This window comes from Cornus florida, unplaced genomic scaffold, assembly GCF_030987335.1.
Source record: "Cornus florida cultivar Cherokee Brave unplaced genomic scaffold, ASM3098733v1 CherokeeBrave_3.0.0_Hap2_Chr11, whole genome shotgun sequence".
NCBI classification, from domain to species: domain Eukaryota; kingdom Viridiplantae; phylum Streptophyta; class Magnoliopsida; order Cornales; family Cornaceae; genus Cornus; species Cornus florida.
In genome coordinates this window covers 98,526,769-98,670,947 of record NW_026775581.1, presented here as the reverse complement: position 1 = coordinate 98,670,947, position 144,179 = coordinate 98,526,769, and the positions used below count along the sequence as shown (strand labels likewise).

The following is a 144,179-nucleotide window of genomic DNA, read 5'->3' as shown; positions in this document are numbered from 1 at the left end:
TTGGCATCCCTAGATTAGGTTGTTGCACCGCATGATTAACTGGTTGTGGCATTCCCAAGGGTGGATGCACACCTTGAGGATCCACAATATGAACTTGTGGTGGCTGGTGCACACCATTATGATCCACATGACCAAGATCTACAACGGGATCTTCAATTGGATCTTCCATTAAAGGTGATGGAAGATCAAAATTTAAAAGATTAAGATGACTATCCCTAGTACTACTTCTTAAACGCCGAAGAAAAATTTCGAGATTTTGATTTACAGGAGCAAGAGGACGATTAAGTGATCTACGACCATGCATGCACTAGAACAAGTCAACACACCAACATTTCAAAATTTCAACCTCCACATACGATGTTCCCAAACTCCTCAATAATATCAATGCACTTAAAACAAATAAATGCCTCCACACGGGCCGATGCCTTCTACAAGAAGGTATGCTTGGACTTAAAAATAAAACAATTCAATTTAAGCCTCCACTTGGGCTGTCCAAAGCATGCAAATTGGTATACAATTAAAGTACTAAAATTAAAGAGAACTTACAGATGGTCCTTAAGCAACTTCAAATTTTTTTTTTTAATTGCTTCTAAGTCCAGCGTTTGCTCCACTTTGCTTCAAGTACCTAATTGACAAATCAAATAAAAAAAAAATTAAAAATTAAAATGACTTAAAAGTAGACAATCAACAAAGAACTAATGTTTAATTCAATTCTTCAAAACCGTTAGATCCCCGGCAACGGCGCCAAAACTATGGTGCGACCGAGCGTGTGCACAAAATAATGCACAACACTTTAGGTTTAGAAATAATGTCAAGTGGACACCATATTTTAAAATTTATAAAACCACTAAACACTTATACTATGGAGTATGAAGTGAGCAGGGATCGTCCCAAGAGATCTAAACAATTATAGGTTTTCCAGAATTGAATTATACTTTAGTGCTTCTGTGATTGCCAAAAGGGTTTTGTTTGTGATTAAAACTAATTTTAAACTAAATGATTGCAATAAAGAAATAGAGTTTAAGAGATTGGAAAGAGACTTAGGGTGTAGGATTCACCACTAAGCACATTCCCTAACTCACTCACTTTCAACTAATTGGGGAAATAATACTATGTAATCTATATGTGGCTAACAAGAGCAATGAAAAGTGTAAACCATCAATTTCAAGCATGAATCAACTACCTAATGACAATTAAACTAAGTGTAGTGCAATTCACCCATTCAAAGCATGATTTATCAATCCAAGTTACAAATTTAATACACATTAATCTAGAAGATAATGCAATTGTGACAAAAAGTATGGAATTCAAACATAAGTATGGATGGTCTACTTACCTAATAATTGAATTGCAATTAAATTAATTAAACTTAAATTAAACTAATTAAACATGAATTTAAAACTAATTAAACAACAAATTAACCTAAACATGTAGTACCATCCATCAAATGTAAGCATTTTTCATCAATTTGAAACACAATTACAACTAAGCAATACCATGCATAGCCATCACAAGAATCAATTAACAAAGAATTCGTGTGTAAAATTTGTTTATCAATCAACCGCACATAAGACAATATGAGATTAATACAGATAATCAATTGGAAGAATTTAATTCATAATATTCAAGACTATACACTAATTACATAAATTAATCCCCAAAAAGTATGAAAAGAGAGAGAGAATAGGTTACATGCTTAGGGTTTATCCAACCCTAAGTAGAAGAATCAGCCACTCATGGTTGATGGAGTCGAAGATAGGACAATCCCCATCATCTGCTTCATCTTCTCTGAACTTTTCTTCCAAACCCTAGCCTGTTCTTCTTTTTCCCTTTCTTCGCGTGTTTTTCCAGAGAGAAAATACGATACTACGATACAGAAAAAAAAAAAATAATAAATAAAACTTTTCTTTTTTTTTTTTCTCTAATAATCTTTTACCTAAATAAAAACTAAAACTAACCCTAATCTAATGGCTCACTGGGCCTTAAGTAACAATCTCATTAAAGCCCAACAGTTCCCAAAATGAGCCCAAAAATTAAATAAAAACTGTAATGTTGCTAAGTCCTGGGGGATCGATCCCCCACCCTGGGGATCGATCCCCCCAGAGTTGACAAATTCCTTTAAGCCTTATTCAGCTCCATTTTTGCCCCGGACTATTTGGTTTGCTTCTCCATCTTTGGGAACATCATCAAAGGCCCGAAATTGACCGCTTTGTGCCATTGTCTGAAAATCTTTGCTTAACTCCAAAAAGGCTTAATTGGACTGTTCTTAGCTCATTTTAACTTTATTGCCCTGAAATACACATAAACATAAATTAGGACTAAAATATAAAATTAAGATAGATGCAAAGACTAAAATACCTTAGCTTAGGTGCTGAAATGTGCAACATTTAAGCACTTATCAGATTATATGTTTTGGATAAATTATGATGTCCTCTACCAGGCCGGACAAATATACTACCTCCGTTCCAAAAATAGTGTCATGTTTCGGAACCTCAGTTTAATTTGTGAGAGTTACGGTTTTTTTAAAGTGACACTTTTTATGGGACAGAAGGAGTATCTTTCTACCTGTAATCTCTCTCATCTGACACTTCACCTAAGCAAAAGACAAATAGTGGCTGTACTTTTTACCCTTGCTAAAGTTTAAAGTTAGCCCCATAACATTTCTTGCAAGGACCTGAACAGATTTTCAAATTGGGTAGAGCCTAAGAAGTCGCAACATGATTGTGTTTGAGCCCAATCTAGATGTGACATCTCTTCGTTGCGTGTGCTGGATGGACTGCAGTCGAATAGAGAAGAGACGGATTTATCCTTCCATGGCATTGATGAGATTATGGAGTTCATATTCATCAAGTGGAGGCGTGCTAGCAGGTGATTGTGCATCAGCGATATCCCATTCAAGGTTGATGTCATTTGTACCACTGCGGATAACTTCGGGAATATCGATTGTATTTGCCACGATTTCTTTTAAAAATGCGTGTGCTGTGAGGATATTATGTTCTGAATAATTTTCATCATATAATGGAAGGGAAGTGACGAAGAGTCGTCGGCCATCACAACAATAACCGATGCGGTCATTATCGTTAAAGGTTCCGTTTAGGATTCTGCGAGTTTTATCTTGAAGATCAATAAGACTATGCATTGCAAGTTCATATGGTTCTATAGAATTTGCAATTTCCTCAGAATTGAGAAGCTGTGTATGCTTGTATTCCTCTGTGTCAGTAAGCTTAAGGAACCAGATTTGATAAGGTTGGAAGAACTGAGTTTTTTCTCGCCATCCAATAGTACTGGATATCCAGAGGGTGAATGATCTCCAATAAGGAATGATCTCCTTGAATGATAAGCTTGAGACCCTTACACAGATTCTCTCACTATCCACAAATTCCGATAATCAGGATCTAAAAGAACAACTTCATCAGATGACGATCGACTTAGCAAAATTACAAAAAGCCAAGCTATCTGATTTATATCCACCTCCAGAAGATCCACTACCTGGTGATCCACCTAAAGCATCTAGTTTCTATAGCAAAACTACTGATCAAACTATATATAAGGTCAAACCCCTTTTTTATGGTAATGAGAGCATTAAAGTCCTCAATGACCACTCCTCATCCAACTTCAACAAAGATGAATATGATAATATTGTCGATTATCTTCGTTGTTTACAGGATTTATATACAAGTCCTAAATTATCTCTTGATGAAAGCAATCATATCATCAACCAGATATGCGAGACTTCTTTACAGTGTGAAGATCTCCTTACACACTTTGGATATAATTTTCATTTATCCGATAGTGATACTGAAGCAGAAGAGCAAATACATGTTTTTTTTGACCAATCCGATTCTGAAAAATCCATAGATGAAGAAATTCAAGCTGATCCACAGCCATTCCCATCATTTTCTTCACATAGAAGAAAACGTGTTTCAGACACTATCTTAGATGAATCCTTTTACGGTGATTTTCCTCCACCAGAAGACATGCACCCAGCCCAAGAAACTCCTATTCCATCCTCAGGTTTACCACCATCCTCAGGTGAGCCTTCTACTACTACAGCACCAAAAACAACTGCTACTACACCCACTTCTTTTGAGTATATGTCTTTCCCTACTATTACTCGAAAGGATGACCTTAATAAGTTTCCTATTTCTCAACACGGAACTTATCTTGATCTCACCCATGTACCCTATAAAGATCATCTCAGAACAATCGATGAATGGGCACAATCTCTTGCCATTTTGGTTAACAACCAAAAAGGTATTTGGAAACATGATCGCTTCCTCGATTATCTTTCCGCAACACTACAAGGAACTGCTTTAGATTGGCTCCGACAATGGGATCAAACTCAGCAAGGACAACGTCAAACGAAACGATAACCTCGGATTTCGTGTTAATTTCATTTATCGTCTCATCAACGAAAAATGTTTGGAAACCAAAGCTAAAAAGTAGGTCAAAAATCAGATCAGTAACACTCCTGCCGGACAGCGTTGTTGCGATAAGATTCTTCAAGAAAAATGGAAAATTGGTTGTGCAATCAAACTTGCTGAAGATTTTGGCTCCACGAGTTTGATTTATAAGAACATCTTTTCGAGGAATAAAATAGCCATCGAAAATCAAATGTTCATTGAGCCGTTTATAGTTGATTATCATACGGGCTTTTCCTCATTTTACCTCACTATGGTTTCGAACCATAAAAGTGGGACTACTATGAGGACTTGTAGTACGTTCAATGAGCTTCTTTTCAAGAAGATCTTGAAGTTGATCATCAAATTCGTCAATATCTCTCCGGAGGTAGATCATGGGCTTGACACGAATGATGACGTTATCGTCTTTGAGTTTGAGGCTGCAAAAACGAGGACTCCTTTGCCATAGATGTAAAGGATTAGTAAAAAATTTTTGGTGTAAGAGCGAATATAACCAGTGAGTTTCTTTTAAGACAAAAACATCAGTATTTTCACGTTTGGGGGGTGAAAAGTTATCATTACAAACAGAAGTTAAATTTTCTTGAATTAAAATTTCAACAGCTGTTTTATCTTTTAGAGTTAAAGAAACGGTTTTTTCATTTAACTGTAAAGGAAGGTAACTGTAGATAAAGTTACAGCCAAGAATAAAATCACCATGCATATATGGAAAACAGAGTAACTTTGGTATAACGAATTTTTTATCATTCAGCCAAATAGCAATATCTTTTGCTTTGAATTGAATGACATTCATGGGAGCTTCAGCATCAATACCTTGAACTCCTATGGGATGTTTCATTTGTTGCCATTTTTCAGCTGGAATGGCATTGTAGCGGCAACAACTTGTGGTTGCACCTGTATCAATGAGAATGCAGAGGCTATATGGTTTATAACCTTTGAAGTTAAGTATACCATTGACATAGGCGTACTTGCGTTTTTTGCCTTGCGATGGAGCAATGAGGAGTTCTTCATTGCCATGTCGGAAATGGTAAAATCGAGCAGATTTCATGGGAAGCCAATTTTACTGACCATCAGATAAGAGCACGCAAAACTCCTATCTCAAAAAAGCTTCAAAAAGAAGAAAAAATTTGTGGATATAATTCTGGAAAATTCAAACCAAATGAATAGAATTATATTATTTATGAAAAAGAACTTCTGGCAATAAAATTAGCAATAAAACGATTTCATATTTATCTGGCTCCAGAAGATTTCATTAATCGAACTGATAATCAAGCAGTTAAAGATTTTTTGATAAACAAAAAGAATTGTTTAAATGGACGTCGCTTAAAATGGTACAATGTGATTGCCCAATATTCCTTTTCTATTGAACATATTAAAGGAACTACTAATTTTCTTGCAGACTTTTTAAGCAGAAATTATGATCTATCTAACCTGATAAATCTTTATTTGCAGATGAGTGATCAAGGTAAACAACCTTGCCCAGACAAAGATGGCTGGATCACTATTGCTAAAAAGGCAATTGATAAGCCAACTCCATCACAACCTCAAAAATGGTTTGTGGTTTTTGCTGGTTACCAACCAGGAATTTATGCCAACTGGAACGACTGTCACAAACAGTTACGGTCATTTGCTGGCTCATGCTTCAAGGCTTATGACACATTTATAGATGCTCAAAATGTTTTCTATAACGTGGGTAAAGCCTCACAAAAAATGTTTTCACAACACCAGGAAAACATAGAGGTAAAAGACTTCTATGATCCCGGACTTCCAAACAACTTTTATACTGAAATCAATAATGTTTGGAAAAGTTTTAAACTTGGTGCCAATAAGAAATTCAGGCAACACCTGAGTAATCTTACAGCCCTTGTAGCTGAACAAACAGCTATGACGGATGAGCTTAAAAGCTTTGCATCCAAAACTGTTTAACAATTGATTGGGAAAAAGATTTTTCTTTATCACAAATAAATTATTTTCTAAAACTTGCCCAATTAGTTGGTGAACTTGATTTCCCACAAAATACGTTTGCCAAAATCAATCATATCTGTCTTCTGCAAAAAGCTCAAAACAGCTTTCCAGCTGACATCTTCCGAATCATCCTTACCAAAGCTTTGGATCATTCTGCTACGATAAATTTTTTTTATTTGGCCAACCATGAAGACATCAATACCTTTGATGTTATTTATAACGGGAAAAAGGTCCCAAAAATGACTCTTTTCATTGTCCCTGGTTTTCCCTGGTCAATGGAACCTGTCGATTGGGGAGTAATTAACAAAATTACTTTCTCGTCTCGAGATTCTTATCAAGATTTTCCTGCAATGATCAAATCAGCAATCTACAAAGTTAGTTCTCGATGGCAGTACAACAGAACTTTCACCCTCTGGATATCCAGTACTATTGGATGGCGAGAAAAAACTCGGTTCTTCCAACCTTATCAAATCTGGTTCCTCAAGCTTACTGACACAGAGAAATATGAGCATACACAGCTTCTCAATTCTGAGGAAATTGCAAATTCCATAGAACCATATGAACTTGCAATGCATAGTCTTATTGATCTTCAAGATAAAGCTCGCAGAATCCTAAATGGAACCTTTAACGATAATGACCGCATCGGTTATTGTTGTGATGGCCGACGACTCTTCGTCACTTCCCTTCCATTATATGAAGAAAATTATTCAGAACATAATATCCTCACAGCACACGCATTTTTAAAAGAAATCGTGGCAAATACAATCGATATTCCCGAAGTTATCCGTAGTGGTACAAATGACATCAACCTTAAATGGGATATCGCTGATGCACAATCACCTACCACCACGCCTCTACTTGATGAATATGAACTCCATAATCTCATCAATGCCATGGAAGGATAAATCCGTCTCTTCTCTATTCGACTGCAGTCCATCCAGCACACGCAACGAAGAGATGTCACATCTACTTTTGTCAAAAGTAAAAGTAGCTTTTACCAACACACTATTCATTAACAGTGAAAGTTGCCGACATCCACTTTAACAAACAGTAAAAGAAAGATTCTTTCTTATCTTCTTTCGAACTGTTTATGTAACACCCCCACATTTTCCACGCATAAGTTAATCAGGCTTATACATGAAAAACGAGGGATATCAAAAACAATTGGCAATATACAAGCATGGAATACAAAATGATGATAATAAAAGAATTTAGACAGGAAAGGAACACTAAATAATACAACATCCATCCATCCTTTATTTAATACAGTACTCCATTACAACTTGGAAATCCTATGTCAAGGATCCCTAAATATAACCCTGAGAGTTCAACGTCAAAAGTAAATAAAAACTGAAACTGAAGTAATATATAAAACTTCTACCCTGAACTGGATCGTAAGAGTAGATGAGTTCGGATGGTGGTCCCTCACTGCTAACCTTAACCTTGGAACGGGTACTGACCGTATCCTGAAATAACAACAATGGTGGGTCAACCCCACGAGCAAGTCCTCTCTACTATGACCCAAATCAGAGAATCAAATAAATTAATCATTATGAATCGGATGAGTACTATATCTGTATACATCCTAAGGGAACTATCCAATGTATAACATAACCTCAACCAGAATAGACGGTGATCACTTAGACTCACACTAGGTGGTTAAGTGTCGCCTTTCCCTACCCGGGAAATCAGCTATTATACATGGTGCACGGTACTGACAACACAGACTATAACGAACTACTCAGTGATAACACCTCCCAAAGTACTGATGAATATACTGAGCATATAAATTAGGCAACACATGCCAATAATATTACTAAATATACTGAGCATGTCAATTAGGCAACACATGCCAATAATATTAAACCACATACCCCGACAGCCACACATCTGTCTATAGCAACGAATGCATAAGGTATAAATGAGTCTAAACTTATTACCCAGCTCATATGGTTCTATATGGCAACACATCCATATAATATAAATGCGACATAATTAAACAGTCCATTTATTTCCTGAAATGCACACAGCATAATAATCATGGTTTATATATCATTTAACAGTATAAACATCCCATAAGATATCATGGATAATTTATCTGACTAAAACCATGGCATTATTTAATTTAACAGTAATGTTTGATACCATTTAATAAGATAATAACACTATTTATATTTAACAATGTCGTTAAATAAATCACTTTAGTATCTGTACTGTGAACGAGCCAATAAATGCTTAGAAAAGATTAATCGGCCATAAGAATAAGTAACGGGTATTAAAATAATAATTTCGTGGCCCGTTAAACCCGTAAATACCAACACAGTACCTAAAAATCCAAGTTTAAGGTTCTGGAATTTACAAAACAGGCCCTAGGGGTATTCTGGTAATTTCCAGCAGCTGTAGAGACCCCACACGCGCCCTCACGCGCCTCCCAGAGCCTCCCCACGCGCAGCCCAACCTTCCCCACTCTCCCACGCGCCTCCACGCGCGTCTGGCATCAGCCACGCGCGCGCACGCGCTCCCACGCGTGCACTAATGCATCCTGATGACGTGGCTCGTCCTAATTCGTTGGCTGCATCATCCTACTATGGGCGCGCTACACTGAATCATCTCACCCTCTCATCACTCAATCCTATGCTCATAGATCCGGGTGTACCGCGGTAACATGGACCGCGATGCACCGGATCAATCAGCTTCATCTAAGGCCCAGGATGCGCGCGCACACCCTCCTATGGTGCGCCGCATCACACCGGATCACTCCGGTCATCTCCCCCATTGCCGGCGACCGGAAAACTCGCCGGAGGGTCGCCGAAAAATACAGAAAAATTCTGAAAATTGCCCAAAAATTCTAGAAAAAATTCTAAAGCCTTAAATAACAATTTCCTAAGTTTCAAATAATTACCTAGGCTAATAATAAATTATTTAACCCTTAAATAATTAATATCTCATTATTTTAATAAATTAAATAATTAATTTCTCATTGTCCTAGCATGGTTTCTAACCTCAAAAAAAATAGCCGAATAAATGTAATGAATAATTTATGGACTCAAAGGGGAAAAGTAGATAATAACTTGCCTTTTTGGATTTAAAATAAATCCGCCGGTTGCGCGTAATCGGGTAAAATCGCCTACACCGGTCCAAGCTTCTTTCTCTCTCTCTTTTCCTTTCACTCTTATAAAATAGCTCTCTGAAATTTTTAAGCTTTCTAACTTAAGTGAGTTGCCTTAAGGGTAAGATGGCAAACTAATATATATATACAACTTATATAATATATATAATACAAATATCTAAATTTTCATTAACTTTCAACATTCCCACCTATATGGCTTTAAGGCAATGCAAATCATAGTCAAGTTATTTGATCCACCATTCTACCATAGTAAATGAAATTCTATCCTAATATTTAATTTTCCATCATTACATTGATTTAATACTATTATTATTATTATAACTATTATTATTATTATTATTAATAAACTATTATAATTAATATTATTATATTATTACTATTATTAATAAACTATTATAATAATAATAATTATTATTACATAAGAATACATTATATCATTATAATACTTTATAACATAAATATAGTACTTTAATTAACTAATATTGCTTAATTAAACATAATCAACAAATAAAAGTAATTATAATAATACATGCACAATTAAATGAATAAATTTACTATTTTAACATACACAATTAATTTACATGCACCATTAAATGAACTTAATATAACAATGTAGCATGCACAATAATAGGTAAAGAAATCCACACATAATTGAATTTAAATAAATTAAACTCTTTAATAAAATACGGGGTATTACATTCTCCCCCCCTAATAACGGAATTTCGTCCCCGAAATTCACTACATACCTGTATTAAAAAGCTCTGAAAACTTCGCACGGATAATATCTTCCCGTTCCCAAGTAGACTATGTAGCACTATGATGACTCCACTGTACACGTACTTATGGAATAGTCTTCGTGCGCAGTATCTGATTCCTACGATCGAGAATACAGTAAGGTTGTTCCAAATAGGTTGCATCGGGTTGCAACTCAATTTCACCCACATCAATGTGTTGATATCGATCTTCTTCCCGTAGAAATTTTCGCAGTATAGATACATGAAAAACATTATGTACCCTATGAAGATTATCTGGTAGAGCCAGACGATAAGCTACTGCCCCAATCCGATCTGTAATCATAAAAGGACCCACAAAACGAGGCGATAACTTACCCTTTGACCCAAACCGCATTACTCCCTTCATGGGAGAAGCCTTAAGCAAAACCTGATCACCAACCTTAAACTCCAAAACACGAGTTCAACGGTCAGCATAACTTTTCTTTCTGCTTTGAGCTGTACGCATCCGATCCCTAATGATAGCGATTTTTTCTAACGTGTCCTTAATAAATTCAGGACCTAAAAAGCTGTTCTCACCAACTCCAAGCCAACAGACAGGAGACCTACACGGTCTACCATACAAAGCCTCAAATGGTGCCATACCAATAGTTTTCTGATAACTATTGTTATAAGCAAACTCTGACAGCAGCAAATATTCCTCCCAATTGCCCTTAAAATCAAGAACACATGCCTGCAACATGTCTTCTAAAATCTGATTAACTCGCTCAGTCTATCCATCTGTTTAAGGATGATAAGCAGTGCTAAGATAAAGTTCTGTACCCAAAGCCTGCTGAAAGCTCCTCCAAAATCCTGATACAAACTTCGGATCTCTATCTGATACGATGGACAATGGTACGCCATGAAGTTTCACCATTTCTGCAATATACAACTTAGCATACTGTTCTGACGTAAAGTTTGACTGAACAGGCAGAAAATGAGCGGACTTGGTCAATCTATCAACAATGACCCAAATAGAGTTGTGATTATGCTGTGAAGTAGGTAATCCCTCTATGAAGTCCATGGAAATACTCTCCCATTTCCACTTTGGTATGGGAAGTGGCTGTAACGATCCTGGCGGTCTCTGATGATCAATCTTAATCATCTGACAGGTGCTATATTTAGAGACAAAGATAGCTATGTCTCTTTTCATGCCGGCCCACCAAAACTGGCGTTTCATGTCTTGATACATCTTGTCTCCCCCTGGATGTACAGAGAACTGAGAAGTGTGTGTCTCTCTCATCACAACATTTCTCAAATTGTCAGCTGAAGGCACAATTAAACGTCCCTTGTACCTCAATCTTCCATCAGTCCCTATAGAATAAAAAGGAACATCTCCGGAGGCTAACTCCGAAACCCGATCAATACACTGTTGATCTGAGAGTTGCGCTTGAATGACCTGATGAATGATAGAAGGAGTTACTACCACACATGCCATAAAAACGTCTGCTAACTCATCAACAGTCTTCAAAGCATCCCACTCTGTTGCAAACAAAGCTGAAAGGCTGACATAGGGTCGGCGGCTGAGTGCGTCTGCTACAACATTCGCTTTCCCTGGATGATACTGAATAGAGAAATGATAGTCTTTCACGAACTCCAACCATCTGCGCTGTCTCATATTCAGTTCCCTCTGTGTGAACAAATACTGTAGACTTTTATGATCGCTAAACAATCGAAAAGTCTCCCCCAAAAGATAATGTCTCCAAATACGCAAGGCAAAAACCACTGCTGCGAGCTCTAGATCGTGAGTCGGGTAATTAAGCTCATGAGGCTTAAGCTTCCTAGACCCATAAGAAACTGGTCGTTCTTCTTGCATCAACACACAACCCAAACCCTTCAGAGAAGCGTCGGTAAATACTAAATACTCGATTCCACTCTGAGGTGTGGCTAAGACAGGTGCAGAAGTTAACTTACTCTTCAATTTAGCAAAAGCAGTCTGACAAGAATCATCCCATACAAATGGTACATTCTTCTTAGTCAGATGAGTAAGTGGACCCGCAATTTTGGAAAATCCCTGGATGAACCTGCGATAATACCCTGCCAATCCCAGAAAACTGTGAATCTCTGTCGGTGAGGTAGGCTGTCCCCACTCCATAACGGCCGCAACCTTGGCTGGATCTACTGCTAACCCTTCTTCTGACACTACATGACCCAGAAATTTGACCTCTTTCTGCCAAAATTCACACTTCTCAAATTTCGCAAACAACTGATGTTCTCGAAGTGTCTGCAATACTGTGCGTAAATGTCTGGCATGGTCCTTTTCCGACTTAGAGTAAACCAGAATATCATCAATGAAAACAATAACAAACTGATCTAAGTACTCTCTGAATACTCTATTCATCAAGTCCATAAAGACAGCTGGAGCGTTCGTTAAACCGAAAGGCATAACACGAAACTCATAAGATCCGTACCTTGTGAGAAATGCTGTCTTTGGAACATCTTGTTCTCTGACTCGTAGCTGATGATAACCAGACCTCAAATCGATCTTTGAGAAGTAAGTAGCTCCCTTCAACTGATCAAACAGGTCATCAATTCTGGGCAACGGGTACTTGTTGCGAATAGTGACCTTGTTCAGTTCTCTGTAATCAATACAAAGACGAAGAGATCCATCCTTCTTCTTGACAAACAGTACTAGTGCTCCCCATGGTGAAGTACTCCTGCGAATAAATCCCTGGCTGAGCAACTGCTGAATTTGATCTTTCAACTATCGCATCTCCACTGGTGCCATTCTATACGGCGCCTTAGTAATAGGCGTAGTGCCTGGAGCTAAATCAATGACGAAGTCTATCTCTCGACTCGGTGGCAAGCCTGGAATCTCCTAGAAGACATCCTAGAATTCCTGTACTACCGGAATACTGTCAAGAGATACCGCAGTCGCTTCCTGTGAGTCCTCCTCAAGAACGAATAAATAAGTGCTAGGCCCTCTATCAGGTTGTGGTACAACAAGAAGATACATCTCCTGTCCTGGTATAGCAAATACAATAGACTTTTCGTAACAGTTAACCTGAGCATGGTACTGAGATAACCAGTCCATCCCAAGTATAACATCATACGAATGCATATCTAACACTAACAAATTTGCAAGAAATCGAAGCCGGCCCATATCTATAAGGATATCACCGCTACACTCTCGTAAAATTGCGCCAACTCCCAATGGTGTATAAATATTAAGAGGTTGGTCACATAACTGAGTCGTCATACCAGATAAGATAACAAAAGATCTAGACACAAAAGACTGTGATGCACCAGTGTCAAACAGTATACGAGCAGTTCTATCATGTATAGAAAACAACCCTCAATAGCCTGAGGAGCCTGCGCATTATGTGGCATGAAGTTATAAACTTTGCCGTGATGCAACTGCTGTGGAGGTTGTCCCGGAGGAAATGGTGGTGCTGGAAGTGCCGGAAAATTCTGAACTTGCCCACGTGGCATCGGTGGGGCCGGTAGAGGTAACGGCTGATTAGGTCTCGGCTGCCCATACTGTCCCTGCTTAGATTTGGGACACATCTTGGCCGGATGCCCAATCTCTCTACAGTGATAACAACGTCCCGTAAAAGGACCTGCCTGCCTTCTCTGTTGATTTCCCGACCACTGTTCCTGTCCGGTTTGAGTTACCCCACCTTGTCTACCCTGATTAGGAACTCCATCCCTCTGCACATCTGGGTTTCCTTTGTTTTTCTTCCAAGGTTGATGTCCCTGAAATCTACCCCGATCATTGGACTTTGTACCACTGCTGCTTCCTTTCTCCACTGTCTGGTAGTCTCGGTTAGCCCGCTTATCTCCCTTGGACTTCCGGTAATCACTCCTCATCTAGCAGTGCTGTAAGGCGGCATTAACCACCTGGATATAAGTAGTATATGCAGGACTACCTATGATCACCACTTTAATCGGCCATATCAACCCTTTCACAAAGCGGTCTCTCTTCTTTTCTTCCGTATTGACCTCCTCTGGTGCAAATAATGACAAATTAATGAACTTCTGTTCATACTCAGCCACAGTCATATCCTCCTGTTGCAGATCCAGAAATTCAGTCTTCATTGCTGATCTTACTGACATAGGAAAATACTTGTCGTCAAAGCGAGTCTGAAATTCAGCATAAGTCAATCTGGTCCTCTCTTCGACAGTAGTAATAGACTCCCACCACTGCAATGCGTTGCCTATCAGCATAAACGTAGCTAGCATCTGTTTCTGCACTTCGGTACAGATTACCATCCGAAGATGACGCTCGCTCTCCTGTTTCCACTGATATGCTAACTGGACATCTGTGGACCTTGCAAATGTCGGTGGATTCCCCCTGATAAACGAGTGACGAGTTTTATCCCATGACATTGGCTGCGCCACTGGTTCAGGAACAGGTACTATCGGAGGAGGTTGCTGGTTTCGTAGAGCAGATGCTACTCCTGCTGCTACAGCTCGTGCAATAATATCAGCAACTTGGGGGGAAAATTCCTGATTCTTATTTTGAGTTGGGGAAATACTGCGATGCTGGTTCGCATTCCTTGTCCCACGCCGAGACATCCTTCTTTTGAATTCAGAAAAATCTAACGTCAGTACATTATAATGGACCGACTAAAAGAATACAAAGAACCCTAATACTTAGGCTCTAATTATCAGAATACACAACGCGGAAGTATAGTAATCACAGATCCCTAAGACACTCGAACCTGGAATGCTCTGATACCAACTGTAACACCCCCACATTTTCCACGCATAAGTTGATCAGGCTTATACATGAAAAATGAGGGATATCAAAAACAATTGGCAATATACAAGCATGGAATACAAAATGATGATAATAAAAGAATTTAGACAGGAAATGAACACTAAATAATACAACATCCATCCATCCTTTATTTAATACAGTACTCCATTACAACTTGGAAATCCTATGTCAAGGATCCCTAAATATAACCCTGAGAGTTCAACGTCAAAAGTAAATAAAAACTGAAACTGAAGTAATACATAAAACTTCTACCCTGAACTGGATCGTAAGAGTAGATGAGTTCGGATGGTGGTCCCTCACTGCTAACCTCAACCTTGGAACGGGTACTGATCGTATCCTGAAATAACAACAATGGTGGGTCAACCCCACGAGCAAGTGCTCTCTACTATGACCCAAATCAGAGAATCAAATAAATTAATCATTATGAATCGGATGAGTACTATATCTGTATACATCCTAAGGGAACTATCCAATGTATAACATGACCTCAACCAGAATAAACGGTGATCACTTAGACTCACACTAGGTGGTTAAGTGTCGCCTTTCCCTACCCGGGAAATCAGCTATTATACATGGTGCACGGTACTGACAATACAGACTATAACGAACTACTCAGTGATAACACCTCTCAAAGTACTGATGAATATACTGAGCATATAAATTAGGAAACACATGCCAATAATATTACTAAATATACTGAGCATGTCAATTAGGCAACACATGCCAATAATATTAAACCACATACCCCGACAGCCACACATCTGTCTATAGCAACGAATGCATAAGGTATAAATGAGTCTAAACTTATTAGCCAGCTCATATGGTTCTATATGGCAACACATCCATATAATATAAATGCGACATAATTAAACAGTCCATTTATTTCCTGAAATGCACACAGCATAATAATCATGGTTTAAATATCATTTAACAGTATAAACATCCCATAAGATATCATGGATAATTTATCTGACTAAAACCATGGCATTATTTAATTTAACAGTAATGTTTGATACCATTTAATAAGATAATAACACTATTTATATTTAACAATGTCGTTAAATAAATCACATTAGTATCCGTACTGTGAACGAGCCAATAAATGCTTAGAAAAGATTAATCGGCCATAAGAATAAGTAACGGGTATTAAAATAATAATTTCGTGGCCTGTTAAACCCGTAAATACCAATACAGTACCTAAAAATCCAAGTTTAAGGTTCTGGAATTTACAAGGGGTATTCTGGTAATTTCCAGCAGCTGTAGAGACCCCACACGCGCCTCCCAGAGCCTCCCCACGTGCAGCCCAACCTTCCCCACTCTCCCACGCGCCTCCACGCGCGTCTGGCATCAGCCACGCGCGCGCACGCGCTCCCATGCGCGCACTAATGCATCCTGATGACGTGGCTCGTCCTAATTCGTTGGCTGCATCATCCTACTATGGGCGCGCTACACTGAATCATCTCACCCTCTCATCACTCAATCCTATGCTCATAGATCCGGGTGTACTGCGGTAACATCGACCGCGATGCACCGGATCAATCAGCTTCATCTAAGGCCCAGGATGCGCGTGCACACCCTCCTATGGTGCGCCGCATCACACCGGATCACTCCGGTCATCTCCCCCATTGCCGGCGACCGGAAAACTCGCCGGAGGGTCGCCGGAAAATACAGAAAAATTCCGAAAATTGCCCAAAAATTCTAGAAAAAATTCTAAAGCCTTAAATAACAATTTCCTAAGTTTCAAATAATTACCTAGGCTAATAATAAATTATTTAACCCTTAAATAATTAATATCTCATTATTTTAATAAATTAAATAATTAATTTCTCATTGTCCTAGCATGGTTTCTAACCTCAAAAAAAATAGCCGAATAAATGTAATGAATAATTTATGGACTCAAAGGGGAAAAGTAGATAATAACTTGCCTTTTTGGATTTAAAATAAATCCGCCGGTTGCGCGTAATCGGGTAAAATCGCCAACACCGGTCCAAGCTTCTTTCTCTCTCTCTTTTCCTTTCACTCTTATAAAATAGCTCTCTGAAATTTTTAAGCTTTCTAACGTAAGTGAGTTGCCTTAAGGGTAAGATGGCTAACTAATATATATATACAACTTATATAATATATATAATACAAATATCTAAATTTTCATTAACTTTCAACAGTCCCACCTATATGGCTTTAAGGCAATGCAAATCATAGTCAAGTTATTTGATCCACCATTCTACCATAGTAAATGAAATTCTATCCTAATATTTAATTTTCCATCATTACATTGATTTAATATTATTATTATTATTATAACTATTATTATTATTATTATTAATAAACTATTATAATTAATATTATTATTATATTATTATTATTATTAAACTATTATAATAATTATTATTATTATTACATAAGAATACATTATATCATTATAATACTTTATAACATAAATATAGTACTTTAATTAACTAATATTGCTTAATTAAACATAATCAACAAATAAAAGTAATTATAATAATACATGCACAATTAAATGAATAAATTTACTATTTTAACATACACAATTAATTTACATGCACCATTAAATGAACTTAATATAACAATGTAGCATGCACAATAATAGGTAAAGAAATCCACACATAATTGAATTTAAATAAACTAAACTCTTTAATAAAATACGGGGTATTACAGTTTACCTTTTGAAGGCTATTTATACCAACACTCCACAATGAGATCGGTATCCGAAGTTGAAGCTTGTTTTCTTTTCTCTTTCTTTCTTTCTCCCTTGTATAACTTTCTCAGTTTTTATATCTCATCAATGCCATGGAAGGATAAATCCGCCTCTTCTCTATTCGACTGCAGTCCATCCAGCATTGACTTGAAATTTCATAAAGTATATCTTCAGAGTCCGATAAATCATGTCCATAAAGGAAGCTCTTTTTGAGACAAATCGTCGACTCACAAGATGATCTAGCCATCCAGAACAGGATCTGGTAATCTTGTGGTCGGAAGAGAAATGACTGGTTTCGGCCTGCCTTGGCCTCATCAGGGGAACGGCTCCAGTTCCCGACCAGTGTTGCAGAAGAAACGAAAGTCACCGGGCTGGCACCCAAGTAAGAATAGTCTGGTCTGGGCTCGCACCCATCCCATACTATCCCGCCTCGGAATTTTTCCCCGGACCCAAACCCATTCCCTCTGCAAGACGCTGAAGGAAAGGAGCATCCCCTTTATAGGACGCGGCAGGTTACATCAAGAAAAAGCTTTCACCACGTAGGTAAAAACTGTTTGTCCTTTTTCTCCACCGACAGCAAAAAACATCTGAAAAAGAAAGATGTTCTGCCGACATCTTCTTTGCTCTGTCATCATATAGATAATGGATGTGACAAGAGCAACCGTCACGCCTGACATCAGCATCGATGAAGCATTCATCTATCCGGCTACCTCGTGGTCTGTCTGATTTCCTTTCCTGCAGTCATCCGCTTATGCTATAATACCCCTAATTTTAAAAAGGATATTCCTGGTATTTAATGGTATTTAATTTATTATTTAAGTGCATTTTATTTGATTATGTGTCATTATTTTTTTATTAGGTGCTTAATTGTTTTTTTTTGTGGTGATTTAATTTATTTAAATGATATTTATTTTTAGTTATTTGATTGGCATTACTTGTTAGTGTTTTAATTATTTAATTGGCATTAATGGTTTAAGTGTAATTGGTCTAGTTATTTGATTGGAATTACTTGTTAGTGTTTTAATTATTTAATTGGCATTAATGGTTTAAGTGTAATTGGTTTAATTATTCTATGTGTGTCTTATTTTATGTGTGTCTTATTTGGTTTAATTGGGTTTGCTAATTATTATTTTGTTCAATTAGATTATTTGTTAAGTATTTAATGGTGAATAGGGTAATTAGGTAAATACATCTAACTAGGGTTTTAATTACAGTATAAATTAGGGTTTTATATTATAGCCGTCGTAGGTTTCTACGTTAATTGGATGGGCCGGTTAGGATTGTGAGTTGGACTTAAATGAACTTAGGGTTTAGGAAAACTCTATAAGTATAAGGTAGACGTCTGTGTAGGGTTTTTTTTAAACAAAGCACACGTTTTGTGGAAGTGGAGAAGGAAAAACGCAGTTTTTCACATTCTACCCAGATTTCATCAAACATCCGATCCCGCTTCGTCCGTGGTCTGATCGAGCTGAAATTTGGAGGAGAGGTTCACGACTCAGTGATGCACAATCTGAACGGTGGAGATCAGAGTTTGACCTCGGGAACAGTGATTCGTACTCGTGAATAGTAACGGGGTCGCACATGTTTTTTCCATTCTGCCTAGATTTCATCAAACATCCGATCCTGCTTCGTCCGTGGTCCAATCGAGCTGAAATTTGGAGGATAGGTTCATGACTCAGTGTTGCACAATCTGAACGGTGAAGATCAGATTTTGAGTTCGGGAATAGTGTTTCGTACCCGTAAACAGTAACCAGGTTTTGGAACTCGCCGGGATTTTTTAAGAAGACGACGTTGAAACTTTGAACAAAAGTTTCTGAGGCAAGATTCTATCCTTACTCTTTCCCTTAGGCTTCATACTCTTTGCACTCTTAAATGATTCCAGGATTAATGAAGATTAAACCAAACTAAAATGATATCTGTTTTGTTATGAAACTGGTAGTTACAGTAGTGTTGTATGCTTGTTCAACCTAAACTAAGCATGTTTGTGTATGCATTGTGGTTCTGTGGTTCACGTTTTTCCTTACCACTGCTAGTATAAATTATTGGAAGGATGGGTCTAGATGATAGCTATCTTAACTTCTGTAATAGCAACTGTTGGAACTTAAATACTAGGAGGATTTGAGTTTAACACTAGATCGGTTTTGTGGAACACTATAATTTGAGCATGTCTACATACATACTGTGAATATTATTTTGATGCTTATATTATCACAGTTAGTATCAACTGTGGAGGTTAGGATTTTGTGATACATACCCTACATATCTGTATGTCATTTGTAAGGTGTTAAATGGAAGTTTTAATTAATTCTGTCTTTATATCAGACTAAAGGGAACAACTTAAATTGGGCATGTATATATTGTTGTTGTTGTGACCCTGTTTATCAATGCTAACATTGAATGTTGGATGTTGGAATTTAGTTGATATATACTTGATTTATTGGCATTATTGACTACTGGAGGATTGGAAAGTAAGCACCGGTATGGGACGGTGGCATATTAAGGATGGGTTTGGTTTTTAAATCAATACCATTACCCACCTACTTGGAATAAGAATGGGATTAACTAAAAGTTAAGTCCCGTGGATTTGTATTGTCATGGCAACTACTTGTTGAGCGGCAATACCAGGGATTTTGGATGGATTTTATATATGTACTGTTATGGTGCCTCGGTATGAGCTTGAGCCTCAGGACCGATGGCTAGGGAGCGTATATGCATCGGGATGTGTAGCTGGCTGCGATGGTTGGAGGTGTACCCTGTTTAGGTATAGGTACATATGCCCACTTCGTGTGCGTTTTAGCATGTTACCTCTATTCAGGTTGAGACTGGCCTGTAGTCCAGTGAGAGTCCTTTAGTGTGAATATATATATATTTACGGACTATTAGCTATTGTTGAATTGTTTAGGATGTACATGCGTATCGGGCCTCTGTTTGGATTGTAGTAGTATAGAACTTGTGTGTGGGCCTGACCCACTTCTATTTTTCAGGTACACGACAGTTCCAGGCTTAGACGTGTTCGTGCTGAGCAGAGGTCTCTATTCACTCTTCCGACGATGTAGGGCTCTCTCTATAGTTTTATTTCTGGACGTTTATTACAGTTGTTCTATCTTCCGTTTGGATGTTTAATAGGGGTCCACTAGAGATGGATTCCCAAGTTGTAAACTGATGGAGTTTTAGAGTTTGGGTTTGATGGATTTTAATAATTATAATATTTTGCGGATTCTATTTTTAGTTCCTTCCAGCTTTAATTTCATTTCTTAATTTATTTTGTATTCCGTGTTCATTATAAAATATTAATTGTTTGATATTCCCTCGGGTTTGGGCCTGGGCCTGATCAACCTGTGTCTCGGATCCGAGGGGTATCACACATGCCGTCCCGCTCAGGCCTCACTGGGTCTTACTGTTTGGCTCGGGTCTTACTGTTTGGATCGTTGGACTGGAAAAAAATCGTTGACTCCACCACTTTCTCGACAACCATAAAACTCATCATCTTCACAGCTGAAATGGGCGTTGACTGATCGCCACTTGGCTCTGATACCATTTAACAAAAAGAAGATCGTCGACTCACAAGATGATCTAGCCATCCGAAACAGGATCTGGTAATCTTGTGCTCGGAAGAGAAATGACTGGTTTCGGGCTGCCTTGGCCTCATCAGGGGAACGGCTCCAGTTCCTGACTAGTGTTGCAGAAGAAACGAAAGTCACGGGGCTGACACCCAAGTAAGAACAGTCTGGTCTGGGCTCGCACCCATCCCATACTATCCCGCCTCGAAAATTTTCCACGGACCCAAACCCATTTCCTCCGCAAGACGCTGAAGGAAGGGAGCATCCCCTTTATAGGACGCGGCAGGTCACATTAAGAAAAAGCTTTCACCACGTGGGTAAAAACTGTTTGTCCTTTTTCTCCACCGACAACAAAAAGCATCTGAAAAAGAAAGATGCTCTGCCGACATCTTCTTTGCTCTGTCATCATATAGATGATGGATGTGACAAGAGCAACCGTCACGCCTGACATCAACATCGATAAAGCATTCATCTATTCGGCTACCTCATGGTCTGTCTGATTTCCTTCCCTGCAGTCATCCGCTCATGCCGTCTCGCTCAGGCCTCACTGGGTCTTACTGTTTGGCTCGGGTCTCACTGTTTGGATCGTCGAACCGGAAAAGAATCGCTGACTCCACCACTTTCTCGGCAACCATAAAACTCATCATTTTCACAGCTGAAATGGGCGTTGACTGATCGCCACTTGGCTCTGATACCATTTAACAAAAAGAAGATCGTCGACTCACAAGATGATCTAGCCATCCGGAACAGGATCTGGTAATCTTGTGCTCGGAAGAGAAATAACTGGTTTCGGCCTGCCTTGGCCTCATCAGGGGAACTTTTTGGTTGTTAACCAAAATGGCAAGAGATTGTGCCTCGCAAAGGGACCAAAACCCCAGAGATCAAAAAAGATCTCCGAAGGTAGATCATGGGCTTAACACGAATGATGACGTTATCGTCTTTGAGTTTGAGGCTACAAAAACGAGGACTCCTTTGCCATAGATGTTAAGAACCCTTAACTGTTTCTTATGGCACAAACTACTGTTGTTAATTGTATCTGTACATCAATACTGTGATACCCCCGAATTTCCGAATGCGGGTTGGCCAGGCCCACGCCCGAATACCCGAGGATATCAAAACAAATTGATAATAAACGAACACAGAATACAAAAGAATAAAGAAGAATAAATAAAATGCTGACAAGAAATTAAAATGATAATCTAATAATAAACCTCATAATATATTTCCAATAATTAATAAACTCTTCTGATACAACTGATCCTCTAAAATACAACTCGGGAATCCATACTGTGTGGACCCCTAAAAAATCCAAACTAAACAAATGACAGTAATCTAAAACAGGAAACTGAATCATAAAGAAACTCCTATGTAGCATTGGAAGAATGAAGTAGACTGATCCCCGCTCAACACGAACAACCTCTACTCGTGACGAACACCTGAAAAATAATGGTGGGTCAGGCCCACAAACAAGTTCTACTCTACTACAGTCCAAGCAGAGATCCGATACACGTATACATCCTAGTCAATCCAACAGTAATTAGTTGTCTGTATATATATATATACACACTAAAGGAACCTCACTAGATTATAGGGTTGTCTCAACCTGAATAGTAGGCAACATGCAAAACGCACGTATAGTGGGTATGAGTACCTAGACCTACCAGGGTACACAACTACACTATATCTAGCTACACATCCCTGGCGATATACGCGCCCTAACCATTGATCATGAGACTCAAACTCATATCATGGCACCATACTTATATATATATAATCTAGTAACCATCATATCCAGTATAAATTAATCCTCCATAAGTCATTCAACTTGTTCAGCTGACCTGACTTGAATATAAGTAGGACTTAACATTTTAGTTAATCCATTCCCTTATATAATAAATTAATCATCCATAAGTCATTCAACTTGTTCAGCTGACTTGACTTAAATATAAGTAGGATTTAACATTTTAGTTAATCCATTCCCTTATATAAAATAGGTAGGACTTAACTAATAAGTTAATCCATCCCTAGAATGCCACCGTCCCATACCGGTGCATTAAACCACACAATCCAATAATTGATGTAACAATTAAGGAAATACATCAAACATTCCATAAATAACTATGATAAATATGATATAAGTTATCACATAATAGGAATGACTTATTATTTCTTTAAACTTCCTATATCATATGTCCTACACAAACTGAATCTTATACATGATGATATTTTATTATACCGTTAAATAAGGATTCTCCATATCCAATTCATCCTACACATTTAATCTCAATTGCTAAAATATTTTAAAAGATTAAATCCATTCGTTTGTTTAAAACATTCAAATAGCAAGCATCATTATGATTGAGTCTATTTAAATTTATTAAAACCCAAACCTAATCCATATTTAATGTTCAGGAATCTTAGGCATGTTTCTACGTTCCATCATTCCACAGATATGAAAAATACATAATTTAAACATGTAAAAATTCACATAAGAAATCAAATCAAAATCATGCATTTTATCAATTCATAACACAAGAACAGATATGAACCAATTTTATAAAAACCTATGTTTTAATCCAATTAAACATGCATAATTATTTAATTTTATGTGTTTAATAAATCCTGGAATTTCCTAGGCATGTACAGAAACACGAATCAAAGGGAAAGAGATAGAAGAAGAACTTGCCTTAAACTTTCAGATCGAAAGTTAAACTTCTTCTTCCTTGATCTTCTCTCTACAGGGTTTTTCTCCTCATTCCTTCATTTTCCTCCTTCCCTCTCTAACACTATCTCTCTAGTATGCATCATGTGAATATTTCTAACCCCCTTTTACAACCTATAGCTATATATTTATAGACTAAATAAAATAACCCTAACCCTTTTCCCAATCCAAGTCAACTAAAAAAAATGAAAATAAAAATATTAAAAAGGTAAGCAAAATATGTTACGTATATAATTTATGTATATGTTTATTAACTAAATAAATTATACACATTCCATTATTTATTAATGGATTATCCAATAATATTTAAGTTACCATAATATTATAAAGTAATTTAAAACATAACACGTATCAAATCTATATATATTTTTACTATTTAAATAAACATATACATCAGATTAAATATTACTACCCAAATTACCATAAAAGTAATTAATAAATTACTTTATCTTTTATATATATATTAAAAAGGTAAGTAAAATATGTTACGTATATAATTTATGTATATGTTTATTAAATAAATAAATTATACACATTCCATTATTTATTAATGGATTATCCAATAATACTTAAGTTACCATAATATTATAAAGTAACTTAAAACATGTTATGTATATAATCTATCTGTATCCTCATTAAATAAATAAAATATATACATCAGATTATTTATTTATACTAAAGTTACCATAATATTAAAAAGGTAACTTAAAACATGTTACGCATAAAATATATGTATATCCTTATTATATAAATATATAAAATATATACATCATATTATTTATTAATACTAAAGTTACTATAATATTAATAAATTACTTTCCTTTTTATATATATGTATATACATATATATCTATATATATACATATACAACTATCCATGGGTAATTATCCATACTCATCCAACCTCCTATCCAAGTAGTCCATGGGACCCAATTAGTTAGCCCATTACCACTAACCATAACCATAAAATAAAATAAAATAAAATATTTAATCATTTAATTTACAATTAATTACAATTAATCAAATATATCATTTAAGCACACAATCTAATTAAACAAATAATACAAATAACACCTAGATAAAATACAAATAACAAGTAACCAATTAATCAAGTAACACTTAATTCAATTAAACACATAAATAATTAGTCAAATAATCAATTAAACAATTAAAAAAATACAATAAAAATAAATAAATAAATACCGAGACTATCCTTTTAAAATTAGGGGTATTACAAATACCTTTGATGTTATTTATAACGGGAAAAAGGTCCCAAAAATGACTCTTTTCATTGTCCCTAATTTTCCCTGGTCAATGGAACCTGATTCTTGACCTGCTTTTTAGCTTTGGTCTCCAAACAAATTATTTTGTTTCTCTCACATATGCAAATATTGAGAAAGTTCAGTCATTTCTCTTCCGAGCACAAGATTACCGGATCCTGTTAAGTGCAAGTGTGATTTTCTTCACTGTACAATCTGGATCCTTAAATCAATAGATCCTTAAACGATCTGGAACTCACAAGATCTAGGAATTGACTTTGCACGGTTGTAGCTGTATTCTAATTCTAATTCTAATTTTAGGTAAATTAAAAGGCAATGGGTTCGGCAATTTGATCAATCTCATTGTATATTCTAATTTTTGCTATTAAATGTATATAGCAATTATCTTTATTAGCTTGAATTAGCATAATCACAATTGATAATTCTAATTGTCACCCCAAAACAAAGTCAAAGCAATGAAATTGTTATTTTGTCGATTAAACATCGTGACATAAAAATTAAAAATAAAGTTATCTTGACTGGTTGAACATAGTCGAAGTAAACCAGTTATTGCTCAAGACAACAATTGTTGAAAATGTAGCCTAAACTTTGCAGGCTGGTAATGGAGAACCACACAGACAGTCATTACCCAAAAATGCACTCGCCGGAAACTTCGTCGCCGGTAGCTGACCGCACAAATGGTTGTGACTAACCTTTACCGTTTGGAGCCCAGAAATAGCATTAGGCACCTTCCCAAACACCAAATTTCGAGACAAATCCAAGTACTTCGATGTCGTGACAAATCTCACTCTCTCAAAATTAAAACCTAACCCATTATTAGAAGCCCAAAATCCGACTAGATAATCGGTTCGGTTCAGAAAACCGCCCAGACTACCCGATATTTCGTTATCGGAAAGATCAATATAATCGTAGAAGTATGTCTCCGATGGCTTCCAGTCATCTAATTTGAACTTCAATCCACATTTTGCTAACTTGAGAGAGTATATGATCGGAGACGAAGTAACCCATTTTGGAATTTGAACTAAATGAAAATCATTATATGATAAATCGAGTGACTCAATACCTTTCACATTCATCACCGGAAAGGGATCGATGAGAAGGTTATGAGAGAGATCGAGATTGAAGATTTTGGTGAGATTTGCAAAAGTTTTTGGCACAGTTCCCGAGAAACGATTCCATGAGAGATCCAAGGTGTCCAGTGCTTGGAACTCTCCCAGAAAATCAGGGATTTGTCCGGTGAGAGCATTGTGACGCAGCTCAAGGTAGAGTAGCTTTGGTGCAAGTGTTGAGATTGAAGCTGGAATTTTCCCGGAAAATTTGTTGTGGGCAAGTCCGAGAGTTCGGAGGTAGGTGAATGATGAGAAAAAATGGGGTATGTAGCCGAAGAGCTTGTTCCGGGCTAGGCTTAGGTAATTCAGGTTACTTAGTCGCCGGATTCCGAGTGGAATCGTGCCGGTGAGAAGATTGCCGCCGAGTTTGAGCTGAGACAGCTGAGTCAACTCGGAAATGAACTCGGTATGATACCGGAAAACCTGTTCCCTTGGAAACTCAGTGCAAAGAGTCGGGTCAGATTACCGATGTTTTTGGGTAATTGACCGGATAACTTGCTGTTCTCAATGTAGACGAATATGAGATCCGGTAACCCGAAGAAAAAATTTGGGAATGGACCCGAAATATTTCGGAGGTTCTGAAAGTATATACCACTTAAATACCGGAGTTTCGAGAGTGAAGGAGAGATTGTACCCGACAAGAAGCTGTTGGGTTTTTCGAGTTGCCCGTAGAGGGATAAGCTCGTGACCCGGTTATCTCGGCAAGATATCCCGGGCCATGAGCAGCAGTCCGTACCCGATTGCCACGACTCAAGCATTCCAGATGGGTCTGCAGTTTAGGAGTTTTGTAACTCTCTGTGACCAAAACACTCAGATATCTTTATTTTATTTTATTTTATTTATTTATTTATTTTTATGAAAAGTTTGATATATATTTTTTAAGATAAGAAGTGTTAGATTAGTTGATGCAAAAAGTCCAAATTGCTTTTTATTGTCTTATGAGAGGCTGCTGATTATTTTTTTATTTTTTTATTTTAAGCAGTTTTTAATAATTAGTTTTCTTATTCCATTTTTTTTTCAGAATATTTTGAGAAATTTTTTTTAGAGGTTTTTTTTTTTTTTTAAGCTTCCTTGGGTGATTAGGTTCTTTTAGTTTTAAAATTTTATTTATTATAAATATATATATGTAGTGCAGAGCAAATCATTAATTTATTCGATTATCAATAATATTTCTTATGTAGTGCCTCCACTGAAGTTCGAACTTCTGATCTCCCTTTGATAGGTACGAGTCTTGTACTGCTAGGTCACATGCCTGTTGATAATATTTCAGAATTATCTTCGAATTCTTTCAACTTTGTGAATTCAAATTTACCATACTTCATGAATTCTAAGTAATTATTATTCTTTGTGAACGTTTCAAAATTTTAGCAAGTCGAACTCTCCCCATTTCACCATTAGATTGAGACAATTTGTTTAAATCAATGAAAATAAATTACTAAATTGTCCAAAATTATTTGAATAAGAAAAATGATAATATAATATCATATGAACCCTACGTGATTATTTTTAGGGTTTTTGTTTTACTCGAATTATGTAGTCGGTTAGTTTGGTTGGCATGTAGTATATATCATTTATTTTCGTCTAATTTAGTTATGAACTTTGTATATATTTCATAACATAAATCATATGAATTTTATCTGTGTTTTAATTTGCTTAAATCTGGTGTGATAACTCAATTAGGTACTCAAAACTAAAAATGTTAGTAATTTCTTTATTAGCGCATTTATTAATGTCACCATGCATGTGATTACAAATATTGGAGGATTTATTTACAATGTAGCCACGAGTTCAGTGAACTTTCGAAATTTTGTAAGGAGAGAAATGATGTGAAAATTGAATTTTATGATAGAATGAGATGGAAATTTTTTTTTGCTTTGAGCACTGATCCTCTGCTCTAATAACACTGTGTTATATAACAAGAAACGACCAGATTACCATAATCATAATCGTTTCTGTTTTTAACAAAACAGAAGTTTGCTAAGAAAAAGTTTTAAATTTGTTGGAGCATCTTGCACAATTCTCCATCTAAGTACTACGAGCATGAGCGCGTAGGTTATGTGGGAATGTAGTCGGTTTTTTTTTTATTTTTTTTATTTATAAATTAACGATTTGTTTTCTTTGAAAGGAAATTAAATGAACTATAATGATATCTTCTCCTTTGTTTAAAATAATAAGAACCAAAACAGAATAAAATAATATATAATAGTTCTTTTTTTCTTTTCTATTTAAAAATTTATGTATGCAATAATCCTTTAAACGTTTGGGAGGTTACAAGGGAGAAAAATAAACAATCTTTTACTTTGCTTAATCAACAGCCTAAAATTAGAAATAACTTCTTATAAAAGTTAAGAGTAAAATGGATCGCCATCAACTCAGGACAATTTTGGAGTCATGTGGGTGGTCTAATACAATTTAGATATTTGTTTAAAATTAAATTAAAAAATAATGAATATTATTCATTTTCTAATTGGTTAAACTAAAATTTTAATTTTTCTTTCTTTACAAAAGTGTTACATTCGGCTACATAACCTTGTGTGTCTGGTGACTATCTTCTTTATCTCTCGGCCGTCGCTTTCACTCTCACTACTCTCGTCGCCACGTTTCTCCACTGCTTTATCGTTTGGGAAAACCCTAGTCTTGATATTTTAGTTAGTTCAAATTCATATTGAAAACCCTAGTCCTAATCGTGATTCATTTGAAAAGGAAAACTTTGAGTTTTGGTTTAACTATTAAGAAGATGGGTAATCCCATTTTATTTTTATTTTTTTTATTATTATTATTTTTTTACATATAATTTTAGACGCATATCTAAATTGTATTTGACCACAGAGTTAGTTCAATCACAAGGCGACGGCCCTAAGGCACCATATTTCTTATTGGGTTAATTATATTTCCTTTAATATTTTAATTATCAAATAATACAATATGTATTATATTGATGAATACAAGTTGTGGTCCCAATAAAAAAAGAGGCCCCAATTATTTCTTAATGTATTAATCATGTTTCTTTCAATGTATTAGTTACAATATAACTTCTATTATATTGATCAATACAAGTCTCTCTAAAAGTTTTTTAAGGAGTAATTTTTTAAAATTTTTGACATATTAATAATTATTCAACATTATACTATTTCTTTTAAGGAAAATGATAAGAGAACCGAACCAAATAACCGAATAAAAGGTCGAATTTAACGTGGCTCAGACACGTCAGATTATTTTTTAAAAAGATAACTCCTACCTCTTCCCTTCTCTCTCCTCTCTTCCTCTAATTCTCGATTTTTCTTTTGTATTCAATCTTATATTTGATTTTGGTTTTGTCTCTCTTTTGATTTCGTAAAATTGAAGATAAAATAAATAAATTTTTTTTTTTCATGTTTTGCAAATACAGAATTACAAAACCAAAACAGAATAAAAAAGAAAAAGAAAATAAAACGTTGCTCTCCTTCGGATTTTGTATCCATAAAAATCAAATATAAACTTTGAGAAGATTCATCCGTTTCTCTTTTCTGGATTAATGACAACTCTTGCGTGGATATTTACTTACCCAAAAAAAAAAAAAAAAAAAAAAAAAAAAAAATTCTGCATAGTTTTCATCTGAAAATTGGAAAGATTTATTCTCGGAAGATTTATGAATAGAGAAAAGTAGGTTTATTGAAAAAGGAGCTGAGGATAAAGAATTTTGGATCTTGTCTCTAGAATACTTCCAATATGTGTATCTCAAAAGAGGAGATGTATAAGAAGAATTGGTGAAGAACCAGACACAGAGAGGGGAAAAAACGAAGAGAAAGAGAGAGAAAAAGGAAAAACTGGGAAAGAAAAGATTCGATGATAAGGAGTTAGGTAATGAAATTATTTGACGTGGACAAAGCCCACATAAGATTTAATATTTATTTCGGTAGAAACGTTCGATTTCTCTATAAGTGCTCTTCTTTTAAACATTATATTCATTTTGAGCTTTCTCACACACATCAATTGCCTACAAAATAAAATACTTTCTAATAATTGTCATTATATTTCTTTTGGACCATCACACATCAGTTGCCGACAAAATTAAATTACTATTTCTAAAGCTATAAATGTAAATAATGTTTTATATTTCCTTGATTAAAAAATATTAATTTCGAAATTTTGCTTCGGGCCTCAGAAAAACTATCAAGCCGCCCTGGCCCACATCCGTTGAAAGGATGACCACCCAGCATTATCCACCAACTTATTTTAGTTGCTGACTTGCTTCTCACCGACAACTTATTTTTCTCGCTTATGGCCGAAAAAATAAGAGAAATTTTCTTTCAATGTCTCTTCCCTATATCTTATTAAAAAGCATAGACATATGACAATTATTTATCCTCCCTATTCATCCTCTCTCTTTCGTGCATTTTTTTTATTTTATTTTTTATTTTACTGTATTTTAGGTAATTTCATATTTACCACCGTACCATCAATCATAGCGTCTTCTGACACATTATGTCGCAGATTCATAGTATGCACAATTTTCATCACACACTTCACATCTGTTGTAAATTTACAGCATTTAAACTAAAAGTATTTATTATAAACACTAGCAGGTAAAAAAAAAATTACAATGTAGGAAAGAAGTAGCAAAAGCCCTTTTTTGCTATTATTAATTTTTTTATAAAATATGTAATTCAATATATTATTACATTATATTTGTTTAAAATGATCCACACATAAATTGGAGAAAGTATAAATTAAATTTAAAAACTTATAATGAGACTCGTGTTAAGAAAAGTCACTTCAAAAAGAAAAGAAAAAAATGGAGGTTAAAAAATGCAAGTTATTCTACTCAAACAGCAATCGACCAAACTTTGTAACCATTTTAGTTAAATTTGATGTATTAAGGCTTTATTAGTCGTATTCTAATGTTACAGTCGCCTTTGCATATTTGGGCATGTGTCGAACTACTATACACAATATGAATTAATTACACTCTACTCCCAGTAACTAATTATTGCATAAAAACAATAATTTGAATTTATCCATTATACTTTCAATTATTGAAAGAGAAATAATGATTTAAGATTGCTTATATCATTTATTAGTCATTCTTCTTATAAAATATTGATGATCCATTTTTTGATGGTGGTTTAATATATATATATATATATATGTATATATATATATATATATATATAAATTTTTTTTTTCTCTCAATTTTCAAAAATCACTTTGGTTAAGTAACAGTAACACAGGTTACAACAATAGTTGGGTTATGAGGACATAGTTTTTTTTAATTGTCAATATTAATAGTTTTTTTTTTTTTTCAAGCCCACTAGTCCACCAGTAAATCTGCCCATGTTTAGAGCAAGAGTACCATATGTTCTTGATAATAGATTATTATCAATTATGGAGTGTTCTAAGAGACTTCCATTTGTAGTCTCTCTCATACACTTCACCTAAGCAAGACAAATAATGACTATATAAGAGCAACTCCAATACTCTCTCATTTTGGACTCTCAAACTCAAAATATGAGAGGTGGTGAAAAAAAGGCTCTTCAATGGGCTCTCATTTGAGTTCTCAAATTTTGACATTTTCAAATTTCCTCTTAAATGTAACAACTGTCAATTTATTTTGACAAGTCTCTCATTTCTCTATACGACGCAGTTTCATTTCTCTCTCTCCCTCCCTCAATCCTATCCGCCTCTCATCTACCTTTCGTTGCATTTTATCTGTCTCTTTCGTTGCCCTGTCGTCTCTCTCCCCTCTCATCTGCAACGATCAGCAATTATCGACAACGATCGACACTTAAAGGCGACGAACACCGATTGGATAAATTCTCTCTTCTCAGATCTGTATTTTCTCTTCCCTTCTCATCCTCATATATATCTCTTCTCAGATCAGTAATTTTGTTGCCAAATTTGTCTCTACAATTAAATGGAGGAATTGGGTCTGTAATGAAGATTTTTGATTCATGTTGTTGACAATTTTGTGAAGCTAAAACTAGATATGGTGATTTTGAGTGTGGAGTTCCGTTATCTCCTTAGAAGATCTTGATAAAGGAAGGAACTGTTGTGAATGCTCATCATCAAGAGGTAGCTGATGTCATTGCAGAGGATGGGGTAATTGTTGCTGTGAAGCCTAATATCAAGGTTTATTATTTATTCATTGCCTGATAGGTTGCGGTTATTGGAATTGATTTTAAAATGAGTGATAAAATTCCCCAAAAGGAGTTAATTAGTTCACAACTTTTGCACTATTAGCATTTTGTATAACCCGAATGTCAACTGTAAATAATAATTATTGTACCAAGTTATATTACAGGAGTTTTGTGATAATGTCCTAAGAATTTGATGTGCTGTGCAAATTTTACTATTCCAAAACACTGTAATACACTTTCTTGTATAAAATGGTAGATGGGGATAAGATTTGGTTTTGATATTCTTCCAAATTTGTGGTGATTTTGAATGATTTTATCTCTATAAATGGGCTCGTAGTCCAGTTTATATATAAGGAGACAGATAATCAGGAGAAAACAATGCCCAAAATGAAATTTTGAATTGATTCCGCTAAGAATTTTTTGCGGATCTATAGATAAGCGCGTTCCTCTCCGCAAGGAAATGAACATGGTATATATACTTTCTTAAATCCATTCCCGGGTGAATGAGAAATTAGCTCCAAAGTAAGATATTTGATAAGCCTAAATGGGTTTGCAAAATGTGGGAAATATTTGTCCCACATCGGAAAAATATTAAAACCATTTGAAGTATAAATAAGCCTAGTATGGGATTTGGGTTTGGGCCTAAGGGCACCCAAGTTTTTAAGAGGGGGAGGACCTAAACAAGCTTGGGTACGAACCAACTACCACACATGCGCGCGCCGCTTGCCCAACCTGGGCCAGGCTTAATTATGAAATCTATTTAATTTTTTATTAAACAAAATGGGCTTGTGTGTTAGATTTAAATTTTATTTCTGCTGGGCTTATTTAGATGGGCGAAATTGGGCCTGCTTAATGAGCTGGTTTTTAATTTAAATTAAAAAACCAGATTACAATTTTTCAATAAAGGGTTGCACCCATTCTCTTTAAACTGAACCAATGCATTTAGTTTTTTAACCACCTAACCTGAACCATCGCAACCCATGCAGGTGATGGTTCAAGCCATTCGAAAAGGCACCATGAGGCCTATATAAACCCCCATTGGGTTCATTCCAAAGCACTTCAATTCAGAATATTTCTCCTACTTCTGAATTCTCTCATTCTTCTATAATTGTCTATGGGTTCGAGCCTTGGTCAGTGAATTCGAGTTAGAGAGTACTACATCGAGCCGGTTCGCCTATTTCTTTAGTTTGCAGTGCTACTACCGAAGAAAGACAAGTCGTTGTATCTTGGGAGATAGACGTCACTGAGTCCGTTAGCACCATAGAGGGGCGAATCTATCTTAAGGACATAGAATCAAATTCTAACCCCGACTTTTAATCAGGTTAATTTATTTTATAGTTTTATTTGATTATATTAAACTATATATTATAAGAAATTATATATATATAGAGAGAGAGATTATTATTTTATAATAATAATTATATATATATATACATTATATTTTCAAATAATATTTAAATAAATAATACTATAGTATATGGTATAATTAGATCATATTTTTGGACAACAATCTTAAGACAGATTCTGCTTATACTATAGTTTAATTATTTAAATATTGTTATTTTATTTCTGTAAATTTGACTGTGGTTTGTATATTTAATATATATCAGACGAATAGCAAGTACAAGTACTACTATGCCCAATGTTCCTGTCGGTCATGGGGAGAAGCCCAAAAAATTTAATGGGGTAGAGTTTAAAAGGTGGCAAAAGAAAATGATGTTCTACCTTACAATTCTGAATCTAAGCAAGTACCTAACTGAGACTGCCTTAGTGCTAGATGAGGGTGACACTGACATTACTAAGTTAGAAGCTACTGATGCATGGAAGCATGGAGACTTCCTATGCAAGAACTATATCCTCAATGGATTGGACAATACTTTATATAATATGTACAGTCCAATAAATGCTGCTAAAGAGCTCTGGGAGTCACTAGACAAGAAGTATAAAATAGAGGATGCTACCTTGAAGAGGTTTGTGGTCGAAAGATTTCTGGACTTCAAAATGATAGACTCCAAGATAGTCATGAGCCAAGTGCAGGAGGTCCAGCTGATCTTACATGAGATACATGCTGAGAAGATGACTTTGAGTAAATTCTTTCATGTAATGTTACCAATTTTTCTTATTTTCTTGTTTCTGGAATTTATTTAATTTTTTTGAATTATTTTAATCCTTACCTCGTTTTGTGTGTCACGCAAGTCCCAAATGGTCGTTTTGTTCATTTTCTTGAGCTGAGAATTTTAGAAATGTAATTTTTAATCATTTTAATTCAATAAGAAATGGCGTTATCATTTTTAAAAAATTTTGAAAGTCGGGACGATTTCTGGACTCTGGAACTTCTCCCGGTTTTCTCATTTAAGTGAAGGGCATTATGGTCTTTTTACACATATATACATACACCTATATCCATTCATTATGGAAGATATTTATTGGGACATAGAGGAAGTTTCAATGGTTATAGATGGGCAAAAGAGTAATTAACCAAAAAGTAGTAATCATCCACATGGTGACAAGTGGCAAGTCATGGACCACAAGTCAAAAGTTGACCAAAACATTTCATTTCTCTCTTCTTCTTCTCAGCAGAATGCTTCCTCTCTCTCTAAACCTTCACTTTTTAATTATATATATATATATATATATATATATATATATACACTAAATGTCTTACAAAACTTCAAGCTTGTTTTTGGAGAAATCAAAGTGAGATTTTGATGAGGCCATTGGTGAAGAAGTTGATGAGCTTGGGAAGAGTTTTTATTTGAGACCAATATTGCAAGGGGTTAGGGATTTCAAAAATTGAGAGGCTTGTTTGGCTAGCGCACTTTGAGGTAGGGGTTGTCTAACTTGTGTAATCCTAAGTCTTTGTAAGTGATTGTTGTGTTCCCTAAAAAGCATGTTGAATTTTTACATGAATTGGTTGAATTGGATTATAGGTTTCATCTATGATTATTGTTTGTTAATTTGTTGTTTAAATTGAGAACAATATTGTTTATGAGTTGCGTAGTTGTTAAAAAAGATTTCTTGTTAAATTGTTGCTAAAGTAAAACCAATTTTCATATTGTAATTGTGTGTGGAATGATGAAAGATGTGTTGATGCTTATTCATCTTATGCTATTTCGTGTTATATGTCATGCTTACTTGACTTGAAGAAACGCCATATAGGCATCCTCTACTGAGCGGTGGTGTTCACCCCTCTTATCTTAAACATTTTTAGGGTTTTAGGAGCAGAGGAACGGATGAGACGCCTTCACAAGCTTATACTTAGTTAGAAAGCTTATAATTTGAAGTTCATGTATCTATATTCAATGTAATTGAATTTATTTTGATGTATAAAGATGTAATTTAATCTCATTATGATGTACGAATATTATCTTATCAATGTAAGCATGTTTATGGATGTTTTGGAACAGATTTTAACTATATTAGATGTCACAAGTGAAGCCATAGGGTTGCCAAGTTGTTCAGGCCTTTAAACAGTGAGAAAATCGCAATTCTACGCCATTTCGGTCGACCGGTAAGCTATTTCGGTCGACCGATACTACTTAGAATTGAAAGCAGTAACCTTGAACACTCTAGAGCCACAACTGGTCGACCGATAGGTCATTTTGGTCGACCGAAATAGCCTTCATGGTCTGCCGAAATGAAAACTGAGACAACTTTTAATCTCCAACTTCAAATGATCATAACTCACTCATTTTAACTCTAAATTGGGTCAAATTTAAGTCTAACTTCAATGATTTTAAGTTAGCTTTCCAATGAAATTAATTTTAATCAAAAATTCTAATTGTAGAGAGAGTTATGACCTTTTTAGTGCGTTTAGCTCTAGAATTCTTTGAAAACGAAGGGGGCAATTGTGTGAAATCCCCATTCTTATGTCTAGGACCTTGTGTCATGGGTTTAAATGACCCTTATGACTTGTGTTGACATATTTAGACTCATTTAGAGTTATATTATTTATTACCACACCTTAGTTGACCGTTTTACCCTTCTCGAGTTCAGGTAAGGGCCCGGCTAGCAATTCGGACCCTCGGGTTCGACTCATTACATTTCAAGTAGCTTCAATCATTGAAAAGCTGCCATTTACTTGGAAAGATTTCAAAATCTACTTGAAACATAAGTGCAAGGAAATGGGAATCGAAGACCTGACTATCAGACTAAGAATTGAATAAGATAACCGCACATCTGAAAAGAAAGTAAAAAATTCTTCAATGGTGTTAAAGGCGAATGTAGTGGAAGCTGGACAAAATAATAAGAAGAGGAAGGATTCTGGAGAAGGTCCCAGCCAAAGAAACTACAAGAGGTTTGCTGAGAAGTGCTTCATATGCGGTATACTGGGACACCAAGCTAAAGATTGTCGTAGCTGCAAAGCACAACATAACCCCAAGAAAAAGACCACTGAGGTGCACATTGCTGAGGAAGATAAGTTAATAGCTGATGTGTCTGAGCTAAATCTTTTAGTTGTAGTTTCTGAAATCAACCTTGTGAGCAACAATAGAGAATGGTGGGTGGACGTAGGAGCTACTCGTCATGTTTACTCAGAAAAGAGGATGTTCACTACCTATGAAGCTATAGATAATGAAGAACAACTCTACATAGAGAACTTTTCTACTACAAAGGTTGAAGGACAAGAAAAAATCAAGTTACTAATGACCTCAAAAAAAGAGCTCACTCTTAATAATGTGCTACATGTACCAGACATCAGGAAGAACTTGGTTTTTGGGTCACTCCTAAGCAAGAATGGGTTTAAGCTAGTCTTTGTATTTGACAAGTTTGCGTTAACTAAGAATGGGGTGTATGTGGGCAAAAGGTATCTAAGTAATGAACTATTTAAGTTTAATGTAATGACTATTGTACCAAAAGTTATTAATAATAATAATAAAATCTAATGCTTCTTCTGCTTATATGATTGAGTCATATGATGTGTGGTATGGTAGGTTATGACTTATTAATTATGATACGATTCGTAAATTAATTAATATGGATTCAATACCTAAATTTAGTATTGATTTAAATAAAAAATGTCAAACATATGTAGAAGCAAAATTGACTAGAACCTTATTTCACTTTATAGAGCGACTGAACCTCTAGCATTAATTCACAATGATATCTGTGACTTTAAATCTGTGCCAACCAGAGGTGGGAAAAAGTACTTCATTACTTTTATTGATGATTGCACAAGAAACTGTTATGTATACTTGTTAAGAACCAAATATGAAGCCTTAAAATGTTTAAACATTACAAGAATAATGTTGAGAATCAACTTGGTAAAAAGATAAAGTTGTTTAGAAGTGACAGAGGTGGTGAATACAAAACACCATTCGCTGACATTTGCTCAGAACATGGTATTATTCACTAAATTACCGCTCCTTATTCAGCTCAATAGAACGGTGTTGCTGAATGTAAAAACCGTACCCTAAAAGAAATGATGAATGTTATGTTGATAAGTTCTGGTTTAACCCAAAATTTGTGGGGGGAAGCTTTGTTTTCTGTTAATTATGTTCTCAACAAAATACCTCAAAAGAAAACAAATGTGACACCTTATGAATTATGGAAAGGTAAAAAACCTTCCTATAAATTCTTAAAAGTATGGGGGTGTTTAGCTAAAATTGCAGTTCCTACTCCTAAGAAAGTTAAGATAGGACCAAAAACCTCTGATGGTATTTTCATAGGCTATGCACAGAATAGTAGTGCATATCGTTTCCTTGTGCATAAATCAGACATTCTTGACATCCATGTCAATACAATTATTGAGTCAAAGAATGCTTGTTTCTTTGAGGATATATTTCCTTGTAAAAATCATCTTAAAAGAAATTATGATATTGTTAGTAGCAATATACAAGAGAATATAGACCAAGACTCTATAGATGATGAAAATAAGGAAGAATCTAGACGTAGTAAAAGAGCTAGAAGTCTAAGTTATTTGGTCATGATTTTCTGACATATATATTGGAGAATGAACCACAAAGGTATAAATAAGCTATATCTTCTCCTGAAGCTCCTTTATGGAAAGAAGCCATAAATAATGAAATTGAATCCATCATGCAAAATCATACTTGGAAGCTGGTGGATCTTCCTCCTGGTACTAAACCTTTAGGGTATAAGTGGATTTTCAAGAGGAAGATGAAGCCTGATGGTTCAATTGATAAATATAAAGTCAGGCTTGTTGCTAAGGGATACAGGCAAAAGGAAGGCTTGGATTATTTTGATATCTATTCACCAGGTACAAGAAAAACATTCATTAGACTGTTACTTGCTATTGCAATATTGCAAAATTTAGAAATACATTAAATGGATGTTAAGACTGCATTCTTGAATGGTGAATTAGAGGAAGAAATCTATATGAAACAACCTGAAGGTTTTATAGCTCCAGGCAAAGAAAAGAAAGTATGGAAACTTATAAAATCCTTATATGGATTAAAACAAGCAGTTAAACAATGGCATTAAAAATTTGACAAAGTGATGTTGTCAAATGGTTTTAAAATTAATGAGTGTGATAAATGTGTTTATGTGAAAAATACTCAAAATGGATATTAATTGTGTGTCTATATGTGGATGATATGCTAATAATTGGTAGTAATGATGTTATAATCAAAACTACTAAAAAGATGTTGACCAAAAATTTCGATATGAAATATTTAGGCATAGCTGTATCATGCTAGGAATCAAGATTTCTAGAACATCAGATGGCTTAGTATTATCTCAATCTCACTACATTGAGAAAATACTAGAAAAGTTTAATAAAGAAGATAGTAGTCTTGTAAAGACTTGTTGATGTAAATATTCATTTATCGAAAAATACTGGTTCTAGCATATCATAACTTGAGTTTTCTCGCATTATAGGAAGCTTAATGCATTTGATGAATTGCACACGACTAGACATAGCATACTCAGTTAATAAATTGAGTAGATATACAAGTAATCCAGGAAAAAAACCATTGGACTGCAATAATCAGGGTTCTAATATATTTAAGATATATCATAAGTTATAGATTACATTATTCTAAATATCCAGCAGTACTTGAAGGATATAGTGATGCTAATTGGATATTAGATACGAATGATTCTAAATCCACAAGTGGCTATGTCTTTACTGTTGGAGGAGGTGTCATATCTTAGAAATCTTCAAAACAGACTGAATTTATTATTTTGGATAAAGTTGGTGAAGAAACTGAATGGCTTCGTAATTTCTTAGAAGATATTCCAAATTGGCCTAAACCTGTGCCCGCTATATGTATACATTGCGATAGTCAATCAATAATTGGAAGGGCACAAAGTAATATATATAACGGTAAATCTCGACATATACGTCGATGATATAATATCGTTAGACAATTGCTCTCAAGTGGGATAAACTCAATAGATTATATCAGGTCAAAAGATAATTTAGCGGATCCGTTTACAAAAGGTTTAACAAGAGAGCAAGTGTATAATTCATCGAGGGGAGTGGGATTAAAGCCGAAAGTTAAGTAGTCATCTTAATGGAAACCCAACCTAGTTGACTGGAGATCCCAAGATCGAGGTTCAAAGGGATAACAGAAATTCTGAATGGCTCACCAGAAGTATTGAAAAGATTTAATCTTCTACCCATTACTATAATGTGACAGTGTTACCTACAACAATAAGTAGGATAAGCTATGTTTTTAATGACTCTTATACCATGAAAATTCAAGTGGGGTATAGTAGGATACTCTTAATAAGAAGTCACTTATATGAGTGTGAAGTAAAGCCGTGTCTATGGGAACTTCTAAGGCTAAGTTTTCTAGAGCACTCATGAAATACCAGGAGTGGTTCAGGGCCATATGAATACAACCGTGAGAACCGACTTTGTGCTGGAGTGAACTGTGTATTTGCTATTATCTTAGTTTACATTAATGGCTAATGGCTAAACAGTTTAAGACATCATGTTCACTGGTTAACTAGTCAATCCGATAGTTATACACTTTCAAGGCCAAAAGTTACCTTTCTCGATGCAGTTACTTTCCAATAGTATTCTCTCTAGTGTCTGTATCTTCTTCATTTGCAATTGATGCAAATTTCTATTCATGTGGGAGATTGTTGGAAATGGGGGCATTAAAAACATAAACTTTGGATGAGATTTTGAATAAATTTCGTTAAGAATTTTTTGCAGATCTATAGATGAGCGCGTTCCTCTCCGCAAGGAGATGAACGTGGTATATTTATTTTTTCAAATCCGTTTTCGGGTGAATGAAAAATTAGCTTCAAAGTAAGATGTTTGATAAGCCTAAATGGGTTTGCAAAATGTGGGAAATGTTTGTCCCGCATTGGAAAAATATTAAAACCATTTGAAGTATAAATAAGCTTAGTATGGGATTTGGGTTTGGGCCCAAGGGTTTGTAAGAGGGGAGGACCTAGGCAAGCTTGGGTCCGAACCAACTACCACAAGCGCGCGCTGCCCACCCGACTCGGTCCGGTCCGGTGTGGGCTTAATTGTGAAATCTGTTTAATTTTTTACTAAAAAAAAATGGGCTTGTGTGTTGGATTTTAATTTTATTTTTGCTGGGCTTATTTAGATGGGCAAAATTGGGCCTGCTTAATGGGCTGCTTTTAATTTAAATTAAAAAACCAGATTACAGTTTTTCAATAAATGGTTGCACCCATCTCTTTAAACTGAACCAATGCATTCAGTTTTTTGACCACCTAACCTGAACCATCACAACCTATGTAGGTGATGGTTCAAGCCATCCGAAAAAGCACCATGAGGCCTATATAAACCCCCCCTTGGGCTTATTCCATAGCACTCCAATTCAGAATATTTCTCCTATTTCTGAATTATTTCTTTCTTCTATAATTGTCTGTGGGTTCAAGCCATAGTCTTTGGGTTCGAGCCTTAATCAGTGAATTTGAGTCAGAGAGTACTACACCGAGCCGGTTCGCCTATTCCTTTGGTTTGCAGTACTATTACCGAAGGAAAACAAATCGTTATATTCTGGGAGATAGACGCCACTGAGTCCGTTAGCACCATAGCAGAGTGAATCTGTCTTAAGGATATAGAATCAAATTCTAGCCTCCACAGGTTTATTTATTTTATAGTTTTATTTGATTATATTAAACTATATATTATAAAAATTTATATATATATATATATATATATATATTATTTTCAAATAATATTTAAATAAATAATACCATAATATATGGTATAATTAGACCATATAATAGCAGTTACTACTAAAATAATTAGTTTTGAGAAAAGTAAAAAATTCAGCTTTTCATAATTATCATCATGATTGTAGTCAGGAACATGGCTCATAAATAAACATATAAATACATAAATCCCTCAAGTTATTTTGGTTAGACACTCCTAAAATGTTCACTGACACTTGCACTTCTTAGTATAATTCAATGCAAATATAGCCTGAATTTTCAGTAGGGGGATGAAGATTTCTGCAAAATCATAGAATTTGCAACCTATAAGTTCTGCAGTTCAAGCTGACATGAAATTTTCATTGTTTTCTTACTCTTATGTTTTACTTTCACCATACTGAAAGAATATGGTTAATATTTCATTATGGTTGATCTGTAATGAGTTACATCTCGCACTATCTAGGCCGACCTTATAGGCATCCATGCCTTTTATTTTCTTTGATATTATCTGGTTCCTTCACTTACTTTTATCACGTTGTTTGTGTGATGCTTCTTTCAAGTCTTATCAAAACTATTCAACTCTTCATCAATTTAAATACTGTTGCATGGATGGTCCTATCCATTTTCTTCTTGTTTTCTTTAGCTTTTCTTGTATAGCACACATGACTATATATCTGTTTTGTGGTTTTTCTTTAGTCATGTATGCGTATGGTTGTTCATTTGAGGTTAAATTAGGTTTAATTTTAGTTGAAAATGGTAGTTAGAATTTGTAGTTGAAAAAAAATGGTGATTGTGTCAAAAAATAATATTTTGGATAAAATGCATTATTGGAACATAGTTACTAAAATATAATATTTTGACACTGTAGCACCACTTATAATATGGTTTTGGTATGCAAAAATAGCTTTTTATACTTGTTAAATTTTAGAGTTAGCCCAATAACATTTTTTGCAAGGGCCTAACAGATTTTCAAATTGGGTTGAGACTAAGAAGTCGCAACATGATCCTATTTGAGCCCAATCTTAAGAAACATGGGAAAGTGAACCGGAAAGATTCTCATTCTCATTATTGTTGGTCAAGTTTGGGCATGGGTTGGACTGAGGCCTGTTGTGCTCATGGCACAGGCCTACTTTCACAATTTTTTTTTTTTTGTCTTCTTAAAGTGCTTATATCGATCTTACAACATACTCGTACTATTTAAGTTAGAAGTGCAGTTTGAAATCGTACCATGAACACCGCTATACCCTGGGCTCCTTTCACAAATATACAGGACTATAAATATGGTTTACACACAATAGCTTTATCTTCTACCCTTTCACTTTTGACATTCTTTCAACTCAATTCGTCTGAGATAAGGCATCAAGTTAAATAAGAGATGCTACGTGCAAGTGTGATTCTCTTCATTGTACAATTTCTATCCTTAAATCAATAGATCATGGAACTCACAAGATCTAAGAATTGACTTTGCGCGGTTGTAGCTGTATTCTAATTCTAATTTTAGGTAAATTAAAAGGCAATGGGTTCGGCAATTTGATCAATCCCGTTGTATATTCTAATTTTTGCTATTAAATGTATATAGCAAATTGTCTTTAGCTCGAATTAGCACAATCACAATTGATAATTGTAAATTGTCACCACAAAACAAAGTCAAAGCAATGAAAGTGTTAATTTGTCGATTAAACGTCATGACCAAAAAAAAAAAAAAAAAAAAAAAAAAAAGGAGTTGTCTTGGCTAGTTGAACATAGTCGAAGTAAACCGGTTATTGCTCAAGACAACAATTGTTGAAAATGTAGCCTAAACTTTGCAGGCTGGTAATGGAGAACCACACAGACAGTCATTACCCAAAAATGCACTCGCCGGAAACTTTGTCGCCGGTAGCTGACCGCACAAATGGTTGTGACTAACATTAACCGTTTGGAGCCCAGAAATAGCCTTGGGCACCTTCCCAAACACCAAATTTCGAGACAAATCCAAGTACTTCAATGTCGTGGCAAATCTCATACTCTCAAAATTAAAACGTAACCCATTATTAGAAGCCCAAAATCCGACTAGATAATCCGTTCGGTTCAGTAAACCGACCGGACTACCCAATATTTCGTTATCGGAAAGATCAATATAATCGTAGAAGTATGTCTCCGACGGCTTCCAGTCATCTAATTTGAACTTTAATCCACATTTTGCTAACTTGAGAGAGTATATGATCGGAGACGAAGTAACCCATTTCGGAATTTGAACTAAATGAAAATCATTATATGATAAATCGAGTGACTCAATACCTTTCACATTCATCACCGGAAAGGGATCGATGAGAAGGTTATGAGAGAGATCGAGATTGAAGATTTTGGTGAGATTTGCAAAAGTTTTTGGCACAGTTCCCGAGAAACGATTCCGTGAGAGATCCAAGGTGTCCAGTGCATGGAACTTTCCCAGAAAATCAGGGATTTGTCCGGTGAGAGCATTGTGGCCCAGCTCAAGATAGCCTAGCTTTGGTGCGAGAGTTGAGATTGAAGCTGGAATTTTCCCGGAAAATTTGTTGTGGGAAAGTTCGAGAATTCGGAGGTTGGTGAATGATGAGAACAAATCGGGTATGTAGCCGGAGAGCTGGTTCCGGGGTAGGCTTAGGTAAGTGAGGTTACTGAGTCGCCGGATTCCGAGTGGAATCGTGCCGGTGAGAAGATTGCCGCCGAGTTTGAGCTGACCCAGCTGAGTCAACTCGGAAATTGAACTCGGTATGGTACCGGAAAACCTGTTCCCTTCGAAACTCAGTGCTTCGAGTTGGGTCAGATTACCGATGTTTTTGGGTAATTGACCCGATAACTTGCTGTTCTGAATGTAGACGTATTTGAGATCCGGTAACCCGAAGAAAAAATTTGGGAATGGACCCGAAATATTTCGGAGGTTCTGAAGGTATATACCACTTAAGTACCGGAGTTTCGAGAGTGAAGGAGAGATTGTACCGGACAAGAAGCTGTTGGGTTTTTCGAGTTGCCCGTAGAGGGATAAGCTCGTGACCCGGTTATCTCGGCAAGATATTCCGGGCCATGAGCAGCAGTCCGTACCCGATTTCCACGAGTCAAGCATTCCAGATGGGTCTGCAGTGATACCCGATTTGAAACCCAACAAACCAGTTGCATCATCCACGTGGCATTTTGCGGTTGCCACTGTGAGGCACCGGAGGGTGCCGAGAGAGAGGAAAATGAGGAAGAGAGGAGAGGGGAGATACGAGGGAAAAGTCGTCATTTTGATGTTTTGAGAATGGAAGCAAGTGAGATGGTTATTGCTCTTGTGGGCACTTATAGGATTCACCAGTTTGGAAATTTGACCAAAATTAAATATTTAGGAGTTTGTAAAGCTGTTTGACCAAAACACTCAAGATCTTTATTTTATTTTATTCTATTTATTTGTTTTTATGAGAAGGGATGGCTTAAGATGGTTGGTAAAATAAGAATTTAAATTGGGAAGTGATAAAATCTTTGATTTAATGAACGCATACCTCACTATAAGTTCACTTTTGGGTGATAAAAATAAATGAGTACTGTCTTTGAAAGTGAGTACCATCTTTGAAAGTGCTTTCTCCTTTCTAAGAAACGTGAACTATGAGAAATTCGTTTTTGATCCAAAACGAGTGTATTTTGGATGAAATTAATTCATGGCCATGTTAGGTTTCAGCTAAAGATATTTGTTTAGGGTTTTGAGATTATTTTTTATTATTTTATACTTTTATGGGAGTGTGTTGATTATTTTTTTATTTTTAATATTTAGTAATTTTTAGTGATTATGTTTCTTATTCTAATTTTTTTTAAAAAAATTTAGAATTTTTTTTATTTGTTTTATTTTTAGTTTCCTTGGCTAATTAGTTTCTTTTTGATGTAAGATTTTATTGATATATATATATATATATATATATAGTGCAAAGCAAATCATTAACTTATTTAATTATCAGTGGATTCAAAGTTACCATATTTTATGGATTCAAAGTAATCCTTAATATTTATGAACTTTTCAAAACTTCCAAGACCAAATCTCTTCATTTTACCATTAAATTAAGACAATTTGTTTAAATCCATGAAAATAAATTATTAAATTGCCCAAAATTATTTGAATAAGAAAAATGATAATATAATATCAATGAACCCTACTTTGATTATATTTAGGTTTTTGTTTTACTCGAATTATGTAGTCGGTTAGTTTGTTTGGCATGTAGTATATATCATTTATTTTCGTCTAATTTAGTTATGAACTTTGTCTATATTTCATAACATAAATTATATGAATTTTATATGTGTTTTAATTTACTTAAATCTCGTGTGACAACTCAATTAGGTACTTAAAACTAAAAATGTTAATAATTTCTTTATTAGTGCATTTATTAATATCGCCTTTATTTTCGTCTAATTTAGTTATGAACTTTGTATATATTTCATAACATAAATCATATGAATTTTATATGCGTTTTAATTTGCTTAAATCTTGTGTGACAACTTAATCAGGTACTTAAAACTAGAAATGTTAATAATTTCTCTATTAGTGCATTTATTAATGTCGCCATGCATGTGATTACAAATATTGGAGGATTTATCTAAACATTATATATTTATATTCATTTTGAGCTCTCTCACACATGAATTGCCTACAAAATAAAACACTATCTAATAATTGTCATTATATTTTTTTGGACCCTCACACATTAGTTGCCAACAAAATTAAATTACTATTTGTAAAGCTAAAAATGCAAATAATGTTTTATATTTCTTTGATTAGAAAATATTAATATTATTTTCATATATTAATCAAAAGAAAACCTAGTTTTGAAATTTTGCTTTAGGCCTCAGAAAAATATCAAGCCGCCCCTCGACCGTCAGCTTATTTTTCTCGCTTATGGCCAAAAATAAGAGAAATTTTCCTTCAATTTCTCTTCCCTTTTTCTTATTAAAATGCAGACAGAATACATGTATCCTCCCTATTTATCCTTTCTCTTTCCTGCAAAAAAAATTTTTTTACTGTATTTATTTTTCTCGTCTATTTTATTCGATCATTTTGTTTTTGGTTTTTTTTTTTTTTTTTCTGAAGTGTTTTTGGTTCTGTATGTTAGAGCAAAAAATATTTTATTTTGTATTTTTTTGGAGTTTGGTTGGAAAAAAATATTTACGACTAAAAAAAAATTTAAAACTTAATAAAAATAATTTATTTATTAAATTTTTGACAAATTATTTTGCAGCATGTACGTTTGGACTCGTCAACTTTAATTTCGCCTACACTTTTAACAAACATCTAAAAATAATATATATATATATTATTTGAAAAAGAAAAATATCCAAACAAACTGATATGTATAAACTATAGATGACATCAGACATTAGGGTGGTGGATTAATGGCGTCCAGTCCACCATTGACCAGTCAAAAGTGAAGGCTGCAGCCGCTGCACACGTATCTGAATCTACAAGTATCTAATTTTGGTAAAATTTGCCGACAGTTTTCAAGTCAAAATCATTCTGAATTAAGATGCATCCCCCTAAGATGTTACAGGCCACACCCGCCCGAAATGTAGATCCAATAAGAAGTTGGATTAATGATTCTCCATTGCCTTAACATGAGGCTTTTCCTTTTTAGCCCATTTACAAAATGAACTCTTCTTGTTCTATACAATAAATGGCCCAATCGGTTAATTAATTAATTAATTAATTTACTTATTTATTTTATTGTCAAATTAGTAAAAAAGGATGAATCAAATTATAAATAAACTCATTTGGGGGAGTTGAGCACTTTACCAGTTAGGTCACCAGACAATACTCTCAATTAATTTGTTAATTCAGAAACTGTGGCAAGTGCCAACATTTTATGTGAAACTCTTATGACCATATAGTGACCAAATTCAAGGAAACATTTAGCTATTTTGTACCAATGTTAAATTTTCTAATACTAATGTTAAATAAAAGCAAGAGCCATTCTTAACACCACTATCATTTGTCTTGTCATTGTCATCGACATGCTCATCGTAATTGAAGTCCATACCATGAAACAAGAGAGTTATGGTACGTTAGGTTATATAAAATTAGTGTTTTAAAATTAAATTTAGAATAGAAAAAAAAAAATTATTTTAAAATTTAAATTTAAATTTTTTAAATTTTAAGACACCAATTTGATACAAGCAAACATAGAATTTATTAGAATTATTAGAATTAGAAACAAAAATGGGAGAATTTTGGATAACCCTAGAACACAGAGGAATAGTCCACCTCCTTATCTTGTTTTTCCTCGAGAATTATTGAAAATCTGGGTCTTTCCTTTTTGCTTCTCCACGTGCTTGTCTTGTGTCGTCTTTCGCTTTGGAGGGCAATTCGTGGTGGAGTGGCCAAAAGGGTACATGCGACAACATGGACCTCAACCCTAATAATCATTACACAATATCACCACCACAAGTGAGATCCAACTCAAAATCGGTTTAAGAATTTCTTTATAATTTTGATTTATACTTTCTATTATTTTAATTATTAAACAATTCCTTTCATTTTTTATACTATAGAACTCAAATATTCTAGAGTCCTAATAGTTGAAAAGTTATTAATTGACAACCATTCCACACATTCTAATTATATCAATGGACCATCAGTTCAGTGGGCTTCCAACCCAACAAGAATAACCCAAAACCTCCTTTTTTCTACAATATTTGCAACATACTTTAACGGTAAGTGGTAATCTAAGTTTGATAGAAAAACAAATGATTAGGGATGGTAAAGGCAAGGAAATGGGACGAGTTTGTCTATGTCATTTAATTAATGAGAATCTCATATTTAAGATGGTGGTTGATTTTTTAAATTCATTCCTGTTTCTTTAAAGATAAGTGGACACTTGTTTATTCGGTTCATAAGCGTTTTTTTTATTGTGGGCCTAAGACCATTAACTCTTTCAATAACAAAATAAATAGTAAATTCAAAAGAATTAAAAGTCCATTAAAGAACCAACCCTACAAAAAAAATAAAACAATACACCATTATTGTTAATGTGAACTAATAATAAATAAATATATTATTTTTTTTATTTACAAATTTAATATAATGGAGTAAATACTCACTTAACAAATCAGAGATGGTGATATATCAATCATATCATTGTAGCAACTGAATATTTTTTGCATAAACAAAATAAAAATCAACCTGATTCTAAGTCGTGAAGCAAAATATAAAAGGAGGATGTGGATAAATAGGAGGACGAGAGAAAAAGAATATCAATGATATATGAGTCCAATATGCAAGGTCTATGAATTATCTCATAAAAGGCACTGCAATAAAGCATCAATACTGTCATTCATCCATAATTAAATGAAATTGTTCATAGAACAAAAAAAATCAAGAGCCTCGAGCCAATAAAGACTGAGAAAATTGACTCAAGAAAAAATTTCATTAAGCGATCCATTGTAGAATTCAAACCTAACCAGTAAGCAAAAAGCGATGAGAACAACGGAACTTATGAATGCAGAAGATTCTATTGAAACGGAGTTTTAATGATATTTAGTGGTACAATACTTGGGTTCTCATTAATGAGGATCTAACCATCCTCACTGTTGCATATATATATAGCAAGGCGGGAAGGAGTTTCATACATGTTCTATTAAGAATCAGACAGCCGAGAACCAAGTAGGACAAGCAAAATTGTCATCCCCAAATATAAGAGAGGTGAAATTGAATATGCATGCTAATTTGGTAGAGGAGAAAAGAGAAAAATAATGATAAACACCTCTTTAAATGCAGTATTTTGTTTGTCAGCCAAAAATGAGAGAATAACAAGAGAGAATTTATTAAACTAAATTTTATTAGTCTCATTTGAATGTTTTACTTTATACATATAATAGAGCATAAAATGACTCGGATGTTACTCTAAACAAAAAAACAATATACAACGCCTAACGCATCGAAAGGTTGCTGTCAAAAAATATAAAATGAAATCATATAGACAAACTACCTATATTTTGATGTCTATCCAACGAGTGCTGCTGTCGAATTATACATATATTATATATATGAATTTAAGTGGGCGGATTATATTATAAACCTAGTCAATTGAAATAGATCTAGTAACTATTTGACCCATTAGTCATTTCATCATAAAATCCTTTGTATTACGATCTCTCTTTATTCGTGCATGATCATATATATATATATATATATATATATATATATATATATACAGTTGGATTTATAATTTTCTATATATATATATATATGAAAGCTACAGAAAACATACAACACTGACCACACGAAAAATAAAAAAGTAGATGAACAATAGAAATATTTTTAACAGCGAAGGCGTGAAGAAAGGGAAAGGCAAGGCAAATGTGTTGTCGTCGTCGCCTTTTCTTAAGAGTGTAAATGCATTTAGATTATCAACTTGGAGGCTCGGACCTGACTAGAGAAGGCTATGCCCAATAAAATTGATTGATTGCGACTTAGAATTTTTATACCAAACCTTTTGTCCATGAGCTTGCGTTGCCAAGTGGGAAGTTCAAAATTTTTCTTTTTCTTCTTCTTTTTTTTTTTTTTTTTTTTTTTTTTTTTTTCCTAAGTTGTAAAATAAATTATTCATTCCAAATTTATACGTAATTTTTTATGGAAAGAGATGATTAAGACTTATGTTGCAATATCTATTGGAATGATAAAAAGAAATTGATCAGATATTGTGATCATAAGGTGTCCATGATCGGGTTTAGTTTTTTTTGGCATTCAATTAACTTTGTTATAATAATTTTAAAAAACTATATAATAAAATAATATTAATTAGTTAAAGATGTATAAAATAATATAATTATAGCCAACACGAAAATGATAAAACCCTAGTGGGTTTTGAAAAATTATACTTGTACCAGCGTGTTATAGTGAATTGTCAAACCTAGTTATTTTAATTGATCCATTTATACAGTAAATAAGGAAGTGTGATCCTTTATTTACTTATATTGTGCATAAATAACTAATTGAAAACTTTCAATTAGATAATTCATTATAATAAATCAGTGCAAGTATCACTAAGAGACTTTATTGTACATTATTTATTAGATTCTCACCCAAAAATATACATACATATATATATATATATCAATTATTTTTTGTAACATTATCCTTTTAACGCACATTATATAAGAATAAGGTAAAAATGATGATAATAATACGATGCAAATGTCTTAATAGCCCAATAGTTAGTACTTTCGATAAATTTTAGAGGGTTAAACTTCATGTTCAATATCACTTCCCTTACAAATACAATATACATTAATTCCTTGTTCCACCGGTGCAGGGTTGCAAACTTGCCATGACTCATGAGCTTACCTCCAAAGATATAGCCTAATGAGTTTTTAATTAGAACAATTTTTTTTTTTTAATGAATAGAAAAATAACAAAATAATTTTTATTTTTTTGAATTTTTGAAATTTACTTATACAAAATTGCATCGAACAGACACTTAACTCTTTCTTTATTCTTGAGCTTCGACAGATGCTTTTCAAATTGAGAGTCCCATTGTAAAACTCACGCATCCAAAAATTATGCTTGTGTGGTCACAACTGCGTGGAGAAGAATAAATTAATTGAGATACTCACTTAAAACACTTCTTTGTATATAAATATATTTTAAACATAGCTTACAAATTACAATTGAAGAAGAATAAATTAATTAGATACCCATTTGAATACTTGGAAAAGAAAAGACCATTATTATTATTATTATTATTATTATTATTTTTTTGACACAATAGACTAATTCAGACACCCACTCACTTAAACACTTCTTTGTATATAAATAAACTAATTCAGATACCCACAGATCCAAGGGTTGAAGGACTGGTTGGTAGTACCTTAAACACTTATTTGTATATAAATATATATACACTTATATATTGTATACGTATGTATGTCTATATATACATTTCCTTTCAAGTGTTTGAAAAATGATCTGCGGATTAAAATTGTAAGCAAAGTTTAAGTTTGGCAAGTTATTTTTCTCTTATCTACAATTTTATAACTCATCTCAGAGGCGATCAAATGTATGAAAATGTCACAAATGTTTTCGAATAGACATTTGAGTAACATATATTATAATTCATAACAGAAGGGATAGATATTTTGATCTCCATGTAATATATTAGATCCAAATAAGAAAATAATTGAGTATATATGAATCGAGTGTTAGTACCATCTAATAACTTAAAATTTTGAATTATATTGCAAAACACCTAACCCGTTACAATTTACAAGTGTCCGAGTTTGCGTACTTGAGTAGCCATGACTTCAAAAAGAAGAAAAATATGAGTAAAAAATTATAGTTTGATTAATGCACGAGAATGCAAAATTTTACGGAAAAAAAAAAATTGAGAGAGAGAGAGAGAGAGAGAGAAGTGGGGCAGGGACTAAATTTTTTTTTTTTTAAAAAACAAATAAAGTTAAGCACAAAATTTTCAAAATATTGTTGAAACTTTTCTTTTTATTTTTTCGATTCTTACAAGGGGGTTAATCTTATACTAACAACTAACAAGTAGTCATTCAAGTACCTGGACATTAGACCCCACGAAAGCGTCCTGGTCAAGCATCAGAGCTGTAAATCCTAAATAGTCTACAAAGTCCATAGTCCATGAAATCAAGGGACCACTGTAGTCTTATCCTTCAAATAGTCCCATCTCTGATCAAGCCGGAAAGGCACTTAGTGGTGGGACCCCATTCACTTAAACTGTAACCTGTCACATCGTATCCCTCACTCCGACTAATTATATTAGGACCATCTTCCTTAACGGATGCTACTATGGTTCTCTCTCTCTTTCCCTCACACACACACACACACATAGAAGGAAATGGAGAATTCTTCAGAGCAGAGTAAAATGGAGCAGCAACCATCACAAGGAAGACCAAAGGGTGGGCTGATAACCATGCCATTCATCATTGGTATGTAAAACGTACATTATACATATACATATATATATAGGTATAAATACTCTCTGGCTATAAGCTCAAAATGTTCATGAGTTTTTCAGAATTTTGTTGTTTTTATTAAAATTATTTGTGATCTTTGACTCCAATTTGATTGAATTTCTATTTTGTGGGTCCTGTAGCGAATGAAGCATTTGAGAAGGTGGCAAGCTATGGGTTGTTACCAAACATGATATTGTATCTGATGAATGAGTATAACATTGGTGCAGTCAAAGGGACCAACATACTCTTCTTCTGGTCAGCAGCTACCAATTTCATGCCAATTGTTGGGGCTTTCCTCTCTGATTCATATCTCAGTCGATTCCTCACCATTGGCTTTGGTTCCATCTTCAGTTTCTTGGTATTAATTTCTTAAGTCCCCCAAAATCTCTTTCCTTTCCTTTTGTTACGAATTTCTCCTTTCCAAATTTTATCATTGCATATTAGACTCACCCACTTAATTAGCTTAGCGTGTGACACATTGGATTTGGTCACTCTATGTAGAGGAACTAGCATTTGGCAGCACAGTGAGAGAGAGAGAGAGTTTGCCAAATTAGTGATCTTAGATTTGGGGATCTATGTATTCAACTAGTATGCATAGCTTGATGAAGTTCTTCTATGGGCTTTATTTAAGCACATTAAAGCATCTGATTACATATCTGCTTAGGAGTTTAGAAACTTAAGCATAGTCTAGAAGACAAGTTTGGAAGATTAGAGGGTCAAATTTTAGTTTGCAATTGAACAAACTATGCTTACAAGATAAATTCTCTGAATATATATATAGAGAGAGAGAGGAGAGTAATGATCTCTTGCTCACCACTGAGTAAGAAACTTTCTCCACATTAAGCATGGTAACCTTTGGATATGATTTAAGTGTAAAAAAGGGAATTATCAAAAAAACATACCAATTGAATCCAATGGGTACCTGATCCAAGGACTCTAATGTATCCGTTGCATCAATAACTGTTGCAAGTAATAATTTCTCGTGAGCAAGAGATCATTTCTGTATATATGTATATGTTCATTATGAACTGAATAGGATGGGATTCTCTGGCTAATATACGTAGATCCCACCACTCTGTTATGTGGTCCTAAATTCAGTGAATTAGTATGGTAACTTTATGCCTGCTCTCTCTGTAACATTTAGAACTAAAATTGACTTTCCTTTGTCAATTCTGTCACATCAATCATGTTTACTCTTGTGAGTTCGTTTGTGATTTATCGGTTTTGAAGAGAGTTTATACACGCAAGTGGGGTGAAAGAAAATAAATTGAAACAATTATTGGCGAGTTTGGTTCTTGGATTTAATGAGGACAAAGAAAAGGAAAGATAGGAAGTAAAGTAAAGCGATTTCCCCAATGTCTCTTGCTTTCTCAAAATTAAGTTAGAAATTGAAGATTTTCTCAATAATTGTTAGGAATCAAGAAATGAAAATGAATTGAAATGTAGAAGTTTGAAAATTTCTCCTTAACGGCCTTAACTCGATTTCTTTTCCCTTCTATTTTTTCATGCTAACCAAACAACAAAAAAATATTCTTTAATTTTATTATCCTTTCCTCACTGAATTTGCGAACCAAATGGGAACCTAAGATGTCGTACTTGGAGTTATGATGTATATACTGGTAGCTCGTCTGTTTGAAGCTGGCCTCTGGTGTCTTTATACCAAAACAATAGCAAACTAAATGAAATCAAATTAAAATTTATTTATGACAGGGAATGGTAGTCCTGTGGTTAACAGCTATGATTCCACAAGCAAAGCCTCCCCCTTGCGATCTATTAGCAGGTCAAAGCTGCAAATCCCCTACACAAGTGCAATACTTTGTCCTGTTTGCTTCGTTCGCCCTCATGTCCATTGGAGCTGGTGGTATTAGACCATGTTCCTTAGCCTTTGGAGCAGATCAGTTGGACAAAAGGGATAATCCAAAGAATGAGAGGGTCTTGGAGAGCTACTTCAGTTGGTACTATGCTTCAGCAACTTCTTCGGTTCTGGTTGCTTTGACCGGCATTGTATACATTCAAGATCACATGGGATGGAAAGTGGGCTTCGGAGTTCCTGCAATTCTCATGTTCTTCTCTGCATTGTTGTTCTTCCTTGCTTCTCCCATCTATGTGAAAATGAAAGCTAGCAAGAGCTTGCTCACTGGATTCGCGCAAGTGGCTGTGGTCACTTACAAGAACAGAAGGCTTGCTTTACCACCTCAGGATTCAAGTGGGTGGTACCATCATAGAAAGGATTCAGAGCTCAAAGTGCCAACCAACAAACTTAGGTAATACTCATTGTCATATCAACATCATTTAAAGCTCGGTCCATGAATGTTTTTTTTGACATATGTCAAGTATTTTGTGCAATCAGGTTTCTAAATAAAGCTTGCATCATTCGGAAGCCTGAAGATATAACCCCAGATGGAATAGCTTTAAACCCTTGGAGCATTTGCTCGGTGGAACAAGTGGAAGCGTTAAAGGCATTGCTTAAAGTCATCCCAATATGGTCTTCGGGGATCATGATGTCCATAAACATAAGCCAAACCTCATTCCCATTACTCCAAGCCAAGTCCTTGGACAGACACTTGACGTCAAGCTTCCAAATCCCCGCAGGATCTTTCGGAATGTTCACAATCATTGCTCTAACACTTTGGATTGTTCTCTATGACCGAGTAATCCTTCCCGTGGCGTCAAAGATCAAAGGAAAACCAGTTTACCTCGGTGTGAAACTAAGAATGGGCATCGGGCTGTTTTTCTCTTGCCTAGCCATGGTAGTTTCAGCACTTGTGGAGAATGTTAGGAGGAGAAAAGCAATCAAACAAGGGTTTTTGAACAATGCTGGTGGACTGGTGGATATGTCAGCTATGTGGCTTGTGCCGCAACATTGCTTGAATGGCTTAGCGGAAGCTTTCAACGCCATTGGCCAAACAGAGTTCTATTACACTGAATTCCCGAAAAGCATGTCAAGCATTGCGTCTTCTCTGTTCTTACTGGGGATGGCTGTGGCAAACTTGCTAGCCACTGCTATACTGAGCACTGTGAATGATCTCACTAAAAAAGGAGGGAAAGAGAGTTGGGTTTCTGATAATATTAACAGGGGCCAGTATGAAAACTATTATTGGATTCTTGCCATATTGAGTTCCATTAATTTGCTGTATTATATTTTTTGTAGTTGGGCATATGGACCTTGTGTAGACCAAAGGATTAAAGTTACGGATGAAGGGAAAGAAATGAAGGAGGAAGAAATATCCAAACAAGAAAATGTACTCAGGGATGAAGGAGAAGGCTTTAAGGTGGAGGAGTTACCTAGAATTAAGGCATTGCCAGCTTGATATATGTTAAAACTGGTTCTACTTTTGTATTAAATGTATAATCACATGCTTGGTAATACACAATTATAAATCTAATTTTTCTCTCTGCTATAATGTACCTCTTGAAATGATTTTTATTTTTATGTATGTTAATTCTATTTTCAATTCATATGTTTTTCCTATTTCCAAAATGTATGTTGCTTTTCTTTTCAATTTCTCATCATATCTATTTGTGTTTGGCGATTTTGTGATTGAAAAAGAAGAAAGTGGTTATGACAAACACATCCAACCAACTAGCAGGACAATAAATATGTACAAACATAAAGATTCATGTCATTTCGCGTAACGCTTAAGTCTACGATCAAGATCCGGTGAATTTCACTATATTATGTTGATATGCATATTCCGACGATTACGGGATTGAAAAAGAATAAAAAAGTCAATAGAGTTATGACAAACACTTTGTGCCAACTAACAAAAAATAAACATGCACCACATATAAAACACAGAAGATTTATATAATTTGACGTAGAACATAAGTTTAGGATAAAAATATAGAGAATTTTAAAATGTAAAAAATAAGAGTTTATAAATTTCGGATATAAGGGAGCCTACAACCTCCAACCACAACCTCACAAGTATGATTGAAATTACCGTGCTCCTAATTAGCACCAAAGATTGAAAATGATATTTTGATGGCTACACAAATATAACGAGTGCAAAAAAAAAAAAAAAAAAATTAGCCACCCTAAATAAGTACGTCCATATGGGTTTTGGAGCTTTATGAATGGACCCATATTAAGGATCAAAAGAGAAAATGATATTCGGACGTGTCCCATGTCAAAGATCATTTATCTTTTTTTTTGGATTTGGACCTGCATTGCTTATGCCATTTTTATATTTTTACATTTTGGCCAAACTACTAGTCCACCACTTAGTGACCTATCAACAACATTTCAAAAGTAATCTTCCCAAACCTAATAATTCTGTCTAAAGTAAAGTGGACTTAGACGCAATTATTATCACTTGTACAGTTGTCCACATGTGCCATGTTTGATATGTTTTGACAAGTACTAAAGGCCAAAATGCTTTCCTCCATACAATTTCACTAATGCAACAATAATTGTCGATTTTTACTGCAATTTCTTCTTTTTTATCCTCAGAATTTTATGTGTGTGAGTGTGTGTAAACTATCAACATAAGCTTAAAAGTTCCTTTTACACCTGGAATGTCAAAAGAGAGTGTTTTGCATGAGTCGATTTCTTTTGATGCTATAGTTGGCCTTGTTTTGATTGATATTGTTAAGTATTACTGCATACCTACTCATTTATATTATTTTTTTATTTTTCATTTAGATCCGATGTGGGACAAATACCCTTTGTAACATTTTTTTCTACCCGAACTTGCAACGCCCTCGTTACAGTCAGGTCACCCTGCCTACCTAGATGTCTTTCAGGCTGAGCACTTGTTGTGACACCAGATTAAGAATTGAGTCTGACTTTGATACCAACTGTAATGGGTCGGCGCTTACCTATTTACTCAAAAACTTAAGTTGTTAGGTATTTCTGCATATTCACCTATTATACAATTATACCCCTTTGACTCCCTATCTAGATTCGATAGAAAACAAATACTACTTGTAACACTTATCCTACCCTTTGTAAATTTCTACAAAATTATGACTACATAGTACATATATATTAAGAATAAAATTTTTATTTTTTTTGGTATGGGTATATCAAGAATAAGAATAAAGTTAAATCAAACATTAGGGATACATGGTGTGACCACCTCCCTAACTACCACGGAAAAAACTGTAAGCACGCAACTTTTTGACACAACCCATTTTTAAAAAGTAATTTTTTTATATATTTAAAACATCTTTTTTCTATAACTTTAGGTGAGACATACATTGCTTTTGAGTGTGATGAAAACCAAAAATGATTGAAATGTGTGGGTTCTTTTTAAAACACAGTAATAAATACCAATCAATGACAAGAGACTCAAAAAGGTTGGATTAGAAGAAGAAAGGAAAACAAACCACCCAATGAATTCATTGTGTGAGTGTGTGTGTGTGTGTGTGAGAGAGAGAGAGAGAGAGAGAGAGTTTGATGTGCCATCACAAACAAACGTAATACATTCAATTTGACTAGTAAAGGAGATCAAGTTGCCTTTAATGCTCCACCACAAAGCTCCTGTCCCTTAATACTGTGCGCGCGAGGGCTCGATCATTAGGCGTTATACACTCGTGGGTCTTAAATCATTAATCTAAATACTTTGTCATTATTGACTTAACCTCCATGACTTTGACATACCAACTATTTTGTACGGAGTATGACTCGAGGTTTGATTGAATGTTTTAAGATTTTCAAGTGAATTAGAAGACAGTCCCATAATTTTGATCAATAAGGTGCCTTCTCAAGGTTTGGGGAGACCTAAAAAGAGGTATCCCATGATTTTAAATGTATTGAGAGTAGGCCCCAGTCAGAAAAATTATTAGGGGGACAAACTAGTAATATACAATCAAAATATAAAAATAAAATAAAATAATTGGATAAATTATGTTTTAGTTTTTTTAAAAATTATATTGTTGAAAGTCTTTCTGTAATTGATATAAGAAAAAAAAAAATGGTGCAAAGAATAGTTGAGGTTGTCAAGTGTTTAAGCATTTTTTATTTATGGCTCTTTGAAGGGAATACAAGTAATTTCATCTAAACCACATTTAATAACCATAAATAGATTTTTTTTTTTTTTTTTTTTAAGTTGAAAGGCCAACTTTAATTTTTATATAGAAAATCACCAATTTAGTATCATAAATAGAGTTTTGCAAAAATTTTGGAAGGGACCAACGTTAATTTTTATATATAAAAAAAAATTAAAAAATAAATCTATCATTAATAGTATAATTTAGTACCCTTTTTGGTTTGAGGGCCATCCGAAAAAAATTATAATAAAAAGTGAGTAGACACTATACACCATACAGGCACGCTAATCAAATTTTTGGAAAAGAAGTACTCATTTAGCGAGAAAAAAAAAAAATAAATAAATAAAACAACCTGACCCTTCATTCCTTCAACCATATCAATTTCAATCTAATGCTTCATATTCTCTAGGCCCAATAAAATTCAATAATTGGTCAGTGTGGGGTATGCCCCCAAGTGGAATTTTAACGGTGATAAGTAAAACTGTTAAAAATAATTAATTTCACTACTTTGTTAACAAAATCCACTCTAGTATTTTGGCAATTCTTGTGGATTAAAGAATCCGGATTCAACTCCCGGCATTGGAATAGTTTTTTGTTTTTTTAAATTCTCTAGGCCCAATAACAAATTAGCCATATCATTTAAAGCCCAACTCCCGCAGTGGAATATTTTCTTGTTTTTTATATTCTCTAGGCCCAATAACAAATCAGACATATCATTTCAAGCCCAACTCCCTGCAGTGGAATAGTTTTTTGTTTTTAATATTATCTAGGCCCAATAACACCTAACCCTATTTAAATGTGTTGCTTATTAGAAATTTTTGGGGATACAAAAAGACACAGAATGTTGGGTATGAAGAAAGTTAAGAATACAAAGTATGCTTCATGAATAGAAAAAATAAATCATGAATAACATCACTCTGTGGTAGATGCAAAAATTACACAAAATCACTAACTGGTTTGGACATCAAATATGCGAGCACAAGTGTAGACAGAGCAAAACGCTTGTAAGCTCATCAACAATAGGAGAAAAATAGTTGCCAAAAATGTGAGAAACTGCCATGAGCCAAACACATAAATCTTCATAAATTTTCCAACTTTGATATTCCACCTCCCATTGTAATACTTGTTGACGTCTTCGATCACTTTATCTAACACAGGTACTTTGGTTAACCTAATAGACTTGCTCATCCCATTCCAAAGATTGGCCACTTCTCCGTCACTCTTCAAATGGTTCAAAATAATCCCTTTTTCTCTGAGCAGCTTTGCATCATCTTCATCGTCAATAATCCCATTCATTAATTCAGTGTAACGAGTGAAAACCAATGGCCCCGATGCATTGCATGCTTCGTATGCTACTATGTTTCTCATGATGACCTCTGTGTTCACGTCTAAGCTGACCAGAGGGAGGTACAATGTATTTGTTCTAACATCGAAACTAATGTTTGAGATGCCACCTTCAGTGGGTAAAAAACGGACACCGGCTTTGGAGAGATCGGTGACGGAAGGGATTTTGATTTCCTCAATCATGGGAGGTTTGTCGGGGTTAGTACTATTTGAGTTAGAACTATTCTCATTTTGGGGTCTGCCTTGGGAGAAGAATGACAATTCAATCTTTTGTTTCAACAATCTAAATGGTGGAAAGTTTGAGATGATACCCCAAGGCAATTTTTGTATCACTAGAAATGGTCCTTCGTTGAATTTTGAAAGGACCTCCCAAATCGTAACAAGGAGTTGTTTAACATTGCTTGAATTGGCAGAGGATTGATCTTCGGCTTCCTTGACTTCATTTTGATCCTGATCAACTTGATCAGTTACCTGGGATGATTGATGAATATCTTCCCAATTGGTCACTATCACATGGTACAAAAAGTCTAGCATGTGAGCATGCTTGGAGATTTGAAGATTTGGTAATACTTTTACCATCTTAAAGGGAGAAACCTCCTTGCAAAATTCCATTAACATGGAATGTAACAAATCATCTGCTAATTCCAACTGTGAGGATTGGAATTCTAGCATCTTCCTTAATAGGAAGAGTGGAATTTGATTCTCCAACATTACCATGTCACGAAGAATGGCATTATGAGCCGGCTTTCTACCTGCAATATCGACCAAATGGGACATCCTAGAACAAACTCTTGCCAGAGTCTTACCTGGTTTGAGAGCATAGATTTGCAGGAACTCAAGCAAGAAGGATGCATCAATTGCCATCATCCACGCCAATGTCTCGCCATTGAAATCAAGGTATTTGTGGTAGGAAGCTCGAATCCTCAACTCGAGCTTTGTCAACTGGTCCACTAGAGAGTGGAAGTTGATGCTTTGGAGTTGTTTCTGCATTCTTTTTGCTGCACCAAGCTTGTATCTCTCCGTCTCATGGGGTTCGGGACGCCAACGATGGTAAGGGCCTAGTGCAACTTGTTGTGGAATATATGAATCTGGATCAGTAGCTAATAGGGTTTTGGGGACGTTGAAGATGCTTACTGGGGTTTCAGTGTCCTCTTCAAGCTCATCATCGAGGATTCGACAGATTTGAATGACCCAGCGGTGTTCATCAAAGTTTGAGGTCATGGTGGGGTGGAAAAGAAGAGATGATGTCTCTTGTTATAAAAAATGTTGTCTATTATGGTTGCAAAGTTTGATTTGTTCAATTAATGATGCAAAAGTAGTAAAGAGTACGTGGCATTAATGCGTAGATAACACTACAGGATGAACTTTAATTTATAGGGTTTTAACTTATCGAAAATGTGTCTCTCATGTCACCTCAGTTCTCACTTTCATCTGCAGTACTGAAGAGTACTAGCTTCCACGTCTCTTCCTTTTATTGAATTGATGCTTTTGATTTTCAAGTGAAGGGAAATAAAGAAAGGACTTTGTGTTTTTGTTTTTTTTGAAGGTACAGGTAGGTACAAATGAGTTTGACCCGTCTCCTTTAATTAAGAATTGAGTTACACATTGCGGAAATGCATTGAAGAACAATAACATCGTAATGACGACTTTGTGTATGACGTGAAGTCTGTAACTAAAAATGATAAAATAGACACCGATAATGAATTTAGAGCCTTGTTTCATGGTTTTGGATGGGAATGGGTTTTATATTAAAAAGTCGCAATTCGTGAATTTTTTAGTGTTATATTTATACTCTTTACATTTATTATTTTAACGAGCAGTGCAGTTCTAGATTTCACTAAAAAAAAGTAAAAAAATAAAAATAAATAAATAAATTAAAACTGTATCACAAATAATAAATAAAATATTATATTTCTCCACCCACGGCACTTTCTCCTCTTTTCTAGACTAGTTTCTCTCTTACAGTATTCTCTTTCCAAAAAAAGATGCATAGCCTTTCTAATAATCATCACAAGGTCTAACTTTACATTCATTTTTAATTCTAATGTGACCAAAAATATATATAGAGGAGAAGAACCTAGACTAGCTTATACAACATTTGTTTGTGCATCGATCATCAACCTCCTCTACAATGCATCAACCAATTGTTCATGACTAGTTTTGTTTATAGGTGTCTTAAATTTTTTTGAATAATCATCCATAATCCTAAGCCATATTTATGCAGAAGAGATACAAACATAATCTTAAATTTTGAAGTTATAGTTTCGGACCAACACATAAGAATTATAATTTCAGACCAACACATAAGAATTATTTACATATTCTTCGATTTTCTTCATGATTAATTATACATAACTTCAATACACACACACACTGTGTTGAAGTAAAAATTTAGAACTAAGCAGCTATGATTGCCACAGACAACTTCCAAAAGGAAATCTAAGAACAATCTAAGAAAAATGAAATTAGCTTCCAAAAGAAAATTTTAGTGGAAGATTCTCTCTTTGGCTTCTAAAAGGAAAGCTAATTACACCACGTTTTATTAGTGATAAAATCATGAAAAACATGTCTATTATTTTCTTAATTTAACAACTAATATTTCCTGGCTTACAAAAATATAATAATTTTTTTTTAAAAAAATACCGACCAAGGAAAGGACGGGACGTGTAAGGTCTTCCGCCCCGTTTTATATTGCGAAAATATTATTTTAAAAAAATATTAACCAAGGAAAGGACGGGACGTGTAAGGTCTTCTGGTCCCGCCCCGTTTTATATTGCGAAAATATTACTTTACTCTTATGTTTTATATCATATGCAAAATTACTTTTGTTGTTGGAATAATATTGGTATTTTTATTTGGTTAATTTAGTACCACTGTATAAACTTTAGAAGAGTTTTTATTTGGTTTATATTCTTAGATGTGTTTTTAAAATTTGAGTGAAAATTTTAAAAAAGAAAAAATTATTCCGACCTAAATGTTTTGGAGAGTGATGTGGCTGGAACGAGTAAGAGGCCCGTCAAAAAAATCCGCTTGCCATTCTTATCTATATATAATTTGATAATAACTTCGTCAAAAAAACCCGCTTGCCATTCTTATCTATAGATAATTTGATAATAACTTTTATATATTACTGATTCTGTCCTAAAATATTTATATATCTATTTTTTTTTTTTTAATATCCCAAAATATATATTCCTTTTCAAAAATAAATATACTATTTTTCATCATATTCTCAAAGTATTCATTTTCCATTTACTTGATTAAAGACATTAAATTTTTATAGGAAAAGTAAATAATGTCATACTCCAGTACGGTCTTGCATACAAGTCATTTTCATCACACAAATAAACATTCAAAATTGCTGTCACATTCAATCATGGAATAAGTTTAGCACCTTACTGAGATAAAAATGAAACTTCACTCGTTAATCATTATTAAGTATACTTGTATAAAAAGTTGAAATCTCAGTACATTTTAATTATTTTGGGACAGAAGAAGTAATATATATCATTTCTAAAATTTCCTTACTTAATTAAACATTAAGCGTTCTCATTATTTATCTTAATTTTTTTTTTAAAGATAAGTATTGACTTGTATTTTACAAATTACTTGCCACAACCCATGATTCTCTCATCCATTTTTTTATTTTATTTTATTTTTAGGAAAGTAAAGTTTAGGGATGGCAACGGGGCGGAGTTGGGGTGAAGTTGGCTAAACCCTACTCTGGCCCGTTAAAAAATTCGTCATACTAACTCCGCTCTAACTCCGGGACGGGTTTATAATTGGTATACCATCCTCGCCCCTATTCCGGTAGACAAAATACTGACTCCGGCCCTCATATTCTGTTTAATTGCGGCAAAGTTAAAATTGTTTAATTAATTCCTGTACTTGGGATATAATACTAAGATCTTGAATCCTTGATTGCACAATTGTGAAATTTTAGTAAGTAGTGATTCTAGTAAATATTTAGTCAAAATATATTAATGGACACTTAACTTAAATATATACTTTATATATATATATATAATCGGGGCGGGGGTGGGGTGGCGGCATCACTAAATCAGCCTCCGCCCCAAACCTACTTCGGGTTTTTAATTCTTTTACCATATCTATTCCAAACCCATTTATGGAGCTACCAAATTCGCCCCCTTAGAAGGGGAACAAGGCAAAAACCCAGCGGGTCAGAGAAAATTGCCATCCTTAATAAAATTATACCACTAAAATAATGCATCATTTAAAGAAACATTATAACATTGTCAATTTTTCTTCCTTTCACGAATCAAATATGTTAAACACATTTTATAAATTTTCATCACACTTACAATTTATGATAATACCACTTAGAAAACGTACGTTTAAGACGCGTTGAATTCTTCGTTTGAGTATCACATAAAAATAAGTAAAAAGATTCGTATCACTCAGAATCTCTTTGGTATGAATTCATCTGAGTTTTGGAGGGCTTGGCCAATGGCCATGGACAACCCATGCATGGTGGGACTCCATTTTCTCAAGTCTTAAGCAGGGGCGGAGCCATGATTCAATGTAAAGGGGGGCCAGAGTGTGCAACATTGTGGAACAAAGACATAGCTCGCATTAGTCTTCTAGAGTCCCAGACCATGTCCTAGATTGCAATTTGCATCCTCAGCAAAGTGGTGGTCCAACAGATTGTCAGTTTGTGTGAAGCCTGAAGGTGGAGGAGAATGGAGATTTGAGAGAAGGTGAAGAACAGAAGGTTAGGGCAAGAGGGAAGGGCGGAGGGAAATTTTGGTTGTGCGCGGTGCCCTAATTTGAGGGCTGATTCGGCTGAATGTTTTGGGTGGGGGGGGTAGTAAATCATATATATATATATATATTTTATATGTATACTAATAAAAAAAAAAAAAATTTTGGGACACTTTACAGAAGTGTCTGACACATGTTTGAGTCTCGAACGCGTGTTCGACATTAGTATGAGACACCTGAAAGGAGCGTTCGTACTTCATAGCAAAAAATCAAATCGTGTCAAATGAAAAAAAAAAAAAAAAAAAAAAAAAAAAAAAAAAGACCTCAAACCGAGTGGAATTGCACAAGTACAGTTCTTATGAAGCCAACTTAGCATTTTTGAACTTTGAAAAGTATTTCCTACTTTGGACTGACGTGGAACTTCAGTATTTGTTGAGTTTTGGCCGGTGAGTCGGTGACAGGTATAATTGTTACTCTGTAAAATATTTGTTACGGAGTATTTTGTTAAATAAAGAGAGGAAATAAATTTTTTTTTTTTGAACATTTTAAAAGTTTGATTAGTCACAAAATTTATTTTTCATAATCACGTGGGTAACTTTCTCATAACATTTTTTTGGATAAGATTTTATGATCTTGCAAAAATGTCCTTTAATTTATAGTAATTTCTCATCAATTTTTTTTTTTTTTAAAAATTTATGCTAATAAAATAATAAGGAGTGCTAAATACAGTCACGCAAGCGATTGTGCACATCTCATTGATTGAAAAACACAATTATAGAAATTATAATTAATGCCTTTTTCCTATTTTTTTTAAATAATAAAACTTCAACTTTTAAGACCAACTTATTCTTTTACATTTTTTTTTTTTTTTGTACGTGTATATATATATATCCTTCATTCTTCTTTACTTACCTACCTTATTTATTTATTTTAATTTTTTTTTCAATTGTTTTTAACTATATATATATATATGCTCACCGTGTGAATGCTTTATCACTGTTTCTCCCTCTTCTTTAGATAAAGAGAGAGAGAAAAAAAAATTTATGTTAATTGATTTCTTCTTTCCTTTTTTTTGTTTTGTTTTTTTTTTTTCTTTTTCATTTCAATTCTTTCATTTTCTATATATATATATATATAGTAGTTAACCATATTCTTAATAGATTGTGAAACCATACTTCTCTTATCTCATATATTAACTAAAACTCAAATTTTATAATATTGCTTCAATTAAAACTCAATCTCATGCCGTTATTTTAATTAAATTACATAAAATATAATAAAAAATCCATCAAGGTGGAATATATATATATATATATATATATATATATAAGACATGTAAACAAAAAAAAGAAAGAAAGTAAAGAATGAAGTATAGCCATATATATCCAATCAGAAAAGAAAGAAAAAACAAGAAGACAATTGTTAAAAATAAAAAATAAAAAATAAAAAGAAAAAAAAAGTTAAATATATGTAACAAAGAAAAGAAGGTTGGTTATTAGGTATAAAGAAAGAAGAAATAATTTTAAAAGGTAATTTGGTCTTAAAGTTGAAGTTTTATAATTCCAAAAAAATATAAAAGAGACATTAATTACAATTTATTTTTCAACCAATGGATGTGCGACTGTGAATAAATAATCGCTTGAGCGACCGTGTTTAACATTCCTCTAAAAGAATAGATTAGTGTTCTTGCACCGGATAATTTGTACTGATGGATGATGGTTTATGTTCATTTAATTAGTTCACACCATGTCCCATATATTCACACCCTGACTTTCACTTTCAAGGACAATTTGTCCAACATTCAATACTTGGCGTGATTAAAATTATCATTCAACCATGAACTCGCATAAACCACCATGTGTTTTCCACCTTGGATACTCTTCCCATGAATGCGCGTTGTCTTTCTAACTTGGCAGAGGAAATCCACTGCGCTTGTTCTTTTTCTTCTCATGTGAAAAACCACTTTTTGTTTCCCATTTTCATCCTCTTCTTGCTGGAACTTCTTGACATGGAATATATAATTTTCAATTTCCCAAGTGCTTTAAGTGAAATGTGAATGACTATACATTTTAGATTTTCTTTTCTTCCTGGATTGAAACATATATCTCACTTAATTTCCTGCTGTTCTAGGTGAGAAACTTCAGTCCTAGATGGCTTTGTATAATCTTGACATTTTTTTTATTATTTCAGAACCAACAAAATTAAAACACATCAACTTTTCAAATTTTCTTTTGGAATACATGTTTTTATCTACTAACCATGCAAATTAAGTTTTAGAATTGTTCAAAATTTTACTTAATTTCTTTTCCAACTTCTTCATTGCCATTTATTTAAATACTTATATTTAGCGTACAAAATTTCTCCACAAAAAAAGGCAAGTTGAAATGGAAAACTACAAATTTGAGAAGATTTTTTTTTTTGAAAAGTTGTTAAAGGCTATCAGAAATATATATATATATATATATATATATATATATATATATTCTTTTTCTGAACGGATTACTATTTAAAGAAGTCAATAATCCGAATAAGTTCAAACTAATTTCTAAACTATTAAAAGAAATCAATAACCTCTATATTATACTTGTCAAGAAAGACTTCTTTCTACCTTTGATATTTCGTTATTTGTTCTCTCAACCAATTATATTTTGTCACACAAGTAAAAGTACTTTATTTTAGTGGTTCATATCATTATATGTCAGTATCTAATCATTTAGTAATACCACACTAATACAACTTCCGCAGTTAAGTTTTTCTCGCACTTCTCCCTAGCACACCTAATCTTTTAACGCTCGGATGAATTCAAACCATTTAAAAAAATAATAATAATAATAATATTATTGTAACACAGTTTACAAAATATGCATTGGTCCATAGAAGAAACATTAGTGACAATGTTCTCTTTGCTCAAGAATTGCTATGGGCTACCAAATGTGCCCTTAAAATAGACCTCCAAAAAGCATTCAACTCAGTGGGCTGGAATTAAAATTTTTGATGTTTTAATTAATTAACCATCCAAAATTTCATTATTTCCTTCATTACATGGGTCATGACAAGCTTAACTTCCACATATTTAATGGCTATATTAGGGCAACAAAAGTCCTTAGGTAAACCTACTATCTGTGCTCCTTTTTGTCATTGTCATGAAAATTTTCTCCTCCATAACTCAAACAATCTCCTCAAGCAATCCTTCTTTCAAGTACTATTGGAGGAACAGAAACATTTGAATGGAAGCCTAAGTTCAGTTTATATCCTCAAAGTTGAGAGGAATTTCTTGTCAAAAACATTCACAATAAGAATTTCTTATAAATGGGTAATAGTCAAGGAGGTTTTTATTTTTTTTTTTTCTTTTTTTTTTTTTTTTCAATTCTCCCTTAAATAAAAGGGAAATAAAAAAAAAAAAAAAACCTTCTTAAAGCGCAAATGACTTTGAGTGCACCTTAGTTCATATCCAAGTATCCTGACCCAAACTCGGGTCAACTGGAATTTAACTAGATAATTTTGACCCTGTTTTAATTGTAGGCTTCCCATGCCCCCACCCTAAAAAACACTTTAATGTCGAGTCTTAATCGTACTACGGAGTAATTTTTAGTAGAAAAAAATTTGGCGCTACTATTTTAAATCTCGCGGAAAATTATCTCTCATTAATCTCTATTTAGTTCTCTCTGTTATCTGTACACTTTGAGTACTAGCCCAAAAAACTCCCATCCATTTCTTTCTCAGAATCCATCAAAACCCATAACCCTCTCTCAACTGAATCTACATTCGTTCATCAATTGAAAGCCCTAATCCAACCTTTTTCCTCGATCGATTTTAGGTTTTTTTTTTTTTTTTTTTTCCTCATTTGTACTCACACACACATGCCTCCATGGAGGCTCGAACCCTTATCTCCCTTTGAGAAGTAGGGCCCTGGTACCGCTAGACCACAGGCCTGTTGGTCGATTATAGAGTTCGAAGCTTGTTGATTGATTCTAAGGTTCGCTTGTTCTGATTTTAGGGTTCGAAGCTAGTTCACGTTCACACATTGGTGAGGAAATCGGAGAGTAAAGGATCGTGGGAAGAGATGGAGTGACCGAGATCGGTGGCTAAAGTCGAGTAATGGGGCAGCGAAAAAGATTGCATATGTGCATGATTAAACATCATGGAAAAAGATTTCAGGGCCAGCCTGCTGGACCTGGCTGCCGCCTTGCGATATTTTTTAATTTTTTTTTATTAAGGGGTGTCTCACCTTTTTGCGTGATACCTATCTTCTCTAAATCCTGTCACATGCCAACTTTCAAGAAAAATTTCAAATACATAAACTTAGGGGCTTTTTTTATAGTCACATGATGTTAAAGTTTAGAATTTTTAGATAAATGAATTCTTTAAAAATATTGACGTGGATATGGAAAAATACTATGCATTTTTTTTAAGTGCCCGATCTCCCCTTTTTATTATTGTGGCAAAATGACTCAGTAACCACTTTTTTCACCTATGTATCACTTTTTGTGCACTCAATAACACTCTTTCTACACCTAAATACCACATTTGTGCAAGACATCTAAGATCTTGTTCTTAGATTTTGGGTTCACTAAAAATGGTCACCCTACAAGTCTAGGGGTTAAATGTAGTTTGCCAGTAATATATGATACTACAAAACTAAAAAAAATCTGATTGCCGAAGTCTATATGGCCCGTTTGGACAGCTAGTGGGCCAAACGGGCATGCTAACAGATTTTCTAGACTGATCCCAAAGTATCCGTTTTTTACCAAAGAGGAGAGTTTTTTTTTTTTTTTTTTTTTTTTTTTTTTTTTTTTTTTTTTTTTTTTTTTTACTGGAAATAGTCCAATGCCACATTTCGGCCAAATACCATCGTTTAGGACCTCAGAAAAGAGTTTTATTTGTCGTATAGGATGTTAATATTTCAGATTTTTTGTTCGGTGTATAAACGAACTCAGATTGCTCTCAATTTTTATATTTAGTACTCCCTTTATCCAAAAAAAAAATGTCTCTTTTGGAGAATGGCGGCTCACAAATTATTTAACAAAAACCACTCCCTCTGGCCCAAAAAAAAGGAGTAGTTTTTGTTAATTATTTTTCTTTTTAGTATTATATTTTCTTTTATTATAAATATGTGTGAAAAGAGCTTCCGTTACTTGGAAAATATATTTTAAACATTTGTGTCTGTGTGATTTGTCTTTGAGTATGTATGACACAAACAATAGGAAATTTCTTGAATGAACACAAGAAGATTAATTCTAGCTTGAACGTCTCATCATTATTTTAGCACATTAAATTCATTTGAGTTTTGACGATAGGCAAACCATGGTGGGAGCGTCCTTCTTTGTTTTTTATTTCTTATTTTTATTTTTTTTTTTATTTTGTTAAAAAGGTAAGCTTTAATAAAGAGAAATTATGTACAACAAAGTCTATTGAGCTAAGCCCAGGAACAAGCTCCAAGGCAAGCACCAAAGACTAAACCAAGCAAAACACAAGACCTACAGCAATGAGGTCAAAACAGGTACTACATACAAATGGGACAGACAAAACTAACCAAAAGATTGTGCAGCTCATTGTAAGCTACACTCACTCCCCAATCACCGGTATTGAGAACAGGTCTATTTCATATTAGAAACCATGATTGACCAGACGCAAATGAACATCCTTGTAAGAAGAGTTGTTACATTTCCTCCACTGAATTGATTTTGTATAACTCACCACCATTTCTTAACTTGAGTGAGGCAAAATTTGCTTTGATACACCCTTTGATGAGATTAATAATATGATGAGTAAAAGCTGTTTTGTTCCTGAAAGCTCTTGAATTTCTTTCCTGCCATATGAAGTAGATGGCACATAAGAGAAGTAGCTTATGGGTAATGAAATGCTTCTGAGTCCACGTTGAAGAGTGCCATGCTACAAGATCCTTCCAATTGTTTGGTTTGATGTAGAACCCAACTGCATGCTGAACAAAATCTCACACAATGCTGCTGAATTGGCATTTGAAGAAAATATGATCCACTGATTCACTCTTTGCAAGACATAAGTAGCAAGCATTTGTATAGTGTTTCTTTAGCATAGGTTTAGTATCCAATGTTGCTAAACTTTCTTTAAGAGCCATCCATACAATAAATCCATGCTTGGGAATATGGTGTTTGAACCATATATGATTTTCCCAAGCAAAAACCAGAGAGGGAGGGGAGCAGGCACGAACCCAGTAGGTGACCAGGGGGGCAGATGCCCCCCTAGATTTTTAATATTTTCATTTTATACCCTTATTTTTTAAAAATTTATGAAAATGCCCCCCCTAAAATTACAATTCGCCTCCACTGGATTCTTTTTTTTAGCATTTTATACTTCAAATTTTGATAATTTATGAAATGCCCCCACTAGAATTATTATTTCCCCACTGATTTTTTTTTTTTTTTTTTCATTTTATACTTTAAATTTTTTAAAATTTATGAAAAAAACTTTATTAAAATTACAAAAATGAACCCATCATATAATTTTGTAACCACAAATTAAAAAGCCGCCCCCCCTCACAAAATTTTCTGGGTCTGTCACTAGAGGGGAGAAATACACCATAGTAAGCTTTTGAGAATATTCAAATGCTGAACTTGGCAACCATTGAACTTGATCAATCTCATTTGATGGAGAGGGGATACTTTGAAGTTGTAGGAAAATTCTTGTGAATGGAAGAAAAGTACATGCTAAAGAGAATTTGGGATGATGGTGGGCGCGTCCTTGCTCTAGTTGTTAAAGCTGTTTTTTCACGTACAACACATGCATACTAGCCCACTCATCAGACTTTACACTGTATAGAGCGTTGAAGGCTTTGTTTCATCCCCCAAACAACAGCTTCAAAGAAACTTCTGTTTCTCTAACTTTCATTCTTGTCCTCATATTTTTTTCCCAACTATAGTAACATTGACCAAACAAAAGAAGAAAAAAACACATTTTTCTTCACATTTTCTTATAGTATCCATTTTCTTCACGAAATTCACAAAACACGTCATTCTGACTCGAATTGATCTTGATAAGAAGTCCTGTAGGTATTCATTGTGTAATTGATCTTGATAAGAAGTCCTATTGGTATTCATTGTGTAATTGATCTTGATAAAAAGTCATATGGGTATTCATTATGTAATTGATCGATCTTGACGCTCGTCGTATTTGTGAAAAAGTCCAATCATTCTTCATGTAATTGATAATGTAGGGTATTCTGGCTATCACTCCTTTGTGGTCCTTCTGATAGTTTCTGTTCTTTGGTTCACACCTTTTCCCATATCCTGTCCACTTCAATTTTTTTCCCATTTTGCATCACATAGATCGTTTGGTTTTCTTCATATCCCAAATCTGTGTTTTCTAGGTCCTGTACTAGTCGCTATTTTAGCCATAACTGTAATTTTTTTTTTTAACACATTTAAATTCATTTTTTAACACATTTATTCTTGAGTTATTAAAAATGAATTTAAGTACATTGAAATCTCTTTTCAACTTCATTATTTCTAGTTTTACCACACTGAAATTATTTTATGAGTTGAAATTGCTTCGAAGTTGAAGATACAAGAAATTCCTCTCCCTATTTTGATAGAGTAACTCTACACTTCAAGATTTTTTCTCCTCTTCTTCCCTCTGTTTTCCGTCTATTTATAGACTATTACATTCCTTCTAGAAGCTTCCTAACTAACTTCTTGCACTGGGCTTCTTTTTTGGGCTTTTCTTGATCATGGGCTTTACTTTTTCAGCCCAGACCAAGACATAGAATACAAATTCTTGGTGTCTTGTAGGTATTGTTATATATACATATGATTTTGTGGGGTCCATTTCTGTATGATATATTGACTAAAGGAATTGAGTGCCAGTGCAGCTTGTTGTAGAAGCTGCTTGTTGCCCGCGAAAATTATGCCTGTATAAATAGGCACCTAATGTACACAATTGTAAAGTGAAAAAAAAAAGAGGAACGAAAATATCAGCTTCTCTCTCTCTCTCATCTTTACAGCAGTCTCTCTTTCTAATCTTTACATCTCTCTCTCTCATCTTTTCATATTATCATATTTGTTTGTATCAATTTTAATATCATATTCATAAGACGTTATCAGCACGAGCTCTAGGCATTTGAGATTTGAAGAAAAAGTTTTCTTCCTCTTTCTATCTCAATTATATATCTCTTTTGTGATACTAGTTTTGATAGATTGTTGGGTTTGTTTGCTTTATCAAAGGAAATTGTATTTCTGACTCCAAAGGTTATTCTGGAAATGTCAAACTTGACAAAGCTGGAATTCGTGGCCTTGGACATTTCTTGATCATGGGCTTTACTTTTTCAGCCCAGACCAAGACATAGAATACAAATTCTTGGTGTCTTGTAGGTATTGTTATATATACATATGATTTTGTGGGGTCCATTTCTGTATGATATATTGACTAAAGGAATTGAGTGCCAGTGCAGCTTGTTGTAGAAGCTGCTTGTTGCCCGCGAAAATTATGCCTGTATAAATAGGCACCTAATGTACACAATTGTAAAGTGAAAAAAAAAAAGAGGAACGAAAATATCAGCTTCTCTCTCTCTCTCATCTTTACAGCAGTCTCTCTTTCTAATCTTTACATCTCTCTCTCATCTTTTCATATTATCATATTTGTTTGTATCAATTTTAATATCATATTCATAAGACGTTATCAGCACGAGCTCTAGGCATTTGAGATTTGAAGAAAAAGTTTTCTTCCTCTTTCTATCTCAATTATATATCTCTTTTGTGATACTAGTTTTGATAGATTGTTGGGTTTGTTTGCTTTATCAAAGGAAATTGTATTTCTGACTCCAAAGGTTATTCTGGAAATGTCAAACTTGACAAAGCTGGAATTCGTGGCCTTGGACATTTCTGGCAAAAATTATTTTTCTTGGATTCTGGACGCTCAGATCCATTTAGATGTCATGGGCCTCGGAAACACAATTAAAGAAGAGAATGATGTGGCATTACAAGATAAAGCGAAGGTCATGATTTTCTTTCGACACCATATTAATGAGGAACTAAAAACTGAATACCTCACTGAAAGAGATCCACTGAGTTTGTGAAAAAATTTGAAAGAAAGATATGATCATCAAAAAACAGTTATCCTCCCAAAAGCTTGGGCCGATTGGCAGCAATTGCGGTTGCAAGATTTTAAAACTATAACTGAATACAACTCTGCCCTATTTAAAATCAGTTCTACACTGAAATTGTGTGGTGATACCATCACTGATGAACTTTTGTTGGAAAAAAACATTCACCACATTTCACACCTCGAATGTACCCTTACAACAATAATATCGAGAGCGTAGATTTGAAAAATATTCAGAACTAATATCATGTTTACTTATGGCAGAGCAAAATAACTATGTTATCTTCAACAAGTTTTATTTTCCTTGTATTAAAGTTTTTATTTTCTAGTTTGTATTAAAGTTTCTTTTGTTATAAATGTTTCTTTTCTAATAAAGAAATTTGCATGACTATGAATGGATCTGACTGGTTCCAAAATAAATGGTGAAGATATATGTCTTGCAGATAGTGGAACAACACACACAATCATTCGAGATCAAAAATACTTTTCTTACCTAATTTTGACAGACGCTAGTGTTAGTACAATATCAGGTCCCACCGACTTGATTGAAGGCTCCGGATGAGCCAACCTCATTTTACCACGTGGAACAAGATTACAAATCAATAATGCCTTATATTATACAAGATCTCGGAGAAATCTATTGAGTTTTAAAGACTTGCGCCGTAATGAGTATCATATTGAGACCGCAAATGAAAAAAATGTGGAATATCTCTATATTACTTCCATTACCTCATGCAAGAAGCTGATATTATTAGAAAAACTCCATGTTTTCTCTTCTGGGTTATATTATACAACTATTAGGACAATTGAGTCAAATGCTGTGATACACAAAATATTTTGTGATCGACTTGGTCACCCAGGGAGGACAATGATGCATCGCCTATTCATAAGGTAAGTTAATTATTAGACCATCCCCTTCAAAAGTCATTGTTGAATCTTTTCCATTTTTACAACAAATTCACGAGGATATATGTGGGCCAATTCATCCACCCTGTGAACCATTTCGCTATTTTATGGTCTTAATTGATGCCTCAACACGATGGTCATATGTTTGTCTGTTTTCTACTTATAATGTTGCATTTGCTAGACTTCTTGCTCAAATAATCAAATTACTGGCACATTTTCCAGATTACCCAATTAAGACAATCCGTTTTGATAATGCTGCTGAATTTTCTTCTCAAGCTTTTGATGACTATTGCATGTTAGTTGGAATTAATGTTGAACATCTTGTTCCACACACTCATACTCAAAATGGTATGGCCGAATCTTTTATTAAAAGATTTCAGTTAATTGGTCGTCATTTGCTTACACGAACAAAATTACATGTTTCTGCCTAAGGACATGCCATATTACATACTACATCATTAGTTCGTATACGACCAACTACTGATCATAAGTACTCACAATTGTAACTTGTTTTTGGTCAACAACCAAATATCTCTCACATACGAGTTTTTGGTTGTGCTGTATATGTTCCAATTGCACCATCCCAACGTACTAAAATGGGTCTTAAATGTAGACTTGGAATTTATGTTGGTTTTGATTCTCCAGTTATTATTAGATATCTTGAACCCCTAAAATGTGATGTCTTCAAAGCGCGATTTACTGACTGTCATTTTGATGAGGCTGTTTTCCTACCATTAGGGGGAGAAAAGGCACAGCAGCAACGTGATATTGTATGAAATGCCCTGAAATTGTCTTATTTTGATCCTCGCACAAATCACTGTGAAAGAGAAGTTCAGAGGATCATTCACTTGCAAAATGTTGCAAATCAATTGCCTGATGCATTTACTGATGATACAAAGAACGTAATAAAATCACATATACCAGCTACAAATATTCCAGCACGAATTGCTGTCCCAAAGCGACCTTCTGTTAGTAGTGCAGCAAATGCATCTAAAACACACCTGAAGCGTGGCAAACCAGTCGGTGCAAAAGATATTGTTCTTCGTAAGAGGAAATCACGAAGAAAAACTGGCACTCCTGAAGAGGCCATAAAAGAAGCAAAAAATATTATTGATCAATCTGAGATAATAGTCTTTGATAAGGCAGAGGCTCTTGATGAAGTCCAGGTACCTACAAATGATGAAATAATAAATATTGATAAGGCAAATGTAACAGATGATGATATGACCCTTGATGAGGCAAAGGTATCTGAAAATGATGAGAATCTCACTAAATTATGAAACGAGATGGAATAGAAATAAAATTGTTGTCGACAACATATTTTCATATGTCGTTACTCTTGATATTGATAATGAGAATTCGGAATCTCAAAACGTTGAAAAATGTCAACGAATAAATGATTGGGCAAAATGGAAAGAAGCGATACAAGCAGAGCTAAATTCATTAGCTAAATATGAAGTATTTGGACCTGTAATCCAGATACCTAAGGGTGTTAATCCTGTTTGGTACAAATGAGTATTTGTATAAAAGCGTAATGAGAAAATGAAATCATAAGATACAAAACCCGACTGGTAGCCTAAAGTTTCTCACAGAGACCTGATATTGATTATAAGGAAACATACTCCCCTGTGATCGATGCACCCACATTTAAATTCATAATACATTTGGCAGTTACAGAAAAATTGAATATGCATATAATGGACGTGGTTACAGCATAGTTATATGGATCACTAGATAGTGATATTTATATGAAAATTCCAAAAGGATTTAAAATGCCTGTAACAAAACCATGTAGTATGTACTCGATAAAATTACAACCATCCTTATATGGATTGAAGCAATCTGGACGAATGTGGTACAATCGTCTTAGCGATTACTTACTCAAAGAAGAGTATGTGAACAATCATCTTTGTTTATGCATTTTTATTAACAAATTAGAATCTGGTTTTGTTATTGTTGCACTATATGTTGATGATTTGAATCTTATGGGAACATTAGACAAGATCAAAAAAACGGCCACTTATTTAAAGAAAGAATTAGAAATGAAAGATCTCAGAAAGACAAAATTCTGCCTTGGGCTGCAGATTGAACATTTTTCAAGTGGTATTCTCATCCATTAATCAAAATATACAGAAAAGATTTTGAAACGTTTTTATATGGATAAAGCCCATCCATTGAGCTCTCCAATGGTTGTCCAATCACTTGACATCAAGAAAGATCATTTTCGTCCTTGAGAGGATGATAAAGAACTCCTTGGTTCTGAAGTCTTAGTGCGATTGGTGCTCTTTTGTATCTTGCAAATTCCACAATACCTGATGTTGAGGTTGAATTTCGCCGCAGTCTAGTACGACACCGTTTCCTGCAAAATAAGGATGGCAAAGTCAAACACCGGTGTGGTGCCGGCCGTTGACCCTCCGACGATCAAGTTAGTAAGGATTCTCGATAGAGAATTTTAATCGTAATTCACTTAGTAGGAGTTTTTTTGTGTGTACCTTATTCCCGAGTCGTCTTTGTATTTATAGTCACTTCCCTTATTCTTGATAAGGGAATTTCATCGTCCTTAGCCCATGGAGCCTACCTCGTGGAAATCCTATCCTTGATAAGATTTGAACTTACCCCATGACAAATCCTATCCTAGATACGATTTGTCATCATTCTTATCTGATAGAATGGTTATCCTTAATAACGAGATATTATCGTCTGAGAGTTGGAGAAATCTGGTGGCCGGTCAATATTTAATTCCCTTCTTCTTTATGTCAAGATAGGCTAGGGTTATTTTTCCCTATCAGTTGCCCCCTATTTTTGGGTATGTGGTGGACCAAGGAAATACTTTCTATATTCCATTTGTTTCCTTTTTACTACAGGCCCCTTCCATATTGTAGTAGGACTCCTTTACAAGAACTTCACTGTTACTTGAAAAAGAATTTTCTTTTCTATAAATAAATAAATAAATATATTTATTTATTTACCTTCCTTTTCTTTTTGGTCTGAAATCCTCCAAACTGGATCCTAACTGTGAGTTTATTGTGGATCGTTGTAGATATGTAATTGGGTCAAGTTGTCTCTACCGGGTTATCGGTGTAATTCCAAAGTGGTTTCGCTATTTTCGCGATATCCGATACCTCATCATGTTCGTGCAGAAAAATAACTTGAATACTGAATCTCAATCCGAGGATTCAACCTCTGAAAGTGTTGAAGAACTCGATCCTAACTATGCTGATGAATCTGGTGTTGATTACTCCTCAAGACCAAGGACTGCTTTTTCCAAGCAACCTCCTCGTGAAGGAGAATCCTTAATTAAGGATGAGAATTTACAGAGTTGTAGAGTTAAATATTCCATTCCTTCATCTATTCGTCTTCACAAACCCAAACCAGAAGATAGATGTTCTTCTATTCATTTGGGTGAGGTATGTTTTTTCGAGTCGACTTTTGCTGCGGGCTTGCGTTTTCCGATTCATCCATTTGTAGAAGAAATTCTTTCTCATCTAAAGATAGCTCCTTCTCAAATTGCTCCTAATTCATGGAGAATTATTATAGGCTGTTTGATTGTTTAGGGAAAGTGTGGCAATAGCCGTCTAACAGTAAATCAATTCATGTATTTTTATTATCCCAAGAAGAAAAAAGACAATTTTTGGTACTTCCAGTGTAGATCAAAGAAGACATTCCTCCTTGTTGCAACCCCTGAAAATAATAAAGGTTGGAAGAGTCGTTTCTTTTTTATTTCCGGTGCATACGGGAAATTTCCAACTGTTTGGAATAATTCAGATCCAACAGGTAAGATTTATATGTATATAGTTTCCAAATTATTATTATTATTATTTTTATTTATTTATTTTTTTTTTTTTGCACCCGAGGGAACAGTACCCTCGGGTACAATTCATGAATAGGAAAATTATTATTATTATTTTTTTTTTGCATTTGCACCCGAGGGAATAGTACCCTCGGGTACTGTTCATGAATAGGATTTTTTTTTTTTTTTTTTTTGCACCCGAGGGAACAGTACCCTCGGGTACTGTTCATGAACAGTACTGCGGGTACTGTTCATGAATAGGAAAATATATATATATATATATTTTTAGTGCAACTTATTATTTTTTTTCCCCATAATTTAAGGACAAACCAACCCTCTCCATTCCAGAAGCCGAGCATGTTGGTAATGCCTCTTCTTACCCAGTGAAGACCTTTAGCGATCTCATAACTGACGAGGCTTTAGATTTGTATGTACGGGCTCATAGCTCAAAGGAAACCTCCACCCACTTAGAGAAAGGTAAGAAAAACAAAGATACTTATATGTGAACTTACTGATTTTAGTTAATATCTCATTAAATATTTCCCTTATTACTTTTTATGCAGGCAAGAAGCTCAGTAAAAGGCTCCTAGTCCAAGTCCGGTCAAGTAATCTCCCTTCTACTCCTGCTTCCAAAAAATTACGAAGGGTAGGAGAAGGGAATCATGGTACATCCGCAAGCCCTAGAGTGTTATCAGGTCCTACTCTTGTACCTCTAGGTTTCAGCGGATTTGGTGGGGTTCCTACTAGTTTCGAAAGTTTTGGTTCAGTATCAACCAACCAAGCCTTTTCCCATGGGGAATCGGTTCTCGATGACGCTAATGTCGCGAATGACAGGTTACATAAAATGGTAGTAAAAGACGACACTGCCAGATTGTAGAGCCTGCCAGCATCTGAGCTTTCAAAGAAATTTCTTCATCTAATCAGCCAGGTGAGATTTTACCCTTATTATGTGCATCTCTTTTTTTCTTTTATTTATTTATTTTTAACTGTTCGCCACTATTTATTTATTTATAGGGCACTACATACTCTGTTGTTATCGCCGAAGAATACAAGAAACTTTCCCTAGAGATGGCTTCCCTTAAGGCTAAATATGAAGATGTTACTTCTACACTTAAAATAAAAGAAGATGACTTGACTAATGCAAAATTAAACTTTCAAGATGAGAAAGTGAAACTTACCAAAGAATACTCTGATAAGCTGGAATTCGAGAAGCTAGCTGCCGTGGAGAGTTTTAAAAATTCTGATGAATTCAAGGTGCTCATAGGCAAGGCTTGCTGTGATGGTTTTGACCTTTTCAAAGCTCTTGTCGGCAAAGATCGTCCAGACATAGACTTTTCTAGGTATGACGTTCTAAGTGAGAGCGAAGAGGAAGATTGAATTCCATAGTATTAGTCACACACACACACACACACACACACACACACACACACATATATATATATATATATATATATATATATATATATTAGGTTTTTTGATTTCTCAGTATGTTGTTCCTTTATAACTTTTCAGAATATCTCTGAATCCAGAGAATAGTTGCTCTACTTTTGTCTTTCATGGTATTGTTTCATACTTGTTGTTTCCTTATACAGAACTCATTTTATTTTCCCAGGCTTCACTCAGCCCGTCCTTCTTTCGAAGGAACATATTTTTACGAGCTTCACCCAGCTCGTCCCTTTAGTAAGGGAAAGTCACTTATTTCTTTTAATAAAGAAGTGGACTTAATGTGTCACTAGTCCTTATGTGACTTATAAAATTCAGTAGAAACACGTGCAATAAATACGAATAACCATTTTATTAAAGACCTATCCAAAATAATAATCGATAGTTGAATATTAGCATCCGTTACACACTGGTCTGCTTTATTGAAGCTAAAAACATTCAATCACTTTTAAAAGTGAGATAATAAAATAAAACATAGCCTGGCATGAGTACCTACTGGTAATATTTCCTCAAATGTTCTGCATTCCACGGGTGGGGAAGCTGGCTCCCACCAAGTGACTCTAACCAGTATGCCCCCGGTCTGTTGCTTTTGGTTATTCGATAAGGGCCCTCCCAATTGGTGATTCACACTTTGCTTTAAGCAACGTCTGGTGGAAGTGATAGGGCAGAGGATGATCTTATCAACCGGTATGGCAATTGAACCTTCGGTGGTTATTGCGCAAACCGTTGTGGTTTAACATGTGGAAATTATAACACCTGCTGTTACCAGGGAAATGGAAGTGGTCAACTTAGCATATTTGGCGTTTCTTATCAGTTGTACATTGCGCTGATAATAGAGGTATAGCATGTGGTTATTCAATATGGAAGATAACTGGTGCTATGTCAAAGGAGCTTTCTGAAGGTGTTGGAGCAACAACTATGCTTTGCATCTCTAGACGGAAAATTGGACCGCGATATTCTATTTAATCATGGCAAATATGCTTAGGATATGTATCCTAGGTTGGCATGGGTAATTGAAAGTGTTACTTACCATTTCAGATATTATCTGTGCTATTGTTGGCACAAAGAGGTTCGTGCGACAATGTTTGGGATTTTAGATAGTCGGGTTGTGTCGATCTCTTAATGGTTGGTCCGACATGGAAGCGAGGTTATCTGATAAGACCTTGACTTTATGTAAGGATACATTGGAGAACCATGCTCTCTTTTGGTACTGAGTGCTCACGGTTTGGAGGTGACAGTGGGATTTTGTAGTTAATTAAACTCGTGCATGGGAGTTTTCTATCAGGGAAGGATTGTTTGAGCGGTTTTCCATATCAGAAGCAATGTGTTTTGGAGGAAAGTCAATTTTCTGTATCGCACTGACTCTTCACGGGTTTTGGTTATTGGTTTCGGCAGTAGCCTATTGTTTAGCGTTACCAACTTGTTAAGCGTTGGATGCATAGGACTTTTATGTGTTAGTTCTATGGAATTAGAAGGACGAGGGATGGTTACCCTACAGACGGCGCCAACTGTTGAGGTTGAATTTCGCCGCGGTCTAGTACGACACCGTTTCCTGCACCATAAGGATGGCAAAGTCAAACACCGGTGTGGTGCCGACCGTTGACCCTCCGACGATCAAGTTAGTAAGGATTCTCGATAGAGAATTTTAATCGTAATTCGCTTAGTAGGAGTTTTTTTGTGTGTACCTTATTCCCAAGTCATCTTTGTATTTATAATCACTTCCCTTATTCTTGATAAAGGAATTTCATCGTCCTTAGCCCATGGAGCCTACCTCATGGAAATCCTATCCTTGATAAGATTTGAACTTACCCCATGACAAATCCTATCCTAGATACGATTTGTCATCATTCTTATCTAATAGAATGGTTATCCTTAATAACGAGATATTATCGTCTGAGAGTTGGAGAAATCTGGTGGCCGGTCAATATTTAATTCCCTTTTTCTTTAAGTCAAGATAGGCTAGGGTTATTTTTCCCTATCAGCTGACATAATTTTTTCAATCAATTTATTAGTAAGGTACAGTTTTGCACCAACCCGCAGACATTGGAATAGAATCAAACACATATTGCGATATCTTCGTGGCACAATTGATTTGGGATTGCTTTATTCAAAAACACCAAATTCTCAATTAATTAGATATGCAGATGCTGGTTATATCTTTGACCCATAAAAAGTTTATTCACAAATAGGATATGTGTTTACCTGTGGCGGCACTGCTATATCATGACGATCTATGAAACAGACAATGATTGCAATTTCTTCAAATCATTCTGAGATACTCGCAATTCATGAGGCAAACAGGGAATGCATTTGGTTGAGATCAATGATCCAACATATTCGAATAACATGTGGTCTCTCATCAATAAAAGATAGCTCAACAGTATTATATGAAGATAATGTGGCATGCATTGCACATATGAAATAAAATGGTATATTAAAAGTGACAGGACCAAACACATCTCATCAAAATTCTTTTATGCACATAAACGCCAGAAAAAGGGTGATATTGATATTCAGAAGATACGTTCATGTGAAAATCTAGCAGATCTATTCACTAAAACGCTTCTAGCTACAACATTCAAGAAGCTGGTGCACAACATTTGAATGCGTAAACTAAATGATCTTCAGAGTTGAACTAATGCAACAATGAGGGGAAGAAATTAGTCAAAAAGGTATTGGCATACTGTACTCTTTTTCCTTCGTCCAGGTTTTGTCCCACTGGGTTTTTCTTGCAAGATTTTAATGAGGCAATTTTAACCTATGCAATACCATTTTTAGATATACAGTGACACTGTACTTTTTTTCCTCCGCTAGGGGTTTTATCCTACTGGGTTTTCCTTAGCAAGGTTTTAACGAGACATATTCTTAGTGTAGTAAGAGGGAGTATTATATATACATATGATTTTGTGGGGTCCACTTCTATTTGATATATTGATTAAAGGAATTGAGTGGCAGTGCAGCTTGTTGTAGAAGCTACTTGTTGCTCACGAAAATTATGCCTATAAATAAGCACCTAATGTACATAATTGTAAAGTGAAAAAAAAAAAAGGAATGAAAATATCAGCTTTCTCTCTCTCATCTTTACAACAGTCTCTTTCTCCCTAATCTTTGCATCTCTCTCTCATCTTTTCATAATTTTATATTTGTTTGTATCAATTTTAATATCATATTCATAAGAGGTATGATAAATTTGTTGAACTGTAGTTATCATATTTAAGATATGGTGTGAAGCAAAAAGCGTGGCAGAAAAATTTGCTACAAGGAAATCAACATCTCATAAAAGGAGTATAGTTTTTAGAAATGTATGTGTGTGTATATATATATATATATTAAATGAACACTGATCAATGATTTTTTTTACTTTTAAAATCAAAACTGAATCACTCTGTCATAGACTCATACTTAAACTTCGAATTCGGTCTATTGATTTTATCAATTTTTATGCACTCTTGTCTCTCAGATTATTTTTATGCACTCTGCATGTGTAAATCACAAAAACCTAGTGTCTTGGAACCAAATTCTGATGGCATTTGGATTTTTTTTAAAAAAATTGAATTTAAAATGAAATTTTAATTATGATTTTAGAATAAATTATAAATTACAAACTTTTTGGACAAGTAAATTACAAATCCCATAAGGCCTGTTTGGTTAGCTGAAATTTGATGGTGGAAAGTGACCGGAAAAGAAAGTGAAGTAAAGGAAAAGAAAGTAAAGTTTCTATTAGGGTTCATTTGGTTAAATGGAATCAAATAGAAAAGAAAATAAACCGAAATTTTTTAAATTTTTTTAGAGTTTGGATAGATGGAAAAAGAATTGTAATAGAAAATATAGTTCCCATCCCCAAAACTTTTCTTACACAAAACACGCGGAAATAATATTTTCTCGTGAAAATTACTTCTTTTTATTTGACATTTCTATTTTATCCAACAAGTCAATCATGTAAAATAACTAATTTCTTTCTTTTCTAACTGAGTTTATTTTCTACTGATTTTCAAAGAGACAAGTTCTCTAACAATTTATATTTTAGTGAACTTCTAAAAGGCAAGTTATTTCTAAACATGTTCTCTTGCAATACTCTTTGGATGATTTATTTATATTTTTTGTTCCAAATATATACATTATATATGATATATATATATACACCTCTATGAGTCCATGAGCCCATTTGTTTTTTTTTTTTTAAGTTTCCTTATTTTTGATAGTTAGTTCTACTCCTACTTAAGAAGTATTGAAATATTGTTTTAATTTAAACAATATAAATGAATATAAATAATTATATTATTAAATTTAATAATTCATCATTTTATTAAAACTTTTATAAAAATAGGCATCATCAAACATAAATTTATTTATTTTTTTAGTATTTGAAATCATAAAGGTAATTTTGTTATGCACAATCACTTTTTTTTCATTTTCATGCTATCTAAACTAACAAACTAATATTTTCAAACAATTTTCCTCAACAAATTTTCATGCTAATAAGATGCTTGATAGAAAATAACTTTTATTTTCATTCACTTCACTTTTCTTTTATTTTCCATTTCTTTTTTTTTTTCTTGCTTATTTCTATTTGACCAAACGGAGCCTTATACATTTAGGTAGCATGAATTTTTTTTAAAGAAAATTGTGAGAAAATATTGTTTCATTAGTTTGGACGACAGGAAAGTAAAACGAAAATGATTTTATATACCAAAACTACCATTATTTATTTAATATAAATAATATACATAGCATAAAAATATATATACAATTGGATTATGAATATATATATATATATATATATATATATATATATATATACATATATATATATGTATGTCCAAATACAAATTTTATAATTGAATAGTTAATTTTTTTTTTTTTTTTTTTTTTAAGGTTGCAATATATATTAGGACTCTCCTACTGTATTAGATAAGCTCATTTCTTTTGCGAGTGTGGAGAAAACTCTTAATTTTAAGAATCATAAAGTTGTAACCTAATAACAGAACTCTAATATATGGATGAAGAAAGAGACGAATGAATAAACAATTAGTAAGAGCATAATAGGGAATCAAAATATAATTATACAACTTTCACGGAAAATTAGAATTTTTTCATATTTTTTGAAAAAAACATTTTTAGAAAAGTTTAAAAAATTTCAGTTCTTTTCCTTTTTTGCAACCAAACTACTTTGTACCAATTTTCGTGGAATTTTAGTATACTTATATATTTTGGGACTCCAAATCTTGTGAAATTCAATTCCTATTTACAGTAAATCCTACCAAATCCTTATATTCCAAACACAGACAGGTTAGAAGAAAAAAAAAGAAAGTAAAGTACAGCAACATCTCCTCAGGTTTGCCAAAAAGACACTAAGATGAAAGTGACTTATTTTTGGAACAATGACACCCCTTGAAGATTGAAAAGTGGACAAAGGCACCCCTTGAAGCCAACTGACATGAAAAATTGACCAAATTGCCCTTTGACCATTTAGTTGACCTTTTAAACTTTATAAGTTAATAAATTAGATGAACCTACCCTTTATGAACAAAACGGCCACAATGCTAGGAATATAGACTATATATATATATATATATATATATATATATGTATATGTATATGTACAAACAAATTAATAAATTGGACGTATCCATGTATGAATTAATAACAAAATTTTTGGTAAAAAAAACAAAAACCATTTGTTTTCATTTTGCCACAATTTCTCAAAATAACAAAATTGATAACTCACAATTTCTCAAAATAAAAAAATTGATAATAAAATTGCATATTTCTTTTGCTATAATAAATTTTCAATTTTTTACAAAAAGAAGAAAGTTTGACCAATCTAAAAGGGTGTATATTTGTTAATGTTGTTCAATTTTGCCTTAAAAAAAATGTGAGAGATTATGGATGGATTATCCAACCTCTGAATGATGTCTTTCAAGAGTTAATTGATGCTACTGGGTGTTACTTCGCTGTGTAACCCACACTGGATTCGCTATTTTAGTTATTTAGTTATTTTCCATTCCGTTTTTATGGTAATAACAAAATTGATAACCAAAAAAAAAAAAAAAAAAAAAAAAAAAAAAAAGAACAAAGAAAATCACATATTAGTAAAAAAAACGAGAACAAAATTTTCTTGTAAAGAAAATAAAAAAAAACCCCATATTTAGAAAACCGCATAAACAAAAGCCCATATTGTCTTTATAATATTTTTTTTGTAAAGAAAACCCCATTTTAGTAAAGAAAATAGGACAGAAATTTTTGTTTTAAAAAAAAACCAATATTTTTTTTTTGTAAATTAATAGATAATATAGTAAATAAAATAGGAACAAAAATTTGGTAAAAAAAAAAAATACAGGTTTTATATTTTGCAATTCACTAGTTGTTAATCTGGCGCCAAGTTTTATTTTTTTAATGTGAATTTAATATTAAGGAACAATTTTGTCTTTTTATATGATTGAAGGTCTTGTTTGGATGGAATTTCATTGAGAGGGTGTCATTGTCTAAAAAACAAGTAACTTTTATCATAGTGTTCTTTTGCCAAACTTCACTGAGTATATTTTACCAAAAAAAAAAAAAAAAAAAAAAATTAAAATTAAATTGTGTAAGGCCCCATTTATTTAGGGTTTGGACCGGACTCGAGACAAATTATTCAATATAGCTAAGGAACTGTCCTTGGTTTCACTGTATAATCCCACACACATAACTACACAAGCACCAGAACATCCGATTCATCGTGAGACCATTCGGATTTGGTGTATCGAATCATCGGATAAGAAAGATCAGATGGCTCCTATTGCTGCTGGCGACGTTCTTCCCGACGGTACTCTGGCCTACTTCGACGAGGACGATAAGCTTCAGAGTGTCTCCGTTCACTCTCTCGCCGCCGGTAAAAAGATCATTCTCTTCGGTGTCCCCGGTGCCTTCACGCCAACTTGCAGGTAAATATCATCAACCTTAGCCTTCTACTTTGATTGTGCTCTACTGATTCCTCTGTTTGATTGCCGAGAATACGATGGAAAAGAATTGAAAGTTCACTGACTTCACAGTAAAAGGGGGAAATGGTTTGGTTGGGAGTACAATATGTTCTTTCAGTTCCTATGCTTGTGCGTCACGAATCAAGAGATGGTTGTTTGTGAGAATGGTTTTTCACGATTAGGGCAGCTGAAATGGTTGTTTGTGATAATCTATAGGTTTCTTCTAGCTTCGTTCATTTTTCTCTTTTATTTTTAAAATTAATGTTATATTACCCTGATTCATTGTTTGCAATGCTTTATATATCAATTGCAATTTGGAACCATGTAAGTGATATATGTTATCTTGAGCTTCTGAGATCTGTGTAGCGATTGACCAAATTGTGAATTGTTGTAATTAATTGAAAAAACAAGAACCAAAAGCTGAGACTGAAGGAACAACTTCCTATTAATAAAACCATAAAAGTTGGTTGGGATTGGAATAAACATATTTGACAATTGGTACATGAATACCTAACACTATTTTTGTTATTTAAATATGATGAGAAATCAAAGAAGCAGAATAAGCTAGATCTTACAATCAATTGAGAATGAATATCTGGGGTTAGAAAGAATGAAGTTCTGGAAAGTGAAAAGTTTTACTTATGAAGAGAAAAATAAAAAATAAAAAATAAAAAATAAAAAATTCAGCTGTTCTTGACTTGGTTCAGTGATTGAAGACGGTAAATTTTATAAAGTACAGGAATAAGTCGGTGCTCTTTTAGAGCCAGGAGAATCAAATGATTGAAGTTCTGTGGAGGTATTAATAAAAAATCTTGTGATGTCATAATAATTGGAAAAAAGTTGTCAAAATATCAGGGATTTAGCATTGGTTCTGGTAGCAGAACCAACTTGATTTGGATGGATTCATATTTTTTCTTGGAGTAATGCTGATCTTTGAAGGTACAGAGTCATTGTCAAGAGTGGGTGCGCCGAGCTAATAAGAAAAATAGAGGTCATCTCAAACAATGATTAGTTTTTTCTTATAATTGAAACAAGCCCCTCTAAACAGAAGCTGCTTTGTACATTAATGTCATGCGTATCACCAAATATTTCTAAGGTTGTTGCGTGGTTATGTGTGGTGTAATCTTGCCTCTTGCGAAAAATTAAGATTAGAAAGAAAAAAAAATTGACCAAAAAAAAAAAAAAATTTGCTTAACACTGCTTCATCTTGTTGAAATTGTCTTGTTTGTATTTCTAATTTATGTGGATGCTAGCTTGAAGCATGTACCAGGTTTCATTGAGAAAGCAGAGGAGCTGAAGTCAAAGGGCGTTGATGAAATTTTGTTGATTAGCGGTACTTCTCAACTTTTAATGCTTTTATTTATTTATTTTTATTGGCAGCCTATAATAAACATTGCTATTTTTAAGAGTCCAGAGTATTATTCCTTTAAACCATTTCCATTAAGAATGTCAGCTGTGCGTACAAGATATTGAACCATCAATCTGATTGTTGAAATGAAATCCTCCTTGGGGAGAGCTGCTCCTGTGAAAATAATTCATTTAAATTAAACTATGAAAAGGGAGGATACAAAACTGAAATTTTAGATGCTGATAACTAGGTCAGCAAGTGAAAAATTTTATAGGAGTACACAGTTTCCTTTGAGGAATTTTGCTAGTCAAGGACTTAGTCATACAGAACAAAAGCAAAAGCACGAGCGAGAAAACTGCAAAACTTAAATTTTTTTCAGAGGGCGAGTTTACAATTACTTATATATATATATATATATATATATATATATATATTTATTTATTTATATATATTTTTTTTATGGGTAGGAAGAATTAGGGATAATTACCCTGAACTCCGTAGTGGTTTGGGCTTTTCACCCATAAATTCAACCTTGGTCAAAACTGTGGTCAACATCCCGTGTTTTGGCAAAAATCGCTAAAACCCTCCTAGAGTTAAGTCACTGTTAGATGTGTTAAGAATTTTGAATTGAAGTGCCAATATTGCCCCTATGTACATTAAATTACAAACTTAACCTTACAGTTATTTTTAATGTCTGATATACCATTATTATATTATGAAAATTTTCTCAAGCCATAACACTGCCTATACCCATTATGCCGCCACCCTCTCTATTTCTCTCTCTCTTACACAGTCTTTATCTCTCTTAAAAGGACCCAACCAACCTAAAATCAATAGTGTGCATCAGAATATACACACACATATATCATACAAGTTTTTGATATAATACTAAAAAATTCCTTCATGGCATGCCATGTTTGAAACAATAAGATGGCCCTCTTGTTTGACCTGACATGGTAAAACCAGTGTTGATTAAGTTGGCTTCTGAAGTTAAGAACACGATCTCTTGAGAGCACAGAAGCCTTAAGCACTAGTGCAAAAAGATGGTAAACAACTACCTAACGTCAAAAGTATATAGTGATGTCCTGACACAATATACAAATACATATAGATGCACACACACACACACACACACACACACATATATATATATATTATATTCACAAGTTAGTTTGTAAAAAATTTACCTAGGTAAAAGGCCAATAAAAGTATAGTTCCAAATTTATAGTTTAGCAATTATAACCGCCTGAATTTTAAATTATCGTTTGTTAATTTTATTTACTTGGCTCTCAAGTAGCTACATATAAATTTTGTTCATAAATGCTTAATATACAATTGATTAGCCAAATTAAAAGGCTTGCTCCAAGGCACTGAGTTATTGGTTAGGGTAATCAAGTATCATTGCTGAAGCCTGACATGGTAGCATAAATAAACTTGGCCCTTGTTGAGGCATCCAAATCGTAGAGAGATATTGGAAAAGAAAAAAGACGAAGCTATATATGGACTATTTAGAGTTAAACGAAAATATAGATGAGCTAAGAATGTATAACCTAGATTCTAGTTGGGACAGACATCCTTATATTCTGAAAGTAGCTCCTCAAATGTAAGAGTGTAGCTACTAGAAATAGTAATATTTAAGTGTATGTACCTAAAATGCATACTTACTATTTACATCTATTTTACTGAACTTCATTACCAGAACTTGTATGTATCTAATTTGATACATTGAAGTGATAAGGAGAGATGAAGAGAGGGAAGAGAGAAAAATTGAGGGGGAGATCTTTTAGTGAAAGAACAAGAAGGGTATTAGAGAGAAAATAAGAAAGTAAAGTGTGTACATTTTTTGTCATTCAAAATAGGGATCTACATTTTTTTAATCGCGTTAGCAAAACACCAGCTATTTGGATGTTTAGTGTGAGGGTAAAGTGGGTTTTTTTTAAAGAAAATGTTTAATCTATGGATGAATATGCTAAACCTCAGAGGAGGTCAGAGTAATTCACCATAAATATTATTTAAGATTATGTAATATCATTTTTTTGATAAGTATGATTATGTAATATTATCAGTTAAGAATTCAATTGTAAATTATGTGTGGGGATGATATTTCACTTTTCTTTGGAAGACATTTGGATGTTAGGAGCTCCTCGAAACACTACCTAAACATGTCCATCGTGAATCCATTATCAATTTGCACATCTGCAATTTCAGAGCAGAGTGGTGGACATTTTAAGCGTGTATATGACATAGGTCAAGGATGCTCAAGTTACTTCTTCCATCTAAATTTTACAACTAAAATTGTAGACAATAAAAACTAGGCCAACAAGGATATCTGCTTGTTGAGGATACTTGGTTTACTTCTTTGATCTCAATTCTACAACTAATTAACTAGGAAAAAAAAAAATTCTACAACTAATTATGGTGCGTTGCTCTATTGCAGTCAACGATCCGTTTGTGATGAAGGCATGGGCAAAGTCATTCCCTGAAAACAAGCATGTTAAGTTTCTGGCCGATGGTTCAGCGATCTATACCCATGCTCTTGGCCTTGAGCTTGACCTTGTAGAAAAAGGGCTTGGAACTCGCTCCCGCAGGTTTGCTCTATTGGTTGATGATTTGAAGGTGAAGACTGCAAATGTTGAATCAGGTGGAGAGTTCACTGTTTCCAGTGCTGATGATATTCTCAAGGCTCTCTGAGTGTCTTGTAGTACTCGCTCTCTTTTGAAATCTGGGAAACTGTTTGGCTATCTATGGCTGCGTTACTAGTTACAGGAAATAAATGCCTGGGAACTTGCATGGTTATCAGCTTATTACTTCTTATATATTCGTGTGATATGAAGTTTATGGTACATTTTTGCTTTTATGGATTGAAATTGAAAGCCAAATATTATAGATTTGAGTTATTAGGAAGAAATCATCTGGATTCTAGTCCAATGTTTCTATAAATCAAGTTCAACTGAAAAATGAGTGCAGAACAAATCAGAGCTTGGTAGACAGTATGTTGGAGATTAGTTGAAGTCATCCATTTGTGTACCCAAAGCACATAGACGATTACATAATTATCTTGTTGCTAAGCCACTATTTGTAGATGCTTTGACCTGCGGAGTATAGGAGTATATGGCACCAGCCCCAATCATGTCGATTAGGGTAGCCATAGCTCCTACCTGCCGGAAATCATCATCAATTTGATTTGAGATGATAGGGTTTTTGAAGAAATTACTGAGAGGTGTTTGGGAACCACAAATTTACAGCGGACCAAACCTTTCTCAACGTGCTCGATCTTTACGCCCTCAATAGTCCGAGCCTCAATCTCGTGGCCTATACCCCCTTCACAGATTCTCCATCCATTTTACCACTTTCTTGTTTCTGCCAATGATCATCTACCATTCTCATTCTCTCTCTCTCTCTCTCCCCCCCTGCATCTCATACGCCAAACGTCGATTTGAAAGGCTATTCTTATAGAGTTGCAATGTAACTAATGTCAAATTGGGTGGGTAACACTAGTAAAAAAGATAAAGAAAACTATACAGTGGGCAGCACATTTTTTTACTTTGATATATAAATTTTTTTTCTTCGTTCTTTCTTTTAAATTTAAAATTTAGCTGCTTAGAAAAGATATTTACATTACATTGTTGTACCCTTCTTTTAGAAAGAAAGCATACTCAATCCACAATTTTATTTTAAAAAATAATATATATATATATATGTACCAACACTTTACAGGGTAATTCATAATTGCAACATTTTCTTTTCAATCAGATTGCAAAAGTATAGAATTGCAAATATTGGATTATTTTAGTGATAAAATTTAAAAATAATAATTAGTTAGTGGTAAATTATATAAAATGGAACCGAACCAAATAGTAAAATGTCTTCAAGAGAAAAAGGGGCTTAGAACTCTAACCCAATCTTTTCTAAAAATCAAGTTTAACTGAAAAATGAGCACATTCAATGCAGAATCAAATCAGAGCTTGCTAGGATTGATGTTGGTAGGCGGAGTATGTGGTTGATTAGTTGAAGCCATCCATTGTTTACCCAAAGAAATCATCTCTCCACCCCCTTTCTTGCTGATAACCACCACTACTCCCAAAATCTTCCCCGTCTGTCCTACAACCTTTGCCTCTATCTCTACTTCTTCCTGAAATACCACAACAATATGTCAATATAAACCTGTTGCCAGACACACCCAGGATTTTTGTAATAATAAGATAAAAACTTAATTAATGATTGATAATATTTTCGTTTATTACATTTACAATTTACCCTTGAAAATTTTTTACTAAGCAAAATTTTCATACAAATTGAAGAGAAAAATTATGTAAATTTAAGCAAGACAAATATACAAAACAAAACAAAACAAGTCCGCGATTGTATTTTAGTGTATCCCTTATTCCCTCTTAATACTGTTCAATAATTTAAGTTTTTAGATTAGAGGCAAGCGTTATAATTAAAAGTCAGATCCAATTCGTGATCCATATAATGCACTGAACCTCCGCCCGCCTGAATAGACAGGGTCGGTAAGGTAGTTATGAATTCGGGTGGGGAACACTACGCCAATATTCTAGCACCCAAGGGCCAAAGATCATTTCGTTTGTTGACAATGATTGGCTCCATGCTTGGGGGTTTTGAAGAAAAGGAAAAGAATATGATTAACTATTCCTTTCCTTTCATTTATTTCCCTGGGTTCCTTCTAAATACAGGGTGGGAGTAAAAAATTTGCAATAACTGAATATATGAAAATAAACACACACATATATACACACACACATAATACACACAGACAGAAGAGAAGGATAAAAAAGTGAACTTGAATCTTAGCCGTGGAAAAGTAAGATATGTCGATAACAACGGATCCTTTGAGGTGGGGAGTACAGGTGAATATAGCAGCAGACCCAATGACATCGATTAGGGTGGCCATAGCTCCGACTTGCCAATTTCCATCCTTGTCCTGTGTGTTACAGGAAAATACCCAAATTAATTTTTAATTAAGAAATGAAATTATATGAATTTCATAATGATAGGGGGTTATTGAAGAAATTACTGAGAGGTGTTTGGGAACCACGAATTTACAGCGGATTAGACCCTTCTCGACGTGCTCGATCTGAATGCCCTCAAGAGTTCGAGCCTCAATCTCGTGGCCACGCCCCAGAAATAATACAACTTGCTGCCATAAATCATCTTCCACCATTCTCTCTCTCTCATAAATTAGTAATCTGCAAATCAACACTACTCTTGTACTGTTCACTAGATTTGTACTGTTGTAATGTGGTGTGCGGTGTGTGTAGGCAGCACTAGTAAAAAAGAATATAAAAGAAAATCATATATTCGTCGGGGTACTTTACTCACGTGCAATCCAGATCATTGGAAGGAGATTAAAACAAAAAAAAAAAAAAGGAGATATGGATTAAATCAAATAATAATAATAAAAAAAAAAAGTAAAAAAAGAAACCAAGGTTTTTAATCCTTTAAAAATTTGATGAAAATGAAAAGATTTTTTGGAAAATTTTGTTATTACTGTCTACCCACGAAACAATGGATGGAGGGCGGCACTATTATTATTATTTTTATTTTTTGATATATAAATTTCTCAAAAGTTATAAAGTTGTATTTGCAAAATTTTGAGTAAATTTCATTGATACCCCTTCATGTTTCAGTCAATGTCATTTATGAGGTTTCGTCCAATATTACTTAAATGCATGTCAACGACTTTTTTTAATAATGACACCCATGTGGTTCACATGTCATATTTGCTCCTGATTTTTTTTTTTCATTTTAGTACTTAGTCGCCAATACTCCCTCACTATCTTTCCGATCTCTCCCATTCCTTCTTTCTTACTATGTTATATTATTAACTTTTTTTTTTGTAAATTGCACCCCTTGTCATTCTTCTACCTGGTGAAGGAGTTATCGATGGCCGATGGAGGGAAACGTAACTGGTGGAGGAGGAGACGGCAGATAGGGCAAGTTAATTCGCGGAATTGGGGGGGGGGGGGGGGGGGGGGGAAATGTTGTGGTGTTAGATTTGTGATTGAAATGAGTAAGAGAAGGAAAGTGGGTGTGAGAGGAGAGGAGAGAATTGGTGGGCATGTTGAGATAAAAATAACCATTGCTGTTTTTATTTTCATTTTCATTTTTTTTTTTCGTTCTATTGTGATGGTGGCGGTGTTTGGGTTGAACATGACTGTTGTTTATTTATTTATTTACTCTAGTGGTTGTTGTTGTGGTATTGTTTAGGTGTGGTTGTGGTGGTGTCTAGGTTATGAACGTGTTTTAAAATTTTTATTTTTTATTTTTTCTATTGTGGTGGTTATGACGGTTCTGGTAGCGTCTGGGTGTGTTTGTGGCGTTGTTTTGGTGTGGTGGTGATTTTGGTGGCGTTCGAGACGTATAAGTATGGGTTGTCCATGGATGTTTTTATTTTATTTTTCTATTATGGTATTTGGGTGTGGTGGTGGTGTACAGTTTTCTGGATATTTAAAAAAAAAAAAAATTTCGTTTTTCTTTTTTATTTTAATATTGTGATGGTGGTTTAAGTATTGTTATATATAAATTATAAGAGATAAAAATGTTAGTTTGATCCATTAAATTTAGTTAGGAGGTTAAATTTGTAATTTTATAATTTAAATGGAGTTGTTGACAAGTCCAATGGTTGAAAGGTAATTTTATATGGTTTAAGAGGCTGGAGGTAGGGCTGCAACTTGGCGGGTTGGGCGGGTTTATGGTATAACTTGAGCGCAACCCACCATATGAAATGTTAAGCCCAAGTTCAACCCTAACTTTATCCTTAATCTTAACTACTCAACCCGAGCCTAACTCATCCTTTTACTTTTAAATTCGGCCTTGCAATTCGGGGTTAGATCCCGAGTTAAATTTCGTGTTAATTTGGGTTACTCATACGACTAATCTTTGCACTAAAAATTTAATATGATCTTGAATTAGTTTTAGATTAAATTACTCTTAAACAATAAAAAGTTTAAAGACTTTTTGTAAGTTATTCTTAAACAAGAAGTTTTTCTAAATATTAATATACAATAAGTTAAGATTTAACAAAAATAAGTTGAAAAGAAAAAAAGAAATCAAAGTTTAAATATTATATATAATGTATTTAAAAGTAAAAAAAAAATATAAAAATAATATTAGAATTCAGGTTCGGGTTGACTTGGCTTTCTAGCACTTTAACCTAAGCTCAACCCTAATTAAATTTGAGTTGAAATTTTTTAACCCAAGTCTAACCCTAATTGTAAAAATGATTGTCCAAGCCTGTAAAAAATTGGGCTGGACTCGGGTTGAGTTTGGGTTACCCAATCTAAGTTGCACCCCTAGCTAGAGGGGGGTGTCAATGCACATTTTTGAAACCTCAAGAGGTGTCAATGTAAAAAAAATCATTGATTGTTCGTTAAGTGACGTTGATCAACATTTTAGGAGGTGTCAGTGGAATTTACCCCAAATATTTTAAATTTTTTTCTAATTTTAGTGACGGGGAAATAATATTAACATTACATTTTCGTACTCTTCATTTTACTTGTCTTGATATTTTTTTTCTAAATGACATAATTGCCTTTAGAGAACACACACTCTACATTTTTCTCTAAAAGAAATATATTAACACTCTACAGGGCACTTGTGACATTTTCTTTTCAAGTACATTGCAAAAGTATAGAATTGTGAATAATAAATTATTTTAGTGATCATATTTAAAAATAACCATCAATTTGTAGTAAATAATGAAAACCACTTATATATAAATATAAGGACAATACTTAAATCCTTACTAATGGTGATCTATACCATTCTGACAGGTAATGTGAACAAATAACACATGAGCACGTTCTCTTTTAATTATAAAATTAGATTTGGTAATTAACCACCATATCTGATTTGATAAGTGAATATATATCCCATCATTTTTTATTTACTAATTAAAAATGAAGTGCTCGTATGTTATTGATTCAAATCAGTAGTCAGAATGGTTCTAAGTATATCTCTAAATATAATAACCGAACCAGACGAAACCGTAAATTATTTGAAAAAAAGGAGCTTTGAAGTCACTCCAAGTTTCAGTGGTTGTGTTACTAGTTAAACGAAATAAATGTTTGGGAACTTCCATGGCTATGAAGTCTCATATTACATTCGTTTCGATACGAAGTTTTTGGTAAAATGGAACTTTAAGAAAATGGATGCATATGGATAACTACTGCATTTTTGCTTTTAGGGGTTGAAATTGAAAGCCAAATCTTATAGATTAGTGTTATTAGGGAAAAAATCAATTGCATTGCAGCCAAATCTTTGTATAAATAAAGTTTAACTGAAAAATGGGCACATTGAGTACAAAAAAAAAAAAAAAAAAATCAGAGCTTGCTAGGATTGATCTTGCTAGTCGTCGGAGGATGTTGGACATTAGATGAAGTCATCCATAGTTTACCCAAAGCAACCATTTCTGTACTCCCTTTCTTGTTGATAACCACCACCGCAGCCAATAGCCTTCCCTTGTGTCTTACTACCTTTGCCTCTATCTCTACTTCTTCCTGTAAAAAACACAACAATATGTCTCACATAAACTTGTTGGTAACCCACATTCACATTAGAAAAAAAAAATTTAGCTCTCTCTCTCTCTCTCTCTTCTCTGTTCATCAGAGTCACTGTTCCTCACTGTGTTAGGGTTCTCTGTTTATTAGAGTTTAGGACTGATCCTAGTTTGTGGTGCTGTCTATGGGATGGAGTCTGTCTATTATCCTCTCCGTCAGTCCGTTGCTTTGTCCGGCCGGAAAGGCTCAAGGGAGTTATGGGGCTTCAAATTAGGGATTCCGGACAGTGGATGAATTGGGACCAAATCTTTGCTGCTCTTCCCTTTTGATCCGGGTATTGCGTCTCTTTCTTTTGTTTTAATGTCCATTGTAATTTGTTTCCTGATTTTTGTTATTTTTAGGGTCGTTTGCTGGCCTTTCTTTTCCTCTTTCCATGGGTGGGAAGGCCTATTTTGGGTGACTAGACTTTTCGATTGTCGCCATACTCGGCGATGTTTTTTTGGGGAGATCGTTGATTCTGTGGTTGAAGGATTGCAGAGGCTATCTTCGCTTTTCCAGTCTTGATATCGTCGACATTTCCCCTCTAATTATAAAAGTCTTTTTGGGCAAATCTGGATGACGAATTTCATCAAGCTTGCGAGGGCAATGTTTATGCTTCATCAGATCTGGAGTATACTGGCCTCTGATATGTATTTTCATGACCATAATGCTTTTGCTATTGGTAGCAATTGGAATCACTCATTCAAGGTATCACATGATCATCAATGGCTTTCTTATGGCCATGACTTAAATCGGCAAGTCCCTTTGTTGGACATTTACTACCTGTTAATGTTTCCGTTGTCGGAGATGGAGTATCGACTTCACGGTGACCTTCAGTTGTGGCGTATCTCGGTGATGGTAGAGTCTTATGATGTCATAATGACGTTGGGTATGGAGCAAGCTGGGTGTGCAGAGGTGAGGTCAGGGGAAGTTTCTGGTTCTTGTGATAGGGCCCCATCTCACATGGGTTTGCCTAGCTGGGCTTTAGGTCATAACCCTATTAATGATCCTGTTTGTCAATTGGGCTATATGAATATATCGGGCCACTTTGTTATTGCTCATATTTGCCTGAGCCTAAGCCCAATGGCTGGTCTTACGCATCATTTTAATGTGGACCCGTTTAGAATCTTCATCCTTAGGGTGCACCGATATAGGTTTTTTGTTATGTGGAGCATTTGTTCAGGATGCTTGTTTTTTTTGGATCAAAATGTGGTCTGGTCCACCGCCTTGCCTTAGCAAGGATTGACTCTTGTATTGTTTTTATGTTTTTATAAAATGTTCTATGTTTGCCGGGGAAAAAAAAAAAAACTTGTTGCTAACTCGATACTCAAACCTCTCGATATCTTTAATGTCAAGGTGTCCTTTTTCAAGCAATGGAAATCATTTGTTTGAGAATGATTGGCACATTTGGGAGTTTCAGAGAGAACTCCCAAATTTGACAACATGTCTACATAATTTTTTGGGTTAAATGCTCTTAGAGTACCCAAGGTTTGGGTTTATTACTCTTAGATTAAATCTCTGTCAAAATTGTCATCACAACCTCACTAGGTTTGGTTTAATTTGCTCTAACACTTATTATTATTATTTTAAATTGATAAAATAAAATGCCTAAATTACCCTTCATTGTTAAAAGTATATTTTATTCCTAATTTGTTAGACCTTTATGCCCCCCACATGTTACTACACCTCGTCACGTGTCAACAATGTATTGGCTACTGACCTTAATTTTTTTTTTTTTTTTACCTTAAATTCTTACTAATTATACTTTAAAAAAAATATTATTTTAAAGGCATTATATATATATATATATAGAGAGAGAGAGAGAGGGGCGGTGGAAGTTTTGGGTGGGTTTGGTGGTGGTGGTTGTCATGGTGGCCGTGAAGAGATAGTGTTGGTTTTGGTGAAGGGTAATATTGTCATTTCATATTTTATACTACATGTGAACAATGACATAAGAAAATAAAGTTAAGGGTAATTTTGACATTTAGGGTGTCAGAGCAAATAAATCAAACTTGATGAGGGGTAGGATAGCAATTTTGGCCGAGATTTAATTTGAGAGCAATAAACTCAAACATCAGGGTTGTTAGAACATTTAATCCTAATTTTTTTTACAAAGTTTAAAGTAAATTTTGTAAAAAAAATTTAAGTATAGACATATACTTAACAACCATAGTAACAAAAAAAATTTTAAAATTTAAAATTATCATAAAAAATAATAAAATAAAATAAAAACTATAGCCCGATAAAAATTAAACAGGATTAAAACTATTTCCTCATACTGTCTCTAAATTTGAATCCTTTAGGCCCTGTTTGGGGCATGTTCCATCTTGTTCTATGCCCTTCCCTACAGTACAAATGGGCACTATTGAGCAAACTTGGTTGTTTGGTATGGGATATATTGTGTCCAACAGTTGTAGAACAAATTCAGTTTTTGGGCCAACTTCCGGAACAAAAAAATCATGTTCCAAAGTGTTCCCAAATTGTGCAAGGCCCCCTTTTCACTGTAGAATGGAGAGCAATAGCCCAACCGATTGGAACACTGAGAACACAATATACTTATTCGGTCCATCTTGTTCTAGGGTTCTCTCTACAACTGAGGCGATTCACAGTGTACCCTTGGGAGGTACTGAAGCTTTCCGAGATCTTGGGTTGAAATCGACACCATTGATGTAAATACGAACCTTGTGCATGTGGGAGGGGTCGCATGAATCTTTATACGGCTGGAACATTTAAGAATTATGGACGATCATTCTATAGATGTCCAGCTTGGGAGGTATACAGTTTTATTTTAAGCATTAATAAGAATATTTTAAATACATCTTAGTGTTACAGGTGCATTCTGATAATGTACAACTCTTTTTTCTAATTTAGTCACATGATCGTGCATTTATATGGTTGGATGACATGCACCATGGCTCTCAAGTGGGCGGTCGTGTGCAGGAAGAATTGGAGGATGTAGTTGCTGTTATGCAAGCTCAACAAAAGCAGCAAAACTACATTATCTATGGATGTTGTTGTTGTCTTACTATAACTATATTCTTATTGTTTTTGCTCATGTTGTTGTTTATTATTGTCGCTGTTGAGAAATGATGTTGTATTGAAAGTTTAATTTTATTTCATGAACTTTTATTGTGACTGTTGGCGAATGTTGTAATATTATTTATACTCATGTATGTAATATATTAAAATTTATGAAACTATGATCTTTTGAAACTTTATTTCAGTTCTATATTTGGATTTTTTAATTTATTTATATGGTTATTATAATAAATTAATATAAATGGAGGAACAATATGTCCGGCGTAATACAATCATTTTCTGTAACTTTATATTAGAAAAAATGTATTGAAGAAAATATTAATTAAAAACATTTTTAATCCAACATATTTAATTATTTTATTTATCAAATTAATTTTGGTTACACTTTGGAACACCAAACATGTTTTGTTCTTATATTTCTTAGAACAAGATACATTACCAAACATGTTCTACCATATTTTTGTTCCATGATTCGATAAAGCAAACTTGGAATACCAAACATGTTTTGTTCTCATTCTAGAACATCACACTACAAAATACTTATTCTGTTCTAGGTTAGAGCAGTACATTACATCACACTACACTTCCCAAACGGGACCTTAGGCCCTGTTTGGGGCATGTTCCATCTTGATCATACTTTAGAGAATCTCCAATAATGTGTTAAAGGATTTTTTATTTTTTTATGTGTAAAATATATCTAATGGTTAAATATTTTTATTTTCAACATAATGTTAAGATATATTGCTATGTAAAATTATTGGTTGATTATAATTAATACTCTATATATTTTTACACAAAAATTATAAAACAATGAGAGGAGCTAAATATAATTAGTCCAACACATCATATTTACACATTTATCTATTCCTTTCATTTATTTTCTTCCAAATATCGGGAGGGAGGTAAAATTTTTGCAATAACTGTGAGACAGAAGGGCAAAAAAGTGAACCTGAATCTTAGCAGTGGAAAAGTATGATATGTCGAGAAGAACGGAAGCTTTGACTTGGGGAGCAGAAGAGAAAATAGCAGCAGCCCCAATTGCGTCGATTAGGGTTGCCATAGCTCCGACATGCCAATTTCCATCCTTGTCCTGTATGTGTGTGTTACATGAAGAAATGGAAAATCATCATGAAATTGATTTGGGTCTTGATTAATCTTAATCAAAGAATTGAAATTATATGATAGGGGGTTATTGAAGAAATTACTGAGAGGTGTTTGGGAACCACGGATTTACAGCGGATTAAACCCTTCTCAACGTGATCCATCTGTACGCCGTCAAAAATCCGAGCCTCCAGTTCGTGCCCAAGCCCCTTTTTCAGCATTTCCATCCATTTTACCACTTTCTGCGATACATCATCATCATCATCTTCCATCGTCTCTCTCTCACTTGCCTTTTCTGATAAGAGTTGTGTATTGTGGTGGGTGGCACTAGTAAAAAAGAAAATAATTGTCTGGGGGTAGTATGGGCCTTACACATGTGCTGTTGATGCTGATGTGCAATCAAAATAATTGGTGTAATATGAAGTTTTTGGTGAATGGAACTTTGAGGAAATCGAAACATATGGATAGCTACTACTACATTTTAAATTTTTTTCCTTTTGTATGTCGGAGATTATATTAGTTGGAGTCATCCATAGTTTTCGTGAAGTAGACATATATATATATATATATATATATATATATTGATATAAAATTGTTGGTAGTCCAATGCCAAGCACCCAATTTCCATCATTCTCCTGTGTTTTACATGAAATTGATTTGGGTACACCCAAATTAATGCTAAATTGTTAATCAAGAAATGAAATTATATAATGGGATGACAAAATGAAATTAAATAATGGGATGATAGGGGGGTTATTGAATAAATTACTGAGAGGTGTTTGGGAACCACGAATTTACAGCGGACTAAACCTTTCTCCACGTGCTCCATCTGTATGCCCTCAAGAGTTCGAGCCTCCAGTTCGTGGCCTAAGCCCTTTCACAGCTTTTTCATCCATTTTATGCGAATCATCATCTTCCATTCTCTCTCTCCCTCTCTCTCACACACACACACCGCGTTTGTATATGCAGGGCTCTTCTTGTAGGTACTGCGGTGTGTTCCACACTATCACTAATAAACAAATATTAGTGATACCGAACACTTACGGTGAATTGACTAATTAAATAATTTTTAATTAATTATTTATATTAAATACAACTAAATGAAGGATTTTATTTTCTTATTTGTTGCATAATTAACAAATTAAAAGAGCAAATTAACTATTAACTGTAACTATTTAGTGCAAAAATCTTTTTTCATAAAAAAATAATGATGTATAAAAAGAAAACCATGTAATATATATATTTTTATTTTATTTTAGGATAATATGTTATTTTGCTTGTATTATTTTTTTCATTGCTATACCTTAGTGACTTAGTCATTTATGATCTCTTTATATACATACATATATATATATATATAATATTTATATATGCAGGCACATGTTTTATCTTCTTCCTTTTGTCGTTTTTTTTTTTTTTTTTACTGGGCATTTTTACTCATGTGTAATCCCTTTCCATTACCTTTGGGTTGAAAAAATTTTGGAAGGAAATCAAATAAAAAGCAAGAATGGCTTAGCCCTTCTAGCAATGTTTTCTCTTTCCTTACAAAAATAGATGAAAACAAAGATAAATAGTCGAAATTACTGTTCTACCGAGGGAGGGGCATAGGGCCTAGATTAAATATTTAAATTTTAGTAATGTTCTCATTAAATCGAAACAATTAGAATATGTTTGGCTTGTAAATATAGAAATAATTTTATGTCATAAAAAAAATTAAAAACTATACAAAAATTTTGTTTGGTTCATTTTTTGAAAACACACTTATAAAAGTGTTCGCTTTCAAATAATTATAAAAAAAATATTATGTGATAACAGTTGTCTAAGTTCGTGCTGACCATTTTCAGAACTACAAATCAAACAAACTTTTATTAACATCACATGAAAGCAAATGAAAAGTAATTTTGAAAAGAGTAATGCTAGTGAAATCTCCTCACAATTATGACCAAAAGAAGATTGTATAAGAATTATATATTAAAAAATTTATACCAATATTCATCCTGGATAGATCAAACCAATGAAACAAACTTTTATTTCCCTTCTTTTTCCTTTTGACTTTATTTGATCAAATTAAATTATTATCTTTGACCTTCTGATATAATATTTATATATGTATATATATATATATTTTTTTTATTGGGTCCTTGCGGTAGTAATCTACATGACATGGGATAAAGTCGAACTCACAGTAGCATTACTCAGTTGAGATAGCATTACGTTTTGGATATATCATGGGAACTGAATGATTTACAGGTCTTGTAACACTTAACGTGGCTCATGAAAATAAATGAAAAAAGCAATTTATTAAAATCCAACATCTTTATTTATGAAATAATTAATACACCCAAAACTTATGGCTATTTCACATTGCTATACCCAAATATCCATAATTTAATGGCTTTTCTAAATTACACAATCGGATACCCACCATAACAATTTATACAATTTTCCCTTGCTTATAATAAATTGCCTGCTTATCGCACAAAGTTGGATATCTGTTTTAATTTCCTCCAAAGTACTACTCTTCTCGCGGCTTACCTGTGTTCCTATAACTAGTGCGCGTCAATGTTGAATCCCCTAGTAGTCTGAAACCATGATGCTATTATACTTCTGCGGTTATTTTCTTCATTAATTCTTTTTTGTTCACCTGAAATTAGAAATGAATATCGCTGGTAAAATAATATTTTTTTGAAGGAGAATACCAATTAATAGAAAAATGAATGATAATATTCGTTGAAAGACGAACACAATACTAGTAATTCACCTTTCCCATAGCATTACGAGGCATCGTGTCCCACAAGATCAAGCGAGTTGGTAGCTGGAAAGAATAGTGGAATAAAAAGATTATTAGTAAATTGGAGTCAGTCGATGCTCAAGTGTAGCGTAGCCTTGATGATTATGTGAAGCACTGAGAACTATTGCAGAGACATAATATATATTTGGAGACCCCAAATTGATTTCACAACTATAAAATAAGCAGAGGAGAGGAGGGGCGACAAGTACCAAAAGCAGCCGCAGAACGAATAGAATTTGGTTGAGAAAGATCGGGGAGGTTTAACTAGTTTGGAAATTTAAATGCACAGCATATTTTAAGCCTGAAGCACCGACTAACATTTTCTCAAAATCCTAAATGCATATTGAAAGCAACCTCAGATGAATGTGGGGATTTTCAGTTTGAAGTTCATTTGCCACTAAACTTTGGCATGCGAAGGCATTCTTTGTGATTAATAGTCTACTTTATGAACTGGAGAAAAGACAAGCCAACCAAAAGGTCCGAGTTACAATTTCTTGCTTAAAGAAATGGAAGAGTGAGAAGATGGGTATGGTATGATACCTTGTATGGTGCAAGTTTCACTTTAGCCCATTTGCAAAGTTCTTCCAAGCTTACAGCAGGCTTCAACTCTTCATCCCGTTTTTTCTTAATCTCTGTGTCAGGCACAATTATTGCAGACACAGCTTCCCCGTAATCTTTGTCCGGCAAGCCCAAAACACAACACTCTGATACAGCCGGATGCTGTGTAGAAGGGAATTGGTTAAGAATTCTTTCCATGTAAACAATATTTTCTCTTCAAAAGGGTCTTTCAAGGAGAAAGTACAATGACATGTTGCTATAAAATGTAGATCGTTTCTAATCATGACATTGCTTCAAGTAGAACAGTATAAGACAAACACTTACCTGTAAAAGAATTGCTTCAATTTCTAATGCAGATAGCTTGTATCCACCAACCTTCAAAATATCAGCACTATTGCCTGACATTAGAGGACCGAAAAGCTTTTAGTGTAAGGAAAAATCTAATACAACTAAAATTTTCTGCTACACATACTAATGTTATGAACTCGACCAACAGTCTAACACTATTGAGCGATATCAAGAGGGGACCATATATTTGAATATACTGTTAGTTCCATGGAACAACATTCTGATTAGTTATTATATGTTCACAAGGTTAGTTATTATATGTTCAGAAGTCCTTTGCACATTATTTATTAGATCAGGAGCCAATTAGAAGATAGAACTGCAACCAAGCCCCGTAACAATTTAACTCTACAATATCAGGGAAGTATTTATTGGCCGATGATGCTATTATATCCATCAGACATGCATTTATAAAGTGATCCATAGAATGCCAGAACCTAGGGATTGAGCCATGTATTGCCCAGTGGCGGCCGCCCCCACTCAAATTTCATTTATTTAGTGCCACCATTAAATTTTTGGTAAACCCCTTAACATGTATATATATATACACACACACATATACATATATGTTCATGGAGGAGTTTAGGAATTTTAGCTTATTTACTCTCCCTCTCTAAACTTATTTATTGATTCTCTAATCTATTAGTTTTTTATTGATATCCCGAACTTTTTGGATATGGGTTTACCACCAATTTTCTAAAATTGTCTTTATTATCTTGGTCTACCAAAAATATTCTAAAGATTAATCATATCAAATCTATGAGTTCACAATCTTTCTAAATTAGAAAATTCAATCTGGGTTCTTTTTAATATATTACCTTCATAATAATTGAAGCGAGTATTTCTTGAAAAAATAATCTAAATGGAAGTATGAGCAATTTTCAATGAAAATATCAATTAATATTAAAGTTTTTCGTTTATTATAGTAGTTTGAAATTCTTTTATCTTATTATTCTTCAAGGGCGCCCCTCTCAAATCATTTCTGGCTCCGTCACTCCAAGAACCCTAAGCATGACCAGATTTCTTGCAAAGAAACTGACCACAACCATATAACAATTTCATGATAAGCAAACAATAATGTCAACAATTGTACAGCGCGGAAATTTAAACATGCTTACGTCCCAAGATGACGTAGTATCCATCTTCATCCACTTTAGCAGCATCTCCAGTTTTGAAAAACCCATCATCAGTAAATGATTCCTTAGTTACCTAACAGATGATCACATAGATACATCAGAATGAGAAACCGAGAAATAGAAATACATAGCATCCTATAGCTTGTACAGAATAATTTAGTTGGAATAGTAAGCTTCGACAAAGTCATAATAGCATCAACTATTTTAAGAGAAGTAGAAGAAAATAAGATTTAAAACATCACACTTGGGTTCCTTGGTAAGTACACTTAATAAAGAGGAAATAACACTCCTTAGAAAAAGCTTCAAGCTGCAAATTCTTAATGGAATGGTCAAAAACCTCAAAGATTGCGCTTTTTAAGGAACCCATAAACACTAAACTCTAAGTAATCCTAACCCTTGAGTGAGATCAATTTAAACTACTAGTAAAACCCAAGTAATATAAATCCAGAAAGACAATCAAACATTTATTCATGGCTGCTATATCATGAACAAATTCTCCATAGGCAGCACAAACAGTAATAGAGGTGCACATGGTTCAGATTGGACTATTCAGTTTGGTTCGGTTCTAGACTTTTTTATAATTCAATCCAATATATATACAAAATTAAATATATATTACATATAATATAATAATCTATTATAATATAATATTTTATTATATATCATAATATATAGTTGAGTGGCTAAAAGACTAATCCTATTGTTCTATTATTTATATTATGTAAGATATATAAATATATATGTAATTATATATAGTTTATATAACGGGTTGGTCCTGTAGGACCACAAACCAGAATCGAACCGTTTATAAACGGTTCCATGTTTTTGGTACCGGGACCGAACCGAAACAATCCGATCGGTCCGGTTTACCGGTTCAACTGGTTTTTTGTGCAACTCTAAACAGTATTCTACAAAGAACTGTTCAACTCAACTATGTTTCATTATCTTAGTGAGTTGGGGTCAGCTGTAAGAATCCTATTTCATCAGTCTGCTCTATCTAGGATTATAAATTTCAGTCATTACTCAAATATTCCCTACTTATTACTGGAACAGTATACCTGCTGTAACTTAACATATTTCCCTACCTTTTAGTTTCAAAGGACAGGATCATTATCCAAGGAAACTTGGTGGTGGAATGAACAAGTCAAAAACAGCGTAAAAACAAAACGGGAGGGAAAAATTATTGTAAATATCATGACTCTACTAAGAATTCTACTAACAACTGTGTTCTGCTTCGCAATGTCATACAGGAAAACATTGATAAGCAGGTGCTTAAATTCCCTGAGAAGAGCAGAGACACTATGGGAATAGAGACTACTTCCTTCCTGCCCACAGTTTCTAAAAACATGATCGAGATTGCCCTAAAACGGCCTTAGGTATGACATGGCCTTCAGGGAGCTTAATCATCCTGTCCCTGTTCAAATGATCAAAGATTTGCTTGTCTGGCTGATGTCAAAAGAGTCAATTTTCCGTGTCTCAAACAGGTTTCTTTTGATATTGCCAAAGGGCATTGGGAGAGGAGGAGCTAGTGGATGGGATGCCCTCACTAAAGCCTTACACTCATATGGATTCTATAAAGCTTGACAAAAAACTAAAATTAGTGAAATCTTTGAAAAATACAAAAATGTAAATAAGGAAGTTAATTAATGAAGCAAACATAGAGCATATGACGATGAAATTAAAGAAAGATGGAAACTTTATTTTGAGAAGCTGTAAAATAAAAATCATTTAGGAAGTTGAAGCTTAGAAGAATATAGTAACCTTAGGGATAACCTTAACGAAGATGATCTAGGGAAGGACTTAGGGCCCGATGACATTCCTGTTAAGGTTTGGAAGTGTCTAGGGGAGAATGCCTTATCTTGGTTAACAAAATTGTCTAATAAGATAATAACAATTAAGAGAATGCCTGATGAGTGGCGTAAAAAGTATTTAATACCTAATATAAAAATATATATGGGACATACATAGCTGTAATTACCATGGTATTAAACTAATGAGTCATACTATGAAATTTTGGGAGAGAGTGATCAAACAATGATTAAGATGAGATATATAGATTCATGCGGGGAAGGTCAATGATGGAGGATATTTACCTATTGAGGAGACTAATGGAAAGATATAGAAAAGAAGAAATATCTCCATATGGTTTTTAATGATTTAAAAAAAGCCTATGACTGGGTACCTAGATATCCAAAATGAAGGACCATTTTTTTTTTTTTTGTGGGGGGGGAGGAGATCACAAAGGGAAAGGGATATATTGACACGATAAAAGACATGTATCATGGTTGTGTGACAATAGTTAGAACGATTATAGGGTAAACAAATCAATTTTCAATTATTGCAAGCTTACACCAAGGGTCAGCATTAAGCCCATACCTTTTTGCTTTAGTTATAGATGAGCTGATAAGACACATTCAAGATGAGATTCCGTGGTCTATGTTATTTACCAATGATATTGTTTCAATCGATGAGATTAGAGGAAGGGTCAATGCCAAATTGGAGGTTTGGAAGGAAGATCTAGAATTAAAAGGGTTTAAGATAAGTAGGACATAAAACTGAATGTATAGAGTGTAACTTTAGTAAATCTGGAAAAGACAAATGAAGTTGAAGTGAAGATTGAGAATCAAGAGGTGAAAAAGTGAACATTTTCATTATTTAGTCTCAATTATTCATAATGGAGGAGAAATTGGAGATGATGCTAATAGAAGAATTAAGGTAGGATGGATTAAATAGAGGAATGCATCTAGTATATTGTGTGATCATTGTATCCCCTTAAGATTGAAACGAAAGTTTTATAGAACAACGATTACACCAACCGTACTTCATGCTTATGGGATAGAATGTTTGGCCGCTAAAAAACAACATATGCATAAGGTGAGTATGGTGGAAATGTGAACATTGAGAGGGATGTGTGGTAAGACCAGAAATGATCACATTTGTGAGATGATTGGAGTAGCACCACTTGGAAATAAAATGTAAGAAAATTGGTTAAGATGGTTTGGAGTCTTTGGACATGTGCAACAAAGACCTTTAAGTGCGCCAGTTAGGAAGAGTAACATAGTCCACATTGAGAGTATACTAGGGAAGAGGAAGATCAAAGTTAATGTGATTTGAGTTAGAATGGAATGATATAATAACATGTGGTTTGACTAGGTCATGACCTTTGATGGAGCTAAATGTAAAAATAGGATTCACGCAGGCTACCCCAAATAGTTGGAAAAAAGCTTTGTTTTTGTTGTTGTACTATCAATATTGTATATAAGCATAGCAACCAAAGGACCATGACACTCTTCAATACATCTAAGTAATCAGGTACTTTTACGATGGTCCAATACATGATGGGAACAACATATGAGAACCTGGGCTTTTATACCTTCTTTTTGGGCCTTTTGGTATTGCCACTAGTCAAAAGAGTCATTATCCATCGTGATCTCCGTTAATCAAGGATGCTAGGAGGGAAAACTGAATACAAACCTAACATTTGGCTTTATTTGCACAAAGTGGCTGCTCCAAGTCCCCATCATCAAATTCTTGTTTGATTTTTAATCTTCATATATTCAGTTGATGTTCATCCCAGGTCAATTGTATGTCATTATCCATCACTTAGAAAAAAAAAACTTGTATGTCATTATCTATCAACTTTATTTCCTGTGTACTCCTTATATTAGCAATGGACTTACCAGCAGATTAGCGGTGTAGCACATCGGAAAAAAAAAAATGTGGGAATGATTTAAATAGATAGATTACAGCCTCCAACAAGAAATATATGAGCAACGATAATCTTTAAGAACATAAGAAATCTGTTTCGCAACTAAAACAGGGTGAAATGAATTAGAATGTGTATAAACTTCCAGAAAAAAATACAAAAAGAACAATAATATATATAGATAAAAAAAAATAAAAAATAAAAAAAGGTAGAAGTAAAAAAAAAAAAATGGAAAGGAAAGGAAAGATCCAAAACACATAAAGCTTACAAGACAATGGATCTCATTCAAATTATGCAGAATGTAATTAGAACAGCTACGAAAGATGGAAAGGAAATATGCAAGAGGGGTATAATATTTATATTGGGAAGTACCTCAGGAAGTTTCCAATATTCCTTAAACAATGAAGGGCTTTTAATGCAAAGTTCACCCACACCACTCTCATCTTCAGCAATAATTCTGGTCTGTCATAAACCCAGATATGTAAGAACATTCACCAGAAAAAGTCAATCACTGCAGTAGTCACGATTATTGGGCTCCCACCAGAATTTATATTTATCATGAATAAAGAAAATCTCAGATGATTGTTCCTAATAATGTGCATTCTTATCAAGCTGCTGCATTTACAAAACCTTTCTTCATCCATTGACAATCCACATAAAAAATTCTAATTGGAAGAAATCTGCTAACCTGTACACCTGGAAAAGGTTTGCCAACAGTGCCTCCTTTCCGCACACCACTTAACGGATTAGAAATTGCCATGACAAACTATAATTGTTGAACCATTAATAGAATCATGGTAAGTATATCTCTAAATAGATAGAATTAAATTGTCTTTCCCATAAAATAAATAGCCTGCAGAAAGGGCTAGTGTAGATGTCTAGTACACATACCTCAGTCATGCCATATCGTTCCAGAAGACGATGTTCGGTGATGGTCTCCCACTGTTGCATGACAGGAAGTGGAAGTGCAGAGGAGCCGCACATCTGGAATAAGTAACAGCGTATCAGTGACTAAGTATTCATCAATAAATTTTGGTAAAGGGGAACAAGAAAATGAGATTGTATGGGGCAGCATAAAATATATATAAGATACTTTTTAGTCGTCAAATAAAATTAAGAAGAATTACTAAAGAGACATCATCAATTCAGTAATTCCTATCTATTTTTCCAATCAAAATTTTCATCAAAATACCTTCCATAAAAAAGGAACATCAGAAAAGCAATTGAAACTAATTACCATAAGACGCAACTGCCTTGCAGCTGAAGCTGAAACATCTTGTAATTCATGATCCATTGCTTCGTAACCTTGTATTAATCGAGTATACATGGTTGGAACCTATATGTTACAAAATCATTGCAACAATCACATCATAAAAATATGAGAACCCTCTGAAAACTTTGAGCAAATACATTTGGAGCGTGCATGCTTGGTAGTTTGATAAAATAAAATGTTGTGAGCAAATACAATTGGACTGTACATGCTTAATAGTTTGATAAAATAAAAGGATCATTGTTGTATCATGCAGAATAGAATTTCCTTACTGCCGGACATAAGAGACTTACTCCTGTAAACACAGTTACAGCATCATTAACCTTAGTCCCATCTCTTGGATATGATTCACGCCATCTCTGCCAGATTCCCCTAACACTAAATTTTGGCATGAACTCAACCTTTCACAAAACAAACAGATATATCACAATCAAAAGAGCTATGCAATTAAACAGGAATCTAGTTGTAGGAAGGACAGTGCAAAGAGGCTTCATATCATAATAATTTATCTTCCAACAAAAAAAAAAAAAAAGGACACTGCAAAGAGCAATCCAAGTTCAAAAGACAAAAAACAAACTAGAAGGAATTACCGTGGCACCCGCATAGAGAGGAGCAAGTAAAGCATTGAAGAGCCCATGAACATGTATATTAAAAGTTAAGGATCAATACAACACAAAATTTGATGTTCATTTTCTGATAGCACAGCAGATCAGACATGAATATAGTTCATGAATTTCTTTCAGAAACATACTCAATTTATATAATTTATGAAAAGCAGATGCTTCAATATAATTAAATTGCATTTGAGGATATGATGTAATGGTAGACAATTAAGAAATTGATCATCAGATGTATATCCCCAAGCATTTTTCAATATTTGGACCTGAAATTGAGACAAAAACCCAATGGTTAATGCCAGAAAATAATAATAGGTAAGAAACAACAATATTGAGAAAAGAGGTTGCATGATTCACAAGTAAAAGCGCCAATGCGTATCATTGACTTGCATAGTTACACAGATAGTTGAAACCATGCATCAAAACGTACTTTATACAATAATTTTGGGACAATGGGTATAACAAACCACTGTTCAAAGCAAATGCTTCAAAGAGCACCTTAATTTTACCCCTTACACATACTGACACCAAAAAAGTCATGATATAAAAGCATGTTCAATTTAATTGATAAAAAAAAATTGTAAATGTGCATGAGCATGGAGTGGAGACCACAATTTATGTTTCCTTTTCCTGCACTATAAAAGATAATACATTAGTCGTCAACACAAAGAAGTCAAAGTACGAAGCATGGTCATCTATTTACTATACCTAGTTAACCCCCTCTTTGGTGTAAGTGTAAGCTCAATTTGCCTCTAACAAAAATATCTCATGATGAAAATTTCATACTGTAGTTGATTCATAGCCAAACCTTCATCCTATTTTTGTGTCCATTCATAACCCTATTTCTGTTAATATACACTAATACATTCAAATTTTACGTTAAAAACCTAGCTACATGTGAAAAGGGTCCATTATAATTTATGAGCCTCCGCCTTACAATATTGGCTATCTTTTTCTATATTCCTATAATCTAAATATGTTGCACCAGTAGATTTTATAGTTCAGAAAGTAATTGAGAAAATGAAGCCAACAAATTATAGTCAAACTTTTATAAGGAAAGTACTTTGCATGCCACCTCTCTAATAGCATATAAATAAATCCCTAATAGCGGAATGACTTCCCCAATTGCATGTAAACAATAAAAAATAAAAATAAAAATAAAAAAACAAAACAAAACCCATGTTAACTGCTTCATGAGTTACAAGTGCCAACAACAAAAGGGAATTGTGCCATATGAAGCAAAAGCACTAATCCTAGATTAATTGCATTTAAATGTTCTAAGCTCATGACATACGTGGTGTACAAACAAGTACCTGCGCTAAGACGCTTTTGTGCGTGTGAACAACTCCTTTAGGTTTACCTGTTGTACCACTAGTGTAAATAATCAATGCTGGGTCCTCCCCTACATTAAAGCAAAAGGGGTATGAGGAAAAACATTACTGTTAAGCTCTATAAATTGAACACACGGGATAAAATCATATAAACCCTCAAGGTAAACAACCTTCTATCTTATTTAGTTTTTCGATCCCCTGTAAACTTCCGTCCACATCCATTACTCCAGTTTGTGACTGAACATGCTCAGATGTCTGTGAAGGAATACTGGGAACAGGAGGAATAAGAGAAAACTGAGCAGCACTCTTAGCTGCAACACTCTGCATAAGCTCTTGATGATCTTCAGTACTCAAAATCATTGAGACATCCTAAGAATCAAATTGACATAAGAGTTCTGCATACATAATTGGACAAGGAAACAAGAAATAATCATAGCATGGAAATGTTATAAACTAGACGAATACATAACTTATAGCATGAAATAATTTATTTAATTTTAAGACGGCATAAATGCAAAAGATGATCCAACTCATTCTAAGTATATACCATACAGGAGATGGCTTATGATGTAATTGAGGGTAAGTTAGGCGCTTATGTAAGTAGAATGCATTGGTCAGCTACTTCACAAAGTATACTATTATATCGAGTCTGACAGCCATTTATCACCCAAACAGCAAAGTTGGAAAGAATACTGAATGTACTTGTTGGGAAAAAAAGAGGAATACTGAATGTGCTTGTTATAAAATATGTTAGAAAATCCTCAGAAAAGAAGAAACTAAGGAACAGAAAATAGAGAATGTCTAAGGTCAAACCGAATCATTCATAACATGTAGGAGCTCAGCTTCAGGGTAGCTGAGTGCAAGTGGAACTGCGACACCTCCACTCAACCAAGTCCCCAGTACTCCAGCAACAAATTCAGCAGAGGGTTTAGCTACAATTCCTATTCTAGCTCCATGAAGATCCTTATTTCCGATGACGCCGCCATCAACCTACAAGAAAAAGTTCAAGCTTGCTACCATCACATAGCTAAAGAAGTAAGAAACTGCTTCCATTAATACCAATAAAATGAAAATATGTCCAAAAAATAAAATGGGAAACCTAGATCATAATCATACACACACGCATACACAGAGAGAGACAGAGAGAGAGAGAGAGAGACGTTATCAAGTTTAGCATAGAATGTTACTATTAGAAAATATATATGTGTTGAAGGATGAATGGATTAGATTTGAAATTAGGCACACTTCAAATTAGCACCATCTCACTCACCAGAAACCAGAGAAAAACATTCATTTCAACCCCAATGTAACTTCCTATAGTGCTTCATTAGATTGGACACAAGCTTGTTCGTACATCTCAAGCATGTAAAATGGAAAATGCAGTTTCATCTACACAAAGATACAAGAATATGCGATTTTCAACTCACAGTTGCTAAAGCGCCATTGCATAGTAGACTGGATACCCTCCAAGCAGACGAGATCAATTGAGTGTAAGTATAGCTCTTCTGATCAGCTTTTATAGCAACACTTTCAGAAGATGCAGAGGCCTGCTTGGCAGCTGCTCTGGCCACCTCCATAAATGTACTATAATCTGAATCTGTAAAATAAGATTAAAACATGAATTTAGAATTATATTTACATCCCCCATGGACTTCAAAATAATGAAGTGATTCAAAAAACATTGATATCGAATTCCACAGAATTCAAGTTCCAAGCCAAATCCAATTCTGTTCAGGCAACCACAGCCTTGGAATTCACTCCCAGATAATTGATATAATAAAGAACAAAATTATGATCTTTTCATAACAAAAGAACAAATATATCAATCAACAGCAGAGAGGCAAAATTGGTCGGCAACAATCACTAATCACCTTCAATTACCAACAAAAGAACAACAGATTATAAATATATACACATTCTACATCGCTAGGTAGAGAGAGAGGATATGCATATATACATACACACATAAAGAATATACGTGTGAAATTTGATTAAGAAATGATTAGGAACTTGAAGAGACCTTACCGGAACACAACAGCCGACAGCGGGAGGACGAAAATCTAGGGTTTGTAGGAAGACGGAGAGTGAAAGAACAGAGGGTTTTGAAGCGCGAAGGCTTAGAAGAATCTTGAAGACATAGAGAAGAAGTGTTGAGAGGTGTCGAGTGGTTGAAAGTTCTATTAAATGAGCTCATTTTTCGGTGAATGCGTGGTGGTTTTAAAGGCGACCAACCTAGTTTCGCGGTTAATATTACATGCGTGTTGATCCTCGTTTCCATTCAATGGACGGTTAGGTTTGGTTTGGTGGGGTGTGATGTTTTCCGTTTCTTGGCTTTTCAGAGTTTGGACGCTGAGGCGTGAGAAATTTGAGGAGTTGAGCGCTCGCTCTCACTTCACTGCTGTGTCAGGTAATGGAGAATTACAGTAAATATTTGGGTGTTATGGTCATTTAAATTAGAGTAATTCAAAAACACACCCTATAATTCGCCGCCAAATAGGTGAACTTCCACCATCTGCTGCATCCGCACCAATAGATAGATATTGGGTGGCGGCCGAGTGTGTGCACCCATTCATTCATATTTGCGTATGTGCCCCTTCACACAATATGTATGACTTGAATGTATTCGATGCGCAATGAACGGAACTTATTTAATATATTTTTAATCTGATGCATTATAAATATTTTATAAATGTATAAGATTTATTCAAACATTGTAACAATTGGTAATAATAGTTCACATATAGGTGTACTTCCTCTATCTGTTGCATCCGCACCAATAGATAAATATTGGGTGGCGGCCGAGTGTGTGCACCCATTCATTAATATGTGCCGTGCACACAATAAGTATGACTTGAATGTATTCAATGCACAACGAAACTTATTTAATATCTTTTCAATATGATGCATTATAAATATTTTATAAATGTATAAGATTTATTCAAACATTGTAACAAATGGTTATAATAGTTCACAACTAGAATTAAAAATCAAGTGTAGGAATATAATAATCAAATATTTTATTATTACATAATAATTAAATGCAACTTTTAACTTGTTAAGTTTCATTTTGTTCAACATGGTCCTGGGATAAGGTAAAATAAAAGAGTCATTATCACATTATTTTTCTTTAAATTGACATTGGTTGCACTTCATTAATGATAGATGTTTGTAGTTATATATATATACACACACACATATATATAAATAGTAAAGGAGGGGTATTTTTGAAAATTTGAAGTTTTTTGAGGGTCTTTTGTAAATTTTTTAAAGTTCAATAGGAGCACTATTATAAATATCAAAAATTGTGTATAAAAAATACAAATAACATAAAATTCAATCGCAAATGAGGAGTCTCTTTCTGGATTTTGATTCATGATCATAAGTCCTTACTAAAATTTAAATATCTTCTTGTTATATGAGTTACACAAGGAGAGATTTTATTTTTTATTATTATTATTATTATTTTTGTAAGTTTTTATTAAGGTGTTTTATAAATATTTTAGAAGTTCAATTGGAGTGCTTTTAAAATTATCAAAACTTATGCATAAATAATATAAATAAATAAATAATTCTAGTGAAGTGTCTCACTGTGTTCAGTTTAGAGGGAGGAAAAGTTATATCATTGGACTAGAATGTTGATATATATATATATATATATGATGCTCATAGTTTGTACATGTGAGGTTTTTGTCCTTGGTAGAAGAAAAGCAGGACGGTTGTTGGATTGGCTTGTTGTTTGATGTGTTTTTCGTCGAAATTTCACTTGTTTGGATGGGGCAGTTGAAAGTTGAAACCCGTAGCAAACGTACAAGATACCAATTATAAGCTCTAATTGTAGACCCTGTCATTTCACCGTCATTTTAGCTCCTACTCATGATAAAAACACTTCACCGTCATTGGTTCGATAAAAACACTTCACCATCATTTGTGTTGTATTGCCACTCATCTCCTTGTTTTTAAAGAACGTGTAACATCTAACACCATGTAAATTAATGACCCTTCTTATTTTCTTTTTTTGGTTGACTATTTACTAGGATTGTATCAAACAGAACCACATTCCTTGAATATTGGAGTGATTAACAATTGATGCATACATATGGGATCCACTTCATTTCATCAAGAGAGGTCAGCTTTGAATTTTAGTGCATCTCCCTTATGAAGTACAACTCATTTTGAACAAGAGTTTGAAACAATGAGCAAGAGTTTTATGAGTCTGCAATGGGCTACTACTTATCCAAACGTGGTCAAAATTAGAACAATAAATTGGAATATACAACTTTGTTTTGGACACCACATATATATATATATATATATATATATTGAAATACTCAATCATAAAATTCTATTTTCCTCATCACACCATATAGATTTCATGGATGAAAAAAGAATAATGGAATAGAGTAGAGCCTTCCCTAGTTATAGTATTCACAAGATAGGACCATATATATCATCATCAATGGACTGAAAATCGAGCCATGCAGTCTCAAAATGAAACACTTCTTCCTTGGAATTTTGTTTAAGACTGTTATGGGCCCAACATTATTAAATTATTAATACAATGATTTGCGTTTACGTGTTTGATTTTGCTAGCTTCCATGAACAAGCTTCCAATTGAAGCAAAGAGGACCGTATCCCACAACTCAAAACGTCCCAACTTGTTCCATTTAAACCAAAATCAGCAAACCCCCACCAGTCGGGCAGCCAGTCTCTACCTGCCCAACTAATTTGTACACACATAATATATATATACACACACACCCACACACACACACACACAAACGTGTGTGACTCGTGAATTAACCATAAGGGTAGGTATGTGGTGGTAGTATTTAAGGCGACCTACCCAGTTTCGCGGTGCATATTTAACAATGTGGTTGATCTAAACGTTTCACATATTCAATGGAAGGTTAAGTTTTTGGTTATTAGGTGGTGGTTCAGTTTCTTTGTCTATTTCAAGTCTGATTTGATTTTTCATAAAGTGGGAACTCTTCGTCATAGTAAGTTCAACAGTTTAAAATTACTATCTTAATTCAAATGTATGAATTTAGTGGTCAAATATTTTAAAATTATACTCCGGAAAAAATCGAATATATAAAACTCATACCTGTGTTGAACAAATATGTATCATATACTATAGTATAATTTATTTAAATATATTATAATAATCTATATATATTTATATAGTTTAATATCAAGAAAATAAAACTATAAAATAAAAAAACCTCCGCTACGGTGCTAACGAACTCTTCGGCGTCTATTTCCCAGAATACAACGCATTTTCTTCCTTTGGTAGTAGCACTTCAAACCAATGGAATAGGCGAACCGGCTCGGTGAAGTACTCTCAGACTCGGATTCGGACTCGAAGTGAGTGGCTAAGGTTCAAACCCAATTAGTTAGGGTTGAACTCAAACAGAATCCCTAAGGTTTGAACCCAATTGGTTAGGGTCGAACCCAAACAGATTATAAAAGAAAAAGAGGGAGAAGTAAATTCAGAAGAGAGAAGATTTTTTTTTCTGAATTTGGTATATTGAAATGAATCCAAGAAGGGTTATTTATAGGCTTAATGGTGCCTATTCCAAATGGATGCACCCATATTCCGAATGGATGCAACCATTGTGGACCAATGAGACATTAGAAAGCCAAAACTGATTTAGGTTCAAAAGGTGCAACCCTTGGTTCAAACAAAAACTGTTTTATGGTTTTTAATTTTAATTTAAACCCAAAACAGATTAATCCGATCCAGCCCAACAAGCAAACTTCGGCCATTAATTCAGCCCGGCCCAGCGTGCTCCACCCGCAAGCCCACTAGACAAATAAAATAAATTTCAACCACACAAGCCCAGTCCAACTTTGTGTAAAAAGGTTAGACCCATCTTACAATTAAGCCCCGCCCAAGCCCGAACCGGGTCGGGCGGGCGGTGCTCGCGTGTGGTAGTTGGTTCGGATCCAGGCTAGCCTGGGTCCTCCCCCTCTTAAAAACTTGGGTGCCCTTGGGCCCAAACCCAAATCCCATACTAGACATATATATACTCAAGGTTGCTTTGCTACTTTTTCGATGTGGGACAAGCATTTTCTACTTTATTCACACCCATTTAGGTTTTATAAATCACTTACTTTGGAGCCAATTTCTCATTCACCCGGAAACGGATTTGAGAAAATAAATATACCACGTTCATCTCATCGTAGAGAGGAACGCGCTCGTCAATAGATTCGCAAAAAATTCTTAGCGGAATCTTTTAAAAATCCTTCCAAAGTTTGCGTTTTCTAATGCCGTTTCCAACAACCTTTTCATTAATTTGGTCTGGCTATAAAATGAAGTTATAAGTAGTCCACTAAAAGAATTTGTGATGAATATCATGAAAACATTTCATGATGCACTTCATGAATGATAGTTGGTTGCAGACTTGTGGGGTTTTAAAGGTCTTTTGTCCTCGAATTCTAAACGAGAAGATTTTTTTTTGTATTATTTTCTCTTTTTTTTCTTTTGAAATGTTGCTTTTGTTCTTATTGAAGATGATAAAAAGACTTTTGATGGCTCATAAAAAGTGTTATTGTCTGGTCCTGTATTGCTCTCAACTAACTCGCTCGTTCGGCTCTATTAACAATGTACATGTACATATTGAATTGCAATTGCGTAGGGATATATTTGTAATTGTAATATTATCAATGGTTAATTTCAACGACACCCTTGAAATTTGACATAATAACAACTATATATATGTTGGATCATTTTTAAACGATGACACTCCCTTAAGTTTAAAAAAATTAACAAAGATACCCCCAATGATCTTGAATTAACATTATCACCCTTTAACACATTCAATTATCAATTTATCCAATACAATTATTTTTTTATTAACCAAAATACCCTACCATAGCCACCACCAATATTGTCCACCCCTTCTCTCTCTCTCTCCACCCACCACTGCAACCTCTGCCACCACAACTAAAACCCAGCCAATTGAACCCATGAAAAATTCACAAAAAAAATCCCAATTGCACGTACACACAAATTTATAGACATAAACCCCCAATCTCACACAGATTTATAGATATATATATAAATCTCAAACCCCCAATCTCATACATTGATGCCTAAACCCCAAACCCAACCTCTCCCAAACCCAACCTATCAACCCTCACCAAACTCGATGACCGGTGGCGCAAAGGCCAAGCTCTGCATTGCTCCGCCGCTGCCATTCCGAGCTCTTTGTTAAGGACGTCTCTGCAGCGGGGACGAGCTAATGGTGAGTTCTGCAAGGATGAACTCGGCTCGGCCGTGGAGGACTCGCAGCGGCTGGTGAGGACTCGGCCGTGATGAAAACGACCTCGGCTGTGGGCGACGAGCTGATAGCACTGAACGCCGGTGGATAGCTTGGCTGGATGGAATCAGCGACAGTTGGTGCAGTTGACTGACAGCGGCGGTGATGGGCGCTAACTCGTCCGAGTTGGACTCGGTGGTGGCAGAGGTCCGAGTTGGACTCGGTAGGGTTAAATGGCTGCCTCTGCTTTTGTATGTGTTGAACCCCAGTCAAATGCCTTTCATCATCTCAGTTGTCGCCGAGGACCCTCTTTACTTGAATCATATGTATATATAGATATATGTGTGTAATTTTGAGGTGTTGAGTTTGTGTGATGATGGTGGAACTGGGAAGAAGATGGTGGTTGTGGAGGTTATGGTGGTGGCGGCGGCTGCTGCTCTCTCTTTCCCACTACTCTTCCACACACACACACACACACACACACACACACACATATATATATGTGGGTAATAATGAATATAATATATAAGGGTAATAATGTATATATATAAGGGGCAATTTTGACTTTTCATGAGTTCTGATATTTTATAATAACATGAATTAAATATGGAAGGGACAATATTGTCTTTTCTAATGTGTTAAGGGCTTGTTTGGATCAAAATTATCACAGAGAATGTCTTTGTTCAAAAAATAGTTAAGTTGTATATGACTATAAATATGTCAAACCTGGTAAAGTGTCATTGTAATTAACCCTATTATCAAATAATGGATTAAAAAAATAACTACCTATTTCATAAAGTGAGACCATGTCATCAATGAACTGCAAATCTAGCCATTCATTCTTTATCATAGAAAGTCAAATGTATAGATCAAATGGTAACAGTAAAACGTACTCTTCAGAATCATGTCAAGATTGGTAAAGACCCTAATCTGATAAGTTTTCTTTAATCCATATCCTCCATGTAATAAGATGAATTCAAACAAAGGTATTACAAATTCTTAAGACGCCCATGGGACAAAGGGCAAATTCATGTATACGAGAATCTGTTATTACCAGATTTGAGGAGATATGTAACCTTACCTTTGCACAGAGAAATATCAATTGAATAACATTTATATATCATCTAACTTGGCATATAATCAAACTATTCAAAATTATTTGCTAGCGATATATACTGAAAATATTAAAAACCAGAATGAGAGACAGAGAGAGAGAGTAGCCAAGAAACTTGGAAGAAAACATGCTTGTAGTACATTGGGAGATTAAGGAGGTAACAAGTTCATTTATATATCTCCTGATTTCAATGAACAGAACTTCAAACACCCAAACGTTTTAAATATGAAATGAAAGAAAGTAGTAGCTGACATTCTTAAATGAGAAATCACAACTTTTTAATTACTCAAGACGACATCTTTTGAGTTGGAGGAATCTGCAGCTGCTGATCTTGATATTGTCTTCCCTGTTGCTGAGCAAGGATTCCATTCCATCCTACATAAGGTAAATTTACACATATATATAATAACGTTAACATTTATTCATTGGAAAACCTGAAAATTGTGAACCAAAAATGCCAGGAGTTACCAAGAAAACAAGTCATACTCAAAGCCAACACTTCAACCTCAGCTCCAATGTTAAAACTTTAAGCTCTCAGCGAGGGTGTAAATTAAGCATCTCTATAACGCTCTCCCGATATATATATATATATATATATGTGTGTGTGTGTGTGTGTGTGTGTGTGGAGGCATTGAGATTAAAGTCAAGGACTTGCTGGTTTAAACTTTTTTCCAGAATCAAATGCTGTTATTACTTTTGGTAATTACATCAGATAACAAATTGTCTGCAGAATGATAATTAAAAAAAAAAAAACTCTCCCTTGGATTTTCTTTCAAGTGACATCCTTTTCTACTTCTTGGACCAAAATTAAATTTTGAAGTCGGTGTAGTGCAAATAATATGCACGTTTTTCATTTTGCGTCCTTGAAAATGCTACCAATTAAAGCAAGAGCGGCACAACTCCAGCAGTCACTACATTTCCAGCTAATTTTGTAGGTATATTCAGGGGACGGACCTATGTTGTGGTCAGTGGGGGCAGCCACTTCCACCGATCGACATTTTCGTTTGCAATAATGTTGCTACTACATTTGTGGTAAAACACACTACACAAGCTAGTCGCTCTCAGTACGAGTAATTTATAATTAAACTATCAATTCTTTTCTGGATTTGTCACTGGGTATATTAATGTACTGTAATATATATAAATTTACGTGAACACAAACATACATGTGCATGTATGTGTAGTTTTTACCTAGAGCAGGATCAAGTCCTCTGATTTGGAGCTCTCTGAACTCTTGACAAAGGGAACAACAGGGGCAGAAGATATGAGAGATGACATCTTCATATGGTGCTTCAACCAAATCATATTTCTTCCTCAGCTTTGTTCTGTACTTTGACCCCATTATCCATTGAGAGCACAAGGCTGGCATCATCAACACATAAATGAAACTCTCCAAAGGACAAGCTGCAACCAACATTCTATTATCAATCACCATTTATTTTATTTTTTTATTTTTTTTTCGGTAACGAATAATCAATCCATCCGCTAGTCACTTTGGACTTTCGGATGATTTGCAAACTCTAAATGCATACAATCATCATGCTCGAACCAGAGACATTAGGGGAGTTACCTCCAAAGGTCTTACTAGCCAAGTTTTTTTTTTTTTTGATAACGAAGAATCAATCCATCCCTAGTCACTTTGGACTTTCAGTTAATTTGCAAACTTTGAATGCATACAATCATCAGACTCGAACCAGAGATATAAAAAGAATTACTTCCAAAAGTCTTACTGCTCGAGCTGTCCATACAGACTATCTATCAATACTTTATACAAAGCTTAAGATATTGTAATTGACCTCCATTATTATTGGGGTGTTTCAAAATCTTTGAACCATTGCAAAGGCAAATATATATATATATATATATATATATATATATAGAAATCACTATTGAGAGAAAAATGAAATTATTGAAGTAGATGAGAGGCAAGGAAAATAAGCCTTACTCATTTCTCCACCATCCAATACCTCTGCTATCTGACCAAACGTTACACAAGGTAGACATGACGTCATTACAGCTGCCAAAAGAATTTAAGAAATAAAAAAAGAGAATTTTCAAAACAAGAACCATCAAATTATAACATGTTTTTTTTTCCTACAACTATACTTCAAAACAAGAACCATCAAGTCTTGGATACAGATGTGAACAATTCCAATTAGAATTTAAATTCTATTAAATTAGTCAGAAGAAGCTCAAGGAATTTGTGTTAGACCCTCCACAGGAACCAAACTGAAACAGAAGAGAGTTACTACTAGGGTTTCTAATTCATCCCCCTCTTTATCAAGTATTTAAGACATTTAGAAGGTTTGTCTTCTTCATAAAAGCTTCTAGCATGAGTACCAAGGTATAACAAGTTTAAAAGAACATAATCAAGTAAACAAATAAAAGATACCATTTGTCTGGTTTTCATGGCAATCGAATAACCCCGTGGACCAGGGATTTCCGATTGACAGACTCTCTCCTGTTTGCAGTTTCAGCGGGATTGAGCCGACCGGTATGCCATAGGTTGGAGTTTCTACTTCTTCAGTGGCTTGAATCCTACCCATTTAATCACAAGTAGCAGTTCAACTAAGCTCTCAGATAAACAAGAATATGTTCCTGTTTTTGCAAAGATCTTGCTTCTGTAGAATTTATAAAATGTGATGAAAATTTTCAAACAATTGAAGTCCAATGGCAATATAATATGAAACTTCATGTAAACACAAGTACTAATTGCTGATATCTACATGCATGACTTTGATCAAGCTTTTATTGACTCTACTAAACTTGTGATAAAAAATAAACCCAATTAAAATGCTATAATACTCTTTACAATCCTTAGAGGGACCCAGAAGAGAGTTGACTCCCAATTTGTGAAGGTAGGTTAGGTGCAGAGATAGGAACAAAGAAAAAAGCTGCTTCTAGAGAGAGGTTTAATTCAAACAAGTTGAATATATATATAATCAAAACCTCATAATCAGTAAATAATATTTCAAACATGATACACATTCCTGAACGATATATTTTTAATAGAGTCTACTAAATTTGAACACTAACTGGAATACAGAATTATATATGATAGTCTAAAGCTTTCTTTATCATAGACCAAGTGAAGGCCACCTAGCTAAAAATCCATGAAACTCAGCAACCAGTTGGTTCTTCTATTTGCAAACTGTAGGGCAACTCTCTCTCTCTTTAGTTTCCCTCCACAAAGTTCAAAACCAAGTCAGATAAAAAGGCAACGAGAGAGTATGGTAAATCACTGGCCAAGCCACTTCTTCCACCACGAGGAGAGAGTAGTTCGTTTGGAAGGAGGAGGCGTGAGGAGCTCTAGCATGGTTTGCTTCTCATTAGGAGTCAATGGAACACCTCTTACAAGGTTCAAAGCCATGACATGCACATTAGTCTTTTGCTTGTGCTTGTTGAAGGCCCATATGCCTGCAGCGGTGCCTGCAACAAGAAACTGATCCAAAAGCCAATATAAAGAAATCAGCTTTCTGAATGAATATAAAAGAGAAGAGAAAAGACTAAAATGATCCTCTTAAACTAACCGGCGATAGCCATAAAGCAGCAGTCTGCAAATCAAACTTTGGGGCATAAAGTATTGTCTCCCCATAATCATCCTCAAGCTTTTTAAAGATCTCTTTGTCACTTTTACCAGACTGAATTTCATCACGAATTAACTGCAATAATAATGCAACATAGTTAGTAGCGTTATTGGTGTATGTGTAATACGAGGAGCATCAAGAAAATAAAGGTAAACATGGGACACGAGTTTGAAAAGAAAGCCAAGAGGACAGGCACTAAATCTAGTTTCTGGTCTATCATAAACTTGGCAATTACAGGAAAACCAAAAATGAACGACCTACAGCAATTTACATGGTTTGGAAGAATGGGTGACCTTAACATTTAACAATTCGAGCCAATTGAAGAAAGGAAAAATCATTTATTGTGAACTTCTTAATTCATTTGGTCCAACAATATTTGATATATTAAAAAACAGCTTGGGGGTAAAATAAGCTTTATTCCAAACTACCATAAGATTAATCTTGTGAACAGGGTTTGTTATTCCCAGAATACTCATCTAACTCTTTTTAGTGATGCAGTACTGCTTTGGCAAAAGCTTACGTTACCAACAAGAAAAAAAAAAAAAAATAGGGTGGCTTTTACTGATAGATAGGATATGTCATTAAGAAGTGAGGAACCAAGGATGTTATCCATGCTAAATTGTGATTCAAATGTCCTCTATGGTATCATCTGGTGGTTGTGAACCAATCAGATTCTGCAAACAAGACCTTCAAGTTTATGGAGCATAATATCGAGATACCAAAAAGTAATATTTTCTTAGAATACATGAGGCAGACTGTTTCAAGATTTTATGGCGGATGATTGAAGGGTTCCAAAAGTCAACATTAGGCAAAGGCACATTTGTGAAACGCCAGTAATTGTCCAGTGCCATTTTATATGGCCTTTTTTTTTCTACAAAAAAGTGCTAACAGCTCATGTCTATATATGTGATTTATGCAGTGGTTTGAAGAGGAAACATAAGGTCCAAAAATCACGGAAAATATTAGTGCAGAAAGAAAGAATAATAACTATGGTCAGGAAATAAAATTCATACTCATTGCAGCAATTCTCACTGTACATCAAGTTTCACACAAACATTTCTACAAAGTGAGAGAACTATACCAAATCAACCTCTTTCAGTAAAACAGCTCCCAATACCGACCCTTAAAGGTCCCAACAAAAAATTCACATTTCAAAGCAAGCAATTATTCCTTGATATTTTAGCTTAGCATAAATTCACAACAACAATGATTACTACAACCCATTGTCAGTGTTGCTGATCAAGTAAAGGAATACTGGCAGAATTCTCTACGTCCATGCACAAACATGTATGCACGAACATAATGAACAAAAGGTAAAATATAAAAAGAATTACCTTCCTCAGAAGAATGGCAATATCAGCTTGTGAGTCTTCAATGGACTGACTACCACACTCTGTGCACCTCACATTGTGACTGATATTTCTTGCCCGGGCTTCCACCACCTGCGCCTTCTTTACCGGATCCTCTTCACTCTCCATCATATAATTGAGCTCTCACTTCAGTTCAGCTCCACAGCAACTACCAAAAACCCAAAAACCACACAAGTTTAAACAATTAAAAAAAAATCTTGTTCATGAATCTTCAGTTCTAGTTCTCAGTGAAGCATTTCATCGAACAATTGCCTTACCCAAAAAAAACTATAAATATTTGACCCATCAGAATTCTCGTACAGGTTGATAATCCAAGCATCTAAAATAGCTTAAGTTTCAAATTTTTATGGGTTTCTCAATTATCGTTTCATCGGTGATAGAAGCTAAACTACGATTTTTATAGTTAAGGATAGACTGTTATTTCACTCTTAACACAGAAAAATCGATATATATATATATATAAATTATCTATTCACACACAGAAATATATACACACACTAAAATAATGGAATAGAATGTCAGAAGTACCTGATAGAAAGTCGGAAATGGTTCGATCGCTAGTTCACAACCCTGTACTCCTTTCTTTCAATTCATTCCGATCGCGTACGTCAATAAAAAATGGTCGTATTTGCTTGCTTAGCCCCTGCAGATGTGAAACGGCCCGGCCCGGAAAATGGAGATCCGATACTAGGCCAGTAAGATATTATGCAACCGAAAGCGGATCACCAAACAAGACAGGGCCCACCAATGAACAGTATTGGGCCTCACAGGGCTTGTGTCTTGTTCGGTAGTATGGCAACAAACGAATTTTACTCAATACTATTTCTATCCCGAAATTTTTTTTTTTTTTTTTTTTTTTGAGAACTTTGCGGAGTCATTTTTTTTTGTTAAAAACTTTGTGGAGTCATAGTTTTTTAAAAGAGACATTTTTTTTTAGACAGAGAATATTTAACCACTCCATAGTTTATAGTACTAGTAAGTAGTAATGTACTATAAATTTACTTGTATATTATTTATTTACAAATACAATATACGCACATATAACTTTACTTATGAACATATATACTTTTAGCACCAATGAACATTTTTCAGTTCTAACATGCTTGGGACAATTATCAAAATATTTCTTATGGTAGTCTCAAGAATTCAAACCCCTAACTTGTAAAGAGGTGAAACAAAGGCCTAATGTTCTTTTTATCAAACTCGTTGAGCAAATTAGCTTCTTCTTTTTTGTGTGTGTATACTTCTCATTTTCATTATCATTTTCTGCATCCAACAAATAATAACCAAGAAAAACCCCACATTTTGTTTTACTTTTCCATTCACCCCTGATATAACTTGAAGAATACATCAGGACATAGTACAACAAACATCATTTGCAAATATACCTGAACAAACCTTCAATCAAACAACCTTAAGTCAAACAAAGTAAATAGTGAAAATCCCATTTCCATTTTATTTGAATAGATTGTAGTTGGATAAATTCCAATTCCACCCACTTCAAATCAATTGCAGATAGATCCAGACATTCAAGCTAAGTCAAGGCTAAAAAGGGGCGGCATGGGTTAAGCATCTGAATTAGGACATTCAAGCTAAGTCATTTGATAAGGTTTTAAGTCCTTAACAAACCAATAGTATTTTTTTTTTGTTTAAACTGAAAAGTCCTTCTCAGTAATGGAGACCTGTGACATTCTGATAATAATGGACTCACCAAGGTACGGAAAGTTTTACAACACTACAAAGGTTTCAAAGAGCATATGCCCTACTTTACACTATCATTCACCATGAAAATATGATTGTAAACATTCTTCAAATGAGGTTCAGGTATATATATAATTAAATTCCTCATTTCCTGGTTTGACATTTACGTATGGGACTTAAAACACATCCACACGTACGGAGATGAAGAGTAAAACACGATAGCTGAAAATCACTTCATGACAATTGTCTAGCCTGGCCAACCATACAGGAGTAGAAAATATACTATAAGATTCCATTGTCTTTCAGCAGCTGTAGCAGGCTAGTTGAGATATTAGATTTTGATTACACCGGCTGGGAACAGAACACATGCTCTCTCTTTGAAATTTCAAGCAAAGCTCTGGATACTGCACAAACAAGAGTTACATAAGTTTAACAATAACAAACCATAAGAGTAGACACAGTTTCTAACTGAGAAAGTTTTGGTTCTTACTCCAGCACTTTTGAGAATTCAATTTTGTGCAGGTTCTTTAAGAGCCACGAGCTTCATCATCTTCAGTCTAGGTCTGCCCCGTTTTGCAATCTTTTTCCTACATTTTATATCTGCACCTTCTCTCATGAATTCATTTCCTGATGCTGGTATGCTGAAATCAGCTGGATTTCTGTTAACAGAGCAGATCCCAGTCCTGCAATTGCCTTTCTCTGGCCAATATGTTTCACCCTTCTTGTTCACCTCAGCATTATTAATCGAACCTTCAGTCAAATGAGACTTCAAAGGGAGCACCATAGTGTTTGAAGCAGAATGAAATCCTTTCTTCAAACCATTGATGGGAAATGATTTATGATTTCTGCCCAAACTTCCACTTCCAGATGCAGAGCCATCTAATCTAAAATCTGAAGCTGGCATGGGTAAACATGAGCTTTTCGTTACTGTCTTTTCCCGAGATTTAGAACTATGAGACACCATTTCTTCTGAAGGAAAATGTTTCCCCGACTCCCCTATGCTATGATTTTTGCCTAAGCAAGCAGGAAATGACTGTTTAGAGGCTTCTCTAATCTTAAATATTCCATCATTCAGTGTAGATAGCTCCTTACCATAATAATTTCGGGGAAAGGAAGGCTTCTTAGAAAACTCAATGTTTTTATCTACATTAGGTGATGTGCTTGAGCTAATCCCTGAATCCATGAGTCTGAGCAATTGCATCGCTGACATGCTTTTATTAGAACACAGATCTGAAGTACCAACAAGCTTGGAACAGCTCCCAACTTTTTTCTGTGTGCAAGCACATGGTTGGTCTGCATTCATCTTTTTAGACATCTTCAAATCAAAGTCTCTATGCTGCCTCCGGGAAAGGGTTGCAAACCTCTGAGAGTAGTCAATTTCTGAAGGGCCATCTGCCATATTCATGAAGCAAACATGATGTGCATCTCTACATTGCCTTGGACAAGAACCTTTAGGACTTGTTTTTAAACAACACTGTAAACAAGTGTTAGGACAACTTTGGGCCGGTATATCCCAATTCCATCTGCCTCTTTGAAAACCAAAGTTCCTAATAGCACCAGCTTCAGCAACTTCGTTTTCATGTGAATGGTTCCCTTGAGAGATTGGAAATTCCAATAAGCCCTTAGTGTCGTGAGATTCTTCTAAATGGTCTACATTGGAACCAATGCTTTTGCAGGCTTCCTTATTATGAGAATTGCATTTAAATGATGTTTCTCCAACCGGTCTTACTTCGACACTTCTATCTGTAGCAAATATGCAACCTCCTCCATTGCTGGATTGAGATTTTTGCATTCGAGAGTCCTTCTCCAGTAAATATTCTGCCATCTCATCTTCAAGAACTCCTGTGAGCTCCACTGTATCAGCAGTTTTCACATTCTTTGTTGTTTCTGGCATGCTGTACTTATTTCGATTAGCCTTCTCAGTCTCAATGAGACGCCTCTCATGCCTATTCTTAGCTAAGAGCTCCACAATTTCCATGGGTATGTCATCATCCAATTCATACACCTTATCAGCTCCATCATTAGATTTGTTTTTTAAGAACTCTGAATGCCTTTGAACATCCATGTTGTTTCTGTAATTGCATATGATGGGACAATCCTGAAATAAAAAATCAATTCAGCCAAATAAAATATTTCACTAATCGAGCATATTCACACATGATCAAATATACAAAATGTACACAATAAACCATAGAAATAAAGTGCAAAGAAAAAGAACATAAGTTAAACACATATACAAAGATGCATGAACATATGCAAAAAGTATGCAAAATATCAAAAACATAACCCCCACAATGCAAGATAGCTGATAAAGAATAGAAACAGCAGGCACAACTCAAGTTGCGGAATGAGAAGCAGGTCTTTGAAGTAATGAGCATTTTCAATTAACTGCAAATTTTACCCTTTTTTCTTTCCCTAATAGATTGATTCCTCCAACTCGCACCTAAAAAATCAATTTAATAACAGAATAAAAAGAAAGGAAAAAGCACTCAAAACTCAAAAGAAAAGGTGACAATATATTAAGTCAATCAGTCATGCTCATTTCAAGTTAATATTAAATGATTAGCTTTACTCTTGATAAAATGTGGCTCTAATAATTATATCAATTATTGTAGATTGTCAAGCCAGACAAATTTATGAAGCCAAGGTTCCTCCCACAAAATTAAGCCCATACCGTTATTTTCATTATGATAAGATAATTCAGGGTTATAAAATAACATCTAGTACGCTAGTATTTCAAAACATACTTTTGTTCCTTTTATAGGTAAGACACAACATTGCATCACTTTGTCCCTACCAGAACATGAACCCTGCACGTCTTCTTCAAGGGTAGCAGATGATACTATTAGAGTACCAAATGCTCCACCTTAGCAGATGATACTATTAGAGTACCAAATGCTCCAAAACGTGAAGCTGTTAGGAAATGGACCCAAAAATGCATGTCAAGCTCCCATATTCTCCCTCCCGTGTGACCCCATCTCACATGTGAGGAGGCAGACAGACTGAACTGAACATAGTGCAAACAGAGAGACAGAACATGGGAACATAAGCAAATGTGGATTCTTGAACCCAATACCTCCCAACCAAAGCTCTGATACCATGCTAGAATACCAACTACCTTAAAGTTCATTTTGTTAGGAAATGGGCCCAACAATGCATATCAATCTCTCACACATACCACTCAAACTAACAGCCTTACTTCTAATGGAAGATGTAATCAAATTCAAGCACATCAAATGTTTCTCAAACAAGAAACCAGTGAAACTAGCAGTAGCAAAAAAGAGAAAGCACCTTTGGCTCTAAAGGAGAAGCGCGCTCTTGAACTTGAGACATGTCATTTAGTTTCGTACTTGTGCTAGCCTTTCTAAGTGAAGATTTTATACTTTTCAAACCACAATGCGCAACTTTTCCGGATGGTGAATGAGGGCATGGTAAAGATATGCTATTGGCTACAGCAGGCTTGATCCCTACATCCTCGCTTGTAACCAACTCTGCTTTCTTCACATCCTCATGATGAGGCATAAAGTTAGCTATGCCACCTTCAACTTGAGGCACCTCTGTTTTATTATTCTGCAATGACAATTTTGTATTCCTTTTTGTTGTATCCATGCAATAGTTAAGAGAAGTATGAAGTGCTCTTTCCAACATTGTATCTTGTGCTGTTTTACCAGGAACAAGTTCAATTCCAGTGCTTCTAACGGCACCATCCTGATACATTCGAGAACTCTCACCTTCAACAAGAGCCATGTTTGTTTGCATCCCACCCACAAAAGCCTTTCTACAAGTAGGTTTATTCCTACAAGCATCAGGATGCATGCCTATTCCAGATAATGCATACAGAGCAGATCCAAATGAAGAAATAGCAGTTCCAATTTGAGAGGGTTCTGTACCACTTACCCTAATCAAGTCCTCTCTCCGCATGCCTTTTTGCAGAGGTATCAAAGTCTCCTGCACATTTTCAGGAACATTACTTTCATTCATACAAAAGGTCGATTTATAATCAGGAATGTTTTGTGCCATTTTGAATTGAAGAGTTCCAGCACCAGTTTCCTTGCTTTCTACAGATCTATTCATAAGCTGCAGTCCACTGGACAAACTCTCTTGCGAAGGCTTTGGGCAATACTTTCCATCTTCACAATGATGCATACTATCTTCCTTCTTATTATAAATAACCATTCCATCAGGCCTGTATTCATTTGATTGTGTTTCTAGACCACTATGTAAATCCACCCCAGCAAATGCATCATTTATTGATTCAGAATGAGCAATTGCAGATTTAATGCAATTATTCTCTTCATCTCCCTTACAGATTTGAACATTTCCAAATGCACTCATCGACCACCTCATCTGCAGAGGTCCATAGTCTTCAACTTGCAGCATCTTCCTTTTCTTTCCCTTACCCACGGTATCCTTTCCAATATTTTCCTGAACAGGCACCAGACTTTTAAAAAGGGTGTCAAAATTTAAGCCATCAGTTTCTTTAGTTCGAGTGACTTCAGAGTTCACAATGTTACCAGAATTTGTAGTTCCATTAGAACTGGGAATGATGGTTGAAGCACCCTGAGTTTCCTTTCTCATGATGTCAGTCAGTAAGCGGACCTTTGGTGGTTTACTACAGATCAGAGTTCGGCTTGAATCACCTTGCTCATATCTGTGACGTTGAATATGGAGATTATCCACTTCCTGATTCTCATCATTCTCATTGTATTTCAAAGAAAAATAATTGCTACAATGACTAACGAGAGAATCGAGATCCTCATTTTCCACATTCACCTGCCCAAGTTTCTCATGATATATCATTACATCCCTTTTTTGTTCACTCATTTTTGCTACTTCAGAAACTCTAGATATGCTGGTTTTCATTTGACAGATTTCAGTTGAAGAGTTGCTTGGACATTTTGGATTTTGGGCACCGAGCCCAACTTCATCAACCCCACTAGTTCCACAATTTGGCTTACCAAGTTCGACCAGTGCACCAACTTTTGAAGTGAGATTTATTGTTTCTGAGGCAACAACAGTTTGAATCAGATAATTTAAATTAATGCCAATCTGTTTTGGAACTGTCATAGAAAATACCTGCATCATCATTGAATATTTCTTCATTCAGGCATTGAGCATCCTTTTCTTCAGAAAGAGCTGGTTTTGGTCTTGTCTGATCCACCTCCCTTGCTGCACCGTTCTTGAGGCTTCTAGATATAATAAGCACATCTGCAGAAAACACAAGCACTACATTTAAGTTTCAGGTTGATTCAAACAACATTGAGATCATCTCAAGATCATATGATAGTTTACCTTCTCTGACATTTGATAAGACATCAGCTACCTTTTCTTTCATATTGTTATATACCATTGGGCAACATTCATATTCAATCACGTCCATAGAAGCATTTACACCGGCCTTCCTTCCTTCACAAATTTTCTCTTCAGATGCTGTCAACATCAGAAAGCAACAATGGTTCATCACTATGATATGACTAGATGGCATTCCCACGGGAAACTTTTACATTAGAATTTAATCCTGTAACGTAACAATTGGAAACCACTCTAATATCTGCCGCAACATCTGTAGCACCACTACTCCGGAGACAGTTTTGGCAACCCCACCATCTGAACTCAGGGATGTGTAACGGAGGAAGCATGTCTGCTTGCTCCTTTTGTTCTTCACCGTCACCAACTGAAGAAAATGGCCAAGAAATCTTCCAATCTTTTCTACGAATCTCAGCAACATATGCACTACATTCACAATAGATATGACTTGTTAGGATAAATAGCATAATAGGTCACAGGTCCAAAACAAGGAAAAAGCCTCTCCACACGAGGAGGTAAGGCTGCGTAAATCTGACCCTCCCTAGACTCGGCAGTGACGGGAGCCTCGTGCACTGGGTTTGCCCTAGCAGTCTGTTAATGTTACCATTGAAAAGGGGGAAAGAGTATATTGCCAGACAAAGTACTCTAAAATTACGTTTGGAAACAAGATTTAATACAAAATGTTTTGTTCTATTATGTATATCCTTTGACATTGATTTTTACGACAAACAAAGTTGGGTGTAGTATGAGTTTCATATATTGAATTCTTATAAACAATTTATTTGCCAACATGCACTTTTGTTAATGTAGTAATGCTATACAAAATAATAGAATTTTTTAAAAGGAAAACATACACCCATATAATGAGTAACAAGTTATGATATGTCACACCCCTTTTGCCGGAAAGGTGAGTTAATAACAAATGCCTCAATAGGAAACTATTTTAGTTCAATATCCACAATAGAACACTTTAAATAATCCTAACTTCAAATCAAAAGGGTCTTTAACATCAAATATCTATATGGCCTTATTATGCAAGAGTCCACAATTACATTCCCAAAAAAAGGGTACACTGAACTCCAAGTCCTAACACTTCAGTATTTACATAGTCCAAAAGCATTAGTTAATACAATGACCAATGCAAATAAACTATTACTACAACAAGATGACATGTTTCCAAAACAGTACATCTCAAGCCCTCCTCACTTCCATGCCATAATTTCGCTCACCGCGTTCAAAACCTGAAAATGCTTTTTAAATAAAATAGGGAGAGCTACAAGAGCCCAATAGGTTTCCATTTTTGTTGAAAACACATTAATTTTCTTCAAGGTAAGTAAACAACTTTTCTTTTCAACAGTTGCAAATAAGAACGATTTTAACATGTTTAGAAGTGAACTGAACAACTGGGTTCATCGCAGATACAATCATAATAAATAAACCAAGTATGTCTCAAATAACACTATTCAAATATATTTCCATTTCATATGTTAAAACATCATTCTCATTAGGCCACAACATTTCATAAAACAAGTCCATAATTTCCATTTTCAATTCCAACAGGAATAGTACATAAACAATCCATAATTTCAAACTTTTTTCATTATCAACAAGATGAATGCAATTATCAACCAATGGTGGTCCTCCGAGAGGCATCCACTGGCCAACCTTTCACACCGGCATGGCCCCAACCCTCAATATCCAAATAAGGATCTACCACGTGGGTATTGGATCTTACACCCAAGGGTAACTCGTACCCTACTTGCTTCTTTAGAAAAGTTTACCCTTCGTATTTGTGATGACCCTGTGAGCGGGTGTGCCGTGGGTTGGTGTGCCGTGGGCGGGTGCGAGATACTGACAGGCTACCACACTGGCGAGCTAGGGGTGCATAATCCCACATCGCCTGGGAAATGGAAAGGTGAAGTGCTTTTATGTAATTGTGTCACTCCAATTGGTATGAGGCCTTTTGAGGTAAAGTCCAAGAGCAAAACCGTGTAGGCTCAAGCCCAAAGCGGACAATATTATACCATGTGGTGAAGTGGGTCGTTACAAATGGTATCAGAGCTTGACCCAGCTGAAAGTGTGCCGACGGGGACGTCGGGCCTCTAAGGGGGGTGGATTGTGATAACCCTGTGGGCGGGTGCGAGACACTGATAGGCTACCACACTGGGCGAGCTACAGGTGCACAATCCCACATCGCCTGGGAAAGGGAAAGGTGAAATGCTTATATGTAGTTGTGTCACTCTAATTGGTATGAGGTCTTTTCGGGTAAAGCTCAAGAGCAAAACCGTGCAGGCTCTGGCCTAAAGCGGACAATATCATACCATGTGGTAGAGTGGGTCGTTACAGTATTGACTCAATGCATTCACCATTAATATATATAGTATTCATTTTAAACCATTAGGCCATAGCCTTTCCATTCCATTTCCAAATAAGTACAGATGTTCAATTTCTCAAAATCTAGCCATTCTCTTTAAAATAAAACCATTTCCAATTAAAAACTGACTAAGTAGAGGATAAATTTCAATGCCTCACTTCAAAAACTTTACTCTTTGTTTCCAAAAAAATTCCCAAAAAAGAAAAGAAAAAAGTTATAATTTCTACCCTCAACGACCAAATATGGTAGACAACACATAATTTCTGAAGGAAGGGGTTGAGGGGAAAAGATACAGAAGAGAAGAGAGGACTAAAAACTGTGAAGAAACATCAAATCAACACAAATAAACGACTAAAGCAAAAATGAAATCCATAAATGAACAAACGTTGGTCAAGTGACTGTTAATTCACAGATACAATATCTGTAAACCAAAATTAGATCTTACTAGAAACACCCTAACAAACATGATAATTGTATCCAACAAAGCAAGGACAAGGTAGACTATCCCAATTCTTTACTGATGCATTTATAGATAGATCTACTAAATGCATTAAAAGTTTTTACTGATGCATTTATTAGATTGGTGAGGTTGACGGAAGAATAATAAGACTCACTGATAAAGAGAGAGAGAATTGACCGTACACTAGAAGCCGGTGGTCGGTGAGGATGACAGAAGCTTGCAGTAGGTGAGGATGATGGAAGCTGACAGTTGGCGAGGTTGACAGTAGGTGACGGTGGTTGGTGGTCGTGAGGGATTGAGGTTGTGAGGGCCTGAGGGGTTTGGGTCGATGAAGTTGAAAATGGATGATGAAGAGTTAAGAGGGCTTCTTTATGTGTGTGTGTGTGCGCGCGCGCACGTAAATGAGGTTAAATTAGAAAATTAGTAGTCTAAACGGGGCGGTGCGGGGTGACCTTCCTCTGCCCCAGCCCGAACCAACGCATGTTTTCATCCCTCAACTCCATCCCCGCCCAAATCCTATACACGGCCCCCCAAAACCGGTTTAAAAGGGCTAGGGCGGGGCGGGTACTCGACCAGGCACGGCAAATTGCCATCCCTATCTGCATGTGGAGAGGCTGTTTTCCATTTCAACCCATGACTTCCAGGTCGCAATGGAACCATACCGTTGCGCCAAGGCCCGCCATCAATCACAATGGAGCAACTTTATTGTTGTGTGAAGGCTTGCCTTCATTATCTTCTTCTTCTATATAAACAATAACCAATTTATGTTTTATTCATGCCACTTTTAAATGTAATTATGGCTCTATTTATTCTGACATAAAATATTTTTTCATGCAAACTTTTACCAATAAAATATTTTTTTTTCTTTTCATTTTCTTGTGCTTGTAAACTAGATGCTTTCTTCTTTACTTTTTAGTAATGATTCACATATAAATAATATTGAAAATATTCCCTCACTAGAATTAGCTAACTGAAAAATCAAAGGACTCTCCCATAATTTCTTCAAAAGCCTAAGTATAGTTTTCACTTTTTATTATCAACCATACTCTAGTTTGGAGAGAGAGACTTAATGCTAGGGTGGGAAAGTACTCTTGGAGGAAGAAAATAACAAGAGCAACAGCCATGTGCTCCTACTTCAGCTTCATATCTGGCAGCGACACCATCATTGACTGCAAGATGAAAAAATTGACAGCAGATCTCTAAAAACGTGACCTCCACTTGATCTAATGGTTTGGTTTCAACCTCGGCAACCTCTTCTCTTTCCAAGGCCAAAACAACTTCTAAAAAAAAAACATAACTCCCCTCCGGCGTGTGGTTCTTACAACCTGTTGGCATTGACTAATCCGGTTGGCCAAACTTGATAACTAACTTGAAGACCTTCTTACTTTCTGTCAATGTCCATGGTCTGGTAGAATCCAATACAAAGATTTTTCTTAGCTAAAATTCTGTAAAACAACTTACTGCCTTTTGATTGGGAAATCATTTTTGTAGATTGGGTGTAAAATGTTTTACCTAAGTTTATGTGCAACCAAACACTAAAAAATACCCAAAAAAAATTCCTGAATTTTTTACACTGAAACAAACGTAGCCTTTGTCCTTCTCTTTTCTAGATAATTTGCTGTAGATAAATCATATGCCTTTGCAAAGACTAGGAGCCATGAATACATGGGTATCTTATTCAGTCAACCCCTACATGTCCATTAAAGTCACCTTCTATGAATATATTTTCATGACTTGGTATATTTTGTACCATTTCACTTAGTGACACCCAAAATGCCTCTTTTATATTCTCATCTAATTCTACCTGTAGAGCATATGCATTTACTATATTTGTATCAAATACAAGTTTAATAGCTACTAATTTATATCCTTATCTTCTAAGTTTTACAATTTTGACTTTCATATCTCAGTCTATTTATTACTATGCCTACTTATTTCTATAGTTATCCTTGCAACTACGTGAAAAAGTTAATACTCTTCTCCAATCTATCTAGCCTATTTACCGAACCATTTGGTTTCTCGTAGGCAAGCTATGTTGATTTTTCTCTTGTGTAAGGTATACATAAGTTCACTACAATTACCGTTTAATGTCCTTATAATGCATGCTGCTATTGTAAATTTGTTTTTAAAATTTTTATTTTTCCAATTAATACGAGAATCTATCATAAGGATCTGACATAATTTTACAGCTGGCCGTGTCGCCACCCCCATATATCTGTCTCAACATGGAAAAGAAAGGCTATAAAGAATTAAAATTCTCAGTCATGTTCCGTTTGGGAGTACTGAATTGGTGCCTTGGAATTGGAATTGAAGGAAATTTACTTTAAATTTTGAACTAAATCTTCTCCAATTCCATTCGGTGCTTCCAAACATAGTTTCAAGCTAAACTATTCTTCAAGAAATTTGATTAATGATGAATCTGGCAGACAATATGGTGTAACATATTATTTTATTCATGAGATTTATGCCATCTACATGTGCACAATTTCAGAATTGATGTTAATCAAAGACCGGTACTTTCAAAGTGAAGCAAAAAACTCTCATTTTACAACATACTGATGTTCTGAACTTACCGAATAGAGAAATGACTGCATTTGTCCGTCACTTTCTTCTGTACATCATTAACAAACTCAGCAGATGTCTGGTTATTGTTAGACTTGGTAACAAGATTGCTTGCACTTGTTTCACAAGTTCTCTCTCTAATAACATTTGTCTCCATCTTCAGGAAGTTAACTGAGATGATTAGCAGCTCAAAGTTAAGGATTGACATATATGCATAATTATATTATCTGGATACATGTCATGGTATTGTCTGGAAAAATAAAAAAATTCCGAAGCAGATTACAAGCAATGATACAGAAAGTGAAAATGAATGACTTGCATCATAAAATATCAAATTTGATAACAAACCATTTTCTTAAACCCCTCACAGGAGATTAAAGAGAAGTATTTAATTTTCATTTGCTTTTGCATAATTCTACATTTCACATCATATAAGGAAATTACTTAACAAGTGCATTAATTTGAACACAAAATGGCTTCACTATAAAATAATAAAAAAAAAGAAAAGAAAGAGAAGCAAGTAGGACTGGCCATTGCAAACCTTTCTACAAAGTACAAAATGTTGCATGTCCGCTATTTTAGATAGAATACAAATAATTTGATATCTCCCAACAAAGCACAAACTTTTACTAGATAAACCAAAAGCACCAGTCGGTGAAAGGAGTCATACATGAGTTACCACCAAATGGGAAAAAAATGGTACACAGACACTTACATATATTCAATTTAAATCAAACAGAAGTCTTTAAAAAATTGAATCCTATAGCAGAAACTGATGGTATTAACAACTTCAAGTGGAATCCAAAAATGGAGAAAAAGTGGACAACTCTTTGTGATACAAATAACATTTTTGACTTTTAGGTAAGAAGGGAAAAAAAAAAAAAAAACTGTCAGTGGTGCATTTAAAGTTCCAAAGCACGCAATATGATTTTCCACTAAGTCGAAACCACTACATAATAAGTTCATATACAAAGCTAGAACGTCATTGCTGATCTAATGTGATATTGCATACAATGGGCTGCATATTTGACAAATTAAAACATTTTCAGAAACGACAAGTTATGTCACAACATTTACAATGGGCTATTCTTTCTTTTCTTCAATAAAGTTTCATTTATAGGGGAAAAAGAAGAAGTTTGCTTAATTAATAAAGTATACAATGATAAAAACAGTAACTAATCAATGAAGAATAAAGAATAATAGGTTGCTATAACTTCTAAGATTCACATACATAAAAGTAATTCGTAAGGTGAAACACGTACATATTGAACATAGAAGTAACCATAACGTGAAACACATAAAAAGTTTCAAATAATATCATAAAATAACACCATCAAAATATCAAACAAACCCGAGTAAGATTTTCCTGAAGAATGTTTTGAAAATAAATACACACATGCATATGAATATACATAATTGTACATACATATATATAAACACACACACTAATAGATATAAAAATATAATAAGAAAAATGAAGACTTGAATTTTACCCATATAAGTTTTTATACATCACAATATCATATGCATCTTAATCTGGGAAATCATATGCATCTTAATCTGGGAATGAAAAATGTTAGGTTCATCCTCTAATAAAGGTACATATACTGGGGTAGATTAGAATAAAAATTCTTCAATACAATGAAACCCTAAAACAAAAACAAAAAAAAGCTTCAATCTTTACTGTACTACACACATAAAATAAACTTGATTCAACATCAAATAGGGATAAAAAATGAAACGCAAGCTCACTACATCTATCATAAAACGAAACCCAGAAATATTATAAACTGAAGATGTAAAGCACTAAGAGAAAAAAATAAATAAAAAACCCACCTCGTGTTGACTGAATATCAGGCTTGAAACAGCATGGAAATGCAAAGCAAATGTCTCAGAAGAGAGATCAATTCGCGAAGAAGCTTAAGAGATCAACTTTATGGATAAGATTTAGAAATGGGTGAGAGGAAATCGAGTGCGAAAGTGAGAGAAACCCTCGTTTGTTTGGGTTTAGTGAGAGAAAGTAGGGTAGAGTAGAGTAGAGAGAGAGAGAGAGAGAGAATCTTAGGTAGCGTGAGAGAAGGTACTTGAACGGTTTAAACCCGCGAATTACATGTCATGAGTGAAGACATGAATTATATATGAGGTAAAAAGGAAAGTATATTATGTGCCTTTTCTAAGGTGTGAGTGGTTTTTGTGTTGTCCTTATCATCCCCCACCGTTAGGTTTAGCAATAGTAGAAGAATCCCTAGTTCTGTGCCAATTAATTAACCCTAATTTCTAACTATGATTTTAAACTGAAACTTAAATCTAACTTATTATCATTATTGTCATACTAAATATGATTAACTTTTGTTTTTGTGACAAATTTTTCACCCGACAGGGCTGTCCCGCCCTATCCCGTTTAGAGCAATTTTAGGGAACCGATTATGTAAATGAAGACAAAGATGCGGCTGCTTTAAAAATTCAACAGGTTTTGGGTTAATTTTGGGGGAGAGTTGTCTCGCCCCGAATATACTATAAACTTATTAAATTATTTTTTATTACTAAAATAAGTTATATATATATATATATATATATATATATATATATATATACACAAGAAGAAAACTTAGCCCTCATTTCATTTCATGTCTTTAAGTCTTGTGAAAATAAAAAAAAAGAAGAGAGAGTAGGGATGGCAAAAATCCCTAACCCAGAAAGGTCTCGACCCAACTGGGATGGTTTTGGAAAACCGATTATATAAATGAGGACAGAGATGGGGACTAGTTTGAAAAACACAGTGGGTTAGGGGACAGTTATGGAGGTAAAAAAATTAAATGGGGGTGGAAATTGAGATCCCCTAAATTGCACAATTGTCATCCCCCAAAATCTTGTCTCCCAATAAAAAAAATTTAATTTATTTTCTAAATAACCTCGATCAACTTTTTAAACACTTATCCTAATAAACACTACTTTTAAATGGATAGTTTAATAATTTTAAAAGAATACAAAGCACTAAATGTTTATCCCCTTAAAATGTTACAGTCCAAAATGTATCATAGCAACGTTTCCTAGCTTAGACTAAGTATAAAAATACCAGAGCAACATTTGCCTTCAAATGTATCAAAGGGGTTTTTACTCTTATAATATTTCATGCGACACGTGTCCTACCTTTAAATCTAGTAAATTATATTGTGACACCAAGACACGTTAGTTGTAGAAAAAAGAACCAAAATCGTAATTTTAGGTATAATGCACTTCAATATATTAGCGTAATAATTTTAAATCGACAATACAATAATTAGAAATACAACAACTAGCGTAAAAATTTTAAATTTACAATGTAATAATTATGTAAATGTGTTGAATTCTCAATTTAGTGATGGTATTGCCATGTTGTAATAAGATATAATATATTGCATAAGTGCTACATTGTTGTTATATTTGTGATATTTGTTTTGTAGTGAATGCTAATTTAAAGTGTAGTGAAAATAAAAATATACCAGGGAAATGTATTTTTTTTAAAAGGTAATACCAGAGAAATGTAGATATGTAGAATGAGAGCATCTCTTTCTATAATTTGAAAATTAATTAATACTCTTTCTGTTTTATAAAAAGTGTCCACGAGTCACGATTTTTTAAATATGACATTTTTTTTTATGGAACAGAAGAAGTAAAAATTAGTGAATCACGATTAGTCAAATATGACACTATTTATAAAACAGATGGAGTAATAATTAATTATAGAATAAGATAACTAGTTTGAAAGTTTGGGAGTTTTATATAAATAGAATTACATCATATAATAACGTCTATCTATTACTATCATTACTCTTAACCCCCAGATTTTGCCAAACTGCCCAAATGCACATGTAGCTGCATTATCTAAAAACATGCCAAAAATAAATAAATAATGGATTGGACCGAAAAGTTCATTTTGTAAATAAAGAATTTTCTAAGACTTGTGTACTAAACAAACGCTAACAAAGAAAATCATAGTTGAGTTAATTATTTGTCTTTAAATATCTCCTCGACCTCTCACTGTCATTGTGAAAGCTTTTTAAACTGTGAGTTTTTGCCAAATATATATATATATATATATATATATATATATATATTTATCCTTAATTAAACTCATTTAAGCGACTTAGTTTAACAGTTAAAAGCTTTTTAAGCATTAAAAAAAAAAGGGGGGGGCAGGTAGAATCCCTTTGTTGTCTTCCCATTTGGCTTTATGCCAGAAAAAAAACTGAAGTGATGGTGGGGTACAGCTGTTTGAGAAGATGAACATGTGGACACGAATTTATATATACCATGGAGGTACTTGTACAAAAAAGTGTGTCTGGAAGGATGTGATATCAAAGCGCATTGACTTCCAATAAAGTACTACCACAAAATAATTAATTTCTATATATGTAAACTTTATTAAATTTATATTAGTATTATTTTTATATAGAAATGGGAGGAATAGGAAAAGCTTTCTTTATTTAACTGTTCAAGTATAGTAATAATTCCTACCATAAGCAGGTGGTCCCCACTCTCCTTGCTCCATAAATGTGTTAAAGGACCACGGGCCATGCCCACATTTCACAGGTTTTGCTACAACGCATAAATCTAGCAGTAGACGTAGCTGCCATTGAAGTTCAGTCACATCAAGATGCCAATATATCACTACTTTTTGTTGCATATGTGGTGTGCAAAATATATACAACTGATATTTGACATAGAAGAAAAGGGACAAATGATCTATACAATTAATACACACATACATTGCTTCAATTTGGCTGTGTGCTTATGATCATCATACATAGATATTGGGATTCAACAATGGGTCCGTATTGGGAACAAAGGATTTAGTAAGAAAAGGATGCAAATATTCAGAGAATAGAATAAAATAAAAAAAATAATGCATAATACATAATAAAAATGTAACCGTCATTATGGTGGCTCAGATGTGAAGGATCTCAAACAAGATTTACCTTACAACCTCGTGTTCCGAAAGTACCATATAAGTTGCAAAGTTTTTTTTTTTTTTTTTTTTTTTTTTTACCTGACACCCTCTGTATACATGACCCAGTGCCATGGGTAGGTGAGTATCCCAATAATGTGTTACATCTCACCAAAGTTAAACACACATATGGTAAAAACTAAACTATTTTAAACTATTGAAAAATAAGTAAAATTTATATAGCTAACTCCACTTAATTAGAAATGGAAAAAAATAAATAAGTACACTCAAAACTATAAAAGCAATTCTCTAAAATTAATTACATCTAATGATGATGTTAGGCTCGAAAAGCAATCAAGGAGAATAAACATGGAGGAAGTAGATGTGTACAATAAATTCTTACCAAAATTTTCTTGCATAATAAAGTTCGAATGTATTAATTTCGTGTTACCAAAAAAAATAAAGATTTATTAATTTGGTTCATGTGAACCATATTTTTTTTTTTTTTTTTTTGAGAAATTGGTTCATGTCAACTAACGTGTAAGTACTATATATATATATATATATAGACTCACACGATGTACCTTTTTCATAATAACATTTTCATGCTTGTATGAGTATCTCTAAATTAGTTTTATAATCTGTAAACGTGTATAAAGAACAAATTTTGTAATCTGCAAATAAAGAACAAAATAAAGAGCAAAAATAATATTTAATTAAATTAAAAAAATTGGAGTATAATTCTCTGTAATATTCTTTACAAAGAATAAGGTCCTCTAATTCGATCTCCTTTTTTTTGGTTGGTTGGATTCAAAAGTTGCACAAACTTGATCTTGAATCACCGTAGAATTTGGATGAAGACGACATGATTTGATGTGCTTGTTGTTGATCACCGTGTAATTTGGATAAAGAACGGCAC

The 144,179-nt window shown here is 34.4% G+C and overlaps 8 protein-coding genes and 2 pseudogenes across 11 annotated transcripts; 2 read left to right on the top strand and 8 right to left on the bottom strand.

The window, feature by feature from the left end:
- Window positions 1-25,791: 25,791 nt before the first annotated feature.
- LOC132281651 (DNA damage-repair/toleration protein DRT100-like) lies at window positions 25,792-35,666 on the bottom strand (annotated as a pseudogene).
- Window positions 35,667-43,142: 7,476 nt separating this feature from the next.
- LOC132286577 (DNA damage-repair/toleration protein DRT100-like) lies at window positions 43,143-44,895 on the bottom strand. The gene has a single exon (XM_059788932.1). It carries the CDS (start codon window positions 44,852-44,854, stop codon window positions 43,409-43,411), a length of 1,446 nt encoding a protein of 481 aa, XP_059644915.1. The 5' UTR covers window positions 44,855-44,895; the 3' UTR covers window positions 43,143-43,408.
- A 7,490-nt stretch (window positions 44,896-52,385) lies between these two features.
- Window positions 52,386-56,044, top strand: LOC132284094 (protein NRT1/ PTR FAMILY 1.2-like). The gene is made up of 4 exons (XM_059786160.1): window positions 52,386-52,536; window positions 52,704-52,921; window positions 54,274-54,827; window positions 54,914-56,044. The coding sequence occupies exons 1-4, from the start codon at window positions 52,446-52,448 to the stop codon at window positions 55,872-55,874; spliced, it is 1,824 nt and encodes a 607-aa protein (XP_059642143.1). The 5' UTR covers window positions 52,386-52,445; the 3' UTR covers window positions 55,875-56,044.
- Window positions 56,045-59,350: 3,306 nt separating this feature from the next.
- Window positions 59,351-74,271, bottom strand: LOC132281650 (putative UPF0481 protein At3g02645; annotated as a pseudogene).
- Window positions 74,272-86,474: 12,203 nt separating this feature from the next.
- LOC132286714 (peroxiredoxin-2) lies at window positions 86,475-91,052 on the top strand. Its single transcript, XM_059789079.1, has 3 exons — window positions 86,475-86,760; window positions 88,050-88,129; window positions 90,582-91,052. Exons 1-3 carry the CDS (start codon window positions 86,606-86,608, stop codon window positions 90,833-90,835), a joined length of 489 nt encoding a protein of 162 aa, XP_059645062.1. The 5' UTR covers window positions 86,475-86,605; the 3' UTR covers window positions 90,836-91,052.
- A 959-nt stretch (window positions 91,053-92,011) lies between these two features.
- On the bottom strand, window positions 92,012-101,323 carry LOC132286715 (uncharacterized). 3 transcript variants are annotated; one of them, XM_059789081.1, is made up of 3 exons: window positions 100,947-101,323; window positions 92,946-93,086; window positions 92,012-92,276 (listed from the first exon to the last, which is right to left on the bottom strand). In XM_059789081.1, exons 1-3 carry the CDS (start codon window positions 101,112-101,114, stop codon window positions 92,103-92,105), a joined length of 483 nt encoding a protein of 160 aa, XP_059645064.1. In that variant the 5' UTR covers window positions 101,115-101,323; the 3' UTR covers window positions 92,012-92,102. The 3 variants fall into 3 exon arrangements, with proteins under 3 accessions (XP_059645064.1, XP_059645066.1, XP_059645063.1); XM_059789083.1 differs by lacking the exon at window positions 100,947-101,323 and adding an exon at window positions 93,180-93,680; XM_059789080.1 differs by lacking the exons at window positions 92,012-92,276; window positions 92,946-93,086 and adding exons at window positions 96,387-96,663; window positions 100,691-100,831 and having other exon boundaries at window positions 100,947-101,294.
- A 1,800-nt stretch (window positions 101,324-103,123) lies between these two features.
- Window positions 103,124-115,007, bottom strand: LOC132280776 (probable CoA ligase CCL8). Its single transcript, XM_059782514.1, has 17 exons — window positions 114,622-115,007; window positions 114,024-114,193; window positions 113,410-113,586; window positions 112,767-112,965; window positions 112,579-112,667; window positions 111,463-111,531; window positions 111,239-111,292; window positions 110,942-111,049; window positions 110,616-110,714; window positions 110,270-110,362; window positions 110,067-110,144; window positions 109,751-109,840; window positions 105,655-105,745; window positions 104,516-104,589; window positions 104,174-104,353; window positions 103,604-103,657; window positions 103,124-103,486 (listed from the first exon to the last, which is right to left on the bottom strand). The coding sequence occupies exons 1-17, from the start codon at window positions 114,872-114,874 to the stop codon at window positions 103,442-103,444; spliced, it is 1,923 nt and encodes a 640-aa protein (XP_059638497.1). The 5' UTR covers window positions 114,875-115,007; the 3' UTR covers window positions 103,124-103,441.
- Window positions 115,008-121,087: 6,080 nt separating this feature from the next.
- LOC132284040 (protein PLANT CADMIUM RESISTANCE 8) lies at window positions 121,088-123,782 on the bottom strand. The gene is made up of 4 exons (XM_059786099.1): window positions 123,365-123,782; window positions 122,918-122,989; window positions 122,164-122,376; window positions 121,088-121,347 (listed from the first exon to the last, which is right to left on the bottom strand). Exons 1-4 carry the CDS (start codon window positions 123,516-123,518, stop codon window positions 121,259-121,261), a joined length of 528 nt encoding a protein of 175 aa, XP_059642082.1. The 5' UTR covers window positions 123,519-123,782; the 3' UTR covers window positions 121,088-121,258.
- A 101-nt stretch (window positions 123,783-123,883) lies between these two features.
- Window positions 123,884-126,613, bottom strand: LOC132284041 (cytochrome c-type biogenesis CcmH-like mitochondrial protein). Of its 2 annotated transcripts, none has more exons than XM_059786100.1 (4): window positions 126,458-126,613; window positions 125,894-126,077; window positions 124,503-124,634; window positions 123,884-124,414 (listed from the first exon to the last, which is right to left on the bottom strand). In XM_059786100.1, the coding sequence occupies exons 2-4, from the start codon at window positions 126,038-126,040 to the stop codon at window positions 124,211-124,213; spliced, it is 483 nt and encodes a 160-aa protein (XP_059642083.1). In that variant the 5' UTR covers window positions 126,041-126,077; window positions 126,458-126,613; the 3' UTR covers window positions 123,884-124,210. The 2 variants fall into 2 exon arrangements, with proteins under 2 accessions (XP_059642083.1, XP_059642084.1); XM_059786101.1 differs by lacking the exon at window positions 126,458-126,613 and adding an exon at window positions 126,187-126,331.
- Window positions 126,614-127,671: 1,058 nt separating this feature from the next.
- LOC132284039 (uncharacterized) lies at window positions 127,672-140,426 on the bottom strand. Its single transcript, XM_059786098.1, has 8 exons — window positions 140,170-140,426; window positions 138,345-138,504; window positions 133,161-133,363; window positions 132,923-133,060; window positions 132,707-132,838; window positions 130,922-132,633; window positions 128,121-129,728; window positions 127,672-128,034 (listed from the first exon to the last, which is right to left on the bottom strand). Exons 2-7 carry the CDS (start codon window positions 138,488-138,490, stop codon window positions 128,139-128,141), a joined length of 3,921 nt encoding a protein of 1,306 aa, XP_059642081.1. The 5' UTR covers window positions 138,491-138,504; window positions 140,170-140,426; the 3' UTR covers window positions 127,672-128,034; window positions 128,121-128,138.
- Between the last annotated feature and the right edge of the window lie 3,753 nt (window positions 140,427-144,179).

Coding starts and splice junctions, on each gene's coding strand:
- LOC132284040 (XM_059786099.1), bottom strand. CDS start 123,518: ATGGGTAGGATTCAAGCCACTGAAGAAGTAGAAACTCCAACCTATGGC. Junction 122,377..122,917: donor ATTGGATGGTGGAGAAATGA/GTAAGGCTTATT, acceptor TGTTGGTTGCAG/CTTGTCCTTTGGAGAGTTTC. Junction 121,348..122,163: donor AGGACTTGATCCTGCTCTAG/GTAAAAACTACA, acceptor TACCTTATGTAG/GATGGAATGGAATCCTTGCT.
- LOC132284039 (XM_059786098.1), bottom strand. CDS start 138,490: ATGGAGACAAATGTTATTAGAGAGAGAACTTGTGAAACAAGTGCAAGC. Junction 132,839..132,922: donor CTTATCAAATGTCAGAGAAG/GTAAACTATCAT, acceptor TGTTTTCTGCAG/ATGTGCTTATTATATCTAGA. Junction 132,634..132,706: donor AATATTCAATGATGATGCAG/GTATTTTCTATG, acceptor TTGTTGCCTCAG/AAACAATAAATCTCACTTCA.
- LOC132286714 (XM_059789079.1), top strand. CDS start 86,606: ATGGCTCCTATTGCTGCTGGCGACGTTCTTCCCGACGGTACTCTGGCC. Junction 86,761..88,049: donor GCCTTCACGCCAACTTGCAG/GTAAATATCATC, acceptor TGTGGATGCTAG/CTTGAAGCATGTACCAGGTT. Junction 88,130..90,581: donor TGAAATTTTGTTGATTAGCG/GTACTTCTCAAC, acceptor GCTCTATTGCAG/TCAACGATCCGTTTGTGATG.
- LOC132286577 (XM_059788932.1), bottom strand. CDS start 44,854: ATGACGACTTTTCCCTCGTATCTCCCCTCTCCTCTCTTCCTCATTTTC.
- LOC132284041 (XM_059786100.1), bottom strand. CDS start 126,040: ATGATGGAGAGTGAAGAGGATCCGGTAAAGAAGGCGCAGGTGGTGGAA. Junction 124,635..125,893: donor TTGCCATTCTTCTGAGGAAG/GTAATTCTTTTT, acceptor TTATTATTGCAG/TTAATTCGTGATGAAATTCA. Junction 124,415..124,502: donor CTGCTTTATGGCTATCGCCG/GTTAGTTTAAGA, acceptor CTTTTGGATCAG/TTTCTTGTTGCAGGCACCGC.
- LOC132286715 (XM_059789080.1), bottom strand. CDS start 101,114: ATGGAAGATGATGATGATGATGTATCGCAGAAAGTGGTAAAATGGATG. Junction 100,832..100,946: donor TGGTTCCCAAACACCTCTCA/GTAATTTCTTCA, acceptor ACACACATACAG/GACAAGGATGGAAATTGGCA. Junction 96,664..100,690: donor TTTCCACTGCTAAGATTCAG/GTTCACTTTTTT, acceptor TGTTTTTTACAG/GAAGAAGTAGAGATAGAGGC.
- LOC132284094 (XM_059786160.1), top strand. CDS start 52,446: ATGGAGAATTCTTCAGAGCAGAGTAAAATGGAGCAGCAACCATCACAA. Junction 52,537..52,703: donor AACCATGCCATTCATCATTG/GTATGTAAAACG, acceptor TGGGTCCTGTAG/CGAATGAAGCATTTGAGAAG. Junction 54,828..54,913: donor GTGCCAACCAACAAACTTAG/GTAATACTCATT, acceptor TTGTGCAATCAG/GTTTCTAAATAAAGCTTGCA.
- LOC132280776 (XM_059782514.1), bottom strand. CDS start 114,874: ATGGAAACGAGGATCAACACGCATGTAATATTAACCGCGAAACTAGGT. Junction 113,587..114,023: donor GCAATGGCGCTTTAGCAACT/GTGAGTTGAAAA, acceptor TTTTTCTTGTAG/GTTGATGGCGGCGTCATCGG. Junction 104,354..104,515: donor TTGAAGCAATTCTTTTACAG/GTAAGTGTTTGT, acceptor CCTTCTACACAG/CATCCGGCTGTATCAGAGTG.